Below are 125,549 nucleotides of genomic sequence, written 5' to 3'. Positions count from 1 at the left end.
TCGTCAGCATCAAGGATTTTATTTTAAATTGCCAATTTAACATGCAAATAAATTTTCTCTCTTTTTTGCATTTCTTTTAAGTGAGGATAAACATTTTAAAAAATATGTTTACTAGCTTATGGTCTCTCTTTTTGTGAGTTTTTGGTTTATACTCCTAGGACTTGGCCTTATTCACTTCTGATTACGCTGCCACAAAGGGGAACTAAAGAGTGTTTCAACAAATTCCTTGAAGTCGGCTTAATCACCTGGCTAATCCCACAGACTCAGAACAACACCATTAGGTGAGTGCTATTTGTGTACAATTTTAATAATAAAGATTCCTATATACTGTCTGATTCAGTTTGCAACAATGCATGTTTTCTGAATAACTTGAATCTAGCATGGTGCAAGCAAAAATGTATTTGAAACTGAAAGACCAGAAGATGAGTTTTAAAGACTGAAGACCAAAGGAAAATCATTTTATTTCTCTCAGCCTCAGTTTTTACATTTGTGAAATGGAGATAATAATGGAAATTTTCACTCAATGTTGCTGAGAGGAATAAAAACAATCATGGGTATTTAGTGCAAAGATGTAATGCATCTAGCATCTAGCATGTTACAAACCACACGGTAAGTAAGTGTTAGATTCTTACTGAACTTTCCTTCTTTACGTGGGTGGGCTATATGGATAAAGAGAAAGGAAATATTTATCTGAAGTGAGAGCAATCAAAAAGGTTTTCTAAAGGAGGCACAATTTGAACTGAGCCTTGAAGGGTGGGGAGAATTCTGGAGTGATGGAAGGAAGAAGGGAAGGTATGCTGGGTGGAGACGTGGTAAGAATGAGGCTTGGTATCAGAAGTAATTCTAAGCAAGCTATGGTTATTCAGTCCCCAGTATGTGCCAAGAGCACAGCAGTCACTCCAGATGGCAGTATTTTCATTGTCATTATTCCCACCTTAGAGATGAGAAACAGAAACTCAGAGAGGCTTTGCGATATCCCCAAAGCCACACAGCTGGTCATTAGTGCTGGGATCTGAATCTGATCTCAAATCCTATTCTCTTTTCAGTAAACCATCTAGCAGCCAGGGATTCTCTGAATCTCTCTAGTGCTTCGGATTCTCTGGCCTCTGGAGAGAACGTGCCATCAGGCCACAGAGAGCATGGGAGCCTCCGGCCCCGCGGTAGCACCTTCAGGACTCCCTTCCACTCCCCAGTCAAGGCTGTGCATTTGGGGCAGCCCCAGGCCGGGGACTGAGCAGGGCAGGGCAGGGCACTAGGGTCTGTTACTCCTGCCCACCCAGGACCCCTCTGAGAGGCCATCCTTGCTCTGCATCTCCTTGTCAATGTAGCCAAGTCAGGGCATGTCTGCATCACAGTCTGAGGCTCTCCTGCTCATCCCGCTGCCTCCACATTTTCCCTTTCACAGATGCTTCCCCCAATACGTCTCTTGCACTCCTCACTCCGTCTCTGTCGGCTTCTAGAGGAGCCACAAACTCACCATCCTAGACCTCCCAAGCCTGGTGCTGATGGGAGGGCCTGAGAAGACCTATCCACCATTTGCACGGGGCTCAGTGGGGCCAATGTTGGGGTGGGGTGAGCTGGAAAGGGTCTTAAAGGATGACTACAACAAAGGCTGAGTGCCTACTGTGTGCTGTCTTTTTGTTTATGGTTTCCATGAATCCTCACAAGAGCTCTAAGAGGAAGAAACTGTTACTATTTATTTTACAGGGAAGGAAACCGGGCCTGGACAGGCTTGATGCCTTTCTTGTGCAGATGACAGAGCTATTGTACAGCAGCACCAGGACCCTAACCTGGGCCATTGGAGTCCAGAACTTTTGTTCTCAGCCACACCACTATGATCTGCCCTGTGGTGTGCCCTGCTAGGCGGGGGAGTGGCAGGAGGGCTTGTGCACCGGGTTTCTTTTTGAGAGGTCCACCATCTCTGTCCTGCCCAGCCAGTCTGCCGAGAGCTGCAGGCCTCAGCCGGGAAAGGAGCATAGGAAGGAAGACACATTTCAAGTGGACAGTGCAGCCAAGTCTCCTGCCACAGAGTCGTGTGGAGACCATGCTTCACATTCAGCGGCCGCAGATGACACCGTAGTGCTGATTTTACCCCGTTGTTCACCAACTACAAAACCAGTGTCCTGACACATAGCAGTCATGTGCATGCGGCAGCCCCTGTGGATCTGAAAGAGAAATCTCTTCAGCTTAGCACAGCCTGAGAGCTTATGGGAGGAGTCACCTGGCAGAGATGCCGGCAGCAGCAACCCTCCTTTCTCTCAATCTTTTTGGTGCCAGACAGACTGGGTTTGAATCCCAGCTCTGCCCTTCGTAGCTGTGTGTCCTCTGTAAACTAACTTTTATCATTTGCTGCATAACAAGCCACCTCCAAACCTAGTGGTGGTAAGCCACAGTCATTTGTGATTTCTCAAGAGTTTGTGGGTTGGTTGGGCAGGTAGTTCTTCTGCTGTGGGCTGAACTTGACCAACTCAGCTGGGCTCACTAATGCAGCCGTGGTTAGCTGTGAGCCAGCTGATGAACAATGGCCTCATCTGGGGAAACTGGGCTCCCTCCACCTGCTCACTCCCCCACTAATGGGCCAGCCAGTCTTGTTTTCATAACACAGCTTGGATTCCAAGAGAGAGCAAGGGAGTGCAAGGTCCCCTGAGGCTTGGAACTGCTTCCCAGCACTTCTGCCACTTTCTGTTAGCCAAAGCAAGTCTCTGAAACCAGCCCAGAGTCAAGGTGTGGGAAGCAGACCTTGCTTCTGGGGAAAGGAGCTGCAGTCACATTGTTAGTGCCATGAATATAAGCTGGGCAAAGCGCAGCCAGCATACCACATTGCTTCCCCCCTCTGAGGCTGAGTTTGCTTATTTATAAAATGGGAATGATATTATTTATATTATGTGATGCCCTAGTGTAAGGGAAATGGCTGCACTTTAGCCAGGAATAGGCCAAGGCAGCCAGCCGGCGCAGCATGACTCAGTGGGTTTGGAGTGCAGGCGCACAACTCCAAACATTATGTAACCACATCACGTGAGGCACATTATGTAACCACTCACACATGCTCATGTGAGGCTCAGAGCCACTGTTGTCTGTAAAAGGTATAACTACCTTGCTGATGCTGTACATATGGCTTGCATTCATGGCTTGCTTGTGCCCATGGCTCACTCATGCCCACAGCTGGCTTGTGTCCAGAGAGAGAATAAAACCATGTCAAAACTCCTTATGATTCCTCGAGTGTTCTTCCAGCTACCTGCCACTTGCCCACTGACTCCCCTCGGACCTCAGTCAAAACCCGACACCTAGTGTTCTGTGTTCTTTCAGTAGATGGTTAGTCAGTTGTTGCCACAAGAAGGGACACAGGATGGGCTCAGGAAAACAAAGTCTTTTATACCTACACGTCCTAGAATGAGAGTCACTGCATGCCAAGAAGGGGTCACATCCTCTCCACCCTTTAAGGTCCAGTTCAAATTGTGCTTTTTCAGAAAACCTTTTTGATAACTCTCACTCCAGATAAATATTTCCATTCTGTAAATCTCACCCATGTATGGAAGGAAAGATCAGTGAGACTCTAAGACTGATTTCAAGCTTACTATGTGGTTTGCAACATGGAGAGTGGGCTTAGCCCAGCAGGCAGGGAGCTGAGAGAGAGCAAGGACCCAGGGGCAGGTGGAGTCAGGGTGGAGCACAGCGCACAGGGCATGAAGAGAGTTCATGTGTGTGCTGGAATGTTACCAGGTGACGGTCAGGGGAGGACAAAAAAGGGGAGAGAGAGCTCACCATGAGAGATGTTATGTCTGAATGACTGAAGAGATGGTCAAGACTAAGGTTGACCATAAGTGACCTTCACCTTCTGTGTCACCACTTCCACCCTCTCCTTCCCCTGGCTATGGACATGAGAAAATTCAATGAAATGTTGTTGTGCATGGAGTGGGCACATCAATGGGGATGGGAGGTGTGACTGACACTCAGCCACAGTCAATGATGTTGAGCTTTATTAATGGCCCCTCTCCGGAGGCTGCTCACTTGTCCCTGGGGAACTCCTCAGAGATCCTCTGCCTTCCCACGTGTGAGCCCGAGGACACTCGGGAGCAGAGCAGCGAAAGGATTTCCCGGTCAGATGCTGCACTCCACGCCGGCGTCCTCCTCGTGGCTGCAGTCGTGAAACCCCCAGTTATTCTTGATGCAGCTCCACAGGGTACTCTCCGTGCCCTGACAATGAACATTATCCAGCCAGATCTGCCCAGTGCCTTGATAGAGAAAAAGCAAGACAGAGAGAGCAAGAAGGGTAGGATTAGAGTCAAAGCAAAGCAGCCACGTGTGTGCCTGGGAGATTCCATCCGGGGTAGACCGCCGAATTTTCTCACAGTTATTCTGGCCCATTCTGGCCCAATGTGCTGATGGCTGGCTTAGCCTACCTTTTTTTTTTTTTTTTTTTTTTAACAATGACTCCGCCTCCATTCTATTCTCTACCCTTTGATGAAAGTCTCATGCAAATATTTAATACTTAAACCCCACACTATTTGAAATATCTTCCTGGGGGGTTGGGGGTGTCCCAGCGTTTAGTCTCCTCCCTGCTAATTCACTCCTACTGTGTCCACCTTTGTCACATGCCTCTGTAATCATGCCATCGCCCTGCTCTAAAGCTAGCATTTGCTTTGGGTTGGAGTAAGGACAGGGAACACTTGGGGTTGGGAGCAGGGGGGAAAACTGGCCTCATGTCCTGCTGGGGCAGCTTCTATGGCCAGAGTAAAGGGCTCTGCCTGGGGACTTAACTCCTTTGCTCAAGGTTTGAACTTTTGGCTGAAAGATATAGGCCGAGTCTCCAGCATCTGAAGACATTTTCCCCAAATTTTAGTAAGTTCCTGCTCTGATTTGTTTCCTCTTCCCTTCCCATCTTCTCTTTAAACATGATCACAGCCAAGACTGCTGGTCAATTCAGGATGCTAGTTTGCAGACAGCTGGAGTGAACGTCTGTGTTTGCCTGCCCTGAATCTTCTCGCTGTTCTTCTAGTTCCAGCAACTCATCTGGCCTTTGGAGAGCCATCTCCGGCAAACACCCTTAGCCATTCTGACCCCAGGGCTGGATGGACATTGACTGAAGCAAGGCCAGCCTTCACTGTCAGCGCTGGAGAAGACAGGTCATCTTTCTGCTGGGGTTGCCAAGCTGGAAGGACGCATACCTGGAGCCCTGTGCTGCAGAACTTTTTGGTTGCTTGGACCAATACTTTTCTTTTAAGGCAAACCACACTGAGTCACTTGCCAACACCCCACCAGTCAGAGAAAGCCACATCCACACCTCTGGGGAAGAGGCCCTTGGCTGGTGACTCACTTACCAGCTCCCACTTTGTACAGGGCCCTTCCTCTGGAGTAACCCAGCATGCGGCAGAAGACGGTGGCGTCAGAATTGTGCCATTCATCATCGCAAATGGTCCCCCAGGTACCACTGTAGTAAACTTCAGCCCGGCCTCGGTTACTACTGCCAACAATCCTGACGGACACTGCGTTTTCACCTGGGTGAAGAAACACACGTGGGAGAGGCGAGGAAGGCCCCTTGGGGCTTTGGGTAAGTGTGGGCTCTTTCTTTTCATTTTAGAGTTCTACAGCTAAGGAAAAGAAATGCCCCTGCTTGACTGTCACCAGAGCCTGGAAGATCCCACTTTACAGCACCAACCCAACCTGGCATGCAGCCTCCGTGCACCTGGGGCCTGCAGGCACAAGGCCGGGGGGCAGATGCCCCTGTGGCTGGTTTGCAAATCGCATACACCAGGTCTTGTCACGTGTTGTGGAGAGGCTCATTCACGGGACTAGACCCTAAACTCTTTCCCAAAATGAGAAATTTATTTGAGAACCGTCTTTTCCCCCAACACACACAATTTTCAGGTACAGAATTGACTTTGAAGCACACATTAAAGAGAATATAAATAGTGATTACCTGTTTCACCTTTTTCTCCCTTTACTCCTCTCTCCCCAGAAGATCCTGTCATGAGGAGAAAACCCACACGGTTTGAAAGAAATCCAGGCAGGATGCCTTTGCCTGCATTTGCAGCAGTGGGCAGTGGGTAAAGGGGTGGGGGTGGTCAGACTCTCCCTGGGTCTCGCCTGTGGCCTGGCATTGTGGGTACGGGACGTGCTGCGGGTGTCAATGATTGAGCAGGAAGAAACGGGCCTGAGCTATAGCAAGAGGGGTCGGAGTTAGATTGGTGAGGGACGCTTGGTCTGGTCAGGGACGTGGAGTGGGATGGGCTCATCTCCTTCATGCAAACCGTCTAGGGGTGTTGGGTCATGGGGCATGGCTCAAGTGCACATTCATACCCCTGCCTCGGATTCTAGAGCTGGGTCTTAGATTCTAGAGCTGTGTGCTCCATGCCTAGGACAACCCCCAGCACAAGACTTGTCAATTAAGGAAATAAACCTCTACCCTCCTGGGTTCTGAAAACCCCCAAAACTCTTAAAACAGGGCGTTTCCTGTTTTTAGGTACAGAACTGGCTGTAAAGCATAGTCCTAAGAACCAAGGAATCAGATGCAGAGGCCTTACCTTTCACTCCCTGGTCTCCCTTCCGGCCAGCTGGTCCAGGGGCTCCCTTGGGGCCTACCAGCCCCGGGCTACCCTGTTCTCCCTTCACACCTGCAGGGCCTGGAAGGAGAGACATTGCCCTGGTCAGGTACCCTGCTTTGCCTTCCCAAGAGAGACCCAAGGGCCTTGCTGTTTAACAAAAGAGTTATCCTTAACTGCCAGACCTCCCCCATGGCTGGGCTATCTGAATGTTCAGCCTGTCTTCGGTCCATATGGGGGCTGCACTGGTCTCTCAACTCTTAGGTGAATGCTGTCGAGAACAGGCAGGCTAAAATAGCTGGTGGTACTCCACAGATTGTTGGTCCTTCTGGAATTACATAGTTACATGGAAGTTCTAGCCACGCTGGGAGAATTTGCTAGAATGGTTCTAAGCCTCGATGTCTCCTTTAGTGAATTAAAATAGTAACAGAGGCCGGGTACAGTGGCTTACTCCTGTAATCCCACGCTTTGGGAGGCCAAGGTGGGAGGATGACTTGAGGTGGGAAGGCCAAGGCTGCAGTGAGCTATCCTGGCACCACTGCACTCGGGCCTGGGTGACACAGATACTTTGTCTCTAAAAAAACTGAAAACAAAACAAAACAAAACACAAAATGGTAATAGAATATCTAGCTTATGAGGAAGAAAAGTTGCTCAAGAAATGTGTCTGAAAAATTTCACTTTTGCACTCACAGGGTCAGGGCTGTTGAGAGGCCTAGAAACACCCTGCAGCTGGTGCCAGCTCAGTACCCAACTGAAGCACAGGCTCTGGAGGTGAGGATAAGAATAAGAAACCCCAGCGACAGGCAGCAGAAGGCAGAGAGGAGAGGCTTGGGGGCCAAGACGAAGAGGCAAGTGGGCCACAGCTGAGGCAGGGAAGCAGCAGCCGTGGACGGAGCAGAAGGAGCACAGCTCCGTGGCGGCTGTACAGCCCGGAGCCTCCACCTGCACCCCAGCTCTCCTGCTACACCCCTCAGGATGCTGAGTTCCTGTTATTCCCAGGTTTTGCAGTGGAGAAATCTGAGACTTGAGTGACAGAGCCCTGGAGTCTTAACCTCCACTTTGGAAGAAGGTCACAGCTGTGTGTTCAAAGTCAACAAGACCTGCCCTCTGAGTGGGCGGGCCTTCCCCATCATCACTCTGAGGGATGAAAATGCAGTCAGCCCTTTACCTGGAACTCCTGGTTCTCCTTTCCTTCCTTGCTGTCCTTGAAGTCCTAAGATCAAAACAAAAAAAAGGAGGAGAGGAGATAATAAAACTTAGATATTAGACATTTTTAATCTTAGACAACCTCTACCTTTTGTCTGATTAATGCAGATGGAAAGATACATTGGTTCTCCACGATTGTTTAAAGACTCTTCAGCAGATCATAAAAAGAGACAGTCTGCAGATGAATGAGAACAGGTGTACTGGGGGTGAAACAGCAAGGTACTGGATGAAAGCCTGGATCAGTCAGACCCCAGATGCACCGCTGGCCTTTCCTGCCCACCAGTAACCTGACCTGGCGTCTAAATCCAATCCCGTTCCCTGCTGTTGCATTTATATTGGAAGAGAATTGGGAGATATCTGGTAAATAAAGTAATCTTTATTGCCAAAAGACTGTGGAGGGGGCTCAGTGGCCACCAGGAGCTTTGGGGGTCCTCACCCCTAGTACATGCTCTACAAGTATTTGTTGGTTTATTTCACTGTGGCCCCCAGTGGCTAAAGATTCACGTGGCTAAAGCGTCTAATGTCCAGAAAATGGAAAAATAATAACCACAGTCATTGGTGATTATCCTATTGTAGTTAATGTTAAAGTTGCCCCATTCTTCCTTCTTTCCGTCCATTCATCCTTTTTTTTCAGTAAAGTTTCATGGAAGACCCACTGTCCCCAGCGCCCTGCTGGGTCACTGTGAGATAATAATTTGTTCATTTAGCAAGATCATGTCCTCTTGATTCTAAGTGCCAATATTTATTTTATTTCAGAGAAATAGGACTCCTCAAAGCAGTTACACAAACTTGGGAAAATGCAAGCTCATTGTTGACTATCAATAACAGTTAGTAGAGGGTAACAAGGGGAACACCAACAGTGAGTCATAAGTAACTGTGGCCCTGGCCAAGCACGGAGCTCAGTCAACCTTCTTGCAGTTGCCTTGGGGAAGTTTCTGCCTGCCCTGCCCCGCCTCTCACTTCAATCCCTGGATTTTCCAAGCACCTGCAGTGTGCTGGTCAGTAGAGGGAGAGGCAAGAGGCTGGCAGGACTCTTCAGGGCCCCTTCTTGGAATAATGAGCAAGAGCAGTTGTGAATGCCCCTGAAATCCAGGGGCATTTCAGATCCCACCCCCAGTCTTGGCGCTGCCTGGGGAGGAGGGCGGGAGAACCAAGGGGCTGGCAGTTGCCGCTGCAGACCCAGGCAACAAGAGAAGCAGGAAGTGCCAGAAGATTCTGAGAGGGCGGGTACTTCTGTTCCTTGTGTTAGGGAAAGGGACAGAACTGAGGCTGGGATAGGTTTTTGTAAGAGCTGGAGGTACTTAGAGGTAAGCCGCTGGCAGACAGGCCCTAGCTTACACCGGGCCATTTGTGTACACACCTGTCCCTCTGAATAGAATGCCTCACCCCTTTGGTTCACCTGGAGAACTCACATTTAGCTTGTAAACTCTGCAAAGATATCAGATGTCACCACCTGTGAAACCTTCCCTCTCTCGCCCAAGACATGATACCCTTTCTCCCAAGGTATTAAAGCAAAGTGGTTCCACAGTCTGACAGCCTGCGCTTGACTCCACTTCTGTCTTATACTGACTTTGTGACCTTGAGCCAGGTGTCCCTGCTTTGAGCCTCAGTTTCCTTCTCTGAGTCTCCTTGTTGCCTTCTGAGGCAGTTGTGAGGCTGAAATGAAATTGTGTGTGTCAAGTGCTGAGCCTGGTGTCTGGCCAGCGCTAAATAAATGATGTCACAGGACCCTGTGGATCCTGTGTCCCCTCTAGGTGGGGGAGCACCTCAGGTAGTGAGGTTGAGTCCACACATGAGCACCAGGATTGCTGCACAGCTAGCACCCAGCAAATGTCTGCTATTGACCTGAAGGGCTGAGCTGAGATTGCCCAGGAGAAGCGACAGTTGTTTCCCTTCTGCTTACCTGCATCTGAACAGCATATGTCAAGATGGGTTAGGAGAAAGATCACATTCTATATGTCTATGACGGTGATGAAGTAGGAAACAGTCCACATCACAGTGTCTTGGAGTCCCTGAACCCCGCCTCTAGGGACATGCTCTTAAGGTAGAGATTTCTGCAACATGGCACCCTCTGGGATGCAGATAGAAGGGGCCAAGAGTCTGGATGTGGACTGTTTCCTACTTCATCACCATAATAGACATATAGAATGTGATCTTTCTCCCCACCAGTCTTGACATATGCTGGTCACATGCAGGTAAGCAGAAGGGGCCTCAAAACACTGTGACCTCCCTTTATTATGACCACCCAAAGAGATGCACCCCTCCAACTGTCCTCTAAAGTAAATGCCCTCTAAAGACAGTAATCATAGGAAAGCCCCTGTTCACCAGGTTCATGGCCCCAAGCCTGACCCTCCCTCTTCGTTTCCCATACTCTCCCTTCCTAGCTCCTCACCTCCAGGGGACTCAGCATTTTCTGCTGCCTGCATTGTGCCAGGCACCGTGCCAGGGGCTTTACGTGCATTGCCTTGTTTGATCTTTCTGCCACCCTCCAAAGCAGTGTGATTTCCCTCCTTTACACAGGAGAAAGTACACACTCAGAAATGCTAGGTGAGTTATCCAAGGTCACATAGGAGTGAATGGGGAAGTCGGGGCTGTTACCCAGGCCCAGCCTCCCACTGTTCCCTGAAGGCCACCTTTGTTCCACTAGTACTAGGCTCACTCCTCTCTGAAGTTTCACTTGGTCTATGCACTTGGTTCCCAAGACACCTCCAGCCTCTCTGGGGCCATTTCTTCCCCCTAAAAGAGGAGTAGTCAAACTAGAGTATACATCAGAATCATCTGGGTGCATCTTGTTAGTAAACAACTTGCTAGGGCCCACCCAGGGTCACTGATTCAGTGCAGCTGGAGTGGGAATCCAAGAATCCACATTACTAACAGGTTCCCTGGTGATGCTGATGCTGCAGGTCTCAGGACCACATTTAGAGTAGCCCTGCCCTAAACAACTCTTACTCATTCTTGAGGGACCAGCTCACAGCCCACCTCCTACGAGCAGCCTTCCTTGTCTCTATTGGAACTCACAGCCCCTCTGGCGTCTGAACCTTCCCAGACCCACAGTTCATATGGCAGAGGTTGGACCTTGATGAATTGTCTTCTAATACGTGTTTAATGGATGTTGGAAATTAGCATTGAGGTTTGTGTGATTTCTCTCCAAGCCTCGCTGGACTCTAAGAGAACACTGGCTGAGTGGTTGTTCATGTACTGATCGATGGAGGAACTAGTAATTACTTCACTATAAATCAAGGCAGCATCCTGATAGGATCAGCTCCTGCAGAGTAGAGGGAGAAATAGCCAAAAAATAGGTTCTAGAGCTGCTTGTTGTAAAACTACACTGGAGAGCAAATAAATGCTGGATTTTTCTTCTTAACCATAAGTAAGCTGGCTTTCCCCAAGTATCACAAGCTTAGCAAGCTGAGAGGGCTCCAAATATTTACTTGCAAAGTATTTTTACAGAAAAAATTTTCCCCCAAGAAACGTGTGTTAAGTTAGAAAACACATGCCTTCCAGTTGTTTAGTGTTGAGCTGGTTCAACTCTAGTTCAACTGTTCAACTGTTCCTGCTCCCAGGGAAGCTGCCTATTTCAAACCTAGAGTGCTGTGAAACTGTCAGGGACCTGGTGTTTTTCCACACTGCTTGCACGCCACTGAAAAGGAAACAGGATCAGCAAAGTCAAGTAGCTGAGCCTGTGGTCACCCAGCAGTCAGGGGTAAGTTCGAGTTGAGGCTCAGGTCTCCTGATTCTGAGTGAAATGGAGAAATTTCCAACACATTAAGAAAACTTTCCTTCCTTCCTTCTTTCCTTCCTTCCTTCCTTCCTTCCTTCCATCCGTTCATTCGTTCTTTCTTTTCTTTCTTTCTTTCTTTTTCTTTCTTTCCTTCTTTCTTTCTCTTTCTTCCTTTCTTTCTTCTTTCCTTCTTTCTCTCTCTCTCTCTTTCTTTCTCTCTTCTTTCCTTCTTTCTTTCTTTCTTTCTTTCTTTCTTTCTTTCTTTCTTTCTTTCTTTCTTTTTCTTTCTTACAGGGTCTTACTCTGTTGCTCAGGCTGGAGTGCAGTGGTGCAATTATAACTCGTTGCAGTCTCAAATTCTTTGGCTCAAGTGATCCTCCTCCTCCTCCTTCAGCCTCCTGAGTAACTGAGACTACAGGTACATGCCACCATGCCCAGCTAATTTTGTTGTATTTTGTAGAGAGGGGGCCATTGCTGTCTTGCCCAGGCTGGGGAAACCTTCCTAAATACCATGCAAACTTGGAGGCTAGGTGCTACTAGCAAATTTAGGATTGAGCGAATAACTGACAAATTGGCCTTGTGGTAAGAAGTGACATGAAGGATAAGGGACTCAAAATTGGGGTATGGTTGACTTGTGCAGAGCTCTCTAAGGAACTTAGAGAAAAATGAGGAAGAGTTTTATAAATGACAATTTAATGATTTGACTTAGTAGAATTTCATAAATTATTGGACTATCTTGGTACTTAGATATGAGGAATGGAATTAACTGAGAAATTATACCTTCAAATGCAGATGAGAAACATCTTCAAATACAGATAAGAAAATGGATTTTGAGTTATTTGCACTTTTTGCCCGAAGAGGAAAATAAAAGGGCATGGAAAATTCACACTGTTACAGTTTAGACATAAAGGCCATTGAGATAAACAATTTCCAATCAGATTGATGCTTTGGAGTTTAAATGTTTTGGCTGCTTCTAATGTTATTTCATGAAGTGGAAACAGTAAAAAGAGAAATGTCACGATTACAAGCTGAAATGGAGTCCTTCTTTGTTTCTAAACAAATATTATTTCAAAATAGCTAAGATATGTAGAGCTAAAATTGGATTATTCTTCTGCAATCTTTGAAAGTGAAAAGTTAGAAATACTAAGTGATGGAGACTGGACAGGGTCTGTTTCTCGCAGGTAAAAAAAGTGACCCTGAGAGAAGGTTCTGCATGCCTTGCTTGATAAAATGTGGAGGTTATCTTCCCACCAGAATGGAAGGAATTTCCTCTTTGTCTTATTTAATATGAGCTGGCCCCTCTCTCTCAAGAGGTACAAACAAGAGGAAGCATTTCACCTGAATAGGGTAGAGTGTGGTCAGTGGCTGTGGGGGATATAGAAAGGCTTGGTGACCAAGCCAGGATTTACCCATTTACGGAGGAGTGGAGGTGTGGCTGAGGTGGAGACAGGATGAAGGTAACTGATTTCTCTCAAATCATACACTCTACATTCTTCCTTAAAACCGAATCTGGAAAAGCACAACTATGGAATCAGACTTTGGGATTCACTTCTGAATTCAGTTCATGCTCCCTGTGATACTGTGAGCAAAGGGTTTACTCTCGCTGAGCCTTTGCTTCCTCCGTTGTAAAGTAGAATGGTAAGTTCAGTGTGATCATGGGGGTCAAGGCCCAGACACAGTGCCTGGCCCAGAGGCACTGATAATAATGAACAGACCATTCATCTTTTTAAAATAATTAATGCACAGTAATGAAACCTAGCTGTCACCTAGGTCAAGTCAACACACAGCAATTTTTCTGTTTTCATTTAAAGTGGCTAGATATTCTCTTGAGAGATTAATGATTTTATTTACAAAATGGGAAATACGTCATATTGGAAACCTGGCTTGATAGATCAAAACTGGCCAAGCGCTGCATTGGCTTTAGTTTGGGGAATACCGACATCCTGACATTGACAAGTATACACTGTCCTCCATGATGGGGAGATCGGGCTCCCACTCTCTGCCTGCCCCTCCTTCTCCCAGTTCAGAAATTGTCAAATGTAATCTCTCCAGAAGTTTATTAGCCTATGACTCCAGGATGATCTATAGACCCAGCTAGATTAGTCAGATTATGGTCCTATTGGAATTCCCCTCTGAGATGTGCATGTGGCCTGTCAGCTACTTAATCAAGGCAAACATTTGGACTTGGGTGGGCAACTTGCACAGTTTTAGATAAACAGTAATTATCACAAGCCCCAGCTTGAAATGCAATTCCTCATGTTTACTTGGTCAGCCAGGGGTAACGCCTAGAATTTGCTGGCTGGTACTCACTACTAGGCCTAATTATTGGAGAGCTCCGTAAGAGTGCTCAACAGATATACAAGGTCTCAATGATGATGAAATTAAAACGATCCCCAAGCTATGGGCCAAAAGTCTTTTGCTAAAATGGGTGTGGGGTCCTGGGTACGTAACTAAGAACTGTAATAGGGACTGAGAGCGTCATGTTTCCTCCCAGGAATGGAACAAGCTGCGACCTTCTGCTCTGATCCTTTCTGAACTAGGATGAAGGGAGGAGGTGTCACTCATCAGCACGCCCTGATGGTGGGGCTGGGGAGGAAGACCTCATGATAGATTGTACTAATAAGACCCCGAGCTTTGTCTTGTATGGGCCTAGATTTGAACCTGGCTGTATCTCTTAATGGCTGTTTGACTGTCAAGTTGGGCTACGGAGAGTGCTTGTCCCACTGGGTGTCAAGAAGATGCTCATTAGCAGGAGTTGCTTTTGTTCTGCAAATCCTCCCAAGATGCAAAGGGCAGGGCAGGATTCCCTACCCTCAGACTGTGGGAGACCCAGGCTTGGGGCTTGGAGAGTGATCACAGTGCTCCTGTGGGTAAAATCATGTTTTACCTCCGATACTCGTGGTTAGTCAAGAAACATTAGTCTGGCAGTCGGGGTGGGGACAGAGGGTGGCTACCATTTACCACCGAGAGATTAAGGCAATCATCTCCATGAAGCCACACAGAAGTTTCAGGGGCAAGAGAGCATCAGGTCTCAGAGTCAGATGGACTCTGAGACCGGGGACCAGCGAAGATGGAAATATCAGATCAGAATGGACAGTGAACAAGCCAGGAACGTCTGACGACCATACCCAGATGGAAACTTTCCCATGGTGAGACCTTGCTGGTGGCCTTCAGGTGGCATCCACATGGGATCAGATAGCAGGGATCCTCCCATATCGACCCACCATCCATAAAAACACAACTGCTGTGGGGCTGGACAGAGAGGGTGTAAAAGCTGCCCTTGCCATGGCTCCCGACAGCTTTCAAAAAAACCCAAAAGTTCAGACCCAGGGTCCAAGGTTTGCCGGGAGGTGATGATGAATGAATCAATCAATCGATTAGAACCGTGGAGGACCAGGCCCCAGTGTGGGTCTCTAGCACAGCGCGGGGGGTGAGGGCGTCCAGGTTGTCCGACACCAGCACGACCTTCTTCTCGGGCAGAGGACAGGGGTGCAGGCAGACTGTCTACAGATGTCCTTGGCAGACATGCAGCTTTACATCATAACCCTGCCTTCCCCACAGCCCCTCCTGCCTGCTCCTGGCTTTCCAATGTATGCAACAGTTCTCCATAGAAATACCCAATCAGAGTGTGCCCACACTCTGTGCCCATCTGGCAGCAGTCTCTCTGTTCACTGCAATACCCTGCATGTCTGAGGGCAGAAAGGCAGGAATTGGCCTTATGCATTGTGATAGTAGTCTGGACTTTCTAGACCAAGTGAGCACGCTGCGACTGGACCAAACTGGCTTATAAAGTAGACTATATTGGTACAATGGTTTACAACCTAGACTAAATAGACATGATGGTATATAACCTAGATTTGGTTGGCGTTATGGTATAAACTCGTCTTTGTGAGTTAGGCTAGTGTGGGTCAGTGCTCCCAGGCTGCTCCCTTAGGAAAATGTGGAAGAAGAGTTTTCTGGATCCTCCAGCCTGAATCCAGACTCTTGGACCCCTCCTGGGGGTCCCAATGAAGGGTCAGCAGGAGAGAGCAGAAACATACAGCTGGGAGGCAGACCAGGGAGATGCTATGGGCAAGGTGCTTTGCTCTCCTCCCTGATACTGGAGGTTTGGTCGTGGCATTCAAGGCCTTTCATGAGCCACGAGAAGAGAAAGAACAGCTCTAGGCCCTTGGGCTTAAGTGGTCCTGGCAGGGGCAACTGCCATCCATAACCAGGAACCTCAGAGACCAAGGCACGGAAGACCCTCTGCCTCCTCCGTGGGCCTAACAGGAGGCAGTGTTTCTCCCTATCCACCCTGCCACCCAGCAAGCCCACCTACTCACCCACCGCACCCTCTGTTACCTGAGTCCCCTTTGCTTCCTTTCAGGCCCGCGGCTCCTGGACTCCCGGGGCTCCCTGGAAGTCCTGGACAACAGACACCACAGAGGGCATAAGGGCTGGACTAGGCAGGTTTTCACACATCACTCCCTGTGCTCGCCACGGGACCCAGGATCTCACCTGTTAGCCCACGGGAGCCAGCACTGCCAGGCTCGCCCTTGGCACCTGGCTGTCCCACTGCACCAGGGGGGCCTGGAACACCCTGCAGTCCAGGTTGTCCTGAAAGGAAAGTAGTGACTGCCAGGCTGTGGTGGTTGGCAGAGGGCCCGGCTGCCCCAATCCCTGGTGCTTCTGTTCTCAGCAGTGAGACATGTACCTCTTAACACCTTAAAGTCCTCTTGGCAGATTTCACACCGCTCTTTAGAAGCCATGAGCTAGCCCTCTTAGCAGTAGGAAAATCCTTCTCAGCAACTTACTGATCTTTTCTATCTGCAGGGTTTGGGACTTATGGACTTACTAGGAGCTCTGGGTATGACTGTCTAACTCCATGCCATGGGTGGCAAAGTGGGGTGAAGTCTAGAAAGAAACGTCAGCGAGGCCTGCTGGCTGCTCTGTTCCTGTTAGTCAGGGCCAGGTTTTAAAGAAACCCCAGGTGCTCTGGGTGAACACTACAATGAAGCAAAAGACGGTGGAGCCAGGTCCCCAGCTTCACTCTGCCAGGGACAGTGGTAGCTGGGATGACGCCAAGATTCCTGTAGTTCTTACCTGGATCTCCTTTAGCTCCAGGAAAACCAGCCAAACCTAAGATGAAAAAGAGCTTTTAGGAATTTTTTTTTCCCTTTGGCTCAGCCAGCCAGAAAAAAAAAAAAAAAAAAAAAAGTCCCAATGGATGTGACCACGCGCTCTCTTACCTGGTGAGCCTGGCCTCCCGGAATCACCTTTACTCCCCTGGGCTCCAGGAGGCCCCATGACCCCTGCATCTCCTTTCATGCCCTTGTCCCCTTTGCTTCCTGAAAAACCAAAAAGTCTCAGTCAGGTGTGGGAGGAACGCCAATCAGGCCACCATGTCCTCCTCCGACACTTCCCATTCCACTGAAATCCCAAATCCTAAACTCCTTGGGCTCCTACTTGGTGCCCACGAGTGGAAGATGTGACCACTGCTCCCAAGGAGCGCACCGCTTTGCCCCAGAAACAAGAAAGAAACTCATGAAAATTTGGTGAGGTGACCTGGTATGGCTGACAGTCAATAGAAAACCCTGGTCCCCTTGGGAGGGACAATAGCCCAGGCTCAACCAGCACTGTCTGGCTCATTTTAGTGTCTGCATTTTAGCAATTATTTGAATTCACTTCAAAAATGGAAACCTGAGTATTCCAAAAAGCAGATCCCAAATGCTGAGAATAGCAACTTTGAGGCATCAATAGACAGAAAAACATTGCAACAGCTCATATTCCTGCCAGCACTTCGACATGGGCTTTCCTGGTACCCAAGATTTCAAATTTTCCACTTATCATCAGAATTCAGAGCTCATCCCAGCCTGTCCCCTTCTGAGTCCTCTGTCACTCCCTCCTCTCTTGCTGGTGCCTGGTGCATATCAATTGACAGAGGCTCCTCACTGGGGTAGGGCTCTGCGACTTCTTTGGTTTAGGGGTGGACTGCCTGGACCTTGCCAGCCACTCAATGCAGGATACTACTGGTAGGCTGCCGAAGTCCCACCATCAGCTGGGTGTCCGTGCTCAACTCCACTCCCCTGGGGTTGGGGAGAGTGGGGCCAAGGTCTAAAGAGGAACATCTCACTTCAACACAACCTTTTAGGCTTTCAAAAAGGCTTATGGGGAGGCAATTTTGTTAAAAGGCATTTATTGCTCCATTCTATGATTTTGATAATTCTGAAGCTGGGGAGGACTCAGGCATGACACCAGCCTTCTCTCCAGTGACTTAGAAAAGGAGGCACAGAGCTCTGAAGAGGTGAGGAAGAAGGGAGAGCCCTGGGTCTTGGCATTGAGTGCTATGAATTCATGAGTTGTGAGGCTCATGAGTCAGAGCCCTTGAGATGGCTGAATACTTGAAGGGTGGCTGCTCCTTGAGGAAGACAAAGCAATCCTAAGGAACTTGGTTGCGGCTGAGACACCCTATAACAGCTGGAGGGGCAAAAAGCAGAGAAGGCTGTTCTTGGTCGTTCAGAGTGTCCATTCTGGAGAAGGGGCCAATGGCAGCTGTTAGAAAGCACTGAGAACTGTTTCCCCGGAGGAATCTGTTGGTGCTTTTTTGCTGTGGGCCAGGACCATCAAGTTACAGCATTGCTGGGCCACATGAGGTTTCTTCAGAATGGTCTGGGCCTGCATCTGCATTGCTATAACTTCCACTCCCCAGCAAAGGCGATGGCTTTGGGAAGAGGGCAGTATCACATCAGTCAGAGGACCACACTCTGGCTCTAGCCAAGGAAGCACAGCTGCCTCTGACTTCAGAACTTTCCAACTGTAGCTAAGTAGTATGGTGAGGAAAATAGGCTTGTCTCCTGGGACTTCAAGTTGGTGGCTTATCTGTCTACTAGCAGGAAGAGAATAGGTAAAATCTCAGCACTATTGGGGTCAGGTCTCCCTTGGTTTGCACAGCCCAGCCACTGGCAGTGGATTGAGCAAGCCATGGGTAAGAGAGATCTCATGATTTTGGGAAATGAAATTTGGGAAGAGGAGGAGTGGGCCGGAGTCCTGATTTTTGAAGAACTGAAACTGCTGCCTTTCTCTTCACCGACCACAGCGTTTCCAGGCCTGAGTCTTGGTGTGGATTCTATGCTTGCCTCTGTGACAGTGTGGTTGGGAAGCAGCATAACTCAGACTCAGTGGGCTAAGACCTAGCTGTGGCCCCTTCTCTGGGGCTGGCGGGACCAGTTTGAGAAAGTCTGGGTTTCCCTTTCCCATCTATAGAGAGAAGTATGTTGTTTCAGCTTTGGAAGGATCCTCAGAGGTCAACTGCCCAACCATCTTCCTGTGCCAGTATCCCCCATCAGCCCAGCCTAGGAGAATTCTGCAGCCCCTCCTCCCGTCCCAGCAGTCAGCTTCCCGCTAAGACCAATGCCCACCCAGTTCATCAGGGGTCAATCCCAGGTTCTGAATCATTCTTCCTCCCTTGCCTTAGCACAGTTTGTCCTCCTGAAACCTTAGTCCATTGGTCCCTTGGTCCTTATTCTTCTGCTGGGCACCACCCTGGGCAAGACCATTTTCTTTCCCACAAATGCCCTTTGAATATTTGAGGATGGTTGACACATCCCTGCTAAGGGCTGTCATCTTGAGGGCAAGCCTTCCCAGTTTTTTTGTAAGGAATTCCCATCTGCCAGGTACAGTGGTACACATCTCATATGTCTTATATTCCTGCAGTAATTCATCCTCATTAAAGGTTTGTATTATTATTAGTCCCCTTTTCTAGGTGAGTAAATTGAGGCTAAGAGAGGTTAAGTCATTTGCCCAAGGTCACACAGTTAGTGAGCCATATCAGAACCCAGGTCTGTCTGATCTTGAAACTGAAGTCTTTCCCTTTCTACCTTACGGGATAACTACTACTACTGCTACTACTGCTACTACTGCTACTACTACTACTACTACTATTACTATTACTAGCTATCACGTATTTGATGCCCATTACTAGTTATCAGATATTTAATGCCTATCATATGGCAGACAGTTTGAAGGCATGGTCTCTAACCCTTATTACTGTCTTGTAAAATATGTCTAATTTAATTATTATTTTAATTTAATTACCATTCTTTTCTAAAATGAGAACATTAAAGCTCAGAAGGGTGAAGTATTGCCTCAGTCACACAGGTGACCAGGTGCAGAGGAGGGATGGGAACCAAGCCCACCTGGCCCCACAATCCTCACTGTCTGCCATTCACTGCCGAGCCTCCCCGATGGCTGCAGGAGGCTGAGAGGTGGAGAGCGTGGCCTGCTCAGTCAAGTCCAGAGCCCCTAAGCCAGTGTTCTCCGAGTTTGGTGCCCAGACCTTCAAGGTCAGAACCGTCCAGAGCATTTGAAACAGACCCTTGAGCCCTCCCTGCATTTTAAGCAAGCACCCAAACAGCTCTTATCATATTGGCCCGTGGCTTGAGGAACACTGTTCTAGAGATAGCACCCTCAGTCAGTGGGGGATTCTGGCTGCCTGGGGTCTCCCTCCTGGAATCAACCCTCTTGCCCTTGCCGCCAGTCAGTCTGCCCTGCTTCCTGAGGCCCAGTGCAGGCTCACCCTCCTCATCCCCTCGGCTTCCTCTCTGAGCTCGTAGCACTGCCTGTGCCCCAACTTGCCATACTCATGCCTGGAATGACATTGTTCTCCCTCTCACATTGCATCTCTTTGCTCGCTCGGGAAGAAGAGACCACGTGTGGTGCTCCAGAGGTTCCCATAGACAGAGCACTGCCCTGCCCTTGGCACTGAATAGACCCAGTGGGACAGAGGTCAGGCCCCAGTTCCCTCAGGCCTCCTGGCAAGCACCGACACCCCCAATACGGCCCTCACCTGGGAGGCCCAGGTCTCCTTTGTCTCCCTTAGTTCCAGTTTCCCCTTTTGGGCCAATGAGACCCCCATCGCCTTTGCTGCCCTTCTCTCCTTGGGGTCCTGGGGTGCCTGCAAAGAGAATGGCTGGTGAGGTGGGCTCCCACTATCCTTCTGGGGACAGGCTACTAGAGACAAAGGGGCAGGAAGCGTTTGGGAGAGAAGGGAATGGGACCCCCAGATTTCTTCTGGGGGATGTGCTAGCTCATTTCTTGGGTGGTCTTGAAGAGGTGTGGCAAGACTCAAGAGAAGAGGACTGTAGGGTGGGCGGTAACCTTCTGGGGCTGGGGTGGGGCTGTGGAGAGAGGTCATGGAGAACTGCCTCAGTGCCTCAGACAAGGCATCATTTGTCCCTAGCAGAGCAAGCACAAGTTACCAGTGGCTCCTTGCTTCCCTGGAGCACCCTGAGGTCCTTGGAGGCCTGTGAGGAAGGGAAAAAGAGCTCAGTTGCTGTGGCCTGAGAATGTCTAAAATGTCTTTAATCAGCTGACATTCTAGATCCGCTTAGTTGGGCAAGGTGCCCAGAAGGAGATCTCTCTCTTTCTCTCTCTCTCTCTCTCTCTCTTGCTCTCTCTCTCTCACATACACACACACTCACACACACGATTGCACAAACACAAACAGCAGAGTCCCTGGCAGTTCCAGGCAGTGTTCGCCCTCGCTACCGTTTGAAAGCGTCCCTCAAAAGTTCGTGTATTGGAAGACTGGTCCTCAATGCAACAGGTCCTGGTGGGAAGGTGTTTGGGTCATAGAGGCAGATCCCTTATGAAGACATTAATCCCATCTGGCAAGATGGAGTGAGTTCTCATTCTTGTGGGACTGGATTAGTTACCAAGAGAGCTAGTTCCATTTCTCCACCACGTTTTGACTCAACACAAGGCCCCCACCAGAAGCTGCCAGAGGGAGCTGCTCAATCTTGAACTTCCCAGCCTGCAGAATCATGAGCTTCTATCCTGTGTGAATTACCCAGTCTCAGGTATTCTGTAATAGCGACACAAAACAAGCTAAGACAGCTGTCTTCCCAAAGGTCCGGAACAGCACCTAGGAATATGTCCTGCATGGCAGTGCAGGAAAGGCTTTAGAGTCAGGCAAGTGTGTTTGAATTGTAGCTCTGTCACTCCCCAAACTGGATGACCCTGGAAAAGTCACTTAAGTATTCTGCACCTCAATTTTCTCATCTGTAAAATGGGGCTGGTAATGACTACCTGGTCCTCAGCAGATGCATAATTAGTGCTCTAAGACAAAAATGGAATTGAGAATGGTGATCCCCACCCATGTGGCCCAGGTTTCCAAGGCTAGCATGTGGAGTACAGACTGGAGGTGCTGGGTGTTCCTGGGGCTGGTGCAGGGGCAGGGAGGGATCTGTTGGGGAGAGAAATGGTAAGAGTATGAGGGGAAATTGAGGGATCCAGGAGGCAAAGTGGAAAAGAATGGGAATGGGAGGAGTGAGAGGAGGCGGGTGTATATAGAGAGTCTCTAAGTGAGTTGCTGAATTACAAAAGCTTTTCCTGAGGACACCAGTGGGGCCCAAGCAGAAGGTGCAGATGGGCTCTGGACTCCGCACTCTCTGTGGAAGCACAACAGCCTGCTTTGTGGATCTGTTTCAGTATGTGGGTTCCAGAGGATTTGGGCTGAAGAAGGGGTTGCCTGGTTTTAGTGCTAGTGATTGCACAGTCCTGCTCTGATCCCTCTGTCAGGGCTGTGTGATGTGCCTGCCTATCAGAGTCCTAAAGAGAAGGGGAGGTTCCAACTCTATTCCTTCTTGAAGTAAATGACTGAGCTCCTCAGGCTTCTGGCTTTTCCTTCAAGCCAGCCTCAGTGGCTCCACTCTGGTGAGTTTCAGGCACCTAGCCTGAGTCCCTCTCTCTCAGAGGAAAGAGGAGGGAGGGAGACCCACTCCCCTCTGAGTGAGCTTGCTCTGCTCAAGCCCCCACACGCTGAGTGTGAGTGTGTATGCATGGGGGGTGTGAATGTCTGCAAATGTGTGTGAGCGTATGCATATGTGCCCAAGTGTGATTGTACTTGTGCAAGTGTAAGAATGCAAATATGCACATGGATGTGTGCTCAGACACGGGTGTGCATGAGTATATGCGTGTGTATGAGGGCATGTGTGTGCATGAGTATATGCGTGTATGTGAGTGCATATATGTGCATGAGTATATGGGTGTATGTGAGTGCATGTGTGTGCATGAGTGTGATTATGTGCGTGAGTGTGAGAATGCGAGTATGTGCACAGATGTGCCCTCAGACATGAGTGTGAGTATGTGTGGTGTGAATGTACGTGCACACCTCTGACTGCACCATAAACCTTCCTTCTTATGGTCTGCCCATCCTCCCCGCTTAAACCCTCCTCAGAAAACCCCCTGCTGGACACAGATCAATAGGCTCTTTGGGGACCCTTCTATTAAATTCCTTCCCAAAATCAATTTCTGGAGGATTCTCCCTTCTAAAAAGTTTCCTTTCTTGTAACTGGTGGTGTTTTCTTTCTGCCTCAGCAGCCTGGCAGCTTAGAGCCCTGCTTTGTTTACTCCCAACTCCCTTGTAAATCCTCTCGTCTGCCCTTTGTCTAGCAAAGGTCTTAATGTCTTTGCATCTTCACATCCCAGCAGCCTCGACCCCTTGGGGAATTTGTAAGACAGAGGTTCTGAATGAAGGGTGGATGGGAGCAGAGTGGAATGGAAAACCGATGTTTGGGTTTGTCCCTGGGGAGGGACAGCTCTGGGTCCCCCATTCTCTGACTGGGCCCCGCGAACCCAATTATATTAATAAGATGGCTGGGCAGAATTAGGCAACAGTTTAAAAAAATGGAAACTAATATTGTCCCAGGAGCAATCATGAGCTTTGGGTCATTGTCTCTAATCACCCCCGCCCCTGGCAGCCCTCTGCAGCCCTCCCTTCCCCAACCACAGAAAAAGAAACTGAGGCTCAGTTTCTTTGGGAACATCAGGAAGCATTCCCAAGGGCACAGAGCTAGTCCAAAGTGGAGGTGCATGTGCCTGACAACAGAGTCCCTGTTGGACCAAGGAGGCCAACTTTCCGAAATGGCACTGGCAGACTTACATTCTCACACAGAGGAGCGGGTAGGAGTCACACTCACCAGCCCCACCCAGGATGAAGGCCATCTAGCCATACCTGCCCCCTGAGGGCCCTACTCTGGCCACCAGAAAGGGTGCTTCCCAGCCTCTCAGCCCCTCTGGGGTCTCCCACCAGACCTCCCTTCAGCTACAGACCCCTCAGAGGTCCAGAATCTAGAGTGGGGCTGAGTCTGCAACCCGCGGCAGTCACTCTAAGAAGCTTGCTGTGTATTTCTGGGCACACACCTGGCATCTACTCACCCGCCTCTCCCTTGACTCCCGGTGGGCCTTGGGGTCCCGGTGGGCCTGGAAGGGAAAGGGAATTCAGAGTGAAGCCAAAGAAGGAGGAGGAAAACGATTAAGGGTCAACAGACAAAGACCTGTACCTGTTGCTCCATCTCGTCCTGCAGCCCCCTTGGCTCCCTTCTCAGCAGGTGGCCCTGGTGGGCCAGGGGCCCCAGGCATGCCCATGGCCCCCTTATGACCTTGAAGACCTGAGGAAGAGAAGCAGAGACACTAATGAGTCAGCCAACAGGATCGGGCAACAACGCCATGCAATCATTCACATGGTGATTCATTCAACAAACGTTCACTGAGCATGGAGATGAGCCAACTGTGTGGAAAGAAGGAAAGAAGACAGAGTTCCTCCTGCAAGAAACCCATGGCCTAGAAAGCACAAGAGAGACACTGAGTCAAACAGTCCTGGGGGCAGGTATTAGCACTGCCCCTTTAGCTGGGTGACCTTCTGCAAGTTACATCATCGTTTTGAGCCTCAGCTCCCTCATCGTAAGATGGAATTAGTGTACTAGTTACACATGGATGTCCTGAGGTTACCATGTGGGGACAATCATGGAAAACATACAAAGCAAGCTCTGGATAAATGGAGCCTATAATTTCTAGAACTCACATGATTCTCTACCATTTCCAAGGACCACTTTGCAGATGGAGTTTCACTGGAATCTCACAACAATCAGAGGGGGCATACAGGGCTCCTCATCCCCATCGCCAAGGTGGGCAGTGATGTTCTGAGATGCCCAGGTCTTGCCTGAGATCTCACCTTTAGAGTGTGACCACAGATTCCAGGTCTCCCCAGGGCAAAGCCTGCACCATTGCCAAGCCACTGTGGCGGAGAAGCCTGTGATGTGCTTTCTATTTCAAAGTAGAATCCCATCCAATGTGTGGGATCCATATGTCCTATCATTTTATATATACAAGGCTGGAAGGATGGAGTTCCAACTGGTGACTAGAACCTCTCACTTCAGCAAGGGATCCCTTTTGGATGTGTCTCTGGAGAGAGAATCATTTCAGGGTTTGACATCTGCTTCCACTGATGAGCGGCGTGACCTGGATAGGGGTCTTCACTTGGCCTAGCCCTGGTTGGTTTCTTGTTCTGTACATGAGAATAGCACATCCACCCTACAGGGTCTTCGGGACGACTGCAGAGGCCATGGCACATGGAAGAAACCCAGTGAAATGGGCTCTTACTGTTGGCCAAAGGGAAGGGACAAGAACCTCAGAGACCCCACGATGCCAGAGATAAGACCGCTCCTCTGCAGAGCTGTCCCTCCTCCTGGGTGATCAAAGCTGGAGGTTTCTGCCTCTGGCACTTCTGAGGGAAAGTGCCCCACTACTCCCAGGCTAGAAGGGGATTTTCAGGGTAAGCTCCTAGGATCCTGTGCCCATTAGTGTCAGAATCTCTACCATCCCTTCTCAGGAAGAGCAGTGCAAGCTGTTCCGGCTCCACTGTGGTGGCCTGGTCCCCTGGGGGCAGGGATAGGGATATGGCTCAGGCTGAGGACTCTAATTCAGCTTCTCCAAACCTGCCTGCATCATCTTGAGTGAGTCCATGTGCCTCTGAACCCCAACAGTTGCTTGGGGTTAGTGTGATCAGTCAACAAACCCTAAAGCAAAGTGCTTCTGCTTATCTAGGGGTGCTCTCAGGGCCTGCCTCATTCTTGCCCCTCCGTAGGCTCATCTCCCCGCACCATCCCATTGCTCTTGTGCTTCAGACACATGAAATTTCTTTCTCTGTGGTCTTTGACTCACTAAGCTCCGTCCTGACCCAAGGGCCTTTGCACACATGGCTCTCTCTGCCTTGCCTGCAGGCAGCTCAGGCTAGCTCTCTGCCTTCTTACCCAGGGAACTGCCCCATCCTTTCAGAGCGGTGGCCAGGGCTGTGACTGCATCAGGCTCCAAATTGGTTGCCTCCTAAACAGGAAGGCTCATGAGGGCAGGGCCTTGTCTGTCTTCTTCATGTCTGGATCCCCAATGCCTATGGCGACTTCTCATCCTCATGGAACTTTCCATAGATATTTGTTGGGAGGAAGGAAAGAAGTCCAGGATTGATAGGGGAGAGAAACAGAGAGACAGGTGGGTTTTGCAATCCTCTTCCTGAAGCTTGGCTGAGGAGCAGTTCCCCTGACTGTGTTCCAGGCAGCCTGCATGGGAAGGCAGTTCCACAGGCAGGCTGCCTCCAGTGAGACCATGACTTCTGGGTTCCACACCCAGCCCTCCTCCCCTGCCCACTTATTTGTCACTGGGGCCTTTTCAGCCAAGGAACCAACCGGGAGCCCTGATCAGGCAAGGCAAGCCATGGGGAAGGGGAGAGAACACAGCCTCCCTGGGTGGGAAAGGGCGATGGGCGGGGAATCTGGAGAGGCACGTCGTGCCTGAGGAGGAGCCGAAAACTCTATAGCCCCAGCTGCTGGAAGAAGTTTCCTGTCTCTGGTTTCTGGGCACAAAAAGAAAGAGTGGGAAGAGAGAGACAGACAGAAGTCAGAGGCAGAGAGAGACTGAGAAAGTCATGGAGAGTGACAGTTGGAGATTTTTCTCTATGCACATACATCTATATTCAGAGAGAGAGAGGGAGCCATGGAGGGAGACAGTTGGAGATTTTCTCTATGTGTATACATGTATATTCAGAGAGACAGACAGAGTTGGAGATTTTTCTCTATGTACATACACATCTATATTCAGAGAGAGAGAGGGAGACATGGAGAGAGAGCTGGAGTTTTTCTCTATGTACCTATATCTATATTCAGAAAGAGAGAGACAGAGAGAGAGACATGGAGACAGTTGGAGTTTTTCTCTATGTACGCACATCTATATTCCTACAGAGAAAGACAGAGCCAGAGGGAGCCCATGTTCTGTGCTCTGGGTTGAGGTGGGCAGCACTGTGCCTAGGGTGGGTGACAGGCAGATTTTGAAGGTTGTACTGAACCCACTGGGTTGAGAAGAAGTTTAGGCATTGATTCTGTCCGCAAAAGCAATTGAAATTGTTGAAACTGCCCCTCCTTGAAGGAGAGGAGCCAGCATTCGTCAGGCTGGAGGCTCTCCTAGCATTAGCATTTAGTCTTCTCAAGAATAACAGAATAACAACCATAATAACAAGAGCAAATGATAGTCATAATAATGACGAAGACAAGAACATCATTGAGTACTTGCTCTCTGCTGGACACTCGACTAAGAGGTTGACATTTATTGTTTTATCCTGACGCTAATCCTAGGAGGTCCTACCATTATCTCCATCTTATAGGGGAGGACACAGAGCTCAGAAACGTTAGGTGATTTGCTCAAGGCCACCCAGTTTACAGGGGCAGATCCAGGATTTTCTGTAGGTCTACCCAGTCCCTGCTTCCATCATTATGCAAGGCTGCCTCAAAACCCTCCCCGGTCAATAGTGTGATCTGGGCTGTCCTTGAAATATTATGGGACCAAAGGATTCTGTTCTGAAAATGGCATGTATATTTATCCTCAGGGGGAAATTTCAACCACTCAGCTGATGAAATGGAACAGGGCTGCGAGTGAAGCGTGTGTGCAACACAACACGTGGGTTGAGGAGGGAAGAAAAGGCAAACAAGCCATAGCCTTGTCCTCAGAGAGCACATGCCATTGTCAGACAGCTTTTGCACAGCATCTCACTTGAGTCCTACAGCAACTCCGCGAGGCGAGTCAGATTACCTCCACTGCTTCCTACACAGGTGAGTGGCTGAGGCTCCAGAAAACTTAAGCAACCGACCCAGAGTCACACAGCCAGTAAGCCCCAGACCCAAGATTAGAACTCAAGCCGGCCTAACTGCGCAGCCTGTGCCTCCATGACACCCGCCTCCCATCGTTGCTGCCCTGTAGGAGAGAGGAGTCAGACGCCATGGAAATGAGCACAGCACCTCCGGTGGGAAGTGCCATGTATGTGGTAGGTAAGAGTCACCTGGAAGGAGTGCTTATGGGAGACCAGGAGAGAGGCTGCCCTGGCAGCTGGAATGCTGCCTGGCCCGGCCTGTGAAGGTAGCTAGATTTGGAAGGGTGGGATGGAGAGAGGAAGCCACTTTAAGTAAGGAGGAGGATGATAGCCCAGGGACTGGGAGTCCAATTAAGGTCCGGGAACAGAGAGGAGACTCAGCTGAAGACAAAGGAGGCTGTGGGGACAGGGGAAGGTAAGCTGGGGTCAGATGTCCCGACTGAGAATGGCACAGGCCAAGGGGACCTTCTGGGGAGGTTTTGTGGAAAGAGCAGTGTGGGTGTCAGTGGAAATGAACTTACCTGGAGGGCCTTGTTCACCTTTGATTCCAAACATCCCTGCAAGGGAAGCAGAGTGAGCTACAGCTGAGCTGTGTAGCATCCTTGGCCCTAGCCCCAACTGAGAGTGCCCAGGCTGTGTAGTGGGAGGGTGAGCCCTCCCATGTGAGACTCCCATCAGACTGTGGGGGTTTGGACAACAGGAGCCAAACACCTGGCTGTTTTTTGGGAAAGCGTCCTTGGAAAGAGCCAGATGCTAAGCTGTAACTAGCGGACTGCACCCTGAGACCTGCAGATCCCTGGGAGCCTTGGAGGTGGGGAAAGGAGGTTTCTTCAAACCAGCCTGAGGAGGTAGAACCCCTTCTTGTTGGTCAAAATGAGCTCCTTCACATTTCAAGGAAGGGACACTCCCACGGTATCTGAGTGTCTGAACCTGGACTCCATCCATCTGCCCACAGCTATTACTCCTCTTCACATCCCCACTCAGCCTTCATCTTTGCTCCCGGGGAGGCTCCTCTGGAGGGATTTGCCTCCTGCGTCTGTGCTGGGCGTACCCCTTGGTCACAGGACCCAGCCATGGGATCACCCTCCTAAGCCTCAGCTCACACGGGGCCCAGAACAAGGAACCCTGCTGGGGCCGGAGCTCTGTGTCACAGGGTAAACCCTACAACAGTGGGGCCACACCTAGCAGCTTGTTTTGCCCAAACTGTCTGAGGGTGAGGCTCTTCCCATTTTGGGGCAGCTTGAGAGAGGAGAGGGTGAAGCCGCAAGGCTGTGAAAGCAACAAGAGAAGGGGCACTCCCGGGGTTTTCACCCTTGGCTCAGTTTTCCCCAGCCTGCAGTCCTACCACCCAAGTCACCGTGTTTCCCCCAGCAGGTCCGGTTGTCCTCCTCCCTCCAAAGTCCCCATATCATCTGAACTAGTTTAGTGGCTTGAGTTGCTCTCTCCCCAACCTCATGTCAATGTAAGTCAGCTGTGGAAGAGTGGTCCACAGAACCACCCCAAGCTCTGTGTTTTACCCTCCCTCCCAGACTTTCAGGATCCATCTGGGGACTCTGGGTTCAGACTTGGCATTGAGCTTGTTGCTCTAAGTCCCTGGCTCTTGGAGGTCACACTTTGCTTGGATAGGGCCCTTAATTTCCTGGTTCCTGACCCAGCTGTCTCCCAGACCTCTGTTGAGAAGTCCCAACCCAGAGGGGAGGAGGCCAAACCTGGGTTCTGAGTGAAGTTGTCTACCCGCTGCAGCAAGTGCTCGTGGCTGACACGGACCCAGGTGAGTTGGGACTGCAGGACTTGTAGCCTCGATGCACCCTGAGCCAGGTGTTCTCCAGAGTGTGTTGACTGCAGCAAGGAGAAGGGCAGGCTGTCTTCAGCCGACAGAGTGTCATTGAGGAGATACATCTCCAGGACCCGGAGCCGCTCCTGCAGATTCAGAACTGGGCCCCACCCCACAGCATTCTTTTAGGGACTGAGGCATTTGAGCATATCCCTGACATTCTTGTGTCATGTGCGTATAACGTCTATGGGCCCTGAATTTGTAAACACAAATTCCACGTGCTGTCAGGACCCAGCATGAGCACAGAGCCTTTTCTGCATCTTGACCATGTGTGCTCCACACTCAGGCATGATATTGCACAACCACAAAACATTTCTGCATGGCCTAAAGCTGTGCCTACTGCATCTACAATCAATCTCCAACCTTCAGGCACTTAAGACCTTCCTGCATGCTCTGGGTGTGGATGCATGACAGCTAACATGCTGGTCTGACCTAAATATGTGCAAGCAGCATTCGTGTGTGATCTTAATATACACATGATGTGTTTATGACAACTTTGCATTCAGCATTCTTGAGTGACTTCAGTGTCTGCTCATGGAATTACTTCATGATTCTAACCTTTAGATTGGGAATACTTCAAAAGTAAAATCATGTTCAAATGGACACTTGGATCAGCAAAACCCTTCCCACTCAGAGGCTGGGAGTCTTAGATGTCAGACATGTGTGGCATACCCTGTGTGAAATTATTGTGTCTTTCACTGCTTAGACACATAGGCTCCCAAGTGCATTCTCGGTATCTTTCTCTCCCTCTCTCATGCACACATACACACAACATACGCTGCCTTCTTCGCTTCTCTCATCACTGTGGCTGCCAGGGACTGAGACTCTCTCCCAGCAGATGGGAGCAGTGGCTCAAGGCTCTCCACTCAACCTGAGCCCTTCATCTGAGGGACCCAGCTGGGTCACCTCTCTCCCCCAGGAGGGACTACATAGGACCAAGCCTGCTTTACCTTGGACCACTAGCAGCCCAGCACCAGCAGTGAGCAGGATCAGGTAGATGACCACCACAGCCAGGGAGAAGTTCACCCCATTTCTCCTCTTGGGCTTTGGATCTGAAACACAAGCCAGGCAGAAGGTGGCTGCTGCAGAGAGCACAGCACAGGGAGACCCTGCCTGCTTCAGGCCCTACTCCATGTGAGCAGGGGGCACCCTCTGGGGTCAGCTAGGAAAGATGCCAAAAACTCACGAGCCCCAAATCATCCCCCGATCCTCCTCTTGCCACAAAGCAAAAATTGCCACTGTTGGTCACTCATCTGTGTGGCTGGGCAAACAAACATCTGTGCCATATATCATTTGCTGGACAAGGTGTTTTATCAACCTTGTTTACCATTGAAGCCCCAGCATGGCGCCTGGCCCTGCTGGGTTCCCAATCTATATTTGTGGAATAAACTATGAATTAATGTGTTTAAATTTCAAAACTCTGGGAGGAGGAGGGTTGTTCCCACTTAGTAAACAAGTAGTGAGGCTTGGAGAAATTAAATAACTCATTAGGATATAAGAAGCAGATCTGGAATTCATGTCTAGGTCTTTTTTTTTTCTTAAGATTTGTAAATTATAAAAGCAAAACATGCTTGATATATTTTATCAAATAATGTACAGGGCATGACAAGGGTTAATAGTCATCCCTCAACACCCTAAGGTCCTAACCCAATGAGATAAGCTCTATTAGCACTCTGGGGTATGTCTTCCTCCCTCCTGCTCAGAAATCCTACAAACCCATATAGTCTGAGACAGCCTTTTTTTCTTTTAACCTTACATAATCTTACAAACGCTATCATAGAACATAAAATACCACACATTGCTTTTCACAATGAAAGATTTTCATGGACATTTTCCTAGTTTTCTTTGTAGAGAGAGATTAGCTGCCTAATATTCCTTAGAGACAAAAGCCACAGTCCGTGCTAACATTTGCCTTTTGATGAGCTGTTTCCAGTTTGTGACGTTACAAAGGAGGCTGTAATAATTCTTGCCTGGAAGTCCTGACTCTAGCCTTTCGTCAGTTGTTACTCTGTCTTGTTTAGGTGTCTTAAAGGGAGGGCCCCAGATGCAGAAGGCCCTGCAGCTCCTACCACTCACATTAAATGAGCACCTCTTCCACGCCAGGCATTTACCAACATCATCTCTAATCAGGGGTTAAAAAGTTAAGGTGGCAGGTGACACAGCAGGCATGTGACCCCAGGTTGGTCTGACTCAAAGGCCTGAGCTTGCCTCACTAGCCTGCACAGACCACTGCCCCTAGGAAAGATCCAGTTGAAATGGGCCCCAAGGGCACATCTGAAAGGGAAAGAGATTTTAATTAAGCAGCCCAAGGGGACGTGTGCCCAACCATGTTTGCTTCTGTGATAGGGACAGGTGGGTTTTAACTATTGTGACAGATGCACTTAAACCCCAGATCTTCTCCTATCACCTACAGCTCCTGTGTTTACCCTGCTGATATTCCTTCCAACCCCTGAACAGCAGGAAGCCCTGCTTGAGAATTGCCCAGATGAACAATGGTCTAGAGGTAGCTCTGGCAGCACAGAGAGGAGTTTTGTTGGTGGGTTGGTTCTTTAGCTAGTGGTAGTCGATTATACTCAGTTTAGTGTGGAGTGCCCCACCTCCTCTGCACCCCACCCCCCAGAATCCAGGCTCACATAGCAGCTTGAGTAAGCCCCACAACACATAACCTGGCCAAGTCATTCTCTGCTGTCAGCCCGTCAGTGGGGGCTCACTGCCCCTGACCTGGGACCTGAAGCCCCTCTGGCCAGCTCTCCTGTGGCTGCATTTCCATGTCACACCACCACATGGGTCCTGACTAATGGTCAGGCCAGATGACAATTGGTGGCATTCTTCTGACTTGGGACAATGTATGTCCCCCGAATACTGGCTCTCCTCCTTCCGTTTCACAAGACTAATTTCTGCTCATCCTTTGGAAGTTCAGTGGAACCCTTCTTGCTTCAGGACACCTTCTCTGGTTCCTCTGGGCTGGATGGAACCCCACCTGGCTCTCCCACATCACTCTGTTTCTCTCTTCCATAGCACTGAGAACCCTGGATTGTGTATGTTTATATCTCTCTTTCCAAATGGCCTGGAAGCTCTTTGAGCTGTATTCCCGCACCAATATGGTAACTGGCACACAATATGCTGGGAAGATGATGACTGAATAGATGAATGAATGAGTGGCTGCAGAGGTTTGGGTGCTGAACATGTGCAGAGTTTAGAAGTGTTGAAAGAGCATCAGGAATGCAACTCAGGGCCTTGAGTATTCATGCAACCATCATGATGAAGATGAGGACACACGAAGGGAGCCTCACATTTAACACAAGGTGGTGGATGGCAAATTGGCAAATACAGTGTCATGGACAGCACTGTTTTTGGACAGCGCTAAATTTTGTGAAACATAACACCATGGGAATGGAAACGTAAACTGTGCTTCAGAGATGCAGGTAATACAGATGTCAGAGGTTGAAGCAACCATGAAAAATACAGATATTTTAAAACCATATGGTCAGAGCATGGTGGAAGGCATGTGAGTAAGGATACAATGAGAAAAAATGAGGTATGGCAATGCTGTGACAGTAGTTCATGGATAGCTATCCAGGCCCAGAATGCTTTTCAAATTCAGAGCTACCACCTGGCGTAGAGGCAAAGTATTTTAGAAACAGGGAACGTTGAGCCTGTAGGCCTATCTAACTCACTCTGTACAAAATGGAGAGTCTGATGAAGTCTTTAGCCTCTACACTGTTCATTTTATCTCTTAAAGGGTAGAAGAAACTATAAAGAAAACATCTATTCTGGATCAGGTTTGACCAAAGAGGAATTGCTGCTTGACATGAGAGGATAAAAACAGCCTCTAGTAAATAAGAATGGCCTTCCCTGGAGTAAACCTTGGTGAGTATGGGCAAGGATTTTAGGCAAGCAGGTTTCAGATATTTGGCAGCTCTCTTGTCTGACCCACAGTGAAAATGTGGCTCCAGAGGGAAATAAAAATAATGTTTCAAGTCTGTAAAAGATCCCAATGAAGAAAAAAAGGCTGCACACAAATTCTAGTCTTTCCAAGTCTGCCACCTCTTGGGGTAGCAGGTAGTGCTGGTAGGGTGTCCTCCTCCCATACTATAACACTAGTGGACATTGAGCAGGAGTCCCCACTCTACCCTAGCACTGGGCTGCCTGGTGAGCAGACCCAGAGCAGTGAGGTCTTCCCTTTGGGCCTGATGTATCTCACTTCCTACCTGATAGCACCAGGCAGTACTGGAACGTGCCTTCTGCCCTGCAGGAAAGACCAGCAGGGGACCAGCAAGAACACTAATGGCACCAGGTAAACACCAGACTAACACTGACAGGACTCTGAAAACTAAATTTTCGTTGTACCATAGCCCACACAAGTCAGCCAGAACCTACCTAATAAACCTAAACTGTGTGACTATGTGACTGTCTACTAAAATAGAAGTTTTAAATAGGACCCAGAATCTCCCAACATACTATACAAAACATCTATTATATAATGGAAAATCACCCATCATACCAAGAATAGAGAAAATCACAACTCAGATGGGAGGAGACAATCAAAAGATACCAGCGTTGAGATGACACACATGTTAGAACTATTCCACAGGAATTTTAAAGCAGCTGTAACAAAATGGCTTAGTGAGCAATTAAAACTATTTTTGAAACAAATTTTTTAAAAGCTCACCAAAAAAGTATAACATATAAGAAAAGAACTGAATGGAAACTATTGAACTAAAAAATACCAATTAAAGAAAAAAGACTCAGTAGATGAGCTGAATAGTGTAATAGATGTGACAGAGGAAAGAATCAGTGAACTCAATGATGGAACAATAGAAATCACACATCTGGAAAACAGAGAAAGTCAGCTGGGAAAACAAACAAACAAAAAAAACTTGAACAGAGCCTCAGAGACCTGTGGGCCAGTAACAAAACACCTACAATTCTTATCATTTAATTCCTAGAAAAGGTGTGAGGCTTTAAAAATATTTAAGCAAATAATGGCTAAAAATTTCCTGAATTTTGTGGAAGATCTAAACCTACAGATTAAAGAAGCTGTAAAAATCCCAAACATGATAAACTCAAAGAAATCCATATCAAGACATATCATAATTAAAAAATTGAAAATATAAAAAGGCAGAGAAAATTAAACATCTAAAGAAAAAGAAAAATCTAGAAAGCAGCCAGAGACAAATGGTACATTACTTATAAAGGAATACCTTTTTTTTTTTTTTTTTTTTTTTTTGAGATGATGTCTCACTCTGTCATCCAGGCTGGAGTACAGTGGCATGAAGTCTGCTCACTTCAACTTCCATCTCCCAGGTTCAAATGATTCTAGTGCCTCAGCCTCCCAAGTAGTTGTGATTACAGGTGCACACTACCATGTGTGGCTAATTTTTACATTTTTAATAGAGATGGGGCTTCACTATGATGTCCAGGCTGGTCTCAAATTCCTGACCTCAAGAGATCTGCCTGCCTCAGCCTCCTAAAACGCTGGGATTACAGGCATGAGCCATGGTGCCTGGCCAGGAGTACCAATTTGAATGACAGAAAATTTCTCATCAGAAACTATGGAGACCAGATGTAAGAGGTGCAGCTTACTTTGTGTTCCGAAAAAAAAAGAATTGTCAACCAGGAATTCTATTGCCAATAAAAATACGCTTCAGGAATGGACAAGAAATAAAGACACTCTCAGAGAAAGAGAAATGAAGAGAATCTTTTGTGGGAGAACTAACTTTAAAGAATGATTAGAGGAAGTTCCCCTAACAGAAAGGAAATGATGTAGTAGACTAGAATTTCAAAAAAGAAAGACAATAATAGAATGAGTAAAAATAGGGATATATACTACACCATTCTTCTCCTCATGAGTTTTAACAATCACATTAGATTTTTAACACAAAAATTATACCACCTGATGTGGTATTCAGTGAATGTAATGGAAATATGACGATTACATTTAAAAAGTGGAGAAGGCTAAAGAACATAAATGAAAGTAAGATTTCTACACTTGACTCAAAATGGTAAAATGTTGATATGTTATGTATATATATTGCAATAGTCAGGCTATGATAAGTTCTGTGTGTATATATATATATATATATGTTGTATATATATATATATACATATGTTGCAATAAGTAGAGAAACCATTAAGAAAACTATTCAATAAAAAACCCTATAAATAAATCAAAATGGAATTCTAAAACTTGTTCAAATAATCCACAGGAAGGCAAGAAAAGAAAAATATATGAATGGGAAACAAAGAAAAAATGACATACAATGAGATGGCCAATTTAAGCCCTGACATATCAATAATTACTTTTGGTATAAAAGGTCTAAATCAGAGGACAGATATTGCCAAACTATATTTAAAAACATAATCCAACTATGTGCTATAAATAAGAAATCAGACAATAGAACTTCCAAATACATGAAGCAAAAACTGATTTAACTGAAAAAAGAAATAGAAAATACACAATTATAATTGAGACTTTAACACCCACTTTCAGAAATTGATAGAAACTCTGCAAAGTTACAGAAGAACTAAACACTGCCACGACTGACTGATAGTATCTAATGAACACACAGAATACTGCAGGTAGCAACAGCAGAATGTACATCCTTTTCAAGGACACGTGGGTCATTCACCAAAATAGACCATATCCTAGGTCATAAAACAAATTTCAATAAAATGAAAAAAAAAAGATCATACAGAATATGTTATTTGGCAATAATGCAATAAAAATAAAAATCAACAATGGATAGGCAACAGGAAAATCTCCAAACATTGGGAACATTTAAAAAAGGACTTCTATAAAATGCATGGGTCATTAAGAAAGTCTCAAAAAAAAAATTTAAAACTAGAAATGAAGTTTTGGAGAGGTTCCAAGATGGCTGAATAGGAACAGCTCCAGTCTGCAGCTCCCAGCATGAGCGACACAGAAGACAGGTGATTTCTGCATTTCCAACTGAGGTACTGGGTTCATCTCACTGGGACTCATCAGACAGTGGGTGCAGCCCATGGAGCAGGGCAGGGCATCGCCTCACCCAGGAAGGGCAAGGGGTCAGGGAATTCCCTTTCCTAGTAAAGGAAAGCTGTGACAGATGGTACCTGGAAAATCAGGACACTCCCACCCTAATACTGTGCTTTTCCAACGGCCTTAGCAAACAGCACACCAGGAGATTATATTCCATGTCTGACTTGGAGGGTCCCATGCCCACGGAGCCTCACTCACTGCTAGCACAGCAGTCTGAGATCGAACTGCAAGGTGGCAGCGAGGCTGGGGGAGGGGTGTCTGCCATTGCTGAAGCTTGAGTAGGTAAACAAAGTGGCCGGGGATCTCGAACTGGGTGGAGCCCACCACAGCTCAAGGAGGCCTGCCTGCCTCTGTAGACTCCACCTCTGGGGGCAGGGCACAGCTGAACAAAAGACAGCAGAAATTTCTGCAGACTTAAACATCTCAGTCTGACAGCTTTGAAGAGACTAGTGGTTCTCCCAGCATTGAGTTTGAGATCTGAGAATGGACATACTACCTCCTCAAGTGGGTCCCTGACCCCCGAGTAGCCTAACTGGGAAACAGCCCCCAGTAGGGACTAGCTGACACTTCGTACAGCTGGGTGCCCCGCTGAAATGAAGCTTCCAGAGGAAAGATCCGGCAACAACATATGCCGTTCTGCAATATTTGCTGTTCTGCAGCTTCCGCTGGTGATACCCAGGCAAACAGGGTCTGAAGTGGACCTCCGCAAACTCCAACAGACCTGCAGCTGAGGGTCCTGACTGTTAGAAGGAAAACTAACAAACAGAAAGGACATTCACACCAAAACCCCGTCTGTACATCACCATCATCAAAGACCAGAGGAAGATAAAACCACAAAGATAGGGAGAAACCAGAGAAGAAAAGCTGAAAATTCTAAGAATCAGAGCACCTCTTCTCCTCCAAAGGAACACAGCTTCTTATCAGCAATGGAACAAAGCTGGACAGAGTATGACTTTGACGAGTTGAGAGAAGAAGGCTTCAGATAATCTGTAACAACAAATTTCTCTGAGCTAAAGGAGGATGTTTGAACCCATTGCAAAGAAGCTAAAAACCTTGAAAAAAGATTGAACAAATGGCTAACTAGAAGAAATCGTGTAGAGAAGTCCTTAAATGACCTGATGGAGCAGAAAACCATAGCATGAGAACTACATGATGCATGCAGAAGCTTCAGTAACTGATCTGATCAAGTGGAAGAAAGGGTATCAGTGATTGAAGATCAAATGAATGACATGAAGTGAGAAGAGAAGTTTAGAGAAAAAAGAGTAAAAAGAAATGAATAAGAAATATAGGACTATGTGAAAAGACCAAATATACATCTGATTGGTGTACCTGAAAGTGATAGGGAGAATGGAACCAACCTGGAAAACAGTCTTCAGGATATTATCCAGGAGAACTTCCCCAACCAACAAAGCAGGCCAATATTCAAATTCAGGAAATACAAAGAATGCCAGAAAGATACTCCTCGAGAAGAGCAACCCCAAGACACATAATTGTCAGATTCACCAATGTTGAAATGAAGGAAAAAACGTTAACGACAGTCAGAGAGAAAGGTCAGGTTACCCATGAAGGGAAGCCCATCAGACTAACAGCGGATCTCTCAGCAGAAACTCTACAAGCCAGAAGAGAGTGGGAGCCAATATTGAACATTCTTAAAGAAAAAAATTTTCAACCCAGAATTTCATATCTAGCCAAACTAAGCTTCATAAGTGAAGGATAAATGAAATCCTTTACAGACAAACAAATGCTGAGAGATTTTGTCACCACCAGGCCTGCCTTACAAGAGCTCCTGAAAGAAGCACTAAACATGGAAAGGAACAACCGGTACCAGCCACTGCAAAAACATGCCAAATTGTAAAGACCATTGATGCTAAGAAGAAACTGCATCAACTAAGAAGCAAAATAACCAGCTAACATCAGAATGACAGGATCAAGTTCACACATAACAATATTAACCTTAAATGTAAATGGGCTGAATGCTGCAATTAAAAGACACAGACTGGCAAATTTGATAAAGAGTCAAGACCCATCAGTGTACTGTATTCAGGAGACCCATCTCACATGCAGAGACACACATAAGTTCAAAATAAAGGGATGGAGGAAGATCTACCAAGCAAATGGAAAACAAAAAAAAGCAGGGGTTGCAATCCTAGTCTCTGATAAAATAGACTTTAAACAAACAAAGATCAAAAGAGACAAAGAAGGCCATCACGTAATGGTAAAGGGATCAATTCAACAAGAAGAGGCAACTATCCTAGATATATATGCACCCAATATAGGAGCACCCAGATTCATAAAGCAAGTCCTTAGAGACCTACAGAGGCTTGGAGTCCCACACAATAATAATGGGATACTTTAACACCCCACTGTCAACATTAGACAGATCAACGAGACAGAAAGTTAACAAGGATATCCAGGAATTTAACTCATCTCTGCACCAAATGGAGCTAATAGACATCTACAGAACTCTCCACCCCAAATCAACAGAATATACATTCTTCTCAGCACCACATTGCACTTATTCCAAAATTGACCACATACTTGGAAGTCAAGCACCACTCAGCAAATGTAAAAGAACAGAAATTATATCAAACTGTCTCTCAGACAACAATGCGATCAAACTAGAACTCAGGATTAAGAAACTCACTCAAAACGGTTCAACTACATGGAAACTGAACAACCTGCTCCTGAATGACTACTGGGTACATAACAAAATGAAGGCAGAAATAAAGATGTTCTTTGAAACCAATAAGAACAAAGACACAACATACCAGAATCTCTCGGACACATTTAAAGCAGTATGTAGAGGGAAATTTATAGCACTAAATGCCCACAAGAGAAAGCAGGGAAGATCTAAAATTGACACCCTAACACCACCATTAAAAGAACTAGAGAAGCAAGAACAAACACATTCAAAAGCTAGCAGAAGGCAATAAATAACTAAGATCAGAGCAGAACTGAAGGAGATAGAGACACAAAATCCCTTCAAAAAATCAGTGAATCCAGGAACTGGTTTTTTGAAAAGATGAACAAAATTGATAAACTGCTGGCAAGACTAATAAATAAAAAAGAGAAGAATCAAATAGATGCAATAAAAAATGATAAAGGGGATATCACCAGGGATCCCACAGAAACACAAACTACCATCAAAGAATACTATAAACACCTCTATGCAAATAAATTAGAATATCTAGAAGAAATGGATAAATTCCTGGACATATACACCCTCCAAAAACTAAACCAGGAAGAAGTTGAATCCCTGAATAGACCAATAACAGGTTCTGAAATTGAAGCAATAATTAATAGCCTACCAACCAAAAAAAGTCCAGGATGAGATGGATTCACAGGTGAATTCTACCAGAGGTACAAAGAGGAGCTGGTACCATTCCTTCTGAAACTATTTCAATCAATAGGAAAAGAGGGAATCCTCCCTAATCATTATATGAGGCCAACATCATCCTGATACCAAAGCCTGACAGAGATACAACAAAAAAAGGGAATTTTAGACCAATATCCCTGATGAACATCGATGCAAAAATCCTCAATAAAATATTGGCAAACCGAATCCAGCAGCACATCAAAAAGCTTATCCACCATGATCAAGTTGACTTAATCCCTGGGATGCAAGGCTGGTTCAACATACGCAAATCAATAAATGTAATCCATCATGTAAACAGAACCAAAGACAAAAACCACATGATTATCTTAATAGATGCAGAAAAGGCCTTCAACAAAATTCAACAGTCCTTCATGCTAAAAACTCTCAATAATTCTATGTTGATGGAACGTATCTCAAAATAATAAGAGCTACTTATGACAAACCCACAGCCAATATCATACTGAATGGGCAAAAACTGGAAGAATTCCCTTTGAAAACTGGCACAAGACAGGGATGCCCTTTCTCACCACTCCTCTTCAACATAGTGTTGGAAGTTCTGGCCAGGGAAATTAGGCAAGAGAAAGATATAAAGGGTGTTCAATTAGGAAAATAGGAAGTCAAATTGCCCTGTTTGCAGATGACATGATTGTATATTTAGAAAACCCCATTGTCTCAGCCCAAAATCTCCTGAAGCTGATAAGCAACTTGAGCAAAGTCTCAGGATACAAAATCAATGTGCAAAAATCACAAGCATTCCTATACACCAAAAATAGACAAACGGAGAGCCAAATCATGAGTGAACTCCCATTTCACAACTGCTCAAAGAGAATAAAATGCCTAGGAATCCAACTTACAAGAGGTGTGAAGGACCTCTTCAAGGAGAACTACAAACCACTGCTCAACGAAATAAAAGAGGACACAAACAAATGGAAGAACATTCCATGCTCATTGATAGGAAGAATCAATATTGTGAAAATGGTCATACTGCCCAAGGTAATTTATAGATTCGGTGCCATCCCCATCAAGCTACAAATGACTTTCTTCACAGAGCTGGAAAAAATGACTCTAAAGTTCATATGGAACCAAAAAAGAGCCCACATTGCCAACACAATCCTAAGCCAAAAGAACAAAGCTGGAGGCATCATGCTACTTGACTTCAAACTATACTACAAGGCTACAGTAACCAAAACAGCATGATACTGGTACCAAAACAGAGATATAGACCAATGGAACAGAGTAGAGCCCTCAGAAATAATACCACACTTCCACAACCATCTGATCTTTGACAAACCTGACAAAAACAAGAAATGGGAAAAGGATTCCATATTTAATCAATGGTGCTGGGAAAACTGGCTAGCCATTTATAGAAAGGTGAAATTGGATCTCTTCCTTATACCTTATACAAAAATTAATTCAAGATGGACTGAAGACTTAAATGTTACACCTAAAACCATAAAAACTCTAGAAGAAAACCTAGGCAATACCATTCAGGCCACAGGCATGGGCAAGGACTTCTTGACTAAAACACCAAAAGCAATGGCAACAAAAGCCAAAATTGACAAATGGGATCTAATTAAACTAAACAGTTTCTGCACAGCAAGAGCAACTACCCTCAGAGCGAACAGGCAACCTACAGAATGGGAGAAAATTTTTACAATCTACCTATCTGACAAAAGGCTAATGTTCAGATTCTACAAAGAACTTAAACAAATTTACAAGAAAAAATCAAACAACCCCATCAAAAAAATGTGCAAAGGATATGAACAGACACTTCTCAAAAGAAGACATTTATGCAGCCAGCAGACACATGAAAAAATGCTCATCATCACTGGTCATCAGAGAAATGCTAATCAAAACCACAATGAAATGCCATCTCACACCAGTTAGAAGTCAGAAAACAACAGGTGCTGGAGAGGATGTGGAGAAATAGGAACACTTTTACACTGTTGGTGGGACTGTAAACTAGTTCAACCATTGTGGAAGACAGTGTGGCGATTCCTCAAGGATCTATAACTAGAATTACTATTTGACCCAGCCATCCCATTACTGGGCATATACCCAAAGGATTATAAATCATACTGCTATAAAGACACATGCACATGTATGTTTATTGTGGTACTATTCACAATAGCAAAGACTTGGAACCAATCCAGATGTCCATCAATGATAGACTGGATTAAGAAAATGTGGCATATACATACCATGAAAACTATGCAGCCATAGAAAAGGATGAGTTCATGTCCTTTGTAGGGACATGGATGAAGCTAGAAACCATCATTCTGAACAAACTATCACAAGGACAGAAAACCAAACACCGCATGTTCTCACTCATAGGTGGGAACTGAACAATGAGAACACTTGGACACAGGGTGGGGAACATCACACACTGGAGTCTGTCATGGGGTGGGGGGAGGGGGAAGGAATAGCATTAGGAGATATACCTAATGTAAATGATGAGTTAATGGGTGCAGCACACCAACATGGCACATGTATACATATGTAACAAACCTGCATGTTGTGCACACGTACCCTAGAACTTAATGTATAATAATTTTAAAAAACTAGAAATGAAAGGAAATGAAAGTACAATATATTAAAATTTATGGGATAAAACAAAAGCAGCTCTGAAAAGAAAATTTATACCACAAACTGTTTACACTAAAAATAAAAAGGGCCTCCAATCAACACACTAAGTTTTTTCCTCAAGAAATTAGAAAAGAACAAAATAATTCCTGATCACCAGAAAAAGGAAACAATAAAGATAAGAATATAAATAAATAAAATTTAAAATAGAAAGATAGAGAAAAATCACTAAAACAAAACTAGCTCTTTGAACAAAATCAATAAAATTGACAGATCTCTAGTAAGACTGACAAAAATAAAAATGAAAGAAGACACAGATAGCCCATATCAGAAATGAAACGGGTGCTATTACTACAGATCCTGCAGCCATTAAAAAGAAAATTAAAAAAAATACTATCACTAACTTTATGCTCACAATTTAAAGGAAATGGGCCAGTCCCTGAAAAGCCACAAACTACCAAAGCTCAGCCAAGGTGAAATAGATAATCTGAATATCTATAATCATTAAATAAATCTAAATTTTAATTTAAAAACTCCCAGTAAAGAAATATTCAGGCCCAGATAGTTTTACTAGCATATCCTAATAAACATTTAAAGAAGAATTAGTATCAATTTTACACAACCTCTTATAGAAAAGGAAGAAACACTTTATAACTCATTTTATGAGGTCAGAATGATCCTAATACGAAAATCTAAGGTAGTCCAAAAAAAAAAAAAGAAGGAAAGAAACAAACAAAACTCTCTCATGAACTTTGACACAAAAATCTTCAGTAAAAGGCAAGCAGAGAACAAAATCATGAATGAACTTCCATTCACAATTGCTACAAAGAGAATAAAATACCTAGGAGTACAGCCAACAGAGGATGTGAAGGACCTCTTCAAGGAGAGGTACAAACTGCTGCTCAAGGAAATCAGAGAGGACATGAACAAATGGAAAAACATTTCGTCCTCATAAATAGGAAGAATCAATATCATGAAAATGACCATACTGCCCAAAGTAATTTTTAGATTCAATGCATTTGCCATTAAACTACCACTGACATTCTTCACAGAATTAGAAGAAACTGTCTTAAAATTACATGGAAACAAAAAAGAGCTTGTATATCCAAGAAAATCCTAAGCAAAAAGAACAGAGCTGGAGGCATCACACTATCATACTTCAAACTATTCTACAAATCTATAGTAACCAAAACAGCATAGTACTGTTACAAAAATAGACACATAGACTAATGGAACAGAATAGAGAACTCAGAAATAAGACCGTACATCTACAACCATCTGATCTTCAACAAACTTGACAAAAACAAGCAATGGGGAAAGGATCTCCTATTCAATAAATGGTGCTGGGAAAACTGGCTGGCCATATGCAGAAAACTGAAACTGGACCCCTTCCTTACACCTTATACAAAAATTAACCCAAGATGGATTAAAGACTCAACTGTAAAACCCAAAACTATAAAAACCCTAGAAGAAAATCTAGGCAATATCATTCAGGACATAGGCATGGGCAAAGATTTCATGGTGAAATTGCCAAAAGCAACTGCAACAAAAGCAAAAATTGACAAATGGGATCTAATTAAACTAAAGAGCTTTTGCACAGCAAAAGAAACTATCATCAGAGTGAACAGGCAACCTACAAAGTGGGAGAAAATTTTTGCAATCTATCCATCTGACAAAGGTCTAATATTCAGAATCTACAAGGAGCTTGAACAAATTTACATGAAAAAAAAACAAACAACCTCATTAAAAAAGTGAATAAGGGACATGAACAGACACTTCTCAAAAGAAGACATTAATGTAGCCAACATACATATGAAAAGAAAGCTCAACATCACTGATCATTAGAGAAATGAAAATCAAAACCACAATGAGATACCATCTCATGTCAATCAGAATGGGGATTATTAAAAAGTCAAGAAATGACAGATGCTGGTGAGGTTCCAGAGAAATAGGAACACTTTTACACTGTTGGTGGGAATGTACATTAGTTTAACCATTGTGGAAGACAGTGTGGTGCTTCCTCAAAGATCTAGAACCAGAAATATCATTTGACCCAGCAATCCCATTACAAACCATTCTATTATAAAGACACATGGCACACGTATATTCATTGCAACACTCTTCACAATGACAAAGACATAGAATCAACCCAAATGTCCATCAGTGATATCCATCTGGATAAAGAAAATGTGGTAGATATACTCCGTGGAATACTATGCAGCCATAAAAAGGAATGAGATCATGTCCTTTGCAGGGACATGGGTGGAGCTGGAAGCCATTATCCTCAGAAAACTAACACAGGAACAGAAAACCAAACACTGCATGTTCTCACTTATAAGTGGGAGCTGAACAATGAGAACACATGGACACAAGGAGGGGAACATCACACACTGGGGCCAGTCAGGGAGTGGGGGTATGAGGAGAGCATTAGGAATAATAGCTCATGCATTCTGAACTTAATACCTAGGTGATGGGTTGACGGGTGCAGCAAACCACCATGGCATATGTTTACCTATGTAACAAACCTGCACATTCTGCACATGTAACCTGGAACTTAAAATAGAAACAAAAATTTTTTAAAAACTTTCATTAAAAAATGAGTAAATAATATCAAGCAATAGGTTTTAAAAATTATATGCCACAACAAAGTGGCATTTATTCCAGATATGCAAAGATGGTTCAATATTTTAAAATTAATCAATATAATCCAACAGATCAGCAAGCTAAAGAAGAAAAATCATAAAATTGATGCAGAAAAAGCACTTGCCAAAATCCAATTCATAGTAAAACTATCATCAATATAATTCATAAATGACTCATAACAAATAATAAACTCACAATAAAAATTCTCAGCAAACTAGAAATAGAGGAGAACTTCCTCAACTTAAAAAATTGCGTCTACAGAATATCTAAAGCTAACATCGTACTTAATGGTGAAAGAGAGGGCATTTTTCCCTTAAGATTTGAAACAAGGCAAGGATATCTGTTCTTGCCTTCTTAGTCAACATAGTACTGGAAAGTTCTAGCCAGTGCAATAAATAAGGCAAGAAAAAGAAACAAAAGGCCTACAGATTGGAAAGAAAGAAATTAAAATGTTCTTATTTGTAGAGTACATGACTATCTACATAGACAACTCCACAAAATCTACAAAAAATTTTATTTTTATTTATTTGTTATTATTATTTTATTTTATTTTTCTGTAAGTTATTGGGGTATAGGTGGTATTTGGTTATGTGAGGAAGTTCTTTAGTGGTGATTTGTGAGATTTTGGTGCACCCATCACCCACGCAGTATACATTGCACCATGTTTGTAGTCTTTTTTCCTTCACCCCCTTCCCACTCTTCCCTCCAAGTCCCCAAAGTCCATTGTATCATTCTTATGCCTTCATGGCTTAGCTCCCTCATATCAGTGATAACATATGATGTTTGGTTTTCCATTCCTGAGTTACTTCACTTAGAATAATAGTCTTTAATCTCATCCAGGTCACTGAAAATGCTGCTAATTCATTCCTTTTTATGGTTGAGTAGTATTCCATCATATATACACCACAGTTTCTTTATCCACTTGTTGGGGTTCCATGATTTTGCAATTGTGAATTGTGCTGCTATAAACATGCAAGTGCAAGTATCTTTTTCAAATAGTGACTTCTTTTCCTCTGGGTAGAGACCCAGTAGTAGGATTGCTGGATCGAATGGTATTTCTACTTTTACTTCTTTAAGGAATCTCCGCACTATTTTCCATAGCAGCTGTCCTAGTTTACATTCCTATTAGCAGTGTAGAAGTGTTCCCTGATCACCACATCCGTGCCAACATCTACGGTTTTTTTATTTGTTGATTACCGCCATTCTTGCAGGAGTAAGGTAGTATCACACTGCGGTTTTGGTTTGCATTTCCCTGATCATTAGTGATATTGAGCATTTTTTCGTATGTTACTTGGCCATTTTACAACTTCTTTTTTTTTTTTTTTTTTTTTTTTGAGGCGGAGTCTTGCTCTGTCGCCCGGACTGAAGTGCAGTGGCTGGATCTCAGCTCACTGCAAGCTCCGCCTCCCGGGTTTAGCCATTCTCCTGCCTCAGCCTCCCGAGTAGCTGAGACTACAGGCGCCCGCCACCTCGCCCAGCTAGTTTTTGTATTTTTAGTAGAGACAGGGTTTCACCGTGTTAGCCAGGATGGTCTCGATCTCCTGACCTCGTGATCCGCCCGTCTCAGCCTCCCAAAGTGCTGGGATTACAGGCTTGAGCCACCGCACCCGGCCGACAACTTCTTTTGAGAATTGTTTTTTCACATCCTTAGTCCACTTTTTGATGGATTTTTTTTTTTCTTACTGATTTGAGTTTGTTGTAGATTCTGGACATTAGTTCTTTGTCAGATGCATAGATTGTGAAGATTTGCTTCCACTCTGTGGGTTGTCTGTTTACTCTGATGACTGTTCCTTTTGCTGTGCAAAAGCCCTTTAGTTTAATTAGGTTCCAGCTATTTACCTTTGTTTTTATTGCATTTACTTTTGGGTTCTTGGTCCTGAAATCTTTGCTTAAGCCACTGTCTAGAAGGGTTTTCCCAATGTTATCTTCTATAATGTTTACAGTTTCAGGTCTTTGGTTTAGGTCCTTAATCCATCTTGAGTTGATTTTTGCATAAGGTGAGAGATGAGGATCAAGTTTCATTGTCCTACATGTGGCTAGCCAATTATGCCAGCACTCTTTGTTGAAAAAGGTGTCCTTTCTCCACTTTATATTTTTGTTTGCTTTAAGTATTTGGGTTTACTTCTGGGTTCTCTGTTCTGTTCCATTGGTCTATGTGCCTATTTTTTATACCAGTACCATGCTGTTTTGGTGACTATGGCCTTATAGTATAGTTTGAAATTAGATAGTGTGATGCCTCCAGATTTGTTCTTTTTGCTTGGTCTTATTTTGGCTATGCATGCTCTTTTTTGGTTCCATATGAATTTCAGAATTGTTTTTTCTAACTCTGTGAAGAATGATGGTGGTATTTTGATGGGGATTGCATTGAACTTGTAAATTGCTTTTGGCAGTATGGTTATTTTCACAATATTGTTTCTACCCATCCATGAGCATGGGATGTGTTTCCATTTGTTTGAGTCATCTATGATTTCTTTCAGCAGTGTTTTATAATTTTCCTTGAAGAGGTCTTTTGACTCTTTTGTTAGGCACATTCCTAAGTATTGTATTTTTTTTTTTGCAGCTATTGCAAACGTGATTGAGTTCTTGATTTGATTCTCTGATTGGTCACTGTTGGTGTAAGGAAAAGCTATTGATTTGTGTACATCAATCTTGTATCCAGAAACTTTGCTGAATTCTTTTATCAGTTCTAGGAGCTTTCTGGAGGAGCCCTTAGGGTTTTCAAGCCCTTAGGGTTTCAACAGTCATATCATCAGCAGAAAGGGACAGTTTGATTTCCTCTTTACCAATTTGGATGCCCTTTACCTTTTATCTCTTGTCTGATTGCTCTGGCTAGGACTTCCAGTACTATGTTGAAGGGGAGTGGTGAGAGTGAGCATCCTTGCCTTGTTCCCGTTCTCAGAGGGAATGCTTTCAATTTTTCCCCATTCATTATTATGTTGTCTGTGTGTTTGTCATAGATGGCCTTTATTACATTAAGGTATGTCCCTTGTATGCTGATTTTACTGAGGGTTTTAATTATAAAGGGATGCTGGATTTTGTTGAATGCTTTATCTGCATCTATTGAAACGATCATGTGATTTTGTTTTTAATTTTGTTTATGTAGTGTATCACATTTATTGACCCGGGAATGTTAAACCATCCCTGCATCCCTGGTATGAAACCCACTTGATCCATGGTGGATTATCTTTTTGATATTCACCATAACTAGTATTTTGTTAAGGATTTTAACATCTATGTTCACCAAGGATATTGGTCTGTAGTTTTCTTTTTTGGTTGTGTCCTTTCCTGGTTTTGGTATTAGGGTAATGAAGGCTTCATAGAATGAATTAGGGAGGGTTTCTTCTTTCTCTATGTTGTGGAATAGTGTCAAATGGGATTGGTACCAATTCTTCTCTTAATGTCTGATAGAATTCTGCTGTGAATTGGTCTGGTCCTGGACTGTTTTTGTTGTTGTTGTTGTTGTTGTTTTTCTTGGGGAGGTAGGGTAATTTTAAGCTAGGAAGGTTGAATTTATCCATCTCTTCTAGGTTTTCTAGTTTATGTGAGTAAAGGTGTTCATAGTAGCCCTGAATGATCTTTTGTATTTCAGGGGTGTTAGTTGTAATATATCCTGTTTTGTTTCTTAGTGAGGTTATTTGGTTTTTCTCTCTTCTTTTCTTGGTTTATCTTGTTAATGGTCTATCAATTTTGTTTATCTTTTTAAAGAACCAGATTTTTGTTTCATTTATCTTTTGTATTTTTTGTTTCAATTTTATTTAGTTCTGCTCTGATCTTGGTTATTTCCTTTCTTCTGCTGGGTTTGCATTTGGTTTGTTCTTGTTTCTCTAGTTCCTTGAGTTGGGATCTTAGATTGGCTGTGCTCTTTCAGTCTTTTTGATGTAGGTGTTTAGGAGTATGAACTTTCCTCTTAGCAACATCTTAGCTGTATCCCAGAGGTTTTGATAGGTTGTGTCGTTATTGTCATTCAGTTCAAAGAATTTTGTAATTTCCATCTTGATTTCATTTTTGACCCAATCCTCATTCAGCAGCAGGTTATTTAATTTCCATGTATTTGCATGGCTTGAGGGTTCCTTTTGGAGTTGAATTCCAGTTTTATTACACTGTAGTCTGAGAGAATGCTTGATATAATTTCAATTTTCTTAAATTTATTGAGGCTTATTTTATGGCCTATCATATGGTCTGTTTCGGAGAAAGTTCCATGCACTGTTGAATAGAATGTGTATTCTTTGGTTGTTGGATTAAATGTTCTGCATATATCTGCTAAGTCCATTTGTTCCAAGGTATAGTTCAAATCCATCGTTTCTTTGTTGACTTTCTGTCTTGATGACTTCTCTTGTGCTGTCAGTGGAGTATTGAAGTACCCCACTAACTATTACTGTGTTGCTGTCTATCTCGTTTCTTAGGTCTATTAGTAATTGTTTTATAAATTTGGAAGCTCCAGTGTTAGGTGCATAAGTGTTTGGGATTGTGATATCTTCCTGTTGGACAAGGATTTTTACCATTATGTATGTCCCTTTTGTCTCTTTTAACTTCTGTTGCTTTAAAGATTGTTTTGTCTGATATAAGAATAACTACCCCTGCTCACTTTTGGTGCCCATTTGCATGAAATGCCTTTTTACACCCCTCTACTTTAAGTTTATGTGAGTCCCTATGTGTTAGGTGAGTCTCCTGAAGGCAGCAGATAGTTGATTGGTGAGTTCCTATCCATTCTGCAGTTCTGTATCTTTTAAGTGGAGCATTTAGGCCATTTATATTTAATGTTAGTATTGAAATGTGAGGTACCCTTGCATTCATCATGCTCTTTGTTGCCTGTACTTTGTTTTGTTTTTTGTTTTTGCTTTTTAACTTATATTTTTGTATTACAGATCCTGTGTGATTTACGCTTTAAAGAAGTTCTGTTTTGATGTGTTTCTGGGATTTGTTTCAAGATTTAAGGCTCCTTTTAGCAGTTCTTGTAGTGGTGGCTTGGCAATGGTGAATTGTCTTGGCATTAGCTTGCCTGAAAATGACCGTGTCTTTCCTTCATACAGGTTGCTTAGTTTGGCTGGATACAAAATTCTTGGCTGGTAATTGTTTTGTTTGAGAAGGCAGAAGATAGGGCCCCAATCCTTTCTAGCTTGTAGGGTTTCTGCTGAGAAATCTGCTGTTAATCTGATAGGTTTTCCTTTATAGGTTAACTGGTGCTTCTGTCTCATAGCTCTTAAGACTCTTTCCTTCATCTTAACTTTAGATAAACTGATGACAATGTGTCTAGAGGAAGATCTTTTTGCAACGAATTTCCCAGGTGTTCTTTGTGCTTCTTGTATTTCCATGTCTAAGTCTCTATCAAGGCCAGGGAAGTATTCCTTGATTACTCCCCCAAGTATGTTTTCCAAGCTTTTAGAATTGTCTTTTTCCTCAGGAACATCGATTATTCTTAGGTTTGGTTGTTTACCATAATCCCAGACTTCTTGGAGGCTTTGTTCATATTTTCTTATTCTTTTTTCTTTGTCTTTGTTGGATTGGGTTAATTCAAAGACCTTGTCTTTGAACTCTGAATTTCTTTCTTCTACTTGTTCAAATCTATTGCTGAGACATTCCAGAGCATTTCACATTTCTAAAAGTGTGTCCAAAGTTTCCTGAATTTTTAACTTTTTTTTTTTCTTTAAGCTATCTATTTTCTTGAATATTTCTCCCTTTGCTTCTCATATAATTTTTTGGATTTCCTTGCATTGGGCTTCATCTTTCTCTGGTCCCTCCCTGATTAGCTTAATAACTAACCTCCAGAATTTTTTTTTCAGGTAAATCAGGGATTTCTTCTTGGCTTGGATCCATTGCTGGTGAACTAGTGTTTTTTTTTTTTTTTTTTGGCGGTGGGTTGGGGGGTCTGGATGAGCCTTGTTTTGTCATATTACCAGGGTTGGTTTTCTGGTTCCTTCTTATTTGGGTAGGTTCTGTCAGAGGGAAGCCTAGGTCTGAAGATTGCTGTTCAGATTTTTTTGTTCCACAGGGTGTTCCCTTGATGTAGAACTCTCCCCATTTTCCCGTGGATGTGGCTTCCTGTGAGTCAAAGTGCAGTGATTTTTGTCTCTCTTCTGGGTCTAGCCACCCAGTGACTCTACCCAACTCCAGACTGGTACTGGGGGTTGTCTGCACAAAGTCCTCTGATGTGAACTGCCTAAGGGTCTCTTAGCTGTGGATACTAGCACCTGTTCCAGTGGAGGTGGCAGAGGGTGCAGTGGACTCTGTGAAGGTCCTTAGCTTTGGTGGTTTAATACTCTATTTTTGTGCTGGTTGGCCTCCTGCCAGGAGGTGGCAATTTCCAGAAAGCATCAGCTGTAGTAGTGTAGAGGGGGACTGGCGGTGGGTGCAGCCCTAGAACTCCGAGTATCACATGTCCTTTGTCTTCTGTTTCCAGGGCAGGTAGGGAAAGATCATCAGGTCCAGGGGTGGGGCTAGGTGTGTATGATCTCAGAGTCTCCTTCGGCAGGTCTTGCTGCAGCTGCTCTAGGGTATAAGCGTGAGATTCCCAGGTCACTGGAGTTGTGTACCCAGAAGGATTATGGCTGCCTCTGCTGAGTCATGCAGGTTGTCAGGGAAGTGGGGGAAAGTCTGCAGTTACAGGCCTCACCCAGCTCCCACACAAACCAAAGGGCCAGTCTCACTCCCACTGTGCCCCCAGCAACAACCCCAAGTGTGTTTCCAAGGGGAGAGTGAGACAGCCTTGAAAACTTGCCTGAAGCTTTGTCTGCCTCCCAGCTGCCAAAGAAAAGGACTTTAATTCTTCCCCTGCCTGTGAAGTCTGCAAGCTGGATTTGTGCCCTCCGCTGAGTTCTGGTCAGGAGGCTTCTCACCCTGTTCAAATTGTTACACCCAAGTTCAGCTAGAGAATCCCTTCTCCCTGTGTAGTTTTATCCCCTGCTCATCTGGCCAGGGATGGATCCCTGTGGTGCCAGCCAGTCATGGGCTGTTTGGGGACACAGCAAGCTCCCAGGGCCTTTCTGCTGCTTCCCCTACCCCTATATTTCACGTGGCTCAGCTCTTTAACTTGATCAGCTCCAGGTAAAGTTGGAAAGTTCTCCTGCAAACAGATCTTCAGCTTCTCCAGTGGGGATGTGTGTTCAGGAGACAAGGGTCTCCCTTTCCCACTTACATGGCTGGGGCACTCACAGTATTTGGAGTGTCTACTGGGTCCTTCAGGAGCAGGCCACTTCCTTCAGAGCATCTGTGGATCCTCTCAGGATTGCTGATTTATTCTTGCAGTTGATATGGAGCTAAAGTTCACAAAGCAAGCCTCTGCATGCTGCTCTGTCTGGAGCGGAAATCTAGTCTCACCTCTCATCCACCATGATCCCCCCGCCTCCAGAAAACTTTTGGAATGAATAAATAAATTCACAGAGTTGGAAGATACAAGATCAACACATAAAAATCAACCACATTTCTATATACTAACAATAAATGGAAACCAAATTAAAAGCATAATAGAACTGACAATCACATCAAAAGGAGAAAGTAAAAAGTTTCCTCTTCAAAGTTTTCCTTCTTGTTGAAGAATAAATTGTGAGTGTTGGAAATGATGGTTTCTTTTGAGGACCAAGCTTCTTCAAGCCTCCTTGCTTTGTGTTTAATAACTTTTTGTTAAGCCCTAGCCTATGTAACTGTTAAATGTGCTCACAGGCCCATTCCAGCTCACAGCCTATGCCCCTTCCTTATTTGGGAATGTTATTGCTTCCTTAAACCTTTTGTAACCAACTTCTTTGTTCTTCCCTGTACTTACCTATTTAGGAAAGTTTTAGGCTATTAGCAAATCGGGTGTCAGTTTAAGATTGTGAGGTCCTGCTCCAGCCAATGGATGCAGGACACACAGTAAGGACGAACCAAATGCCTAAGGGATAAATATGTCTGCTTTTCTTTTGTTCAAGTGTGCTCCCGCCATTGTTCCATCTGTGATTGAGCACCCTTTCTGCAGAAAGTAAAGATGGCCTTGCTGAGAGATCTTTTGTCTCTGTGCTGATTTTTCTTCGTGGCACCAATTATCTATTTCCAACAACTTTGGTATTTCTAAGAAATGAAATATTTAGATATAAATCTAACAAAACATGTACAGGATCTGCATGCTGAAATTTTTAAAAATTTAATTAAAAGAACCAAAGACCTAAGTAAATGGAGAGATGTACATGAATTGGAAATCTGCATATAATAAAGATATCAGTTTTCTCTACATTTGTCTATAGATGTAACACAATGCCTATCAAAATTTCAGCAAGATCTTTTTGTAACTGTAGACAAGCTGACACTTAAATTTATATGGAAAGGCAAAAACCCTAGAATAGCTAAAGCAGTTTTGAAAAGAAGACTAAAATTTGAGGAATAACTCTACCTGATATTAAGGCTTACAATATAACTATAGTAATCAAAGCACTGTGGTATTGGCAGAGGGACAGTCACATAGACCACTGGAACAGAATAAAAAATGCAGAATGAGATGCACACAAATTTACCCAAGTTGTTTTTGACAAAGGTGTAAAAGCAATTCAACAGGGAAAGGATAGGCTTCAATAAATGGTGCACGGAATGACGATATATCCATGGTCAACAAAATGAAACAAATGAAAACCTTGGCCTAAACCTTATATGTTATACAAAAATCAGTTCAAAATGGATCATGAGCATGATCTGGGCATGGTGGTATGAACCTGTAGTCCCAGCTACTTGGGAGGCTGAAGTGGGAAGATCACATGAGCTCATGAGTTTGAGGCTGCAATGCACTGTGACCACACCTGTGAATAGCCACTGCACACTCCAACCTGGGCAACATAGTGAGAGCCTGTCTCTAACATATAAAAATAAAAATAAAATAGAGCATGAACTTAACTGTAAAACATAAAACTAAAAAAAGTTTAGGATAAGATAGAGAAGAAAATCTTCAGCAATAAGGTCTAAAGAGCTCTTAGACTTGACACTGAAAGCATGACACATAGATGGAAAAATTGTTAGGTTGGACTTTATCAAAATTAAAAACTTTTGCTCTGTGAAAGATGCTGATATGAACATAGCAATACAAGTTACAGACTGGGAGAAAATATTTGCAAACTGCATATCTAGCAAAGGACTTCTATACAGAATATATAAAGAACTCTTAAAACCAAACAGTAAAAAATAAAAGATCCAATTAAAACATGGGCAAAAGACACAAAGAGACATTTCACTGAAGAGGTTATACACATGGTAATTAAGCACATGAGAAGATAATCAGCATTACTAGCCATTAGGAAAATGTAAATTAAGTCTACAATGAAATATCACTATACACCTATGAGAATGGTTACATTTTAAAATAGTGACAACGTCAAAGGTTGGCAAGGTTGCAGAAAACAGGATCAGTTGTACATTGCTGCTGGAATGTAAAATGGTATAGTCACCTTGGAAAATATATTGACTGCTTCTTATAAAACCGAACATACACTTAGAATCCTGCAATTACACTTTTGAACATTTACTTTGGAGAAATGAGAACTTAAAGTCACACAAAAGCATTTACAGAAATGGTCATGGCAACTTTATTTGTAATAGCCCCCAAACTGAAAACAACCCAAATGTCCTTCAGTGGGGGAATGTTAAACAATCTCTGATACATTCTTATCAAGGAATGCTGCTCAATAAGAAGAGCCAACTATGGATGGATACAACTTGGATGGGTTTCACTATATGAAAAAAAATCAATCTTAAAGAAGTCACATACTGTGTAACTTCTTTATGTAACATTCCCAAAATGGCAAAATTATAGAGATGGGAAGCTGATTAGTGGTTGCCAGGGGTTGATGATTGCTGGTGGGGGAGTGAGGGGTATGTGGGGTTATTTAGCATAGAATTGGTAGAACTATATACATACCCACGGATGAGTGCATGTAAAATTAATGAATAAGCTCTATGGATTGCACCAATATCAATTTCCTGGTTGTAATTTTGTAGTAATGCAATGTAAGATGTTCCCACTGGGGGAGAATGAGTCAAGTGTCAGAAAAGCTTCTTCTCTGTACATTTTTTTGCAACTTTCCCTGATTCTATAAGTATTTCACAATAAAAAGTGAAGACAGAACTCTACATAAAGCCAGATTTTAAATGATGTTGAGAAATATTGGTATGATAAAGAGCAAAGTCAGAACAACGACCTGAAATAATAGCAGTCGTGTCAGCAAGACTAAGCCTGAATGGACTTGAGGGTTTGCGTTTGTTAAAGGTCGCTCTAGAGTATCTTAAGGGTGGGAAGAAAGGATGGTTAGGCTCACTACTGAGAGACAATGGTTAGTGTTAATTAAAACAACAATAAAAACCTTAACTTTTCTTCTTGTATTTTGTTTCAATCTTCTCTCTCAGGAAGAATGTTCCTCAGACTGAAGTTGGTGGGAAGCCTGAAGTAGTTGAGAAGTTGGGGTAAGAGGTCCCGACAGGGCCAGCTGTGTGGCTCATGCCTGTAATTCCAGCACTTTGGAAGGCCAAGGGGGGCAGATCACTTGAGGTCAGGAGTTGGACACCAGGTTGGCCAACATGGTGAAACCCCATCTCTACTAAAAATATAAAAGGTAGCCGGGCATGGTGGCCGGCACCTGTAATCCCAGCTGCTAGGGAGACTGAGGCATGATAATCACTTGAACCCGGGAGATGGAGGTTGCAGTGTGCCGAGATTGCTCCACTGCACTCCAGCCTGGGTAACAGAGGAGACTCCATCTCAAAAAAAAAAAAAAAAAAAAAAGAGGTCTCGACAGATCACATTGCACAGCCCAACAAGTGCTTGTTGGTGTGGTAACAGTAGTCTTCCTTGAGAAACCAGATGTACCAGAAGTGTGACAGGAAGCCTAAAGCAAGACACAGGTTGCTAATTTTCGAAAAGGTAGAAAGAGACACATCCCAGAAAGATATTGTCAACAGGTAAATCCTCTCATTCAAGCCCAAATGTTCCATTGTTGAGGTGGGTGATGGGGCAAAAGAGCAGTTTCTATGGCTCTGAGGAGAGACCTGGGATTGTGTGGGACCCTGAGGGCCACAGAAGCCCACGCTATGTCAAGTCCCTTCAGGAAACTAAAGCAGTCTTTGTGGTGGTCATTTGTCAGTGGATACGTATATCAAATCATCATGTGCACATCATAAATATATGCAGTTTGTATTGGTAATCACAATTCTAAAAAGCTAGAATAAAAAAGAAAGAAAAGAAAGAGTACCTTAATTCTAGTGCAGAATGAAGGAGGCTTGTTCTAATGAGGGAGGTTGGAGGTGATGTCAGGAAAGAGGCAGGCAAGGTGCCCTGTGCTTCTAGAGGGTAAACTGTGAAATTCACACTCATCATCATTTTTTTAGATTAATTTTAGAAAAAATGAAAGTTACATTCCAAAAGTTCCCCAAACTCACTTCTAAAATTTTCTTCAGCATGTGGTTAAAACTTTCCTAGTCCGGTATCTTTGGATAATAATAATAAACTAGTTTAATACTTTGTCATCAGGGAAAAGCAGCATTTTATATTTCAATACAAACAATAGAGAAAAATAAATGGGGAAAATGACATTAGAAATGTTTTTCAGTGCCGTTTTTCATGAACCAAATAAGGGAAGTTTAAGACAGTGTATTTTCAAAAGAAAATAAAACTATATATGGCCTAAATAAATAAATCTTCAGCGAACAAAAAATCAATAAGGTGCCTAGAGCCGGCCCTGAGGGGTCACTGTGTTACAGAGCCTCACAGTGATTACCTGCATAATGGCACTCTTCTAGGAAGTTTCATATGTTCCACAATCTTTGTATTAGAAGGCAGGATGTTGTGAATGCATTTAAGAAAATGTTTCATCCAAATTAGAGTAGTTTTGGTAAGACACTTTTAAATTATTTATTTATTTATTGGTGGAGATAGGGTCTCGCTATGTTGCCCAGGCTGGTCTGAAATTTCTGGGCTCAAGGAATCTTCCTGCACTGGTTTGGTTTCATTTTTAGTTGGTGACACACACAACCGGGGTCAGAAATCTGAGGTTTACCTTTAGCTCTTGTGTCTTCCTCCCCAGCCCTGTCCTGCCATTATAGTCCAATTGATCTGATTTCCAGGGTTTCTCCAGAGCATTCCTCTCTTTTCCTGCTTTCCATCCACTGCCCCTCATCACCTCTTGCTGCCAAGTTCCTCTCTGTCCTCAGCTTCTCTCCAGCCATTCCCATGTAGGACAAAGAGCAACCTCACATACACATTAGTGTCTTTCAGCCCCACATCGCCCCCTTCCCGCTTCCCCACTGACTTCAAGATGAAGTCAATGTTTTTGGTTCCGGCCTCAGTCCCCACCGGTCTTTCCCTCCCAATTATGGCCAAACAGTATGGAATTATTTATATTTCTCCAAGTATTTCTTGTGAATACAATACAAACATGTGGCGCCCACCCCTGCCCCAGGCACTCATTTCTTTCTCTAACGAACCCCCTTTATCCTTTAAACTTTGGAAGAGGTGTCAGCTCTGCCCTCCAGGGCCTTACACTCGGTTAGATCCATCCATCATGTCCTGTGGAAGTCTCAGTCACAACATGGAAATTGTCAGTTCATGGGCAGCTCACCCTGTCCCCTGTCCCCTCCTGCCAGAAGCCAGAGGCCAGAGGCTATGTTTATTCAAGCCTGTTTCCTTGGCACTGAGAGCAGTGCCTTGCTGGAAATAGGTGCTGAGTATGCTTGAACATCTTCAGTCTCTTCAACAGTCATGTTGCATTCTACATATCCAGAATGATACATTCTGAGAAGTTCTAAATAGCCAATGATTATTATAGTCATTAGCACTCATGCCTTTCTCTGTTATTACACTGTAAATTCCTAGAGGCAGAGCCCCAGATGCTTCATCTTTGTACCCATAAAAATTCCAGGCAGGAACCTGGACAGACAGGTGTGGGATGAGAAGGATACTTTGGCCAGGAGACAGAGCCACCAATTTTCCTGCATAGACATCTTCCAGCAAAGCCTGGGAGTGGAAATGATTGATCAGCTTGGAAGATGATCCCAAGAGAATGTTCTAGAACTAGGAAATCAGAGATCATGTATGGAATGCAAGCCCACCCATGACTTCGAATGCTACAAATTCTAGAAGATTTTAAAAATGCATCACCTGTTGAACACTGAGTGAGAAAATAAACACGACAGAGTTGACTGAATATTACAGACCTGAGTTTAACCTAAGACAAACTAATTATGAAACTATGAACATATTTCAGTCAACATGAAATTCAGAATGTTTCCTGACCAGCATATCAGTTATAACAGAAATCCCCTTAAACAATTTTAAAGAAGCTGTGTTTTGAAAACTGTTATGCTTGACTTCAGTTTTGTGGTCCCCTTTCAGTGCCCCTGTTTTGCGTTTTCATTGTATCATCCAACCTGTGTGTCAGAATAAGACACTCATAAAAAAAGGAGATATTTAATAAGCATTGGCATTTTTCAAGGGAAAATATTTAAATATGATTAAAACAATAGTGAAGCTAAGAAAAACCTGATTATATGCTAAAGATACAGCATCTATTATTAGCATTCCAGAAATTCCAAATTGAAGCACTCCAGACACATATTAGTGATGGTTACGTGCAAAATGCAGCAATAGGCCAAACCCAGACTTTCTATTGACTTGTCTATTTTCGTATCTCGCTAGCAGAAAGACTACATTTCTGATCAATTCCATTATTGAGGAATAGTACTTTACCACTGATTTCGAAAGGCTCCATTGCAATTTGGTGAAAAACTGCTTGTTGGGTCTCACTCAAGAGCTCGTCCTCCTTGAGAATTTTCTTATTTCTCATTGCCAAGCTTTATAGATGGCCAAAGTCCTGGAGCCAGCAAAAATGCTCCCCTCAAGAGGAACCACTCGGAGAAAGATCCTTCCCATCGAACCACTACAGCTGGTTGTAAACCTCGCAGCACTTCCCTTTGGCTCTGATTTCGGAATTTGCAGAATGTTTCCTGACATGATCAGGATTGGACATTTCTCTAAACATGGGCTATTCACATGTGAATCTCCTTCCTACACAGTGCTGCTGCTTGTTAAGGGGGATGGAGGAGGCTTTGGGGCACAAGTTACGGGCCTCTGAAAGCATCCCCTCGCTCCCAGGTCCCTGAGACCCAGAAGCTGGATGGCCCCAGAGAGAGCCAACCAAGCCCTGCCGTGGGCCCAGACTCAGCTCACTGTCCCAGGACCTCTCCAGCCCACAGTGAAATCTCCCTTCTCTGACCTGCCTCAATCTTTAGAGTTCATCCTTGCTGCTCAGAATGTGGTCTATGGACCAGCAGTATCAGGATTACCTGAGAACTTGTTAGAAATGCAAGTTCGCTTGTTCTAACAATGAGTCTCTGGTCCCACCCCATCAGATCAAATCCAAATCTACAGTTTAACTAGATCCCCAGGTGATTTATATACACATTACCGTTTGAGAAGCACTGCCCTGAACCACATATTTTAGCACTTAGTATTTCTTCTTGTAGTTTTCCCATGTTCTCTGTGTGTGTGTGTACACATGTGTGCACATGTGTACATGTGTTACAGGTGTCCTTGTTCAGGCCCCAGTGAGATCTGGACTCCTTAAGGAACGTAACCTCTTCCCTCTCTCCCTCCTGGCAGGCATCTCTACCAGGGATGCTGTATAGCATGGCGGTTAAGACACAGACACTATGAGCTAGAATGCCTGGCTTCAAATTCTGCCTCTTCCACATAGGAGCTGTCTGGCAGTGGGCAAGTCACTTGAGCTTTGAGCATCTCACTATTCTGTTTGTGAAAGTAAGGAAGATATGAATTTTGTGAGCCTTAAATCATGTAAGGTGGCTAGGATGGAAGTATTAGGTAATAAACACTATGGTCATGTTATTATTATCACTGGAGACATTGCGAGCCTGCTGGGTGCCAACGAGATGAAGAAATGGCCTTTTTTTCTTTAAAGATATTCACAGTCTAGCATGCAAGATGGATGCGGCTACAACCAGATTCCAGAAAGCTGCTGTGAAGTGCGGCAAAGGTTGATGTTCCTGAGAAGACGGAAGCGCTTGGAGGCAGGGGAGACAGGGCAGAAATATGACAGAAAGCTTTATCGTCTGAATCAAGAGATACCAGAGCTGGGCTTAAAGGGATAATGGGGGATTGATCCAGATCAAGATGAGGAAAAGGCCCTCCAGGGAGGAAGGAGGGAAGGCACAGCCTCTCAGAGGTGCGACGGCCCGGAACAGGGGAGCCATAGACTTTTGGCCTATTTGAAATGTAGGAGGTGAGGAAGACGGGTGGCAGGAGGGGAAGCTGAGCCAGGCTAAGTCACTTTCTTTGGCCTGTGGTATGTCAGAAAGTGAAAAGGGATGAAACTCAGGAAAGTGAGTTCCTAGCAGTGCCCTGAAAAGCAGAGGTCCCCCGTGGTGCCCACAATTTCAACATTCAGGAAGTCACTGGTTCCGCCAGAGGACAAGCAGCAGAAGCCAGGACAGAAAAATGTAAAGAGGAGAGTTGGAAATGAGGAAGTGATGGCTCCAGCCAGAGTCTGAGGGGTAGATAGGACCAGATAACAGGAGATTTGCTCATTGGAGGGCAATCCCCCAGGCAAAGGAACCTGCTCACTTAGCCTGGCAGAGCTCCCTGCTCTGCCTCTGCCTCTGCCTAGTCAGCTCAGCTTTGATTCTCGTGGGTGTGGGGAGGGGACTTATTAGAAAATGTCATGGGCTAATTATTGAGGATCCCTGTTCTTAGAGGAGGCACTTAGTGGATGTCCAGTGTAGTCACTTCACCTCTGTATTGGGGCCAGCGAGACTTGGGTCCCAAACTCAACTCTTTCATTGACTTGCTATGTGACCTTCATTGACTTACTTCTCTGAACTTCCACACAAAGTAATGGTTGTACAAGCATTAATTCTTATCCAGGATTTACTGTTATGCCAGACACTGTGCTAGACAAATTTACGTACCTTGCTCAACACTCATAACTTGCAACTTGCCTCAAATTGTGTGGTTATAAAGAGCCACACCAGAATTTGAATCCAGACTCTCTGCCTCAGACTATAGACAGATTTCATTCTGGTTTAATCCAGGGGTTCCAATCCAGAGGTTTGCAGCAGAGGAATTTTTGATAACACACATGCCAGTTTCCCATCGCAAGCCTGAGGCTCTGGTTTTAATAAAAATTTCAGAAGGAGCTCTAATGTGCACCAGGCTTAGGACCATTGAGCAGTATAATTGAGGCACTCACGTGTAGTGTGGCCTCCTGACTCCATCCTAGGAGGATCCATTAGGTTGAATGATATGAAATGACTAATATCATCCATTTTTCATATGTAATAAATGGATACTTTTATATGATTCAAGCTAATCCATTCACCTTGCAGGGCCTGAGACTCAGGGATTAGGACAAAGCAAGTAATTCACTACCCTTGAGTGCAAAAGATTCAATAATCAATATAAATAATATTTTAGTGCAATATATTTAAAAAATCAAAGTTAATGCAAAAATTCTGTGATGAACAAAATAGCAACATCTTAAAGAAAGACAGAATCCCACTTTGCACTTACAATGACTCTCCTCATTTGCTTACCCTAGTCCTGGCCCTCTCTTTAGCTCTGTGTTTCAGCATCCCCATTACAAAATGGGATACCCAGAGTTGCCCTGTTTGCCCATAGAGTGGATGTATGGATCAAATAAAATAACAAATGAGTAAGTACATTTGTAAACAAAAGGGCTATATATAGAATAGCATTTTATATCAAGAGAGCATGTCATACAAAACTGTAGTGTCAATGAATCCCTTACAAATCCTTTAAATCTTCTATAAATACAAAACACACAATTTAGGAAATATGGTACAGTCTCTTCTGAAGTCTTACTCAGACACTTTTATCTCCAGGAACACAGATCCAGCTGCTTCTTCCCAGGTGAAGTGGCATTTGGAGACCAAGTTGTCCAATAAATGCAGGGCCTAGCTTTATTTGTCTAGCGACATGCATATAATTGGACTGGAGTAGTTAAATGTGCGTTTGGAGAGGGCTCAATGCCCAGTGTAGTTACATCAAGTTCTGATATTCTCTGAAGTGATGGTCAAGTGGCTCCCAATGCTTAATTACACAGGAGTGGTGGGGCTGGGGTCCCAGGCAAGTGTGGCCACTCTTGATGGTCTCCATGGAGCCTGATTTCCTATCAGCTAGTGGGTTCCAAATTAGTTCAGTCAGTGAGCTCCCTGGCAGATCATCAAGAAGAATCCTTGAGCAACCCAATTCCAGCTTAAAACTGGGGCCCAAGTTAACACATGATATAAAAATTACCGGCACAAATCCATGTGTCTGAAACCAACCAACCAATCCACAGCAGACAGGCGAACCAAGCCTTGGGGACCACTCTGGAGTCCCTTCCACGCATCTGCTCAGTCATCTGCCTATGTCTACCAGCAGAAGGGATGGAGAGCCTGGACTGAAGGGAATGTATAAGAGAGAAACATTTTTAAAAGTTCTATCTATTGACTGCATTTTTCCTGCTAGTTGTGAGTGCCCAGGCTTACCTAAGCTCCTGGTACTTAATGAAGCTCAAGAAGTGTTAATCATTTAATAATTAGAGAAAATCAACAACACAAACGACCATCAACAGGCAAATGAATTGTGTCCTATCTATGCAGTGGAATACTAGTCTGCAGTAAAATGAAATACGCCACATGAATGAGTCTCAGAACCCATTATGCTGAGCAAAAGAAGCTAGACTTCAAACAGGACATACGGTATGATCCCATTTATACAGGCTTCTAGAACAAGCAAAACTCATTCAAAGTGTCAGCAAACGGAACCATTGGGTCCTGGGGTGGGAGTAAGGGGGACTCTACCACAGTGGAGCACAAAGGAAACTTCTAGGGAGAGGAAAGTGTTCTGTATCTTGTTTGGGGTATTAGTTACAAAAGTCACTAAACTTTACACTTGAAGTGTGTGCATTTTATGGTATGTAAATCATGCTTCAATAAAGTTAATTAAAACAGAAGTTAAAGGATAAAACAGAATCATTGTTGTTGGACCTTGGCCCAACTCACAGCGGTTTGTCTTTTGAGAGTCATTGGAATGAGAGGGTGACAGTGCCAGCCTCCCACTGACAGGTGTGGACTGGCCACTCACACCCTCTCTTGCCTGACGAGGATCCTTACACTCGCTGGTGTGGCAGGTCAGTTCTCCCTGACAGTCACACAGACAGGCCTGCACAGCACCCCAGTTACACAGACGAATTTCCACAGAGCTGCCTTAACATTGAGCAAAATAGTTAAACCTAGGGAAATCAGTGCCCAGACATCAAAGCTAGAAATGAAACATGGTCAGTAGGAGCATTGCATGGGCTTCTTCCTAACCTAAAGCAAGCCAAAATAATAGAGACAGTCTTACATTCCTAGTGCCAGCACCCGTCTCAGGTGGATGAAATTTGAGACGACTCAAGGTAACCGAGGCAGCTGTTTGAATAGATTCATTGGAGAGCCTAAGGCAGCTGTCTGGACCAAGCGGTAAAGGAGATGACACAGAAATAATCACTCGGGTACCATAGTATACAGGCCTTGAAAGCACTAGGGACCTTTTCATTGGACTTAGCAAGTATTTTTTGCCTCTGACCTTCTAGGTAAAACAAAATTAGTTATCAATAGACTTAAGTGAACGCTATACTGCATGTAGGCACATAACCCCAACCTATATAAGCACTAAGAAAATGGCACTACTTTGGGTTGATCTGGTGGAATTATCTCCAGCCTTCTCCCTGTATCCGGCTATAGCAATAAATTCCCTTCTTTCCTAGTTTGTCTGCTTCTCATTATTGGGCCTTGAGAAAATGCAGCCAGACCCGGCTTGGTTCCAGGAACACTGGGATTGCAGAAATCGGACTGCAAACTCCGCTGTGAGAACATAAGAAAGAAAAGAGAAGCAAACTGGTCTCTTATGAGACTCTTCCACTGACTCAGCACTCCCAATTCAGGGACCATAAAGGGCAGAGGCTGGGAAATCTGCAGCCTTCCTGGTCTGATTTCAGGAACACCAGTTCTCCTGATCCCAGACACCATGCCCTGCCTTCCTGACACCTGCAATGTTTACACATGGGACCAAACCTTACATTCTCTCAATTAGAAATGAGATGTAAACATACATCCCCTCTAGAAGAGGAAACAGAGACATACACTGAAGTGTAAATGAGCAATATTATTCTTTTTCAGAGCAGGTTTGGAGGATTGAAGGAGATGGGAGCACAAGAGAGAGTGGGAGCACCCAGGTCCTAGAAGCTCTGCACAAGAGAGGGCTATGAATGCATGGAAAGAAGAGCAAGAGCCACTCATAAAAACTTTACAGGTTTCACAGTTCTACCAAGGGTCACCTGTGCTAATTTGCATTGACCTGAAACCATTTTGCCCAACCAATCCTGGATTGAGAGCGTATGGGTGGAATAGAGAAGCCAGGAATTCAATTAGAGCTGCTGGGGAGGTGGTAGTTATTCCTCATTCATTCATTCAACAGATTTATAATGAGTGCCTACTACGTTCCAAGCTCTGTGCTAGTAGAGAAAGAAAACAGAACCTTACCCTTTCCAAAGAGCTTGCTATTCACCCTCCCTTAGTCATGTACTCGTGGGGTTGTGCCCTATCTTGTCATTTTTAGCGACTGTAACTCCTTCCTAATTGTTCATTTATTCCTCTTTCTGGCCATGCCTCCTATCTTTCCAGCTTATTTCTTTAGCACTAACTCCAACAGTCTTTTGACTCTAGGACCTCTGATCTATTATTCTGCTACTCTGCCACTGCAGGACATCATCTACTTTATGTCCTCTCTTCCCTATGTAATCAGCTTAAATTTATGGTTACTCACCCCCTTGCACACATCCTTAACTCCTTTATCCCTTTTTTGCTTCATTGTCCTCACTTGACAAAACCCACAACCCTGGTTAGATCCAACGCTCAGTGCAGCTGAATGTAACTGGAGAGAACGATGTGGCCATGTTGATGATCTTACTTTAATTTTGTGACGTGAACTGCAAATAAACTTTAATCCTGTCTGGGAATAGTACAATAGTCTTTATTCAACTCACTCTCCCAAATAAATCTTTCATACCTGTCTTCTCTTTAATCTTGTCTTGACTCTTACCTTACTTTCGCTGAGGAAATCCAAACAACCAGAAAGAACATTCTCTGCACCTTCACCATCACCAGTATCTGTGCTAAGGCTTCTGCCTGCCTCTCTTTGATGCAGATGAACTTTTTAAGTTGCTATCAAGAGGCAGTGCTTCAACCTGTGCACTAATTCCATCCCCTCTCACCTATTCATGGGCATTTTCTCAGTAGCAATTCTTCCTTCAATCTCCTCTCAACATTGATTCCACAGTCTCTACTGAAGTTATTTCCAGCTGCTGAACATACATACCATTTCTCATATTCTAAAACACCTACTCTTGACACACTGTCCTACAACTTACTACCTAATTTCTTGCTCTCTATTCAAGTAAATTTTCTCAAAAGAATTGTCTATACCCACTGTCTTCAATTTCTCTCCTCCCATGCTCTTTTAGATCAACTCCAGTGGAGTTTTCATTTCCATCACTCAACCAAACCACTCATGTTAATATCACCAGCGAACTCTGCATGGTGACATTCTATGGTCAAATTCAAGTTTTCATTTTATTTGTCAGAAGCATTTCTTAGGGTTGCTCACTCTCTCCTCCATGAAATAATGTCTACATTTTCCTTTAAGACCTAACAGTTTCTTGGCTGGGCATGGTGTCTCAGGCCTATAATGCCAGCACTTTGGGAAGCCAAGGCGGGCAGATCACCTGAGGTTGGGAGTTCGAGACCAGCCTGACCAACATGGAGAAACCCTGTCTCTACTAAAAATACAAAATTAGCCAGGTGTGGTGGTGCATGCCTATAATCCCAGCTACTCAGGAGGCTGAGTCAGGAGACTCGCTTGACCCCCAGAGGCAGAGTTTGCAGTGAGCCAAGATCATGCCATTGCCCTGCAGCCAGGGCAACAAGAGCAAAACTCTGTCTCAAAAAAAAAAAAAAAAAGACATAACAGTTTCTTGATAGTCTTCCTATCTTACTGGTCACTCTTGGTTCACTCTGCTCATCCCTTCTCTTTTCCTCACCTCTTAATGTTGCAGTGCCCCAGGGTTCTAGCCTTTGTCATCTTTTCCATTCTTACATACTTTCTTGGTGATGTTACCTAGTCTCATGGTTTTAAATTCCATGATTTTCAAATTTCTACTTCTTGATCTAACTTCTCTCTTGAACTTCAGATTTCAATTTCTACATATATGTTGCATAGGCATTTCATACTATATGCCAAAACAAAACTCCTGATTTTTCATCCATCTTAATGGGAATTTCATCCCTCCAGTTGTTTTAGTCAGAAACTTTGGTGTCAACTTTGATCTCCTTTATCTCTCTCACTCTGCCTTTCTCCCAACATTCAATGTGTTAGGAAATCCATTGGCTTTACCTTCCAAATATATTCACAATTTGAATTTTCTCACCAACTTCCTGATACAACTCTGGTACAAGTAACCATGATCTCTCACCTGTATTACTTCAATAACTTTGTAATTGGTATGCATACTTTGGTCCTTGCTGTTAAACAGTCCATATCCAACATAGCAGCCAGAGTGGTCCTTTTAATACATGTCAGGAGTGATGGAAGTGAAAATGTGGAGTAAGAAGCAGCAATAATCTGTCTCTCCACCTAGACAACAATTATACTGTTAGAAACAGTCTGAAGTGACTATTTTGGAACTCTGGAGTTTATTTTAATGTTTATCTCTTCCAGTGAACAGTTTGGCTGGAAAATTTTAGCTATTTTTTATTTATTTCAGCCATCAGCACAGTGACAACTACCCATCTCAAATCCTCAGCTGGCAGCAACCAATGTTTCTTGTATGGCTCCTTGGAGCTAGAGTGTGCAGGAAGGACCTTGTCCTCCAAATATTAGGGTTCTGTGTTCTGACTATGGATTGTCATTTCTGACCACTGATGGGGCAGGCATGGAGGCTGTTTGTCATTGTTTTAAACTCCATCAACTGAACAGCTTTCAGGAGACTTAAAAAAGCAGTGCCTGTTGTTTTGGACACCAAAAACTGAACAGATTCCCGGAGAATTAAAAGAGCAGTACCTGTTGTTTTGGACACCAACAACATGCATGTGAAGAAATGTATAAAGCCATTGTGCATTCCCAGGGAAAGAGGTAGGCTCAGAAAAAACCTAAAAGACCTTAAGATTTTATTTTAAGTTGATTCTCAAGACAGAAACATCCCACCAAAATGCAAAAACAAAAACAACACAAATTTTGAGGAAGGGAGAGAACCCAATTTCCAGAGTTACCATGTTATAAGATTCAAATGTCCATCTCTCAACAACAGCAAAATCACAAGACATAGAAAGTATGACCCATTCAAAGGAACAAAATAAATAAACAGAAAACATACCCGAAGGAGTCCAAATATTGGACTTACTAGATAAAGACGTTAAAATAACTGTCTTAAAGATGTTCAAAAAAACTAAAAGGAGACATGGACAAAGATGGGAAAACCATGCATAGATAAAATGGGAATATAAATGAAGAGGTAGAAAGTATAAAGGGACCAAAAAGAAATTCTGGAGCTGAAAAATATAATCACTGAAATGAAAAAAAAAAATACACTACAGGGGTTCAAAAGCAGGTTTGATCAAGCTGAAGAAAGAACCAGCAAACTTGAAGATACAACCATTGAGGTTACTGAGTGAGGAACAGAAAGAAAAAAATAAGGAAAAGTGAACAGAGCCTAAGGGATGTGTGGGCATCATCAAACAGAACAACTTACATATTCTGGTAATCTCAGAAGGAGAAAAGAGGGGAAAGGGTAGAAATAATATTTGAAGAATTATTGCCCGGTAAGGCTCCAAATTTGATGAAAGACATGAATTTAGAAATTCAAGAAGCTTGATAAACAAAGAAGTGGGGTAGACTCAAAGAGACCCACAGTGATGCACATTATAATCGGAAGACAAAGAGAGAATCTTAAAAGCAGCAAGAAACAAGTGACTAATTACATAGAAGGGCTCTCAATGAGATTTCAGCAAGCCAGGCACGGTGGTGTGCACCTATAGTCCCAGCTATTCAGGAAGCTGAAGCAGAAAAATGGCTTGAGCCCAGGAGTTCAAGTACAACCTAGGCAACATAACAAAACCCATCTCTAAAAAAAAATTTCAGCTGATTTCTCATCAGAAATCTAGAAGGCCAGAAGTCAGTGGGTTGATATATTCAAAGTGCTTAAAGAAAAAAAACCTATCAACTGAGAATTCAATATTCAGCAAAACTGTTCTTAAAAATAAGAGTGAAATTACAATGTTCTCAGATAAATAAAAGCTGAGTTTATTACCACTAGACCTTCCCTGCAAGAAATCCTTAAGGGAGTCCCTTCAGGGTGAAATGAAAGAAAATCAGACAGTAACTGGAAGCCACATGAAGAAATAAGGATCTCCAGTAATGATACAGAGGCTATTATAAAAGTTAGTATTATTGTAATTTTGGTCCATAACTACATTTTTAATTTTCTCTGTGATTCAAAGACAAAGGCATAAAAATGAATTATTAATGTACATTATTGGGCACACAATTTGTAAAGACTTAATCTGTGACACTAATAACAGAAAGAGAAGACTGGACACTATGAAAGCAAAGTTTTTATATGTTACTGAACTTAAATTGGTAAAAATTCAAATTAGACTGTTACAGCTTTCGTGTATTCAATGTAATCCCTGAAGTGAGAACAAAGAAAATATCTATTAAATTAACACAATAGAAAATATCGGTTAAATTCATTAAAAGGAAACTGTATTTTAAAGTAAAAATAGACTTTTAACCCAAAAAGGTTATAAGGGGCAGACAGCATTGTATATTAATAAGAGGTTCAATACAGCAAGAAGATATAACAATTATAAAGATTTACAGACTGCTATGGTTTGAATGTGTTCCTTCCAAAGAAAATGACAAGGGAATCATATTCATCAGGGTTCTCCAGAGAGGCATAACCAACAGGAGATATATATGAGAGGAAATTTTTAGGGGAATTGGCTCATACAATTATGGAGGCTGAGGAAGTCCCATATGCTCCCTTGATATTCCAGAGAGTGGCCCAGTCCAAGTCTGAAAGCTTCAGAACCAGGAAAGCTGATGATGTAACTCTTGGTCTTAGGGCAAAGCCCTGAGAACTCAAAGGGCTGCTGGTGTAAGTCCTGGGGTCCTAAGGCAAGAAAGCCTAGAGTTCTGATGTCCAGAGGCAGGAAAAGAGGAGCGTTATAGCCAGAAGACAGAGAGCTAGAATGCTCCCTTCTTCTGCCTTTTTGTTTCATCTGGGCCCCGAGCCATTTGAATAGTGCCTGCCCACATTGGGGAGGATCTTTTTCACTCATTCCACCAACTTGCACACAAATATCCTCCGGAAATGGCTTTATAGACACATCAAAAAGTATACCTTATCAGTTCTCTAGGTATTCCTTAATTCAGTCAAGTCCACGTTCAAAACTAATCATCACAGGAATCAAAAAGTTTCACTACAAAAAAAGCAACTAAACACAAAGGCAGTAATGCAGGAAATGAGAAAAGTAATACTACAGGGCATATGGAAAACAAATAGCAAAATGGCAGAAGTCCCTTCTTATCAGTAATTACCTTAAATATAAATGAATTAAATCCTCCAATCAAAAGAGAGAAAAATGGATTTTTAAAAAACCTACCATGATCCAACTACGAGACTCACTTTAGATTCAGATACAAGTAGGTTGAAAGTGAAAGGATGGAAAAAATTATTCCATGTAAATAGTAACCAAAAAGAGAAGTGATGTGGCTATACTAATATTAGAAAAATATAGACTTTAATCCTAAAAGGTCACAAGAGACAGAAAAGAACATTATATTTTAATAAAAGACTCAACACAGAAAGAAGATATGACAATTATAAAGATTTACAGACTGCTATGGTTTGAATGTCTCCCCTCCAAAATTCAGGTGTTGAAATGAATGGTGAATGTGATTAGGTCATAAAGGCTCTTCCTTTTGCAAATGTGATTAAAGTCCACATAAAAAAGTGTTATTTTCATGCAGTGTTCCACTTGCATGCCCTTCCACCATCTGCCATGTGAGAACACAGCATTTCTCCCCTCAGGAGGTTACAGCAACAAGGTGCCATCTTGGAAGCAGAGAGCAGCCCTCACCACAAAACCAAACTTGCTGGCACCTTGATCTTGTGCTTCTCAGGCTCCAGAACTGTGAAAAAATTAATTTCTCTTGTTTATAAATCACCAGTCTCAGGTATTTTGTTATAGCAACACAAATCAACCTAATAAAAGACTCTCAAAATATACGAAGCCAAAACTGATAGAATTGAAGGGAGAAGTGGATACTTCGATACCACATTTTCAGTAATGGATAGATTAGTCAGACGGAAGACAAGTAAGGAAATAGGGGACTTGAAAGACATAATAAGCCAACTAGACCCAACAGACATGTACAGAAACTCCTTTCAACAATACAACGCACATTCTTCTCAAGGGCACAAGTAACCTTCTCCGGGATACACCTCTTTAGGCCACAAAACAAGTCTCAACAGATTTTAAAAGATTGGTGTCATACAAAGTATCTTCTCCAACCATAACAAGATGAAGTCAGAAATCAATAACAGAAGAAAAACTGGGAAATTTACTAACATGTGAAAATAAACAGCACACTCTTAAACAACCAGTGGGTCAAAGAAAAACATCACAAGGGAAATTAGAAAATATTTAAAGATGAATGAAAATGAAAACACAGCATATCAAAACTTACACTTTTTGTTGTTGTTGTTGTTGTCGTTTGCTTAAAACAACACAAATTTATTCTTTCACAGCTCTGGAGACTAGAAATCAAAAATCAAGGTATTGGCAGGGTCATGCTCTCTTTGAAGGCTCTAAAAGAGAATCTTTCCTTGACTCTTCTAGCTTCTGGTGATTGGCTGGTAGTCCTTGGCTTGCAGATGCACATTCCAGTCACATGGTCACCTTCTCCCTGCATGTCTCCACACTCTCTTCCCTCTGTGCATGTCTGTTTCTGTGTCCAAATTTGCTTTATGTCTTTATATATCTTTTCTCCTCTTAATATAAAATCCCTGCATACTGAAACTTTTTCTTTGCTGTCCACTATCGTATTCAACATTAGTCTTGTATCTCCACCTAATTATTATTAAATCAGGCACACTCTCTTTCCCTTCAGGTCCAGAACCTATTCTTTGCACAGGAACCATCAAATGTGTCATTCCCAGCTAATTTCATATCTTCTAGTTTTAGCAGGCTGTGCAAGCATGATGCCAGTGTCTGTTCAGTTTCTGGGGAGCCCTCAGAGAGATTTTACTCATGGTAGAAGGCAAACATTATATTTTGCCTTCACATCACAAGGCCAGAGAAGGCACATCACAAGGCCAGAGAAGGAGCAAGAGAGAGTCAAAACACATGTACACTTATAAATGGTTAAAATGATAAATACTATGTTTTGCATATTTTACCACACACAAACAAAATGTAAGTCAGATTGGCCAAAATGTCCTAGTACCATGCCTTGCTAAAAAACAGAACTTTACACCCAGGAAATCTGGAGGATGGGTGTGTATTTTGCCTTTTCTCTATCCTCAAGCCTGTTCCTGCCTATTATCTCCAAGAAGTCTGGGTTCAGAGAGACACTGCCTTTGGAGAGAATCAGTGTTCATTCACTAGCCATTCAGTGTCGTATGACTCCCTGGGAACCCCAAAGATGAATGGAGTAATCTGAACCTAAAAGATGGAAGAAAGTGCATGTGAAAGAGGACCTGGGTCAGGAAGAATTGCTTAGGTTTCTCTTCTCTTTCTGACTTTCATTTCTGAACACTGCTAGCAGTGAGGCTCTGAATGGAGAGGGGTAAATGGTCATGTAAATTGGAAATGTAGGGTGAAGAATGATCCATTTACAATCTCGTGGAGATCCAGAGAGCACCTAGAGGGCTTTGAGAGGAAGGAGAGTGGTGAGTAGCTGGTTGGTATACCTGACAGATGAATAGCTAGATGATGGATGATTGCTCCATCATGGTGGACAGTTGGCTGTGCAGATCCAAATGTATTTCTGGTGTCACATTGTCTCTGACACAGTTTGGATATCTCATGTTGAATTGTAGTCCCCAGTGCTGGAGATGGGGTCTGGTGGGAGGTTTTTGCATCACGTGGGGAGATCCCTCATGAATGGGTTGGGCCATTCATGGTGATGAGTAGAGGGTCTCCCTCTCAAAAATCACTTAAGAAAGGACTCAGAGGCAGCTCATGACTTGGTGTCAAGTCAAGAATGTGCCAAAGGCCCTGGATAAGGCAGTTTTATGCTTGTTTCTTTATGACTAACCTGTTTTTGAGCACCGTTTCAATGTTTTGGGTCTTCCCTGCCTTTGGAGAGTTAATGGGAGGCAAAAACCCTATTCTACTAAAGAGGCCAAAGGGTTGAATTGCTTGAGTTCTCAAACTCACTTGCAGACAGGCATGGGCTTGTGGCCAACCAGACATGCTACCACATTCCTTTAAAGAAGAGGGATTGCTGCACACCAGGGAAGGGGCAGCAGCTAGACAATGCCTTGGGTCCTACCCACTCCTCCTGCATAGGCAGCAGAGGTAGCCACAGCAGTAGAGGGGTCCTCACTGGATGGATTCTGTGGCATGATTTCGGCTGTGACCTGTTATCCTCGTCCCTGACCTTGTCTAGACCCTCGTTTGGTGGTCTTACCAGTAAATCTGTGAGATCCCAACAGTCTTCCAGGAGTTTCCTTCTCAGCTTAAATCAGCCAGTTATCCATTTCTGTTGCTTAGAGCACACTGCAGACTGACACAGAGAACGAAGAGATGCGATCAGCAATTCAGACCCTCAGGAGGCCCAGGTGATTAGAGTTTTGGAGAATAAAAAGGTCCAAATTCCTTAGCTTGGCAAATAAGGGCCTTTGTGCTTGTCAGCACCACCCTCTCCTCCACCCAACCCGTATTTCTCCTGTCATCCTGAAATTACTACAGGTTACCATGGCTGCTCCTTCAGCTTGAAGACACTTTCCCATTCCTGCATCTCATGTGGTGAGTGAATGCCTGTCACTCAGTCTAAAGGTATCCTTCTCCATAAAGCCTACTGCCAAGTGGCACTGACCCCCACACTCCCTACCTGCCTTTTCAAAGTATATTCTGCACGGAGATTCATCCATAGCACAGTAACTCTGCAGTGCTAGTGTTTATTAGTCTCCTTCCTAAACTGTGAGCTCCCCAACAGGAGGAACTACACATTACTGTCTCCTCAACTCCATTTCAACCAAGAGTGAAGTCAAGGCACGATTGGGAAATAGCCAGGTGCCAAGGAGCAGCTCCCATGCTGCATTCCAGCTGCACCAGGGTTTGTGTATGTCCCCTAGAAATAAGTGGAAGGAAAGAGGAGGAAAGGGCAGGCCAAAGGCCCTTTTATTCCTTGTTGACTCTGTTAGATGAGATCTCAAAGAATAGCGATCCAGAAAGGCTCTGTGGAACCTGTGATTTGTTTTTGTCCAGCACAAAAAATTATGCTGTGAATGCTCTCAGGAAGTTTATGGCCAAGTGCACCCGAGATTCATTCTTCAAGGCTCTTAACCTCAGCCTCTAATTGCCAACAACTGCTACTGACCTTGGGTATTCATGTTCCCAAGAACTACACATTTTAATAGGGAACTTAGACTATAAATTGGTTAAATTTTTGTAGAAAAGAGACGCTGAGGGCTAAGGGCTTTGGTGGAGGCTGTACCTCCTCACTTCCCTACCCCTGCTGGGAAATTGTGTACACCTAAGGACATTTCTAGCCATACAAAGGTAAACTCTGCCTCTCTCCACATTTTAACCATTTTTGATTGAAAGATGTGCAATAAGCAACACAGCTTGATTCTTTCCATCCTTTGGACTGATTCTTTGTCCTTTCTTCTAGATGAGGCTGACATCTGCGGGCTCACAATTCTAAGAGCTGACTACAGTAAAATGATCTAAAACATAAATGCAAGGAGTGATACAAAATTCCCAGTCTACTATTATCTCTCTTCCTCTGTCATTTCTGATCACAGAAAGAAGTTAACTAATGGTGATTGTGCAAACTGGTTACAAATAAGAAGAGAAGCAAAGCCCTGATGCAATTTTTAAGAGCTGGGTGGAGGGAGCTGAAGTGACTGCATTTCCGTAGACTCATTTCCAAAATGGCATATGGGATAGAATCACTTCCCCAGGAAGGAGAGGTGAACAGTCAACATTTTAGTGCCTACTCCAGGCCAAGCTTAGTTAGCCTTTTAAACAGGTTCTTTCTCTACAACAATCCTCTTTAATGTAAATATCATTTTTTTTCCTTTCTATGAATGCAGAAACTGAGACATAGGAGCCATTAAAAGCCCCCTGTCCAAGGTCACACAACCAGCCCCAACTGGCTGCAGAGTCCAATGTGTTCACTGCATCATACTGAATGCTGGAGTTACTGGGGCACTGAAGAGGCGCCAAACGTTTTCAAGTGGTGTGTTTATGGGAGGAGTTCTGTCTGAAGCAATATAACTCTTTAACAACTTTAACCAAACTTTAAAAACAAACACAGAGTGTTGAGGAGCTGGTGAGCCCACAGGAAACTTGTGAATTACGCAACACATATCTTTGACGTGTTCTTTTTTTTTAATTTATACGTCGTTTCCCAGGCTTGAGGTCCTTGTTCTTCCTCCACAAGAAGCTGCGCACTCAGCACTTCCCCAGCCTGAATTGCCCTAAAGAGATACTCACAGAATTCACTGTGATCAGAATACATTGCTGTATTATTTGCCATAGCAAAAACCTGGAATTAACTTAAATGATCCTCAGTGGGGAACACAATCAGTACATTCTGGAATATTATGAAGACATTAATAGGAATATGGTAGATCTGATTAAGTAAGCTTGGAAAGAATTGCAAGAGTTGTTATTATGGAGAAAACAGAGGAGTGGAACAAATGGATATATGATTCTGGTGATGCAAGTTAAAAAGTATATATGTATGTACACCTACATGATGGGTTATTTATAATTTTTAAAAAAATAGAATGGTATACTAGAATTTCAGCAGTAGCTGCCTTTAAGTTAAGGTGGGAAGAATGTCTTTTTAAAAATAATTTTGTTATCACTTTATTATAAGAACTATAATTCTTATATCGTATTTACATCACCCTTGCCCTGTCCTGAGCTTTTTATGAATTTCAATGTATTTAGGTCGGGTATGGTGCCTCATGCCTGTTATTCCAGCATTTTGGGAAGTCAAAGCAGGAAGATTGCTTGAAGCCAGGAGTTTGAAACCAACGTGGGCCACAAAGTGAGATGCTGTCTCTACAAAACTCTTTAAAAAATTATCTGGGCGCAATAGTGCCCATCTGTAATCCCAGCTAGTCAGGAAGCTGAGGCAGGAGGATTTCTTAAGCCCAGCAGTCTCGAGACTACAGTGAGCTATTATCATGTCACTGCACTCCAGTCTGGGCAACAGAGTGAGACCCTGTCTCTAAAAAAATAAATTTTAAAAAATGTATTTAATCCTCATGACAACACTACAAAATTGGTACCACTGTTATCTCCATTTTGCAGATCAGGAAATCTGGGTACAGGGAAGTTAGGTAACTTGTCCAAGATCTTCCAGCTTTAAGGAACAGGGTAGGGATTTGAACTCAGGGATTCAGGCCCATAACCACTACACAATACTGCTTCCTAAAATAGCATAATACAAGTTGGGTATCCCATGTCTGAAATGGTTGAGACCAAAAGTGTCTCAGATTTCAGATGGTTTCAGATAGTTTTGGATTTTGGAATATTTGCATATACATAACAAGATATCTTGGGGAGGAGACCTAAGTCTAAACATGACATTCATTTATATTTTGTATACTCTTTGTACACATAGCATTAAGATAATTGTATACAATCTTTTAATAATTTTGTTCATGAAACAAAATTTGTTTCTGAAGTTTGTGCACATCAGAAAGCACAGCTGCCACTGTCTCAGCCACCCATGTGGACATCGGCCTCACCATCATCCTGACTGAATTTATATGCTATGGATAAGCAGTCCTTTTCCAACACTACTCACACATAAGTACTTAAGAGTAAAAAATATTACATCATTAACAGAGTGAAAAAAATAATGTGTTCATGGTAATGAGGCAGCACAATGGCATCATCGGATACCTGGATCTGCTGCAAAACAACAGCCACAACAAACAATGGCAGGTTTTCGGTCTCCATTTACAATGCTGTGCTTCAGTTGAAGGATTACGGTAAGGTGTATTTTACACTTTAGGTGAGGGAAACATCAGAAACAGTTGAGGGACCAGGCAGTGGGTCCTTGAGGGATGAAGAGGCGTTCTGCTAGATGGCTTTTTAAAGTGTTTCCTCCAGAGTCATCTGCCTCATTAGCAATGGTTTTTGTCTTAGAAGTCTGTCTTTGATTTTATAAACAGACTGTATGAGTTGATGAGGAAAGAAACACCAAAAGTGGCTCAACAGTCAAAGATAGGCCGTTTTTGGAGCATAAACCTGTGAGGGACTTCTGGCTGATTTCAGTCAGGAGTACTCTCTCTTACAGACTAACAGTATTTATTGGTTTTAGGGTGAGAGAGCTTATTACAGGCTTGGAATGTTTCCATGTTGGGGAGAAGTTTATGGCAGGGTTGGAATGTCTCTGGTCAGAGGGGAGGTTATCTTGGGGCTGGCATGTCTCTGGTTGGGAGGGGGTTTACTTTATGGTTTTGGAATGTTTCTGGTTGGAGATGTCATTTGTGATTTATGGTCATGCTGACCTTAGCCATCAGGCCGGTGCCCTTTGGATTTAGGCAGTTTTTGATCAAGGTGAACTTTGAAATGGCAGTGCTTGTCCAAGACGGTGATGCTCCTGCTCTGCCACAGACATGATTTTTGTTCTGTTTTACTGCTCTAGTCTTTCAATAAGCCCATCACATATTTTCACCACATCATCTATAAGCATTTTTTTCTGCAGTATTAACATCATCTTCATCATCAATATTATCACGATCCCCTTGCTTCAGAACCATTTTTGCTACTTCACCATTGGTCAGTGAATGAACAGCTGGAGTCTCCTCGTTGATGTCAAACACTTCTTTGATATCCACTTCTTCCTGACAGACTGTTCTTACTGACAGACTCTGAAGGTATATATCTGCATATACGGGATCAAACATCATTTTATTCTCACTTGACTTGCAGACTCCTTCAAAGTCACTGCCTTGTTCATTGTCATCCCTGAACACAGTCACAGGCCAGAGGTTATGCCAGGCAGGCACAACTGTGTTTTTAGTCACTGTGTTCCAAGCATTGGCAAGAGCATATATGGTGTCTTTCACGCTAAATTTCTTTTGAAAACCATCCACACCCACACTTCTGTTCGCTGCTGCTAGGATGCTATTCAAGAACGTGTTTTTATATTTACTCTTTATTTTCCCAATAATATCCTGGTCTCATGGCTGAATTAATGAGGTCACATTTGGGGGAATGTATATTACATGAACATTATTTTAGATGAGAATTTCAACTAGTGGACAAGCAGAAGAGTTGTCAAGATACAACAAAATCTTGCAGTCTTCATCCAATCCAGTTTTCCTGCAGTGAACACAAGCCACTGGTACAAAATGTTGTGAAAACAATTGGAAAAGATGTCCCTAGTGATCCACGCCTTTTTGTTAACATAGGAATGAAGTGGTAAGAAATTCACCCCTTGAAAACAGTGAGTACACAAGATTTTTTCTATCACAGCAACTTTACACTTATGCAACCCTGCTGCATTTGCACATTCCAGCACGGTTCTGCCCTTGGCATCCTTAATTCCTACAAGGATTGTCTCATCAGCTGTAGTCAGTCTTTCTGGGGCAGTAATGCCAGCACATTGATGTTTTATCAGCATTATATAATAGATTTGTTCTGACATCAGGCATGACCTTGACCTTGGCAAACTCATCAATGGATTTCTCTCCTGCTTTGTGATCAGTAGATGCTTTGTCACCGCAAACTTTAAAAATTAATGCCATGTCTTTTCTTAGATTTCTGAAACCAGCCTGTTGAATTTCACAGTTCCCTTCAATTTGCAGTTCATTGTGATAGATCTTTGCTGTTTTACGATCAGCATACCTTTTAGAGGCGTGTGTTCACTGTGATGCTGATGAATCCAAGCTTTCAATACATGATCAAGATATTCATTTTTAGCTTTATGCAGTGTTTTTCAATGTTTCATTAACTTCTGTTGATCACTATAGAGCTTCAACACTTTATCCTTCTGTTTCTTGGGTCATATATGGCGGTCATTCCAACACCATACTCTTCTGTAAGACGTTTCACACTTACACTGTTGTCCAGGTTCTCCAACAGCTTGATTTTCTGTGTTATAGATAAATATAAATGCTTCCTCTTATTCTTATCACTGGGCTACCCATAGGGGTATCTGTGTGGTTTTCAACACCGCAATTATCTTTACACCAAAGAGCAGAGATGAATGAAAAAAAAAGCACGTAGGTCTTGGCCCCACGTGGGGTTTGTGGGAACCTGCTGTTGGTGTGTCCAGCCTCCAGTGCCATTTTATTTTCCTTTGTGAATGTGCTTGTGTCAGGGAATTTAGGCAGGCATGGAAAAGATACATTGCAGCTGAAGGGGGGAAAGGTCTTTCTTCCCATGGCAATGCCACTTAAACTGTGTGTTGTGTGCCTGCATTTTCACTGTGACCTGACACAAGAGGTCAGGTGTGGAATTTTCCACTTGTGTTATGTCAGTGCTTAAAAGTGTTGGATTTCGGAGCATTTTGGATTTGGAGTTTGGGGATCAGGGAATTTTAGCCTGTACATGCATGTAGATTACAACAGAAAAATTGATAAGATACTGATATCTAAAAAGGAGGAGTCTGCTGCCTTACTCTCCCTCCCCAGAGGCAATCATTTCCAAACTCTTCTGTTTCTTTTGGTTCATTACCTCTTTCTCTTATGTAGATTTATGCTGCTAATTTTGATTTACCTATTTTAGAGCAGAATCTTCCATTGCAAGCATGACTTCTTGTTATGGAAGATGAGGCATAGCTCTCTTCTCCTGCCACCTCTTATTTCTCCCACTCCGGCTCACCCAACACTTAGTGAATGATTTGTAAATTTATAGGTAGTGCTTAAATCTTCATGACTGTATGTATATACACAGCTGAGCCCAGTCGTCTACCGTAATTGTCTTTCCTTTCTGGCATGATTTTTTTTTAAATTAATACTTGGCTTTTTTCCACATTGTTTTCATTTTCTATGAATTCATCCTTAAGTTTTTCCAAATGTCCCATAAAATGTTTAATTAACAAATATTCATTTTCAAAAGACATACTCGGTACTCTCATAATTCCATTTTTCTTAGAGAACTCCCTCCTGAAGTTTTTAATCAAATAATTTTCTATACTGCTTGAATTTTTGTATCATGTACTTATATTATGTTAAAAATACATACTAAATAAAGGTTTAAAGCAACTCCATTGAGATCTGATTGACACACAATAGACTGCACATATTTAAAGTGTGCAGTTTGAGATGTTTTGACATATGTATACACCTGTGATATAATCACCACTATCAAGATACCCATTACTCCAAAATGTTTCCTTAGGCACCTTTGTAGTGTCTCCATCCTGACCCCATCCTCAAGTAACCACTCATCTGCTTTCTATTATTACAGATTAGTTTGTATTTTCTAGGGTTTCTATAAATGTAATTATACATATGTAGTCAGTTTGTCGGACTTCTTTCACTCAGCATAATTATTTTGAGACATATCCATCTTGTTGCTTGTATCAATAGTCCATTCTTTTTATTACTTAGAGTATTTCATTGAATGGATATACCACAATTTGTTTATCTATTCACCTGTTAATGGAATTTGTGTTGTTTTCAGTTTTTGGCTATTACAAATAAAGCTGTTTTGAAAAAACATATGTACAAGCCTTTGTGTGAACATTTATTTGCTTTTCTCTTGGGTAAATACCTAGGAGTGAAATGCCTGTATCATATGGTAGGTTTACGCTCAACTTTTCAAAAAATTGCCAAACTGTTTTTCCAAATAATTGTACCATTTTACATTCCAATTGGCAGCATATGAAAGTTCCAGTTCCTACACATTTTTGCCAACACATGTCTTATGGTGACTTTTAAAAATCTGAGTCATTCTGTTAGGTCTACAATGGTATTTCTTTATAGCTTTAGTTGACATTTTCTTAATGACTAATAATATTTATTTATTTATGTATAGTTACTTATATTTTATTACAACAAGTCCCTTATCAGATATACAGTTTGCAAAGATTTTTCTCTCAGACTTGGCTTGCTTTTGTTTGTTTCTTTGTTTTTTGTGAGACGGAGTCTTATGATTCTCCCACCTCAGCCTCCTGAGTAGATGGCATTACAGGGGTACATCACCACATACAGCTAATTTTTAGTAGAGATGGGGTTTTGCCATATTGCCCAGGCTGCTCTTGAACTCTTGGTCTCAAGTGATCCATCAGACTTAGCATCCCAAAGTGCTGGTATTAGAGCCATGCACCACCGTGTCCGGCCCTTGATTTGTTTTTTCATTCTCTTGAGATTGTTAAAAGAGAAAAAAGTTTAAAGGAAAAACTATGTGGTTGTCTCAGATGCGACAAAAAACATGCGACATAATCCAACATCAATTATTGATAAAGGCTCTCAACAAACCTGTAACAGAAAGGAATTTTTTAAACTGATAAAAGGTATTATAAAAGTCCTTAAATTAAATATTATATTTAATGATGAAAGACTGAAAGATTTCCTCCTATTATAAGGTAAAATAAACAAATAAATAAAATAATCTCGGAAAGAAAAAACTAATTCTGTCTTTATTCACAAGCAACATAATCATCTACATAGAAAGTTCCATGGAATCTACACAAATGCTTCTAGAACTGATGAGTAAGTTTAGCAGGGTCGCAGAATACAAGAGAATACAGAAAACTCAATTTTCTATATGCTAGTAATAAGCAATCACTAAAATTGTTTAAAATTATATAATACGCAGCAGTACCGTAAGTATGAAATACTTAGGGATGAGTCTGAGAAGAGATGTATAAAGCCTACAGACAAAAATCAATAAAATATTTTTGAAAGAAATAAAATAAGACCTAAGTAAGCAGAAAGGTATACCATCATCAAGGATCAGAAAACTCAACGTAGTTGTTATTTCTTCTCAAACTGATTTGTAGATTCATTGCAATCTCAAACAAAATTGATAAGCAAATTCTTAAATTTATATGGAAAAGTCAAGGGCCTAGAGTAGCTAAAATAAACTTGAAATGAAGAATCAAGTTGGAGGACTTACACTTACTGACTTTAAAACTGATTTTAAAGCTAATCAAGACATTGCAGTATTTGCAATTTGGCAAAGTGTTCACGTTTTTCTCATTCTACATTGAGTTTTTACTTTTTTATTATTTAGTTTTGAGAGTTGTTTGCATACCATAGACTGAGGTCCTTTATCAGCTATGTGATGTCCAAATATTTTCTTTCAGTTTATGATGTGTATTTTCACTCTCTTAAGAGTGGCTTTTGATGAGCACATGTTCTTAATTTTGAAATTCAATTTACTTATTTATTTTTCTTTGATGTGTCATGCTTTTGGTGTTCTATTTTTAAATTATTTGACTAACCCAAGGTCACAAAGATTTTCTCCTATGGTTTCTTCTAGAAGTTTTATAGCTTTAGATTTCCAATTAAGGTCTATGATCCATTTGGAGAAATTGAGAAGTCTGGGGCCCTTTCTACGGATTCTGACCTAAGACCTAGGCAATCTTTAAGGCCACTGAGCTTGACTAACTTTTGATAGTGGTGTGTAGACCATAGTGTGTTCAGTTGCAAGTATCAGAACACCCATCTTAAATTGGCTTACACAACAGGGGAGCCATTGGTACATCAATTGCAAGTTCAAAGTGAGGGTGGCCTATAGGGTTGGTTTAGTTCAGTAGCTCAATGATGCCGCCAATGTGCGGTCTTTCTGCTGCCAGCTGTATCCTGATTTGGGTTCTTTTGGGGGTTGAAGGTTGCTAAAGCCTCCTCACTGCCTAGAAAGAGTGATGGACTCATGTCCAGAAGCCCCCATCATACTCCAACTTGGACCATGTGTCCCACTCTGAGTGTTTATCTGTGGCCAGGGGCGGGTAGAGGGATTGTCACGGTTACCGTAGATGTGAGCCACGTGCCTCACTGCCAGAAGCAAGGGAAAGCAGCTTTTCCCAAAGCACATGGACAATGCAGGCAAGGTGGGGACGCTGAAGGGTCAATTGAGGGAAGAGCGAAGGGATGTTGAGGAAGCCACCTCAGTGGCTATTACAGGTGGATTTAGGGGCAGAGAAGGGGATGAGTTTAGTGATATATGTAAAATAATTAACAATTTTATAGAAATTGCCATTGTTTGCAGATTTGTGATTACTTACCTAGAAAGCTCAAAAGAATCAACTGAAATAATAATAAAAACATAAAGAAAATCCCGTAAGGTGGCTGGTAGCAAAATTAATATGCAGCTGTAGCTTTCTTTATAGAAAAAACTATCAATTAGAATATATAATAAACATAAGAAAATACCTCATTAAGACTGCAAAGAGATGAAATATCTGGAAATAAATATAACCAAAAAATGTTAAGCCTCAGCCCAACATGGTGGTGCATGTCTGTAATCTCAGCACTTTGGGCAGCCAAGGTGGGAGGATCGTTTGAGGTCAGTAGTTTAGGGCCAGCTTGAGCAACATAGTGAGATGCTATTTCTACCAAATAATTTTTTAAAAGTAGCTGGGCATGATGGCTTGCCCCAGTAATCCCAGCAACTTTGGAGGCTGAGGTGGGGACATCGCTTGAGTCCAGGAGTTTGAATCTACAGTGAGCTATGATTGCACCACTGCCCTCCAGCCGAGGTGACAGAGTGAGACCCTGTCTGTAAAAACAAACGAACAAAATCTTAAGACTCCATGTGAAAAAAACAACTTGTAAATTCTACTGAAGTATATTTTTAAGAGACACGAATAAATGTCTTCGATAATGACATTCAATGTTATAACAACACCAATTGTCCCTAAATGAATCTATAAATTGAATGCAAGCTCAATAAAAATACTAACAGAATTTTTCTGAGAGGAGAAAATTAGATACAACATTTTTCTAAAACTTATGCGCAAAAAAAAAAAAAAAAAAGGTAAGAATGAAAAAAGTGACAATGAAGAGTTATGGAGGGGGAACTATCTTACCAGACATTGTAAAGTACTATAAAGGTACTGTAACTGAGTTTTCTCTTATCTACCTATGACTAAGTAACAGCAATGGAACAGAAGAAAGAGTCCACAAATACGAAAATAAACATTAAAATTCAAGGTGTAGAATAAGGTAGGCTTTATACCAGAAAAGATAGATTATTTGATAAATCATGTTGGGACAACTGGTTAGGAACTCCTTACCAAAAATTAAATACTGGTGAGTCAGATATATAGCATTAAAATAAAAAGTGGGAAATGCCGGAAGGAAAGGAGGTCTGTTTTAGTTTATTTTTTGCATTCTGGAGTGGGGAAGAATTTTCCAAGCAACACCAAAACATAGAAGCTATCAGTTTGACTACATAAGAGATAACTGTATGGGAAGAACATCCTGTAAACTAAGTTTTACTTTAAGGGGATAAGACACCAGACATGGTGGCTCACACCTATAATCCCAGCACTTTGGGAGTCCGGGGCAGGTGGATCATGAGGTCGGTAGTTCAAGACCAGCCTGGCCAAGATGGTAAAACTCCATCTCTACTAAAAATACAAAACTTAGCCAGGTGTGGTGGCGGGCGCCTGTCATCCCAGCTACTCGGGAGGCTGAGACAGAGAATTGCTTGAGCCCGGGAGGTAGAGGTTGAAGTGAGCCGAGATCACACCACTGCACTCCAGCCTGGGTGACAGAGCAAGACTCCATCTCAAGAAAAAAAGAGGGTAAGACAAAAAATGGTTAAAACACATTTCACAAAGGGCTGATGTTCTTAGTATGTTAAGAGTTCACAAACAAATGAAAATACTACTAGGAGAATGGACAAAGCACATAAACAGGGAGTATAGAGCATGGGAAGTGGGTTATAAACAAATGATACTGCAAGTTAGAGTTTCATTTTTTTAAATCTGTCAAATTGGAAAGAATTTTAAAAGCATAACAAAACATTACTGGCAAAAGTATCAGGAGAATAGGCATTCTCATGCAAAATTGATGAGAATGTAAATCGCCTCCTCCTTTGAAGAACAATTTGGCCATATCTGTGAATATAGCTGTCTTTTGGTTCAGTGATTCCTCTTCTAAACATTTATTTTACAGGTATTCTTATGTATGTGGTGAAGGATGTTCATGGAGGCAGAGTTTGTAAGGAAAAGACTAGAAAAACCTTGAGTGTTTCTTAATAGGAAGCCAGTTAAATAAATTATGATCCATTCATACAACGGAGCCTTATTATAATCCAGTAATGTTTCTGAAGTATCATCCTATGTAATTTCCATCTTTCTAAATCTCTCTCTTTTTTTTTCCCATTTTCTTTCCCTGACCCTGGGTCATCAAGTCTAGTCCGGAAGCCCTGGGCTTGTGCGTAATGCTTGCTGTCCCATCAGGGTGGGGGACGGTTGAATCAGCTTAGAACAGGGAAGTCTTTTTCAGCTTTTTTTTTTTTTTTTTTCTTTTGAGACGGAGTTTCGCTCTTTTTGCCCAGGCTGGAGTGCAATGGCGCAATCTCGGCTCACCGCAACCTCCTCCTCCCAGATTCAAACAATTCTCCTGCCTCAGCCTCCCGAGTAGCTGGGATTACAGGCATGCACCACCACCCCGGCTAATTTTGTATTTTTAGTAGAGACGGGGTTTCTCCATGTTGGTCAGGCTGGCCTTGAACTCTCGACCTCAGGTGATCCACCTGCCTCAGCCTCCCGAAGTGCTGGGATTACAGGCGTGAGCCACCGCACCCGGCTGTCTTTTTCAGTTTTGATCTCTGGACCTTATAAGGTTCAGAATGAGCACAAACTCTTGAAAGCTCAACACTTCCAGAAATAGAAAGGGGGTGTGTCTCACAACTCCCAAAGCTGGATTTTCATATTTCAAGAACCAAAGTTTGGAGGGCAGGCCTCAGAGTTATTGACAATGAAATGATTAAAGTGATCAACTAAGGGGTGGCCCTTCCTGGTGCTAAAGGAGCAGCCAGTCAGGAGGTGCTGGAAGGAGGGAGTGGTTGAGCAGAGCGAGTGTTTAGAGGTGCACTCCCCTTGCAGTGCACCAAGACAGGAATGTGGGAAATTGGACCAGCCAGGGGCTCTTGTGGTACTTTTCCAGGAAACACCTAGAGAGAGATGAGCCTTCAGCTTAATGTCATGGCTCACCTGGTTAAGCAGCGAAAGGGGACCACATGGGAGAGGCAGGTAGACCTGAGGGCAGATCTCGACATGATGTGGTGAAGGCACTTGGGCTTCTGGGGCACCAAGGAGCTATAAATACACCAGGGCACTAGACCCAGGCACTAGGAGAGGCTTGGACTTAGAATAAAAGGCCACCAAAGGCAAACTCTTGATGCTGAGAGCCTTTGCAATCTCTGAGGTCAACAACAGAGGGTGCCAGCACTTTATGGGACCAGTCACGTCTCAGTGGATACCAGTGCAGGTGCTCGGGACCAGCAGCTCATCACACCGCAGCAGATGATACAAAAAAAAAAAAAATAATAATAAATAAAGTGTCTAATTTGCATTGCCTGCTCACACAAGAGACACAAGAAACTGATGGCAGTGGTTATTCCCCAGAAAAGAGGCTTACGGAATAGAAGATGTGAGAATGTCCCGGCACACTCAGAGTACTATGTGAGCTCCCCAAGAGAAGGGTCCACATTGTCCCCGTCAGACTAGGCACTCACCAAGGTTAAGGCCAGTGACTCCCCTATCAGACTAGGGGTTCTGCAAAGGCTGGGGATATGCTTTCCCCAGCAGGTGCAGGATCTGAGGGCTTCCTGATGATGCCCATAAGGGCCTTAGGAATGGCCTTATTGAGTCCTGCCCCTCCGACCACTGTTCTGCTCCTCCCTAGACCTCAGCAAACTTGTGTTGAAGAAAACGGGAGATGAGGTGAATGGGAGCTGACAGATGACTGAAGAGGTGGCCCCCAAGTAGACTTCACACGCTTTGTAGAAAGGACAGTCCCAGTTTACGCCTGTCATTGTGCCTGTTATTCCAGTGTGATTATTAGTAGTGTCCTCGTTTACTCTTAAGAGTGACCCTGTTTTGATGATAAATCATGTGGTGACTCTTTCTACATCTCTGAAAACAGTGTTTCCCTCAGCTCCCAGAAGGGAGAGTCAAGACCCAAATTCCTCAGCTCTCCATCAGCAATCATGGATTCATCATCTCCTGTGAGTCTCGTGGGAATGCATCAGACGCGTCCTGGGACTTAGGGAGGCAGGGACAAACACCACCCGTTGGGAATTGTTGCATGCGCAACAAATGTTCCAAGAGCCCCAGAACTTCCCCTATTCAGCTTCCTCCTGGCTTTTCCCTCAGATGGAAACAAGATGATTGCAACAATGATAAAAATAACAGTAGCTACTTATTGTTTGGAACTCTCAAAATGTCAGTGCTTCCCTTAGAAAGCTCCCTGACCAGTACGGGGAAATGAGTTTGACTCTGCTCATGGGACAGCCCAGTCCTGTGGGCAACGCAACGCATAGCTACAATCCTTTTAAGAAGAAGCAGGGACCCCTCTTAGGGGCCTGCCATGTTCCTCACCCCACCCCTCATGCATGGAAATAAAGAAAACATTTTGAGTCCCTTCAAGGGAATTCCAGGCATCTAGCTAGCCTTGAGAAGTAAATGAACAGCCCAGTAAGCAAGAAGAGAGTAGAAATAGCTTAAACGACAGCCACCCAAGTAAGCCAGAGTCATGAGATGTTTGCTTCCCCGTAGAAACTAAAAGATAACACCTTAGCATATGTTCTTGAGTTTTCTTTCAGAAAACACGACTCCCACTAGATGAAAATTGCCAACTGCTGTCATGCAGACATCAGATAAGGGGGAGCTGAGGACTAAACTCTGACCACTGTTTTTTGTTCTAAATTTCTTCCTGACAGACACAGAGAGAGTCAAGCCTACAGGCCATCAATCTTGCTAAGCTGGTCACTCTGGCCCAATATATCACAGCTTGCTTGCATGACCTGACTCTGGCATAGCACATCATAATTTACGGGTTTCTTTATCCTAAGTAACCTATGTTAAGGCCAAGCCTTAACATTCCTTTCTACTGACCCCAAGCTTTTAGATAAAGTCTTGCTCACTTAACCAACTGCAGTTCAATGAATCTCTGAATTTACTTGTGACGTGTAAGCCCTACTTGAAGATATTCCGGGCCAGGTGTGCTAGCTTATGCCTGTAATCCCAGCACTTTGGGAGGCCAAGGTGGGTGGACCACCTGAGGTCAGGAGTTCGAGACCAGCCTGGCCAATAGGGTAAAACCCCATCTCTATTAAAAATACAAAAGGCATGGTGGCGAGGGCCTGTAGTCCCAGCTACTCAGGAGGCTGAGGTGGGAGAACCACTGGAACCTGGGAGGCAGAGGTTGCTGTGAGCCAAGATCATGCCACTGCTCTCAAGCCTGGGTGACAGAGAGAGGCTTTGTCTCAGAACAGAAAGAAAGAAAGAAAGAAAGAAAGAAAGAAAGAAAGAAAGAAAGAAAGAAAGAAAGAAAGAAAGAAAGAAAGAAAGAAAGAAAGAAAGAAAGAAAGAAAGATCCCACCATTTTGGGCCAAATCAATAACTTCCATGTATTGATTTATGATTTTGCCTGTAACTTCTGCTTTCTGAAATGTATCCCTGCCCTTGAAAGCCCTTTTTGGTAAGCCATCGAGAAGCTCAGGTCTTAAACGTTAGCTGCTGATTTCCCTTGCTTGGTGACCTGCAATAAATGCTTTCTTTCTCTCCCTGCAAATCTCAGTGTCAGTGTTTGGCTTTGCTGTGCTGGGTGAGCAGACCCAGGTTCAGTTCAATAACACTTTGCAGTTCCCAGACTGAGGAGGAAAATCAGACATGTCACTCAGAGAGTGACAGGAATTCTTTACAAAACCCTGCAGGACAACTGGTCTCATGCCCATTTTACAGATGAAAAAGCTGGGATTCAGCAAGGTGATATAACTTATTAAGGTCACACAGCAATTTGGTGGCATCGCTGGCTTCAAGCTACAAATCCCATTATGATGCAATGCACTAAGGAATATGGTGACAGAGCTTAGAAGAAGGAGGGCGGCTTTTAAATCTACTTCCATTCAGAAGGGCACATATTATTCTATTCCCTGAAAGTGGCTTTGGTTTCCATGCCCAGGAACATTGTGGTGGCACCTTCATCATGTGCCCTGTACACAAGGGCATCCTGTGCCACTTCCACTGGGTTCCACCTCCCGCATGTTCTGTTTGGTGCCCTGAGCAAAGCTAGGCCACCAGAGGCACCAGGGACTGGGGACAGTCCTAGATGCTCTGCTACAAGTGCAATGTTAGTAAGTTTTGTGATGCTGACCGGGAGTTCCCTTTAGAATAATTCACTATTCTCATCTTGTCAATTTTTTAACGTTCAATTTTCTGTGTATCTTATGAAACCTCAAATATTATGTGGAACAAGTTGAAAGAGAAAGAGATAGAGAAATAGTTAATGATGAAAGCTGGTGGTTTGGGAAGAGTCAGAGACTCTCATCGGTCTAGCCTGTTTACAAAAGCCCCCTCTTTACATCTCTGACCAGCATCCTTGACTAGCACCCATGATACATAATCATCCTGGTCACTAATCCATATCCAGACATCAGCCCTCTGGTGCTCTGGTCTTACATGCATGAGTCAATGAACAACACCATCCTCAGCATTTGCTGTTGTCAGAACAACTAACAACATTGTTCCTAGTCAAGGAACTTATAATCTTGCTAGAGAGACAAGAATCTAGATTCGGAAACAATCAAGGTTATAAACAAGCGACAATCAGAGGATGATACACAGGAGCAAATAAAAGCCATTTTCCTTTTGAGAAGAACATTCTTTTATAACACAAGGAAGTGGACTTTGGCAATGATCTATGCAGAAACCTCAGGCCACAGATCACTGGGAAATTAAGAGCCCTTCTTTGGCTTCCTGAGGACTCAAATTGGCTGTCCACATGGTGTAATAACTCAGATGAACCAGGCCTCCTCCCTGTGAACTGTGTAGACATGGCTTGAGGCTTGGAGGCCTCTGGTTGAGGATTGGCTGCACAGAGTATCCAGGTGTCTGGCTGAACTTTTCCTTATTGCAGCAGATGTTCCAGAGTCAGAGACTGGACGAAGGTGTCTTGGAGTTGTCAAAAGGTCCTCAGCCTTTATAGGAGCTAGATCCTTTCCAGACCAGCGCTCAAATATCTGGTTCTTCTCTTCTTCCTAGACCCATGGAAGATTTACTTCTCAGTCACTATGATTTAGTTGGAACCATGTGACTAATTTTAGCCAATGCCCCAAGAGTACAAGTTACATGTAGTTAAAAGCAGGTACAGGTGCTCCATGTTCTCTGTTGCTTTGCTACAGTGACTCAGGAAGTCACACATAAAGATAGTAGAAATATAGGATAGAAAAAGTACAAATTTCTTAGTCATCACATAAGACAGCTGCCCACTAGAATTCTACAAGCAAGATATAAACTTTGGTTGTGCTAGGCAGTTGAGATTTCAGTATCAATTTGTTACTGCAGCATGACCTAGCCTGTCCTGACTCTTTGCAACATCCCAGAGTACTGACTGGGAGAAGAGTCTGGGAGAAGGGGAGAGCTTGGATGCAAAGCCTTTTGTCTGTCTTTAATACTCTGTCTTTTCATTTGATGCTCTTGTTCACCCTCTTCGTCCCCTTCCCTCTCTTCTTCAGTTATCCAAAGACCTAACTGGCACTTTTCTTCTGCTCTGCCACTACAGACAGAAGGACTTGCCTGATGGCCTTGCTTCATAATCCATTGTAATTCAGAAAATATTAGGGCCAAAGGTGGGAGAGGGGCAGAGCCTACCCAATTCAACATTCTCAATGAGTAGAGAAAGAATCTATGGCTTAGAAGGTAATTTGTGTTGCCCAAAGCCACACAACACCTGGGTGACAGGACTCATACCCAGGTTTCCTGGCTCTGAGGCCCAAACTTTCTCCTCTGTCTCTATCCGTTAACCTGAATCCTAGTCTCATCTGGAGGGTTGATTGTCATGTTATTCTACATTTCTTGTGTCAAGAAAAACGTATTGAAATCTTGTAACTAGAGAGGAAGTACCGTATGTCCTTCAATGTTTTATCAGGGCATTGTTTGACAAATCATTTTTAATTCTCAGGGAGAATGTACTTGTGCTTGACTATGCTATATACTATTTGATTAGAGCCTAGACACTGGGAAATGACGTATTTAGCTGCAGATTTCTGTCTGGCAGAAAAGAAAAAAGATAACCTCAAATATTATGCTGTTATTGCCCTATAGGACATTAACCAGTTTTGATCTAGCCTAACAATCATCCATCCTTCCTTCCTTCCTTCTTTCCCTTCCTTCCTTCCTTCCTTCCTTCCTTCCTTCCTTCCTTCCTCCCTCCCTCCATCCCTCTCTCCCTCCCTTTTGAGAGAAGCGTCCGTGGTTTTTCAGCTTTGTACCACCAGCACCTTGCATAGTGTGTGACCTAGAACTGGAGGTCATAATGTTTACTGAATGAACAACAGAACCTGGGCCTATTCATCTAGGTTATAGATCTGCATATCAGCATCTTTAAAGTCTGGACTCAGAAGTGAAGCTCTGATGTGGGAGTCTTGGGGACCAGGAGAGTCTGTTGGGGGAAAGGTTTGGGCTCTCACCAGCCATGTCTGATCTTCCTCATAGGCGCTAACTCCATCTTCACTCAGGAACGTGGCACTTCTGTCCTGATGGCCTTGGAGACAGCTTTTGCTCAGTGGGAGAAGTTGGGATGGGTGTATTCCTCTAGGGCCCCTCTTGGACAGACCCAACTGTGACCTCTACATTCCTTTAGCAGTTACGAGGGAGGAGGAGCTGCATTCCATTCACTCCTCCCTTCCCCCTGCGCTCCATCAGCTAAGCCACCACCTCTGATATTCAGGGGAGCCCCATCAGGGAGCCTGAAGCCCGAATAGCTTACTCTGCACCCTCCTACTTATTCTAATTATAGCCTTTAAACCCAAAGATCCCAGTCCTTTAAGACGAGGCTTATAATGGCGTCATTTCCCAGAAACTTTTATGGGGACTCCTTGGTTGGTTTTCCCGTCCACCTAGAGGCACCGCCAGGTCCTCAAAACCTTAAGGCAAGCTAGCTTTCCAGCTCCAATAAGTAGACCCTTCCACCCAGAGGAGGGTCTTCCAAATGTCACCCAGTAGGCTTTCTTCAAAAGGAGCGGTGTCCTTTGCTTGTCCAGGAACTTTACTTGGGCTGAAGGAAACAGTTCATTCTGCGTTTCATGATTTCTCCCTTTCCAGCAGCAGCCAGTGTTTATCATTCAGCGAGGGGCTTGGGATGAGACTGAGTGGATTGGAACTAAAGTAGCTGATTTATATTCAGAGTGGAGTTTAAATTAACTGTACAGAAGTCAAATCTCGCATTGCTCGTGTTTACTTTTTCTGAGCAGTGCTGAGGACTTATGCTCTGGTCCATCCAAATTCCTAATGGGCCAAGTGCTCCAATTATAGATGATTTTGTGAACATCCATAGCTTCTGAGCTGACGCAAGGATGATTCAGGAGAAGCTTTGGTGTCCTTCAGCCAGCTGTGGGCAAGTGACACCGCTGAAGCACGGCTGCTCCGGGCTTAGAATGGCTTTGGGCAGGGCTGGGTGACTTTCACAACTCTCCGTGCCCCTTTCCCCACCTGGGTCTTCAGAACACAGAGGCCTTAAAAGGAATTGGGGTCCCTATTAGCGCTTTTCAACAAAATGGACCCTCGGTGGGGGAGTGGAAGGTGGTATAGATGAAACAGGATTGGCTTGTTTGGGTTCATGTGTTGATACGGTTGAAGATATTGTGGGAGACAGACACATAAGGGTTATCGCACCATTCTCCCCACTTGGAATATGAGTGAACGTTTCCATAGTTAAAAGTTGTGTATTTTTTTCTTTTTTGATTGGAGAAACCTTCTTTCTCTAATCAGAAAGACCTTTTTATGTACCAGAGACCTGAGATCGAAGCAGCTTCAGAGAAGCCCCCTTGGCCCAGGCAGACCCTACTTCTTCCCCATGCCCTGACTGTGATTAATAACCTGTCAGAGGAGCCAGGGGTCTGAAGCCAAGCTCTGCCACTGATGTCAAAGGGTAAGCGGCTTGAACGAGAACTTTCCGAGCGGCTGACACTCTTGCGCGTGTATCCAGCAGTCACTCTGCCTTTGTTCTTGCTGACGGAGCACCGCTGAGTTGAGCACGTGCTTGGGGGAGGTGCGCCCAGACCCTGGGAATGCATCATGTCAGTGAATGGTTAGGGGTGGCCATGTGACCCAGTGAAATGCAAGGAAAAGTTTTGGGGTCGGCGAGACTGCTGGGAAATCCTCTCTGTTAAACAAAAGGGTGGCTTTAGGGGAGCCTTCCTTCCCCTGGTGCTTTGGCAAGCTGTCATTCCTTTCAAGGACCTGTGGCCCCCTTCGTTCCACTTTCTACAACATCCCTCCTCCATCACACCCCCCAGCCACCCTGGCCCCTTTGCTTTTCTAGAACACGCCAAACACTCTTGCCTCAGGGCCTTTGCACTTGCTTTCTCCTAGGCTTTCCCTCCAGGTTTTCACTGGCTCCTCTTCCACATACTCCAGGTCTTTGCCCAGACATCAGCTTTGCAGTGAGACCTTTCCTTGCCAAATTAAAACAAATCCTTACCCTTCTTCTCCTCCTTTTCCCTTTTTTATTACTCTTCATAGCATACACCATTAACATACTGTGTTAGGTCCTTCTGGCACTGCTATCAAGAAATACCTGAGGCTGGGTAGTTCATAGAAGAGGCTTAATTGGCTCACGGTTCTGCAGGCTGTACAGGAAGTATAGTGGCCTCAGAAAGCTTCCAATCATGGCAGAAGGCAAATGGGGAGCAGGTGCATCCCATGGCTGGAGTGGGAGCAAGACAGAGAGCAGGGAGGTGCCACACACTTTTCAACAACCAGATCTTGTGTAAACTCAGAGTGAGAGCTCATTCATCACCAAGGGGGTGGCCCAAGCCATTCATGAGGGATCTGCCTCCACGATCCAAACACCTCCCACCAAACCCCACCTTGCACACTGGGGATTACAATTCAACATGAGATTTGGATGGAGACAAATAGTCAAACTATATCACATACTATGTAGTTTTTGTATTTATTTTGTTCATTGTCTCACCCCATCTCCAGAACAGAAACTGCTGAGGGCAAGGATTTTTGTCAGTTTTATTCACAAATGTGTCCTCAGGACCTAGAAAAGTGTTTGACACACAGTAGCACTTATTAAATATTGGTTGAATGAATTAATGAAAGTTTGCTATGGTTGGAGCTTCAGCAGCCATTTTGTGACCATGAGGAGGAATTGAAGAGAATCACAGAGAAACAGACCCACAGCTGTCACTGAGCTGCTGTATTAACAACCCTGTCTGCTGAGTTATTCTTATTGAAGAAATAATGTCCTAATAGTTTAAGCCACTGTTAGTTGGGGAATGTTTTACTTTTGGCTGAAATTATCATAAATGATACACCTTTCAAAGTTGCTGGGCTAACGGCCAAAGGAGTCTTTGTCATTCTATTCCAGGAGGACTTAGGCTGAGGGCTCCAAGAGAGAGACAGGGAGCCCAGAATCTGGCATGTCTGGAATGTCATCAGCCGAGGAGGTGGGCAGTCTGGCCCCAGACTGCTCCTTGGTGTACTCAGGGTCTCGGTGTTTCCATCAATACAATGGACATTATAATACTTTCAGTAGAAATCGCCTTGGTGCTCAAGGAGTGACCTGTCTGCCAGCATGTCCATTTTGTACAGGAAGTGGCAGAGGCTGAGTGGCGTTGCAGTGAGTCCCCTTTAGCTACACAGCCTGGTATCAAGACTGGGACACCTGCCCAGGACTCATGCCTTCTACATTAGTCTTCTTTCTCCCACTAGCTCCTGAAGCTGCAGTCATTCCTGGGAGGGCTGGGGATTCTCAGAGCACCACCGTCTCACACAGGGGAAGTGAGGAGCTGACAATCACCTGGTCATCTCAATCTGCCTAGACGAGTAAAGCAAGTCACTGGCTGAGACTTGTGCCCGGTACCAACAAGGCTGAGAAGACGGGACTCAATCTGGTTGCCACACAGTAACCAGAGGGTCCTTTTACAAGTTAACCATGGATCCCTGGCTCGAGAATCTTCCATTGATTTTAATTGCTCGAAAAATAAAACCCAGACTCCTTCACAAGACCTCCAAATCCTCACTGGTCTGGCCCTGCTTACTCTGACTCACACCATCCCCCCTTCTTCATCTCACCAATTCCAGGCACAAACCTCCTCCCTGAACCTTTATAATCATTTTTCTCTCTCCCTGGGGTGCTCTCCCCAGCCCTTTGCATGACTGACTGATTCTCAGCCTTGAGGTCTCCACTCATGTATCTTTCTCTTTGGAGAAATGGTTTCCAATCTCCCTACTCAAAGTGGCAGTGTCCCAGTTCCTCAGTATCATCACCCTGTTTATTTTACTCACAGCACTTATCACGGTCTGTAATGATCTCAGTTACCTGTTTACTTATTTATTGGCTGTCTCTCCAATTAGACTGTCTGGGAGGGCAGGGACGGTCCTCTGCTCCTAGCCACATCTATAGTGCCTCACTCAACACCCAGCACGTGAGAGGTACTCAATAATTGTGTGGGGTGAATAAATGGAAGAAAGGATGGATGCTTGTGTTCACCTCAGCCACAGTGCCAGGTGGCCAGGCTCCAGCACAACACTGGTCTAAAGACCCTATCATGGCCCTGGACAAACCAGATATGCCACAGCCACCACAATATAGCGATGCTCCAGCTCACCCCAAAAGAAAATGGGTCCAACAGACAAAGTTTGGATGTTGCTTTAACCAGTGAAATGTAGGGGGAGTAACACATGTCACCCAGGGAGAAAGCAGAAAGTTTCAGTTGGACCAAAACAGGTCCAACCCAACAAACCAGTCTGCCCTCCAGGGTGTGGAGCCACATCAAGCCAAAACCCCAGGTCCTGCCCTGGGCAATCCTGAACCTTATGATGACAAAGGAGCTCTGTTCCCTGAGGTTTGTTCACCACTATTTGGGGAAAGTAATGCCTAACCTCCTGCAGCCAACTGGGCAGTCGAGCAGTAACCGAGGCGGAGCCAATGGGATGTTGGGCAGCACTGAGCAGCTGTCCTCCCGGGAGCCACCTTGGTCTTTCCTGGACTCGTCTGATTCATGGAAACTTAGGCAGAAGAGTGTCCCACAAATCAAGTGTGCTTGGGGATTTCTGATGACAAGGGAAATGGAAACCTTCACCTTATATAAAGGTGGAGTTTGCAGTATTAGAAAGATAACCAGAAAGGTCACATGTACCATTCCTCCTTACTCCACCCTCAGCAAGAGAATGGAAGCACAAGCACACACACACACACACACACACACACACACACACACAAATATACAGACAAACATACACATGCACGCATATACACCATGCATGTACTCACAAATGCATGCATATAAACTCACATATACACAATATACACACATACAATCACACAGTTACTCCCACAAAAAAGGCACATCTCCCTTCCTTCAAAACAATTTAATGTTTTGGGGAAAGTTATTCTGAAATCAGAAATTCCCTGGCCTGTATCCTCACCATTAAGGGGGCCAGAATTGCCACACTGGGTCAGCTTCTTGACTTTACCCAGGCCAAATTTCTGTCTCTGCTGAAGGTCCCAGAGAAATGTTTAGTGGAAAGATGGGGATGTTTTTCCTGATATCAAATTCTGAGTGTTCCCGATGTGAATGTTGTAAGTTTCCCTTAATACGTTCCAATCTGGGTCTGTCATCCTTGTCTTAAATCTAGTTATAATTTCAGCTGTCAGTTTATTTCCCAAAGTGAGAGTAGCAAACAGCACTTTAATGAATCAATCAGCAAGTGCTGTTGTGCAAACAGGAGCTGGGTAAGGAACGCATATGGTACTGGGAAGCAGCAGTCCTGGTTCCCGGGTCTCTTGCACCACTAACTGGCTGAGAACCCAGGAGTCACGACCTCCGGAGGTCTCGGTGTCCGCATCTGCACATGTGAAAAATATTAATACCTCCCTGCCTGAAGATGGGCCTGAAGGTTGTCCCTGAAGCTGAACCATCTACCTAGCCCTGTGTTCAATGCTGAGGAACTCGTGAGTCTCAGCTCCTCCCCTTGAAGCTCTGAATCTTTCTGTGCTTATTCATAAAGTGTCAGGAGTGAGCGTGGACCATCCTCTTCTAACTCTTGAGGGGAGTTTTTGGTGTAAGGAACTCAGGTTCTTGAATCAAACTTACAGCAAACACTCCTAGGGACTTCACAACTGTGCCCCCTCCCCTTTCTTGCCAACATCGATGGGTCCCTCATCTGACCCAGGGAAAGGAGCTCAATCCGTCCTGCAAATCAACGTTGATTTTGTTCCCTTGGATACTTGAGTGGGTGTGTGACACAGATCTGGTCAAGAAGACTTGAAGGAAACTCCACTGGGGGAAGGAGACTAAGAATGAGCACGGGACACATGAAAGGGAAGCTTTCTCTCTCTCTCTCTCTCTCTGACTCTTGGATATTTCTGTGTGAGGATATGATGGCTGGAACTGCTGATGCTATTTTGCCCCTCTGAGGGCAGGAAATGTAGTGCTGGCCATGGTAGGTGGAAAAACACCTGAGCTTCAGAATTGTCCAAACTTGCAATTACTCTGTTTTCAGACGTTTTTCTACAGGAGATAATGCATGTTCTTATTGTTGAGCCACTTTCTGATGGATTTTCTTTTCCCCACAGCCAAAAGCATCTCAACTGTATCAGTCAGGTTAAGTTAGGTTATGCATGAGGACAGCAACCATGCTTGCACCCCAGGGGTTTTATACAAGTTAATTTCTCACTCAGGTGCCATGCCCCTTGGGGGTTGGCAGGGGAGCTCTGCCCATCTCAGCTGCTTGGGGATCTGGTTGTGGGAGGCTGGGAAGAGAGTCTTGGGAATGGCACACTGGCCCTAGAAGCTTTCTCCCTGAGTGACATGTGTCACTCCCCACATTTCACTGGTTAAAGCAAGTCAAAGAGATATGCTGTATTTCAGAAGTGTGCCATCTGCCCAGACAGTGAAAGCTGGAAAGATGTGGGGGAAGACACTAATTCTACCACAGTAACTGACATAAACTCTAATAACAGCAAGTCATATGGTGCCAGACCAACAATTTAATTTCCTTGAAATTTGGTTTCCTCATCTATAAAATTTAATTTCTTTGAATGCTTCCTGTTTTTCCACTGTGATGAGGTAACAATGAGTAATACATATGAAGGTGTTTTTAAAAACAGAATAAAGCCTATGGGAGCGGGTGGCTGAGGGGGTGTTTGTGCCATCTCAGCACAGATCACCGGATATCTCCATCAAGGCTTTGATCAGATGTGCAGCTTTCTCAGTCTCTGCCACACGTCCAACCAGGCCACTTTGGAGACACCGGATGTGTTCTATTTCCAGGATAAAACAGAGAAAGATGTTTATTCTGGAGGTGGAGGTAGACGTGAGAGATGGTGGGAGAAAGGAAATAGGGTAGGAATTATTCTCCCCATGGCACTTCTGAGAGGCTGGAACAGTCAGCTCAGGCTGCCATAACAAAAGATCACAGACGAGTTGGCTGAGACACCAAGAATTCGCTTCCTCTCAGTTCTAGAGGCTGGAAGTTCCAAAATGAAAGCGGTGGCAGGTGGCTTTCTTCTGAGGCCTCTCTCCTTGGCTTGCAAGTGTCTGTCTTCCGACTGCCCTCACTGGGCCGGCCTTCTGTGCACTCACATGGTAGGGTCTCTTTTTGTGTCCCAATTTCCTTTTCTTATGAGGACACCAGTTAGACTGCACTAGGGGTGGCCTTAACTGCCTCATTTAACTTAATCACCCCTTTAAAGACCCTCTCTCCAAATACAGCTCCACTCTGAGGTCCTGGGGTTAGGACTCCGACATCTGAGATTTGGGATTGGGAGACACAACTCATCCCGTAACACAGGCCGTTCTTTTCCTCTCGGTGAGATGTCTGCAGGAAAACACATGCTAACTTCCACTGTAAGTGAGAGAGAAGGAGCAGATCAGGGAGAAGGGAAGGAAGAGAAGGAAAAAGGAAAGAGCCCTGGGAGGGGCAGGGGTGAGGCACACAGCTGTCTGCAGAGGGCTTCAGTGGGTGTGGGCATCACTCAGCTTTGAGGGCCCACCCACCCAGACATCAGGGCCAAATCTGCAGACAACGACAGACACAGAAGCAAAGAGAGTTCACTGAAGCCACTTCGGGCCAGGGGATGGTGCCAGCTTGCTGTGTGCAGAGGGATTGGTGGTAATGAAAGCCAGTGCCGAGAAGTTTACTTACAGCTATAGTTGTAGAAGATATTCATAATTAATTGTGTAGGTTTAAGTGCTTATGAAAGTTTATTTATAATCTTAACTGTAGTCCCTGCATTAAGTTTATCTTAAACAGAATCCTAATTTGGGAACTCAGGAAGATATGCATCAGCTGGTCTGTTTCAGTCTGGGTGAGCTCTACTTTTCCTCTGGGCTCTTACGGCCTCTACCCGAGGCAGGCAGATCACAAGATCAAGAGATCAAGACCATCCTGGCCAACACGGTGAAACTCCGTCTCTACTAAAAATACAAAAATTAGCTGGGTGTGGTGGTGGGCACCTGTGGTCCCAGCTACTCAGGAGGCTGAGGCAGGAGAATTCCTTGAACCTGGGAGGCAGAGGTTGCAGTGAGCCGAGATCGCGCCACTGCACTCCAGCCTGGCGACAGAGTGAGACTCCACCTCAGAAACAACAACAACAACAAAAACAACAACAACAAATATATATATATATATATATATATATAACATTGTGATGATGATTTGTTCCAGGTGAAGAGTGAATGTGGTGCTAACATTGGCACATTGGCTTTTTAGACCCTGTTATGGGCTCAGTGGTGACCTCTCAAAATTTGTATTTTGAAATCCTAACCCCCACTACCTCAGAACATGACTGTATTTGGAGATAAGGTATTTAAAGAGGAAATTAAGTTCACACAAGGTGATTAGGGCACCTTCTAATTCAATATAACTGGGGTCCCCGTAAGAAGAGATAAGGACACAGACAAATACAGAGGGACGACCGCATGGCAAAGAGGGCTGGCTGCAAGCTAAGGAGAAGGGCATCAGGAGAAACAATCCTGCTGACAACATGTTCTCAGGCTTCCAGCCTCCAGAACTATAAGAACATAAATTTCTGTTGGTTAAGCCACCCAGGCCGTGGTAGTTTGTTACGGCAATGTGAGCAGACTAATATGGTCCCTGAGATTCCAAGACCTAAAAGAGAGGATGCTGCACAGCCAAAGAAATAAATTCAGAATGATGCAGTGGTTGTGTCCATTATCTGAGCTGCCCCCATGCAGAGCTGGGTGACCCACTGTGCAGAAGCAGCACGGGCTTGGGGAAAAACAGAGAGAAGAAAAAAGCAATTTTAAAAATACTTGACTTTTTAATCTTTCCCCCAAATGTCATTCAAGTAACCAGCAGGGAGAAAAGAGAATTTTATTGGACTTTCTTGCTGTTATTTTACAAATTGCTGTTGGGCCAGGGACATCTAAAACATCATTCAGGATTTTAGAAGAATCTTCTCTTAAATGAGGCAGGTGAGTCTGCACCTGTCACATGAAGTAGAGACTTGGAGGAGATGATTCGGTTAAATGAGGCCCCAAACACTGAATATGTAGAACATCTAGGTGATGGATGTAGAGGTAATTCCTGTACAGTCCTGGTATTTCCCTGCCTTTCGGTCACAAAATCCAGCCTCAGCCTGGTGCTACCTCACAAAGGACTTTGTCCAACTGCAGACAGAAAGTGAGGATGAAACGATTTTTATTGTTATTGTCATCATTAATCCTTTAATTAAGGTCTCCTTTCTTCGTGTCAGTATCCTGCCTTTTTCTCCCCTCCCTCTCTTTTAAATCTCATTCGTTGGGCTGGTTTCTCCAAGCTCTACCAGCTCAAATTTTAATTAAATTGAATCACAAGCCTTGAATCTCTAATGAGGCCCTCTTCCAAATTCCATTAGAAATCAGAGTTGCTGCACTCTCTGTGGTGTTGTTCATTAGCACAGTATTATTTTTTTGAATACAGACACCCTTGTTCTGAGCCTTTTTGCAGTTAGTTGATATTCAGATATGAAATTACCCCTTTCTCACATTTTGCAAAGGTGTAAGGGCAATGGCATTGAAGATATGAAAATGAAACAAGCAAAAAGTACATGAGCGGAACCTACCTGATCCTGAGAAAGGATTAGCCATTTATCCAACACCATCAGAGACGGGGGCCTGGGGAGTGGGGAGGCATACTGGGGATCTTTTCAGGTGACTGAGAGCTCTCCTTCTCGACACAAGACTTCTTTTGTTTGAACCAGTTCAAAATGACAGTTTCCTAAAATGCATTCTCTTCTTAAACAGAGGATCTGAAGCCTAGGTCAATGCTCTCTTGGTGCTTCAGACCCAGCCTCATGATCAATGAGCAGCTGTGGTTTGGTAGGGGGATTGCTCAATCATTTGCTGGGTTACAGCCCTGCTCTGGAACATTCAGGTGCGTCAAATTGGACTTCCAGAAAAGTCTGGAGGAGTGGGAAGAGAGTGGGTCACTGCGTTCACTCTTCACCCTGCTGTAGAATGTGAGAGAACCTCAACAGTCATCAAGTCCAGTGCTATAATTTCACAGACTAGAAAGACAAGGAGGTGTTTGGTCAAGATCACAATGGAGTTGTGGCAGAGGTAGGCATGGAGCCAGCCCTGATCCAGAGCCTGTGTTTTTCCTGATCTGGAGCAGGTGGCTCACCACACAGGTAGTTTCCACCAGGCACAGTCTCAACACCCATCCAGTTCTCTGCAGCCACAAGGAAGTGGATCATCACCTGGGGAAAGAGACAAGAGACAGGACCGTATGACCTTAACCAGATAATCACTCTTACTGGAAGACAATGACATTCTTCCTCGTTTCCTTGTCTAAATACATTTCCTCATCCCCAGGTCCCCTCCACACACTCACTCTTATGATAATTCACCAATGTTTTATATATTTATTATTCACATAGTTCTTTCATCCAAGTTCATTTTTAAATTTTTTTAGCTTTTCAAAGACATATTTTTAAGCATATGCAAACATGAAAGAATAGGGTAATGAACCTTCACGTGCCTTTGCCCAGGTTCAGGAATCACCCACTCATAGCCAATCCTCTCTTTTGTCTCCCCACCCGCTTCCCAGCCCAGCCCAGCCCAGAGATTGTGTCACTTCATCTAAAAATGTTTCAAATGTTTCAGTATGCATCTCTAAAATGCTACCATTGGCCAGGCATGGTGGCTCACGCTCGTAATCCCAGCACTTTGGGAGGCTGAGGCAGGTGGATCACCTGGGGTCAGGAGTTCGAGACTAGCCTGGCTAACATGGTGAAACCCTATTTCTACTAAAAATATAAAAATTAGGCAGGTGTGGTGGCACACACCTGTAGTCTCAGCTACTCGGGAGGCTGAGGCATGAGAATCACCTGAACTTGGGAGGTGGAGGTTGCAGTGAGCTGAAATTGCGCCACTGTACTCCAGCCTGGGTGACAGAGCAAAACTCTATCTCTAAATAAATAAATAAATAAATAAATAAATAAATAAATAAAGCTACTGTTGGCTGGATATTGTGGCTCATGCCTATAATCCCAGCACTTTGGGAGGCCAACGCAGGCGATCACTTGAGGTCAGGAGTTTGAGACCAGCCTGGCCAACATGGTAAAACCCCGTCTCTTCTAAAAATATAAAATTTAGGCAAGTGTGGTGGTGCATGCCTGAAATCCCAGTTACTTGGGAGACTGGGACATGAGAATCGCTTGAACCTGGGAGGTGGAGCTTGCAGTGAGCCCAGATCATGCCACTACATTCCAGCCTGGGTGACAGAGTGAGACTCTGAAAAAAAAAAAAAAAAAAAAAAAAGCTACTGTTGTTACTATTGTCTTGTTTTCTAATATTCATTTGCTTTTTAAAAGATAAATATAAGAATCCTTTCTTCTGCTTTTTTTTTTGTTTGTTTGTTTACCTTTTTTCCTTTTTCTACATTTTTGGGTTGGTCTTTCATTTATTTATGTGTTTTAATTTTCATTGATAGAGACATGTAATGCTGTCAATTTCTTTCTGATTCGATAGCATCCAATACATTTTCATTATCATTTTTAAGAAATTCTGTAATTTTGTTTTATATTTCTCCTTTGATTCAAAAATTATTTAACAGTAAGATATTTTTCTTTCTAAATTTCTGAGTATAAGAGCCTTTGCTTTGTTATATATTTCTAGTTTCACTGCATTGTGACCAAAGAATGTTGTTTTTATATAAGTTCAGTTTCTTAGAATGAATTGAGGTTTCTTTTTGAGTCCTAAAGCATGGTCAATTATTGTGAAAGTTACATGTACATTCCCTATGATCAGGATTCAGAATTTGATACAGATCTTTAGATTTATCTTATTGATTCTGCTGTCTTCTATATTATCTCCAATTTTTAAAAAACCATTTGATTTTCTCATACTGAGAGTGTTATATGAATATCCTTCTAGTATGGTGTGTTTGTTTACTTCTTTCAGCTGTGATAGCTTCTTCTTTGTAAAACAAACAAAAATACCTGCTGTTTGGGTGTGTGGATGTTAAGAACCTCACCAGCATTGTAGACTTCAGCACAATAAAGTGTTCATCTGTGTTTCTTTTAATGCTTTTTGATGTGAATTCTACTTTGTTAGGTATTAAAAGTACAATTCTTAATTTTTTTATTTGTAGTTGCCTGTTATGTCTTGGTCTAACCTTTCATTTGAACTTTTCTGAATCTCTTTGTTTTAAGTAAATCTCTCTTATGATTTCATGGCATTGGGCTTTGCTTTATTAGCCAGTCTGAAATCTCATGAGCCATGTGTCAACTCTGTCCCACTGCATGCATGTTTGTGTGTTTTAAGAGTCTTTTACTATGTGGTCTATTTTGTTCGCTCTCTTTTGTTAATTTTTTTTTTTTTTTTTAGGAAAGTTTGCATTTTTGTTCTAAAGGTTACTGTGACTAACATCCTCATATCATACTTTATATTAGCTGCCCCCCTTTGAGATCTCTTCTTATCTACTGGTTCCCTCTTATAAATAATATTGAAACTAGCTAGTTACGTTTTTTATCCCTTCTTTTTGTCTATACTTCAGTGTTGATCTGAAGTAATATCCTTCTCCTTTCAGTTAATAACTCTAAGAAAATTAGCACATTTATTTTATTTTTCACCTATTTCCCCCTTTTAATGATTGTATTGTATCTACATTGGCAGGGTACATAGCCATTACATACAATACTGTCTCCCTTAAAAGCATCCTTTATTTTAGATCCACAGTAAACATATATTTAATAATTACTACCAGTCCTCACTTTGATGACTCTTTAGTCAACCAACCCTTTTGGTTGTTTGAAATTGTTTGACGACAAATTCCTGAGAAAAGAATCATAAGAACAAAATTTTCTCTGTTCTTCCTTCATAATGATAATTGTTGTGGTATTTCTTACACTTAAAAGTTAGTTTGCTGAATATAGAAGTCCATAGAGTGTTGCTGTTGAACTCTGATGACAATCTGATTTTCCTTCTCTTAGAGATGAGATTATCTTTTTGTCTGAATTCCCATTGAATGTATTTTATTTTTCTTTTAAAGTTCAATAGTTTTATTATACCCTGTCTCAGTGTTGCCATTTTGGGTCAATTTTTCTAGGTATGTTCTTTCAATGTGTGCTTTAAGTCTTCTGTTTTTAAATGTTATGATTTTTTATTTATTTATTTATGGATTTTGGCATTAGCTCTGTTCCATTGATTTGGCTGTCTTCTTTGTGAACTCCTCTTATATGTAGTTTGGATCATTATTTTCCTATTTTCTATATCTGTTACATTTTCTTGAACACTCTAAAAATTTCTTTCTGTTTCTTCTTGATATTTAAAATGTTCTATTTTTCACCTTCTGTTTATCTTAAGGCATTATCCACTGTCATTTGCCAGCCTTGTGTTCATTCTAGTTTAGTTTTTATTTCCTGTTTTTTCTTTTACTTCTAATTATTTTCTGAATGCTAACTCCCCCCCTTTTCAAATCTTCCTTTTCTCCAATGACTTCATTTCCAAGCCTTTCTAATTTATTTTAATGTGATCTTCTCTATCCTTTAAGATATTTTTTAGCACATTTGGAATACTAGGGTGTCGTTTCACATGGTTTGTGGGCCTATCTTTTTAGTCTGCCTTCATCATTTGTACAGGGACATGATTCTGTTCCTGGTGTGTGTTTTCTTATAATGACTTTGTATGTATTCTTTGGCAATCCTTTTCTGTTTCTCAGTTTTAAGGGAAATGACTCTTCTTGTGCTTTCTAGGAGGGTGCATGGGCCAGCTTTTTACAGCTCTGGTCTCCTTGTTCTGTCGTCTTTGTGAAGAAATAAAACACATAGTCTTCTACTTTGTAGTACCTGCCTCCTCTAATTATTTTCCTTCCTTTGCCTCTGTTGTCCTTGTCTTGCTTAATTTAAATTCTACCCACAGCAGCTTCTTCTCAGGGCATATTTCATTTGGTTTTTATGAGTTCCCAGGACCCATTCTATACCAATGTTCTTAAACCTTACCGAGGGCCCCGGGTGCTCACCCATTAACTGGATTCTGCAGATCCCCACTTCTAGTTTCAACCACTGTGGTCAGATGGGCAAGCTGTGCATTCAGTGAGTACCTCTGGGGACTTTGGAGTTCTCCTGTTGCCAGGGCCATCAGAGGCGCCCCTTGCCTTCTTTCTGCACGAATGCTCACAGCAAGCAGGGCTTGTAGCTGACAGTGGTTTGTCCTTACCTATTTATATTTTGGAACTTGTGAACATATCTTTTCACTCAGTTTTGTTGTTGATAGAGTCCGTAAGTTTTAATTTTGCTATCCTGATTGTTATATGTGCTTTCATATGGGAGGCTTAGAAAAGTTTTCAAACCCCACTGCTATAGCTATCTTCCCAGAATCCCTCCCAAGGCATGTGAACATGGCTAGGCTGCTGGTTCCAATTCTAAACTCCTTGAAGACAGGGAGACTGATCTTCTGTGTCCCGGAGCACTATATAAGGATAGGTTTAAAATTTTGTTAACCGATAATAAAAGTAATACATTATTATTCCTCCTAATTTAGAAAATACAGACTTTGTAGGAGAGTATGGGGCTGTCCTCACTGGAGGATGAAGTTTGCCCATGTGACAGGTGGAGACTGTTCAACAGGAAACTGCCCCCTGGGGTGACAGCAACCCTTTCTGGGAAGCTGCCGGAGGAAACGCTGCTTCACTTTCTGAAAAACCGGCTGGGAGACTGGTGGGACTGGGAAGCCCTCAAGGGGTGCTTTTGAACTCACTGGAAGCTGGGCGAGGGGCCAGCAGAACTCACTAGAAAGCTGCATACGGGGGTGCCACTGAAAATCCTTGAGGGAGGCTGCAACTGAGTGTCCGGTACCCCGTGGGAGAAAGAAGGAAGCAGAGCACAGGGAAACCAGCGGAGAAGCACTTCCCCCTGCAGTGTGCCTCTAGTACCCTCTACTGGCAAAGCTCAGCATCGTGCCATTTGCAAAAGAGATGTTGGCAAGATTCAGCCCCAGTATCACAAGCGGTGCAATGAAGGATGGGTTGGGAGAAGTGAGGCAATAAAGTGATAAGTGACACACTCGTACCCTGAAACACAATTATTGAGGTAGTGTGCCCCTTTGGTCCTAGGCATTGCCCCCCAAGGACTCAGCCTTTCAAGTTTTCTCACTTTCTTCCCTCAGGTTTTCCCTGGGGGGGGAAGAACATGAACTCTGGATGATGTTCATGGATGTCATGGAAGCTGAAAACAGTCCCGCTTGGGTCTCAGAAGCTTAGGCTATTAGACAGGAAGGGTCACTTAGCCAGGTTGGCCTCATGTCCAGGTTTGCACCTGCTATCCCAACCACTGTCCTGTTAGTGCTCCTCTTACTCTCCCAAGTGTCCCGCTCAGGTGATAAATTACATGGTTCCCTAAAGGCAACCAGCATCGAGTCCAGTCCCCTGACTTCACAGATGAGGAACCTTCTACACTGATGTCGAAGAAGAGGCTTTGTGGGGAAGTGGAGAGGACTGGACTCGGCTTTGCTGTGCAACGTTGGCTTGTTGCTAAGCCTCTATCTAAAATGGTCCACCAAGAGGTAAAATGAGGTCATGTGTCCAGAGCATCAGGCATACATTGTGACCTGATGCGCCAACCTCTGCCATGTACCTCCTCCATCTGCCCACCTCCCCAATCCCTGTCTCACATTCTCCAGTCTGTCTTTCAGACAGAAACAACAGGGCACATTGATAACAGTGGAGCACTACACCCCTTCAGAATAGACACTGCTAACAGAAAAGTTCCAGGGTGCAAATCTCAATTTGTTTGGAAAGGAGGATCAGGGCTGTAAACGTCCAGGGATTGCTAAGCAAGAAGAGAATATTGAGCACTCTCTCCAGTTCATGCCTCTCTCTCCTCAAAGTCCCTCTTCCTGGTGGCTACCAGAGGCTTAAGCAAGCAACCAGGAGCAAACACCACTCTGGGTAGGCAGGTCCAGCTCAGGTGCGCCTATTCCTTGGGAAAGAGCATCCCAAGATCTCCACCTGGTGGCCAAGCTATAGAACACACTCCCTGGCCAACTGTTGATCAACGTTTAGAGCAGCTACCCTGTGGCCATTTACAAAAGAAACAGGCTGGAACCTTCTCTACAGGTGACCTGATGGTGGCTGCTCCTGGAGGCTGATTGGAAGCATGTGTCTTTCTCAGGCCACACTTTGACATGGCATGAGAGACTTCTCTGCCACACTTGCTGCCCTGGATCCAGAACAGGTTACTCCAGGATTTCTCAGCCTCAGTACTCTGAACATTTGGGGCTGGATATTTCTTTGTCGGGGCTGGGGGTGAAGCCATTCTGTGCATTGCATGATGTTTAGCAGATCCCTGGCCTCTACTTACGAGATGCCACTAGCAACCTGCTCAGTTAGGACAACCGAAAGTGTCTCCAGATGTTGCCAAGGTCCTATGCGGGAGAGACAAGACACAAAATCACCCCAAGTTGAGAATAACTGGGCTACTTAACCCAGTTATTAAGTCAGCTTAATAAATGAACAGTCAGCTGTTCATTTAACAAACATCTCTGTTCTTAGCAAAATGGCAAGGTGAGCAGTGGTGACTCTGTCCAAGTCAGACCAACAGCAGTCCCTGGGCACCCCCAATGTGCAGGGCTCTAGGAAGCAGTGATGAAATCAGTCCTTAGTCTCAGTCTTCTAGAACCACCCCTGATAAAGTTTTGGCCACATGCTCCCCCATCCCCTATGCACAAGCACAGGCACACATATTTTGAGGCTGACCTCTTGTAGGTCTTAGCTCAGGAGCTGACCTCTGGAAAGCAAAACCTGTTCAAATGAGGTTCAGGTGAGTGCATGCGGTCTCCGTCTCAGACTCGGAAGCTCCCTTGAGTAATCATAAGAACAGCTACTGTTGTTTTCAGCATAAAATACATGTCCAGTCCTGTGCTCAGTGCTTCTCCAACTTCAGTCCTCACTACAACTCTGAGAGGTGGTGCCCTTTTACAAATGAGAAAATTGGACTCAAGATTTATTAACTTACCCAAGGCTTCGGCGCTTATAATGATAGAGACTAATTTTGGACTTGGATTCCACACAGCCTTCTGCAAGCCATTGCAGTTTCCAGTGAGCTGCTTTCTTGGATGCCATTTAGAACCTGTCATCAGTAGCTCATGGTTTAGGCTTTGAGGAATGTCTCCTTTTTCTCTGCTTCCAGCATGCTATTTTTTTTTTGAACAAACTAATGGCATCTCAAGGAAAGAGACCATGTCTTTTGCTTTCCTTGGGCTGCTTTCAGAGACAAGTATGGTGCTTGGAACATAGGTGCTTGACACATAGGTGCTCCAAAGCGCCCGCAGGTTCACAAAGTCAGTCCCCTGAGACAAGTAAGGTGCTTGGAACATAGATGCTTGACACATAGGTGCTCCAAAGCTCCCGCAGGTTCACAAAATCAGTCCCCTGAGACAAGTAAGGGGCTTGGAACATAGATGCTTGACACATAGGTGCTCCAAAGCACCCGCAGGTTCACAAAGTCAGTCCCCTTCCACAGAGAGCAGTGTCTCTCAAAATTATGACTTATGACTACCCTGTCTGGAAACCTCCTTGGCCTCTTTTCCTTGGAACCATAGCTAATGAAGAGATCCATCTCATCTCCACCTACATCTCCCGCTGGTGGGCAATCTAATTAGGTTCTTTCTACAATTAACTATTCATAATTAAAGAGGAGCAAAGCCCATGTGTCATTCTTTAACTCTATCCATTAAACAACAATGTCCAATTTTGAAATCCCTCTTCAGACAAGGAAAAGTGGTGCATGTGTGGGCTAAGAATTCTCCAGATATGCTAACCTAAATTTAATTATGCAAGGAGAACAGAGGTTTCACTTCATTCTTCCTGGAAGTACTGTAATTAAAACTCAATTAGGGGCAGCACTGGCCAGCATCATTATTCGAGTGTCACCCTGTTGAAGAGACAAACAGCTCAGTGCTGCTCATGCAGACATCAACCTGAAGCCTTTGCGAGTAAAGGGGTCATCCGGATCATCCTCTGTCTTTCAGCATCTTCTAAAAGCACCATTTGTTTAATTGATTTCTATTCCTTTTTAACTGTTTAAAACTGTTCTAGTCAAGCTTCCAGGTCAAAAGACGAAACAACCATTCAGATATCTTGTCTAATCATAGTTCACCAGGTACTTATAATGGGATGGATGCTTCACACACAGTGTCTTATTTGATCTTTAGATTAACCGTAGGAAGTAGGCATCATTCTTATGTAAAGACAAATGAATAAAGTCTTAAAGAAGTTAAAGAATCTTCCATTGGTACCAGTGGAAAGTGGTAGTGCCAGGATTTAGATTGACAAGTCTGCTACTAGAGTCTGCACTCTTAAACATCTTGTTATATTGGTGTTTTGAAAAAGTTTTCCAAAGATCTGATATTTGACATCACAGAGAGACTTCTTCTGTCTGGTTTTGACTATAAACCCAACACACACATATCAAATACAGGGGATCCTGAATTCTTCTTGCACACTGTGTGTTGGCAAGAAGGCTGATGAGCTAGAAGGATTTGTGTGGCTCCAGTCAATTCACCACTGCCAGAGAAACACATTCCAGGCCCAGTCCACAATTTTAGTGGGGCTGTCTGCACAGATCACCCACACCAGCAGACAATCCGCATGGCTCTTTCTCAGGAGATCCACCAAGAGTGCCTACCAATGAGTGAGGCATCTTACCTGGGGCCACCACGTGCAGTTGGCAAGTTGTGTCCTTCTCAGGGGCACCTACCAAGGGGTGAGTGTACCTGAGTGTCAGCTTGCACTGCACCCCAGACAAATACATGGCAACTCTCCTACTTCTCTTTTCTTTCTTTTTTTCCTTGAGACAGAGTCTCACTCTTGCTGCCCAGGCTGGAGTGCAATAGTGTTATCTCGACTCACTGCATCCTCCACCTCCCAGGCTCAAGCGATTCTCCTGCCTCATCCTCCCAAATAGCTGGGATTACAGGTGCCCACCACCACGCCGAGCTAATTTTTGTATTTTTAGTAGAGACAGCATTTCACCATGTTGGCCAGGCTGGTCTCAACCTCCTGACCTCAAGTGATCCACCTACCTTGGCCACCCAAAGTGCTGGGATTAAAGGCATGAGCCACCGTGCCCGGCTCCTCTTCTACTTTTCAAAGGTTCCAGTGGGCTACCAGTGACTTGACCCTACTGTCTTTAGAATGCTCAGGCTCACAGTCCACTGGACATACTGCCTCTTGCTCTTACCACACAGAATACAGAGTAAATTCGAACCCTCTGAAGGCAAGCCTCTGAGTCCTTTCCAGAAGAAGGGGCAATAAATATGAGGACCTGGAGGGAAGGGCCATATCCCTCCCTTTCCCTTTTCCTGAGGACTTAAGGCCCTTTTTACCTATATCTGCTCTGTTCCATTACTTCATTTTGTTCTCCCCTACCACCCTCTGGATGCCACTTCTCTACAGACAAACAGATTGTGTAATAAGCAACTCTCAAGGAATCAAGGTCCCAGAATGAGGACAGGAAGAGTTTGCTGTTGAGATCATTGCTTCTTCCAATATAGAGAACCATGGTCTGACATTTCAGAAAGCTCTGGGTGCAGCTGAGCTGTCAGGGAGGGGTGGAGCATGAGGGGTGGCTCACATGCTGGGTTACAGGATAGCTGAATTGTTGGGTCATCCATCCATCATTCATTCATTCCTTCACTTAAAACTCACCCACTGCCAAAAGATATTTACGGCAGCTTAATATACATCTAATATTGAAGGTTAAATGAAAGATAACATAACACAACCACTTTAGAAAACTGTCCGAAAGTTTCTAACAAATGTAAACACACACCTACCCTTTGGCTCAGCAATCTCATCCCTAGGTCTTTACCCGAGAGCAATGAATCTATATGTTCCCACAAAAGACTTCAGAATATTTGTAGCAGCTTTATTCATCATACCCCCAAATTAGAGATGTCCTTGTGTCAATCAAAGGAGAATGAATAAACAGACCATAGTACATTCATATGATAACTTTCTATGCAGTAATTAAAGGGGACAAATTTCCAAATATGTACAACATGGATGAATCTTACAGAAATTATACTGAGTGAAAGAAGTCAGATGCAAAAGTGTATGTAGCATTTGCTCATAACCTACGCACATCCTCCCTTGTGCTTTAAATCATCTCTAGATTATGTGTAATACCTAAAACAATATAAATGCTATGAAAATTATTATTATTATGTATTTTTTATTTCTATAGTTTTTATTGTTGTATTGTTGTCTTTTATTGTTTTCTTTTTCAAATATTTTTGATGCACAGTTGGTTGAATCCATGGATGTGGAACCCATGGACAGGGACGGTTGATTGTATTTATGAGTCCACTTACATGATGTTCAAGAAGCAGCAAAAGGAATAGATGGAAACAGCATTTAAAATGGTGGCCCCCTTGGTGTGATGGGGAGCAGGAAAGGAATGAGTGAGAGGAGGCTGTGGGACTTTCTGGGAAGATGGAGATGTTCAATATCTTGATTTGGGTGGGAATCACACAGAAGTACACATTTGTCAAAACTCATCAAAATGTGCACTTAAAATCTGTGCATTTCAGTCTCCGGAGAATATACGTAAAGCAAAGCGGAACAAGTAGAAACAACAGCAAAAACCTCTGTGATTTTCTTATAAAACAGGGAGGCAGTCTAGAGCCAGATGGGCTGGATTCGAACCCCGTTCCAGCTCTTACAGTTCGACCAAAAAGTTGATTCAAGGGCTGGTTAATCCAAGTAACATTACCAAGCCTTTGTAGATAACTTCATGGTTTACAAACCCCATTCCAGCTCTTACTCCGTTACAGCTCTTACCAGTGCCCATAGTCACACCCAGTGGATGACAAACTCTATTTAAAAGAAATATTAACCATTCAGGAAATGGGGCCTTTACTTGGAGACCATAAATTGAGGGTCTCCAAGATGGGGCTTTAGGAAAGGGCTCATGAACCTCTTGAAAGTACTTGAAAATTCAATGTACATACTGTATGTTCGTGTTGGGAGATGGTATATAGCTTTCAGTCAGACTCTAAGATGATTGCTCTAGGACTCCAGAATGAGATGATTAATACAAATGAACATCAAAGTTAAACCCCGAGGCTCCTGTTTTTCTTTTCCCTAGAAGTGAATTCCTAACACCAGCTCACCCGCAGGGGAGGGAATTACACAGCGCGTGGGTCCCAGAAGGTGGGAATCCCAGGAGCCACCTCAGGGGCTGCTCTCACGGGAGGGGATGAGTAAGTCGCAAACGTAGCTTTCTTGTGATTTAACAAAAGACAAGGGTGAGGATTGAGCTTTCATAGCTTTGTAAGGGAACGATGCCCATCTGTGTGTACTACTCGACCACAGACATAGCGGGCAGGTGGCAGGGCTGGGTCGGGGGAGATAGAGGTAACAGAAATCCCTGAGCTTGCAGATAAGCTATGCTTCAGATGTTCGGGGAGGGAGGAAAGGGACTTAGGAAGCAGGACAAACTGTGGAGTGGGAGCTCCCCACCCCCACCCCCACCACCATTTCCCCTTCTCTATCATCTCCTCCGTCCTCACTTCTTGGCTTCTTGCACCAGGAGAAAGTTCTTGGTGTCTCTTTTTGAGGCCCTAGAAGTTGTTTCTACTCAGAACATGAAGAATGGTGGTGGAGCCTGGCCCAGCCCCGTGGTGGGTAAAGTTGACAAATGGATTGCTCATGGGCAGCAGAGCAGGATGAAAGTCAGATTTAAAGTCTGGCTCCACTGTGTGGGTGGTCCAGGGGACCTCGAAAAAGGGTTTTTCCTTCAGTGTGCCTCAACTCGTTGCCTACGAAATGAGAGTAAAAATCCCGCCTTCATGTAGTGTGTTAAGGTCTAAACAATACGGGGCTTGGCGCGTAGCACTTAGTAGGGCTCTGCATACAGTGGGCACTACAGTAAATCTCCCACAGCTACTATGGACCCACTGGTGATTCTGATCATTTTACCTACCGTTGTCTGGCCAGTTAAGTGAATGTTACTTGGGTTTATGAATTCATTCAGCAAATAATCCTTGAGCTGCTACTAACTGCTAGTGCTGTGCTAGGGCCCTGGGCCACAGCAGAGAATAAGATGGATACACAGTCACATCCTTCTGGGGTCCAGCCCTCTCTGAGCCACTGGCGTCTGCTGGGTCACAGCAGCCCCTGCTTCTGTGCCAAGGACTCCTCAGGGAGAGACTCTGGCCCTCCCCTTCCCTTCTCAGATTGATTGACATTCGGGGACATGGAAGGGGTGGGACAGGGCTGGGGTGTGGGGAGGGCTGACAAGCATGGCAGGTTCCTGAGTCCTGGCTGAGAGTGCCTTTGATGAAGGTGCCAGAGGTAAGAGCCTTGTTATCTGATTCCCAGTGATTCATTACTGCCGGCGTTGACAGCTACCTTGGCATCCTCCTTGGTCCTGCCTGGGGCTCAGAGCCACGGTACACCCTGAAGCCCAATGGGAAAAGCCACCACCTGCCTTTGGACCAGGAAAGCAAGCATCGTTTTAGGGGCTTCTGTGTGGGGAAATTTTCCTGGTCACAGCTTTGAGCCATGGCGATCATCCGGCCTGAGATGGAACTGATGAAGTCCAACCAAAAGTGGGCAGCAGTGATACCTGAGGAGAAGCAGTTCCCAGGGGAGCAGTTTGAGGGCTGGGTTAGGGGGTTCTGGGGGAGCCTTTAGTCCCAGCTCACCCTTGCCACTCTTGAACAGCAGCAACAACAGTCAGCATTAACATAATAAAGCGCATTACCCCGTAGCCAAAACTCTGCGAGCCAGAAGCATTTGAAAGTTCAGAACGTTAGGGTTTTGAAGAAAGTAAGATAGTACAAAAAGTGAATGGTTCCTGACGTCCCCAAGGGGTGTGGAGCAGCACCCCCATAACCAAGCACACAAGATGGATGAGTGTTCAAGCCAGAGAGATAAAGATGATAAATGGTTTCACATCTACTTCTGAAGGGTTTTGCTAGCAAACAGGTTGTGCAAAAACGTGATTTTCTGAGCCTTTTGCATCCATGATCATAAATAAGGGATTGTAGGAAAGAAGTCCAGTAACAGTTATAGCGCTAATAATATTGTTTCAGCTCTACAATATTTTCTCAATCTTATTCAAGTGGGAATAAAATACCTCTAGGAAACTGCATTTTTATATATCTACACATAACATGCAGTTTAAGTAAAAAACTGCATTTTGTTAGACCCCAGCCCCTTATCGCCACCCCAATTTTCCCAGTGTGAGAATTCTGGAGCCGTCCGTGTGGAAATGGTCACCCATGGAAGGCCCGAGTGAGGAGATGCCTGGAAGGATGTCAGAGTCCAGAGTCCTGCTTCACAGAGAAGCTGCCCCCGAGGCAGGCAAGGGCGATCTGCAGCCTTGGTGCAGCCCTTCTGGAGCAAAAGGCCAGGATCTGAGACTGGGAAAGAAGGCGCTCTCCCTTCTCCCTGCATGGCTGAGGGTTGCTCTTTCCTGGCTTTCAGCTTGGGGTGTGGGGGATGGGCTACACAGACACAGAGTTAGGTGGAAGGGGCCTGAAGGGGGCCTCTTGCCTCTGGCTGGATGGGTAAACTCCACATCCCTCTACGGAAGTCCTTTCCTTTATCCTTGAGCCATGGATATGGGAACTACGAGGGGAAGGCAGAGTTGGTGCTGTGGCCAGAACCTCAAAGGACAGCCAGTGTCCTGGAGGCATCAATACTGACCATAGGTCAGGGGGAGACAGTTGGTGTCACAGGTGCATTTCAATCACAGGGGATGCAGTCCAGGGACTGACTTTTTAATTGAGTTACCAAAGCTCATTTGCACACTAAAGTCCAGGAACATGCGATCAAAGAGAAGAGCATCTCAGAGATACAGGGAGTGGAAAATGGCAGGTTCAGCCTCCGCAGCTCTGCACGGATTTTCTCTGGCATCGCCAACCTTGGAAGATCAGCACTGCCTTAGCAAGCATTATGACTTCGTGAGCAGACACAGTGTTCACACAACTATTGCATTGGATCATTCATATGGCCCTCCCAATAAGGTGTCATTATCCCCATTTCGTAGATGCACTCAGAGAGCAAGTAACCGGTGACGAAGCTGAGATTCAAACCTCGGTCTGCTGAGTCTGAAGGTCACACTCTCTCTCTGTGCTGGGGGACTTGGCTGCTGGACTTGCTACCTCCTGTTGCTGTTTGTAACATAGTAACCACAGGAGCAATGTTAACAGTGCTTTTACTGTATCCAAGAGAACAAGGATTTAGGATACAGCCCAAAACACCCTAGGAACCTGATCCTCCCTTAGCCTTCCCTCCTGTTTTGAAAAGTCGACCCAAGGTCTGGTTAATTCAAGTAACATCACCAAACCTTTGTCCATAACTTCATGGTTGACAAAGCCCTTCTCCATACTGTGCCTCATTTTGATACTCTGAATGAAAAGGCAAGATCTGTGAGGAGGCCTTTATAGCTCTATTTTATGAATTTTGGAACAGAGGCTCACTGAGAAACACGCCTCCCACAGCTAGCAGGCAGACGGCAAGGACCCACTGCCAGATTCCTTTATGATATGTGTGGTGCTCCAACAGTCCCCCCATTCTACTTCAAACTTTCTTCCAAGGTTTTCTGACATGGTCAGCCTCTATCCAATTCAGGGAAGGTTTACCATTTTGGGTTCCAAGAACCTAAAGATTTATATTGCCATAGTTGGTTTATATTGTCATAAATAGCTCTGAGAATTAATTTCAGGAAGTTGACATCAAAGGACCCACCTGAGATGAGTGATATTTCCTGACTCCAAGGGACAAGGAAACACCCACTGGGGGATTGTGCCTTCATCAAACAAACTTCAATTCCAATCTTTTTTTTTTTTTTTTTTTTTTATCTTAATAGGAAAAAAAAATAGCTCATGTGAAGTCCGGAATCCAGGCGCTTTCCCATATGTTTATATCGGTTTACCAGTTGATGGATTCATTTACAGCCTTATTTATTAGCTTTTCCACTTCAATTGAACCTCCCTACTGCAAACTATCAAGGGGCACACGTATTGACTTAAATACACGGAAAGGAATAGCTTCTGTGCATGTTCTTACTCGCCAAATGGAGGCAAGCCTCAGCTAGGGACAGGGTGCATTTTATAACCTACCAATGAGTTAAGATCTGTTTGAAAAATACTGGCCTAGGAGTTCCCAATGTATATGCATATATTTTGACCTACCATTTTCATTTTTAGAAATTTTAGTCCCCTAAATAATGATAGTGTATTGAGAACTGTGTGCAAAGGTACCCACTATAATAACAGACACAATCAGAAAAAAATAGCTATCTTAATGCCTGACAGTTACTTAAATGATTGTACATTTATGCAGTAATATAATAGATTTCCTTTAAAATTATGTACTAGAAAAATATTTCATGATAGATATACTGAATGAATAGAATACGTTATGTACCAGTATTCTTTGTTTTTCAGCAAATATTTGTTTCCAGGTATGACAGTGAACTAGACAGACATGGACTCTGTCTTCACATGGCTTTCAGTTGAAGAGGACGCAGAAAATAAATGGAATTACAGACAGAGTGATTGCATTCGGTGCTGGGAGAGGTGAAGAAGGAAGTGCTAGGGGAACAACGAAAGGGGGGGCCCAGGTCAGACTTGACCTGCACTTGCTATTCAGGTTGAGTCAGAGCTTGCACAGCAGTGACTTCTTAACTGGGACATGAGGACGTTCAGGGGCTCAGCAGAGGTAGGTGTGGGGCTGGGATGAAGGGAGGGAAGAGGCCTCAGGTGAAGGCAGCTAGTGTGACCACAAGTCCCGGGGGCTCTTGAAAAGTTTTATGCTAAAGAGTGACCTGGTCAGGTTCACACTTTAGAAGGGCTCCTCTCTAGTGTGGAGAATGGACTGTGGGGGTTCATGCTAAAAAGCAAAAAGTCTGACACATAGAGGAAAGTCAGAGATGATGGTAGACTAATGCAGAGGAGCTGGAAATAAGTAGGTTGATCCAGGAGATATTTAGAGAATGTTGACTAGGGCTCATTGATTGGATATGGGTGGTAGGGGAGGAAGGAGGTCGATATTAACTGCTAACCAGCTTTCTGGTTTGGTCACCTGGATTAAGAGTGATTCTCTCAGGTGACAGAGAACACAGGGAGGGAAACTTTGTTGGAGGAGGAGGAAGAGGTGTTGGGTTCCACTAGGGTTCGTTCATTTAGAGTTCTCCACTGGGGACACTTAGGAGGCAGGTGGAGATGAAAGTTTGTAACTCAGGAGAGAGATAAAAACTGGAAGTAGAGATTCAAGAGTGACTCATCATCAACTGGGCACAAGAAAAGGCAAAACTGGACTGAAAGAAATAAAATCAGAATTTGTGAGGGGCTGAGGGTAGGGGAAAGTGATTGCAAAGAAGCACAAAGGAATATTGGGATGGGATGGCACCATTCTCTATCTTGATAATCATCATGCTTAGACACTGAATACATTTGTCAAAAATTATAAAGTTAAAATTGGTTGATTTTTTTTGTACATAAATTATACCTTAAGCTGCTTTTTTTTTTTTCCAAAACAAAGAATAAAGAAAATCCAATGCCTATCATAATCTAGAGATACAACTCTTAGGTTTATACCCAACATACAGGTGCACACATGTGCACCAAAACACATATTCACTGAAGTTCATAGCAGCCTTATCTGTAGTAGCCCCAACCTGGAAACAACCAAAATGTCCATCAATAGTAAAATGATGAATTGTGGCAGATCATACAATGTGTCATCACACATTCATCATTTTACTATTGAAAAAGCAAACTCTGGCTACATACAAGATCCCAGATGAATCTCAGGCAGAATGTTGAGCTAAAGAAGCCACATGCAAAAGAGTACATGTGATAAAGCATTCCATTTACGGGAACTTCAGAAACAAGTAAAACTAATCTGCATGATTGAAATCAGACTAATGGCTACCTCTGCAAGGAGACATGACCAGGAAGGGCATGAGAGAGCCTTCTGGGGCCTGGAAATGTTAAATATGCAGGTTTAGGTGGCAATAATACAGGTGTACATATATGGAAAAGTTTCATAAGCTAGACACTTCAGATCTGTAAAATTTTATTGAATGTAAGTTATACCTCAATAAGAAAATAATGTAAGACGTATCTGTAAGATTAAGTTCCTATTCATTTCAATTCCTTGAATTTATATTTGGCAGACATATAGACAAGGTGAGTTGGGGCTTTGATCTGCTCTCTGTGAAAACAAGGAAATTAGTAGCATATACAATGGCCATGCTGAGTCTCCTTATGAGTGAAGAGTTGTTTGAGAATTGTCTTGACAGTTTGGAAAATTACAATCTGTGCAATCACGTGTATTTCACATTGAATGTGCTAATTATAACCATTTCTTATCTATGCACCAGATCAGATTTCCCAGCCACTGCCACCAGGGCCCCTGGATTCTTGAGAAGACTTAATTGCCATCTCCCAGTGTCCTTGACTGAAGACCTGTTTAAAAGTGCTTTAGCAAATGCTTGAGCTGTAGGAGGAGTGCTGAGCTGTCCATTTTGCAGTGCTTAGAGGGTGAGGGCCCCTTCTGCTGCTCTCCTGTTACACTGGGTTCACTGGTGGATGTGCAAGCTTGCTGTAGCCAGAAGCCCTCATTACGTTATGGTCTTTATGTTTAGGAAAAGCGTTATTGAAAGCAGAAGATTGTGAGCCCCAGCTCCCCTAGAGCCTGGAAAGGAAGGGGGATTCAGAGTCAGTCTCACTAAATTGATGCTAGGGGCTAGGCCAAGCATATTTCCTGCATTATCTAATGTTCTCCTCTTGGTGACATGGCAGATGGCACTCCAGACCAACATGGGAGGAGGCAATAGGGATGGAACTACTGGGCATCCAAGTAGAAAAACATAGCATCGAATCCTTTCCTCCTCCACATACTCTGTACTTTGCAGTAAATCCCGGGAACACAGAGGACTGACAGGTGAAAGGTAAGACTTCAAAACTTTTCAAAGAAAATATGGAAGAGTATCTTTCTGACTTTGAGTTCAAGATGATTTCTTAAACACAAGAGAGAAAAAGCACTAACTTCAATAAGGAAAAATTAATAAACCGGACGACATTAAAATTAACTCTGTTCATCAAAAGACACCAAAAGAACCGTGAAAGGGCAGGCCATAAACCAGGAGAAAATATATGCAACATCTGTAGCTGGTAGATTAGTATCCAGAATATATAAAGAACTCCCGCCCACGCATTAGAAAAAAGGATAGCCCAGCAGAAAATGAGCAAAAGCTGCAAATAGGCATTTATCAGAAGAGGGAAGTAAAAAATAACCCAGTGAGATGCAATTGTAGTAAAAATGCTAAGTTCTGGGCAAGACATGGACTTCAATGTTAATCCATTTCTGCTATTTCTGATGAATGTACATTTGATGCAGTACAACTTGATGCTTTCCACCGCAACGTGATGGAAATGTGTGACCTAGCACTTTGACTTCACTTATATACATGAGAGCAGGAGTTTGCAAACTGAGGCTGGTGGACTTTGTTTTTGGTAAATAAAGTTTTATTGGAAGTCAGCCACACTTACTTGTGAATATATTGCTGATGGCTGCTCTTGTAACACACAACAGCAGAGCTGAGTAGTCACAACAGAGACCTTAAGGCCCCAAAGCCTGCAATATTTACTAGCTGATATTTTGCAGACAAAGTTTGCAACCCTGATCTAGAGACAGTTTTAAGGTATCGTTTTCTCTTTACCTATGACTTTCTAGAACTCATACCATTTTAACAGACTTTATTTTTAGAACAGTTTTAAACTCATAGGGAAATTGAGAAGACAGTAGAGAATTCCCATAAACTCCCTCACCCAGTTTTCTCTGTCATTGACCTTAGCATGGTACCCTTGTTACGTACTGCTACATGAATAACTGAAGTCCATAGTTCATTCACATTTTCTTAGCTTTTATCTAATGTCTTCTGCTCCAAGATCCCACCCATTTACTTGACATATTTCCTTAGGCTTCTCTTGGCTGTGAGAGTTTCTCAAACTTTCCTTGTTTCTGATGACCCTGACAGTTCTGAGGAGTACTGGTCAGGTATTTTGTAGAATGTCTCTCTATGGAATTTATTTGATGTATTTCTCATGATCAGACTGGGGTTATGGGCTTTGGGGAGGAAGACCACTGAGGTAAAGTGCCATTTTTATCATTGTGTGAAGGATATGTACTAACATGATTTATCACTGTTGCTACTGACCTTGATCAGCCGGCTGAGGTAGTATGTGTCAGATTGTGACACTGTAAAGTGACTCTTTCCCCTATACTCCTTGGCAGCCCAGCCCACACTTAGCAGGTAAGGATGTATGCTCTTCCTTGAGGCTGAAATATACATATATATCAGAATAGGTTTACTGCCCTAAAAATTCCCTGGGCTTCACCTATTCACCACCACTCTCCAAGCCCCTGGCAACCACCAGTCTTTTTACTGTCTTCTAGAGACGTTTTTGTGCATGTATACCAAAAGACAAAAACAAGAATGTTCACAGAAGCAAAGAGCTAGGAACAACCCAAATGTCCGCTGACAAGGGGATAGATAAATAAAATGAGATTTATTCCAACAATGAACTCTTATACAGCTGGGAACCCGACTCAAGCCCCGTTACATGCATGCAACAGTGATGAATCTGAGAAAAGTAATTCTTAGTGAAAAAGTTAGTCTCATAGACCACAGAATATCATTTTTTATGAAACTCAGATACAAGTAAAACTAAACAAAATGTAATAAAACCAGTTTTTAAAAGGCAAAGAAGGCCAGGCATGGTGGCTCACACCTGTAATCTCAGCACTTTTGGAGGCCAAGGTGAGTAGATCGCTTGAGCCCAGGAGTTCAAGACCAGCCTGAGCAGCATGGTGAAACCCCATCTCTACAAAAAAATTTAAAAAATTAGCTGGACACGTTGGTGTGTGGCTGTAGTCCCAGCTAATCCAGAGACTGAGGCAGGAGGATCGCCTGAGCCCAGGAGGTCAAGACTGTGGTGAGCCATGATCTTGCCACTACACTCCAGCCTGAGTGACAGTGAGACCCTGTCACAGGCAAATATATAAAATTTAGGATAGTGATTAATTTGGGCAGAGGCAAGGAAATGGGACAGGGAAGACACGTATACATAGACGATTCACCCACCTTGGCTTCCCAAAGTGCTTGGATTACAGGTGTGAATCACCATACCTGGCCTTCGTTGCCTTTAAAAACTGCCTTTATTACATGTTGTTTAGTTTTACTTGTATTGGAGTTTCATAAACATAGAATCACTGTTGTTCTAGTTCTTGAAATTAGTTCCTGAGTATTTATGATATGATTTTAAACACATTCATTTGTAGGTATACATATACATCCACATACATGGATATCTCTTGTATGTGTTAAATATACTAGGTATTTTTCATTGTGATAATGCCTAATTTATGGGATTGTTGCAAGAATTAAATGAGATAATATAGGCAATAATTGACAACAATTGCATTTATGAGAATTATCATCTCCTGAGAAATCATGGTTGGTCTCCAGAGACAGAGATCCAATATTTTTTTTAAAAAAGGAAAGAAATCACATTTGGCCACTTCAGCTCCATGTTCGGATCACCTCCTGAACGTGAGTTAGACTCGAGACTGGGCATTTCTTGTAGGTCACCACCAATGAGGCAGTATTTGAGTCTTCTTCATCAGTGTCTCAAATTCCACGGTTAGATTTATGAACTTAGGGAGCCAGAAGTGACTTTGGAGGTCATCCGCTATAACCTTGAAGAGGAGGAGCCCAGAAATGTTGAAGGTTTTCCTAAAACTACTCTATTCTACTCAGGGTTCTTCCAACCCTGAGTCCACAGCCATTTCCCCAGTTTTTAGTGTGACAGGGCCAATATTATAGATGTGGAAGAACTGAAATGAGGTGGACAGGAGTGAGAGGAGAAATAGAGGTTGGAAACACAAGCTTTCTACAAGTTTAGGATTTCTGACATACTGGCCCACTCAGCAAGAGGTGGGTGACATCAGAAATGGGGAACTCAGGACCGGCACACAGCCTGTGACCTGTGTTAGTACCAAGGAGTGGCCACACGATGTCACCAGAAACCAGTATTTAGAAATTAGCAGGAGCTCCAGGCTTACTCGCCCAGCCTACTCTTGGCCTTTTGGCTCCTGTCCAGCAGAAATGAAATCTTACTGAAATTCTGAGGTGCTTCCGAGCATGTGACTAACAAGAGAAGGAAAGTAATGATCAAGTTCTCAAAGTAGTTTCAGAAGAGACAGGTAGGCCTACCTGCTCAGAGGACGCTCACTGCAAAATTTTCCTTCTCAGAAAAGAAGGAAGGCTGCAGGACCCCCCTAGATCAAAGGGCTCCTTTCCAAAAGGGAATGAGGTACTTTGTAATATTTTTTTCTTCTTGTTAAGCCTTTGAAATCTGGTGTGCATTTTATGCTGACCACACACCTCAATGCAGACCACACACCTCAATGCAGACCAGCCACATCTCAAGTACTCGACAGCCCCAGGTAGTGAGAAGCCACCATCCTTGAGGGAGCAGACACAAAGTCACATCACATGGAGTCAGGTCTGAGAAGCAGTCTCCATACAGTACAAGGATATAAGGGTCCAGGAGTATCTATTCTGAGTGGAAGGATGATTTGTCAGGCAGCACTGAGACAGCCTGGACTCGCCCAAATTCTGTGCCACCTGCTAGATAATGCCTGAAATCCCAGCATCTGCTCCTTTTAGGTCTCATATCCTTTAAACTCTAAATGGGACTTACCCTTCTCTCTCTCTTTTACTCACGGGGTAGAGACCCAGATCTGAATTTATGGAGGGATGTAGGCTACGAGGTCTGTCCTTCATGGGAAAAGTCGCAGACCAAGAGGACAGAGGATCCGCTTCTTTGACCCATTGGAGACTTACCTGATAGCTTCCCTGACTGCACATGGAGGGGCACTCAGCAGCCAAGGTCACTAGGCCTCCCGACAAACTGACTTCCCTGTGGCCAGCCGTCTGACTCTCGGAGCCCTGGAGCGCTGATTCCTTCCACCACTCTGGACCCAGTTTAGCCTGCCCACACTGGGAGGGTGCCTCTCATCTACACGAGCTTGAGGGATTTCTGCTGTGCAGAAATTGGGATTGTCTCCACTTTGCCCCTGCAGGCTTAGGAAGGATTTCAGTTTGGTGATTTCTACAGGCCTTGGACCCATTTTACTCTATGGACTTCCGAGATAAACTCTGCCCCTTGTGCTATTGTGGGACCTGATGACATGCTGATATCTGGGGGAAATGAACATTTCAGCTCCCAGATCCCACACCTGTGCCAAAGAGCCTGCACTGTGGAAGAGGCTGAATGCAGGGGGAGAGAGTTTGGCAGCCCATGGAGGGGGTAATTTTGGCAGCCCTTGGAGGGAGAGAAAGGCTCTCTACATCAGAATAGAAGCTTCTCTTCCTAAATATCCTGTGAAGTAAGAGTGTGTTCTTAAGAGAACTAACCAAAATTATTACACAAATTCTTGGCTTCCCACAGTCCATGGCAAACACAGCAACCAGTGTGGAACTACAGATACCTAATAAGGATTGGGAGTCATCTGAGCCCCGGATGTTGAAAATCATCAAATAAAACGGATTTATTTGATGCAGTACAGGGCTGCACAGGGCAGCTTGAACCTGCCGGTTCTCCCCATTAGAAGGCTCCCCTCAGGTGAGCACAGTGGCTCACGCTTGTAATCCCAACACTTTGGGAGGCCGAGGTGGGCGGATCACCTGAGGTCAGGAGTTCAAGACCAGCCCAACCAACTTGGTGAAACCCTATCTCTACTAAAAATACAAAAATCAGCTGAGCATGTTGGCGCGCGCCTGTAATCCCTGCTACTCTGGAGGCAGAGGCAGGAGAATCGCTTGAACCCGGAAGGCAGAGGCAAGTTGCCGTGAGCTGGGATTGCACCACTGCACTCCAGCCTGGCTGATAGAGAGAGACTCCGTCTCAAAAAAAAAAAAAAAAAGAAGGAGAAGAAGGCTCCTCTCATCCTGCTCCAGCCTCTCCTTGCTTCTCTCCCTGGTCCCTCTCCATCTCCCCAACTGCACTCTCCTTACTCCCTTCCCACCAACCAAAGGGACCAAAATGTTTTTTTGAAATTTTGAATTCTTTATAAAATTCCTAGGAAAGGAAATGCTTTCTAGTGAAACACATCTTCATGAAAGCAAAAAGGCTGAGTCAGCAGCTGTTGTTAAAATCTTATCTTCACTATCAAGTGTGTCTCACTGGGTGGCTTATCCAATTTGGAAGCAAATCTTTCATGATGAAGCAAGAATCTTGGCTGGAGCTGACTAAAGCAACAATAACAGCAAAACAAACTTGTTAGAAAGTTACCAAAGTGATGTGTGCATATGAACTCCCCACTTTTTCCTAAAAGTTCTCAGACCTCAGCTCCCATTCATGTGTGTGGAGGGGACATGGTTGTTGACTGGCCCATTGTCCTGGGTGTGTAACTGTATAATCTGGCATGGTAACTGCCCGCACACCTGCAAGGTTGCCTGTGAAATTGAGGAGGTTTCCGAGGGAAAAGAACCATATTTTTGAATTGCAGGATTTGCATGTAGATTTTCCCTTTTATCCAAAGAAGCAGCAGGCAGATGACCAGGCAGAAAGGCCACTGACCCAGAAGCCAGTCCCTGCCTGCCACTGACTGACAGTGTGAGCTTGCATATGCCACCTATGTCCCTATGCTAGGACTTTCCCAACCAGAAAGCAGATGAGAGCCTGGGCATGGTGACAATCAGGCATCTCGCTGTAAAGAAGAAAGGAAAAGCAAAGCCTATATTTGGACAGGAGAGAGTGAAATGGCAAACTCCAAAATTCCTTTCAACTGTGCCTGCCTATTTTGTATGTGTGTGTGTGGGGGGGGAGGTGGGTGCATTGTCAGTGTCTGACCCTACAAACCTCTGATCAGAGTGCAACCGTGAAGTCTCACGTGGCCTAAACCCAAAACCCCAACACTGCCACTGTTGATAGCATTCTTATTTGAGTGCCTTTTTAAAGAAGAATTACCTGGGAAACCACCTGTTTCTGTACGATATTAAAAATATTTTACTTTCAAAGTTAAGGTGTATTTGAGTTATTGTTGCCTAAGACAAACAAAACAGAGCATTTTGTTTTTAAAGTTTTTTTTTTCTAAAGCTTTGCCTTTTCTAAAAGGGGGGGGGCTGTGCATCCCGTAAAAGGAAAAGCTCAACTTTGAACCAAAAAGCTGAAGGAGCTCGAGTTTGTCATTATTCTCTAAGTCATTAAAACGCACAATTAGGACACATTCGAGGATAAGGAGTGTCATTAAAATATCTAGGTGATTCTTTAAAACCCCTAAAAGACCCAGAGGTTTCTGGGGTGGAAATTCCCAAAAGCCTCAATCATGAGTCACTGCAATTTGTTGCCCTCAGAGCCTCCACTAGTTTTGGCAGAACTCAGGGCCCCAAATCTGGAGTCCAGCAACAGTAGGGAAACGTTTTACGGGGAGAGGATGGTGGCAAGGGATGGGTGGTGGGGAGAAATTGCCTTATAAGGAAACTCTTAAGTCCTGGGGAAGGCCTGGTATTTCACCAAACTAAAAAAATTGTGAAGGGAAAATCCTTGAACCCCTTACTCCTCCCATCAAGAATTCAGAGAAAGAAGAGAGTGAGGGATATGTTATTTCCCAACACAGACTTGTACTATATCCCTCTGTTTAAATGGGAAGGGGTAACCCACTTAAGGGCAACATAGC

At 43.7% G+C, this 125,549-nt stretch overlaps 1 protein-coding gene across 2 annotated transcripts; it reads right to left on the bottom strand.

Moving 5' to 3' along the window:
• Positions 1 to 3,960: 3,960 nt before the first annotated feature.
• Positions 3,961 to 70,793, bottom strand: MARCO (macrophage receptor with collagenous structure). 2 transcript variants are annotated; one of them, XM_026456084.1, is made up of 17 exons: positions 70,683 to 70,793; positions 30,203 to 30,304; positions 29,128 to 29,352; positions 27,940 to 27,975; positions 23,787 to 23,894; positions 23,662 to 23,706; positions 20,703 to 20,747; positions 20,291 to 20,398; positions 16,695 to 16,793; positions 16,549 to 16,584; positions 15,964 to 16,062; positions 15,808 to 15,870; positions 7,708 to 7,752; positions 6,522 to 6,620; positions 5,918 to 5,962; positions 5,319 to 5,495; positions 3,961 to 4,232 (listed from the first exon to the last, which is right to left on the bottom strand). In XM_026456084.1, the coding sequence occupies exons 3-17, from the start codon at positions 29,315 to 29,317 to the stop codon at positions 4,099 to 4,101; spliced, it is 1,329 nt and encodes a 442-aa protein (XP_026311869.1). In that variant the 5' UTR covers positions 29,318 to 29,352; positions 30,203 to 30,304; positions 70,683 to 70,793; the 3' UTR covers positions 3,961 to 4,098. The 2 variants fall into 2 exon arrangements, with proteins under 2 accessions (XP_026311869.1, XP_023040996.1); XM_023185228.1 differs by lacking the exon at positions 70,683 to 70,793 and adding an exon at positions 58,566 to 58,797.
• Positions 70,794 to 125,549: the final 54,756 nt, after the last annotated feature.

Source organism: Piliocolobus tephrosceles, chromosome 11, assembly GCF_002776525.5.
Source record: "Piliocolobus tephrosceles isolate RC106 chromosome 11, ASM277652v3, whole genome shotgun sequence".
Lineage (NCBI taxonomy): Eukaryota > Metazoa > Chordata > Mammalia > Primates > Cercopithecidae > Piliocolobus > Piliocolobus tephrosceles.
The sequence above is the reverse complement of the archived record's forward strand: the minus strand, read 5'-3'. Positions and strand labels throughout refer to the sequence as shown.

Coding starts and splice junctions, on each gene's coding strand:
- MARCO (XM_023185228.1), bottom strand. CDS start 58,662: ATGAGAAATAAGAAAATTCTCAAGGAGGACGAGCTCTTGAGTGAGACC. Junction 29,353..30,202: donor TGGGCTGCTAGTGGTCCAAG/GTAAAGCAGGCT, acceptor GGTGGGGCCCAG/TTCTGAATCTGCAGGAGCGG. Junction 20,748..23,661: donor GGGAGTCAAGGGAGAGGCGG/GTGAGTAGATGC, acceptor CCTTCCTCACAG/GCCTCCAAGGACCTCAGGGT.